This window comes from Tyto alba, unplaced genomic scaffold (assembly GCF_018691265.1).
Source record: "Tyto alba isolate M040663 unplaced genomic scaffold, T.alba_DEE_v4.0 Super-Scaffold_16, whole genome shotgun sequence".
Classification (NCBI taxonomy): domain Eukaryota; kingdom Metazoa; phylum Chordata; class Aves; order Strigiformes; family Tytonidae; genus Tyto; species Tyto alba.
The window spans coordinates 22362578-22484473 of NW_024881278.1; the positions used below are offsets into that span (position 1 = coordinate 22362578).

At 36.8% G+C, this 121896-nt stretch overlaps 1 long non-coding RNA gene across 1 annotated transcript; it reads left to right on the top strand.

Moving 5' to 3' along the window:
• Positions 1-12741: 12741 nt before the first annotated feature.
• On the top strand, positions 12742-121664 carry LOC116960831. Its single transcript, XR_004406618.1, has 4 exons — positions 12742-12811; positions 82557-82680; positions 119891-119992; positions 121325-121664. It is a non-coding gene; the product is annotated as an uncharacterized LOC116960831 (long non-coding RNA).
• Positions 121665-121896: the final 232 nt, after the last annotated feature.

The following is a 121896-nucleotide window of genomic DNA, read 5'->3' on the forward strand; positions in this document are numbered from 1 at the left end:
TGCATGCAAGAACTGTTCTAGCAGAACAAAGTGTAGTCCTTTAATGTAACACCAAGCTCAGGTTAGAGTTGCAAATTGTTCTTGTTTGTAACTTGCCCAAAGAGCACCTTTTAGAACAAATGACAGAGGAAAGTATGGGAGAACTAGAGGAAGAGGTGCCATTAACGTGGTCAAGCTATATTACCATCTTGTTCACAGCTAAACAGCCTTTAATTAATGTGACCACAGCATCAAGACCATTCTTCAGTGTCTTCTGTGCTGTTGAAAACAACTTTATTTGAAAATAAAGACTGAGAAGGAAAAGAAAGAGATACTAGTGCTGGTTGGGTAGCCTTTTGAACAGTTCTTGTGATGAGGCTGACTCTTGGATGGCTAACGCATGCTTGATAGCTCCAGGACCTGCTGGGCTGAGCTGCTGGGTATTCTGGGCTCAGTGCCTGAGGAAGCGTGCATCCTGACCTGCTTGGGATGACAGATCTAAGTGGCACTTGAGCCTACTTGTTACTTTAGCTCATTACCATCCCACAGTGGAATGGAAGAATTATGGGGGAAGCATTGTTTCTGGCCTACGACTAGCTCCTTGAACTCCTTATCCACTGAGTTATTTGCAGTTATGTAGTATGTGTTATGTAAGGTTCTTAGGGTTTATAAGGTGGCTTGTAGGATTAATAAGGCTGGACATTTCCTAATCCAGGATATTTTTAGGTATTTGAAGATTTCTCTTTAATTCATACTTAATAAAAATACAGCTTTCCGATCAGAAACTTTGTTTCTTCTTTGTTTATTGATCCAGAAATAGACTGTGAAGACATACCTATGGTTTTATGAAGGAAATCTAAAATTAATGACAATGTTATAAATGCAATTTACTTGACCTGTCTCGTATTACTGTTGCACATTTTATTTTGTTATAGCCAGACTAAAACAACTCTAGAGGATTGTTATCCATGATTACTTCTAAAGCAACAAAACCAAATAATTGATTGATGTTTAAAGGCATCAGCTTTGACTTCCTCAAGACTGTTTGCTATTAACTATGAAATTCTTTACCTTAGCAATAGAATTCTGTACTCTGAATTTATTTTTCTTAATTAATTTCTTTTTCTCTTCATCTAAATCTGCATGTTATGTTCTTCTCTGCCACATAATAGCTGGAACTTAGAAAAAGACTTTGGGAAGTCCGGAGTTTATCTGACCAGAAAAAGTCTGGGAAGTCTAACCAGACAAAAAAACTTATGTGTTTTATTTTTTCTTCTAGCTAGACAAAAAAGTCTCATATAAAATTTATCTTTGACAGCAGTGCTCCATATTTGAAATAATCAGTGGTGTCATAAAATTATTGTGTAAGCTTATAAACTTCAATTACTCTGTACAATTTTGGTTCTTCAGGAAAGTCTACGAGCTGTTACTAATGTTTAGTTTAACCTGACATCATATGCATCAACTAACAATAGCTTCATGATATACTAAGTGTGGCATCCATATAACCATAGTAAGATTCAGAATAAATTCTTGGTTTTCTGATATTTCCATGCACCATCCAACTATTATATAATAACCATGTAAATTAAGAGTTCTGGCAAGCATTCAGAGTCTCAGGAGATATGAAATATTTTAGTCCTGTTCAGTGACAGCTCTGTCATTTACTCTGGGCTTGTCTAGTAGAGTTAGCCTATATGTAAGAATATGGAGCCCCTAACTTTCAAATATTTCCTTTGCAATCCTATTTGTAGTTCATGCTTAGGATGTTGTTTACAGCAATTTCTTACTGCAATTCTATTGATAGGTTAGCACTTTCACTGTTGTCATAGTCAAACCATTAACAGAGATAAAGCTGATTGGATTTCTTTCTTTTTTTCTTTTATTTAATTATTTTTTAAGAAGTGAGGTAGACTCTGTAAACATGGGATTCTTAGGAAGGACAGACATACTTTCTGTGAAATCATGTAGATTACTTTAATTATTTCTGACAGCTCACCTGTCACTTTAATAGGCTTCTGTTAAGTAAGGAAAAACAATTTTTTCCCTTTGGCTGGCATGAGAGAGAGGTCAGAAACAGAATAACTGATGTTTTATGATACCACATTTTCAAAGGGTTTGTTGTAACAAAGGCAAAAAAACATCTGTAGTTGCAAAGCAGAGTATAAAAAGTCAGTTCTTGTATAAACTCTGATGATCTACCCGTAGTTGGTCTATTTCAGGGACTAGAAAGCAGAAAATAATACCAACAATAAAAATCACTACTCAAAAATAAAAAGAAAAGTTCTTGGCAGCAAGTTTTCTTAGGCAGCTTGCCAGTATCCTGATTCAGTGTTTATGGGAACATCTTGAAATGACTCCCAAATTAATGACTATATCTTCCATCATTCCAGTCTGATGTCTGAACATGAGGAGAAATAAACAATAGTTAATGATCTGGAAGCTGCTGGCAGTTACTGTATTAGTTCTGGTTCTTATTTTCACTTATTAACAGCAAACTGTTCTGATCAGATGTTTATCTCTGAAAAACATATGCAATGGAAAATTGCACCTCAGATTGCTATTCATTTCACTGTCTTTCACTGGGACAGTTTCACATAGAATGAAATTATTTCAATTTGATTTCATAACTAGGTGCTTTCAGAATTAAAAGTTCTGCTTTAAAATAGACAGTTTTTGTTGTTTCATTTTTGTTTTTTTCTTCAGTGAGAGACCCTAGGCACCTGAACATACTGTACTGTGGGGTTCCCTTGTGAACTCAGCAGGGATATGTGCACGACTGTGCCAAAAAGATTTTTACTGCCCAGTATCATTGGCCAGGCCAAGCTGCTGGGGAGAGGCATTTAGTTTTTTTGCACAAAGCAATCAGATGATGAATTACGATAGGATTCATGATCTTTCATTTTTACATTGAGTGTGCATATATGATATGAAGGGCTTCTGTGACATTAGCTGTAAGTGCAAAACTGGCTTTTTATTTTTCTCCATTTATTTGGGAATGGATTTATTGTTTTGTTGCATACTGTCTTTTTGTTTTTACAAGCTTTTGTAGTCTGGTACAGTATGCAATTGTATGCAGAGGTAAGATCTATGTGATAGATTTCACAATCATGTGATAAATGTTTTCAAAGTCCATTCTGAATTACCTAATTCTAACACTAGAACTAAGCCTCTCCAGGTCCCTTAGCAGCTTCATAGGCTCATGTGTTTCTCCACCATGCTTTTTATTTTTGCAGAGGAATATTCCATAGCAGCTGGGGACACAGGACTGGAAGGGTGCCTTCATTCATCAAGCCCAGGCCCCTGGTGTTACAGACACCATGTTAAATAACTCCTTCCCCGTATTCACAGTGCTGCATTTTAAGAGTTCTTTCTCCTTTCCTGCTTCCCTAATGTGGAATTCTTATTTTTCCTCAGAGAACAAGAAAAATCTTTCATTCCCCTCTATGTAAGGGCTGCAGCTTTTTCTAATATCCTTTTGGCCAAGCAGAGAGAGCAAGTAAGAGTATGTGCTTTACATTGTCGTCCCTCTTCAGAATGCCTATTTCTAGCCCTTGAAGAAAGACCCAGGATGATGCAAATCAGCTTTATAATATTCTGAATAATTCAATTAAAAAGTTGGTCTTATCTGAAGGTATCATATATCTAATTTTAACATTTCTCTGAGTACCCTTAATTTTGACTTCTGTTACTAAGGGACTGGAGCATATGGTCACATTGAATTATGAAATATAATAGTACTTTTTTTTTTTTTTATGTTGATGTGGTACTTAATATGGATATGGTGTCTTAAGAGAAGTTCTAGAAATCCTCATTTGTAAAATGCATCATTGCTATGTGTAATTTAGACTTATCCAGCTAAGTCTAATGAAAAACTTTGTTGCATTAGGATATATTAGTTTCCTACATACTTCTGAGTCCTAAATCTGTTTGCTGGCTTACTCTCTAACTGCTTGCATTCCTGCTCATCTTAATAACTTCCCTTACTTCTCCTCCAAGAACTATTACTATTTTTCTAGCTACATTATGAGGAGCTACATCTCTAATGATACGCTTCAAACACTGCTGGAATGGTTGAAGAAATTGCTGAGTGATTTAGAGAAATGTCAATTTTTGTTGTCTTAATTATCAGTTTTGATTCTTTGAATATTGTTTCCTGAAATATGCATATCAGACAACTTCAGTTTTTTATTTCTTAGCTTGAGACCCCTTTCAGGGATCTTGCTTGCAAACATGGCTAATGACCTCCCAATCCATTTTAATTTCAGAGTTTCAGAACTGTGGTATGAAGTGTATCTAGTCCCACAAGAAAATACAGACTATTTACTGGAAGCTTCCAAAGTAACAAAAAGGTTTTGATAATGGTGGATTCTGAATTTCAGGTAAACATGCATTATTAAACTTTACTCAAAATGTAAATTAGGAAATAAAAACAGAGTTCCACTGGGAACAAAAATTTGATGATTGTCTGTTGAGTCTGGATAAAAATTTACACTGTGTGAATTAATTGAAATATAACTTTCTCACTTGAATGAATGTAAATCTTGATATAAAATAAATTAGCCTGAACCTACACATGGATGAAAAATGTTAAGAAAGGTCTCTTACAATTATTTTAACAAAAAATGAAATTAAGTTTTTAAGAGTCAACTATTATAGTTTCAGGTGCAGAGGAATGCTCATGAAATTAGGGCAGCTTGCCAGACCACAAAGGCTTTTCTCTTTCTACAGTTCTCCTCTGACATAGGAGAAGCAGCAAGATGTAGCCAGACCTGCAACTGAATTTAAAAGAGAAATTGTTTTGAGGTTTGGCAGATTTAAGTTGGCTGCAATCACATCAGTTACATTCAGTACCTCTGCACTTCCTCTTATCTCGTGGTTTAAATCAACAGATACTCTATAGATGGTCTCCACAGCAAAAATGTTGATTCTATAGCCATAAATACTTCTTCATCTGCAACTCTGTTCTTCCATCTAAACTGCTATAGTCTCAAAGGCAAGTGGAAACTGTGCAGTTTGCTGCTTGACTCCTGTAAGCCTGACACAGACATGAAATAAACATTTCTTACGAAATCACTTTTCAGGCATTCTTTTTACCATGTTATAGGAAAGGTTTATAGTAAAGAGTATTCAAGGCATCTAGGTTTGGTATTCTGCTCTGGAGCTGCTGGTGTGCATTTATGCTTTCATGTGGTTTTGCACCAGCACTTATTTTCAGTTGATCCAGCTGCAAATAAATGTAAGCAGGTATTTAATGACAGGCAAAGGAGGGAAGAAGAGGCAGGGGTGACTGTATATGATGCTACATTGTATATTTAATAGCTCCAATAACAGGTCTCCCTCACCTGATCTATCCCTGGTTTCTTGGCTTTGAGTAGAACTTTCACCATTTTTTATGGATGAAGATGTAGTGTTCAAAATTAGATATCCACATTTGAAAACATGATTTGGTGTCCCTTACAAAGAAATGATTTCACAATGTAGATACAGTAGAATTGTTGTGATTATGCCCAAAAGTCATTTGTGATTTATAATTCAAATTCTGTTTAAGGAAAAGGTGTGCTAATGGAAGTGAACAACAGATTATTTTTTTAAATACAGAGTTGTTTTGTTTTTTTTTTTAATCCAGAATAAAGATCACTTTGGATAAGCCTCACATGAAAATATCTGTAGGCACAAAATGTGCACTCAGTTTTAAAGTTTAACAAGCATTAAAAATCAAAAAGGACAAATCATGGCCTACTGAAAGAAAAAAATATTTTAATTTCCTGATAACTAGAAACCATATTTGGATGTAGGAATCATGGACAAATGTAGGCTAACACCATTCCACCCATTTCACAGAATGAGTCTAGACAAATACATTTTGGAACAGAAGGGATGAGTAACTGTCATCTACTTGGATTTCTGAGTAACACAGGTGAAACAAGCTTGTTTACTATCTGACACAAGTTGCATAGACCTTGTGCTTAAACGGTAACACATCTATCTATAAAATGCTAAACCTTAATTTTAAATGATGATTGGTAAACTTTCTGCTGTGAAGTTTTTTGATAGATTTTTTTAAAATAGCCACGTTTTTGAAATGTGTACCTCATTGTTGGTTTTAGTTTGACCATTTGCTCTGTTAGGCCTTTCTCTGCTGACTGGAGAGCTGTGAACTATTAGAAATTTCCTCTTTGTAGATGTTAGTCTTATTACTACATTTGGGTTTTGGCTTTGTGTGTGCTTTGCAATTTTGACAGTGCCAGAGTGCCCCCCACCTACTAGGCTGCTTCATTGCTCTAAACACTCAAGAGGTGTTCAACAGTCACCTCTCCACTCTTTGCTGACAAGCAGCTTTAAGGAAAACCTTGAACGCTTTTAATGAGTACCAGCTTGAACTTCTACAAGATCTGCTTATATTTAGCCATAAATATCCTGTTCAGTATTAGAACAGCACAAGAAAGTGTGCAAGCATTAAAGAGTATTTTTTTTGCATCAAACAATTTTCCCAGTGTATAATTATGCAATTATTTAAGTAATAAAGTTTTAAGCTGGTACATGCCTATAACTTCCTTATAGTTTTTCTATTAAAACAAAAATACCCTTAAGCATTTCACTTTTGTTTTATATTCACTTCATTTCCCAGAATAATTAAAGCTTAGTCATTCTTTATAATGTCGTTCAGGTAGCAACACAGGCCTGGTTTACAATCACGAAGGTAGAGCCCGATAGTACTTTCATTCTACTTTTGTGAGAGTAAAAAATTTTCAAGAGAGTTCTCAACTCTCTGTATTACATAATACAAGAAATTAAAAATTCAGTGTCAGAACATCTGAGATCACATTTCTAGTTATATAAAGAAATATAACTACCCTGATTTCAGTAAAAAAAATGAAGTTACATAAATAAAGTTAAATCTGGGTCTATGCATTTGAGAACTTTCTCTTGTGTGAGCAGTACTATACCTCCTAACATCAGGAAAGGCTGAGACAGGTTAACAGGGTCAGTGTTCTTCATATACTTGTATTATGAGACCAGAATTTTAAAACCCTAGTGTTTGTGGGCAATGCATGAGTGTCCATTGTAGGGTTTGCACTGATGTTTATAAGCCTAATTGCATGAATCTCGGTGCAGGGCTTTGGTTCATGTGAATCCTGAAGGTGGCTTTCCAGTTTCATTTTACTTTTTTTTCTCTAGACTGTGATAACATTCTTTCAGGGCTCCCTCTTACATCTATAACTGTCTTGAAGCTTATCTAGTACTGATCTGTGTCATTTAGGAAATGTTGCTTTCATCTGAGAATTCACAACATTCAGTTAGTGTGTGCCATTCATAACTAAGTAGCCTCTGCTCTTTATTGTTCTTTTAATTAATGATTGTTGATTGGTTTGACTTGCTGCACATTGTTGCCAGACATGATCAAAGAAAATCCAAGATTAATCTGCTAAACTAGATGTCAGATTAGTAAATTCCTCTGTGCTATTACAAAGATTTTTCTCCCTCAGTAAAGGCCTGTCAGAGGATGATGGCTTGGCTATACCTCTAGCAGGTCAGTCCAAAGGTCAGTCCCTGAAAACATGCACACATTAATGCAATAAAGCGTAATGACTCATTTATATCCAGTTTATAACTCCAGAACTCTCTTCGTGAATGTTATTCAGGTACTGCTGAGAAAAAGATAATTTACTTTGATTGCTTTTGAATACAGCTGAAGAAAGAATTTATACCCTACCATGTTGTGAATACATATGGGTTTTTCTCAGGTCAGTAGTGGAATCAATCAGTGTAAGACAGAATGGTGTTGTGAGTGTCTTTTCATCAGCTAGTATATCTCCGTTATTTCTGTTTAAGCCCTTAAGCCGGAGCTTGATTGACAATAAGCACCAGGCTTCAATTTGAAAGAGCAACTAATAAATAGTGGGCTGAAGCCCTAACCATAAACCTTCATAAATTTCACTAAACTTCCTGGTATTCAATAATCTAATTTCCTCCACTGTCTTTTATGAAAGGGACACACCCCTTCCACCTTGCCCCCCCCAACCCCCCCCTCCCCCCCGCCCCCCCAAAAAAACAAAAAAAACCCAAGAAAACAAACAAACAAACAAATAAAACAACCCCAAAACACCCACTAAAAATAGTCTTAAACAGAGAGTGCATATAACTATTTTATAACCCTGACCTTTGGTGCAGCTTTCCTGGAGACCCTTAGTTGCTCCCTGTCATCTACAAGACCAACTTGCTGTCTGGGATTGTCAGGCTATGCTAGATAGCAAGGCTAGGTTTCAACTGATGATGATCCTGTGGCACATCCACCTCAGCATGCTACAAATCGTTCCTTTCTCTGTCTGGCACTTCACTAACCACTGCAGTTTTGGTGTTCAGCTCTTAGCCAGAAAGCAGAGAGTTTGAGCTTTGAGTCCTTCTGCTTAATAGCTAAAAGATGTTTAAATGAATCTCCTGTTTTCATCCTTTCTTTCATTGATAACATCTGCATCCCAGTGCTGGAAGCTACTGGTTGAGATGAAGGATTGAAATCATTCCCCCAGCGACATATATGTAGTGGGTTGACTAGGCTTCTTTCTGCCACTTTATGAAATGCTTCCTTATCTCCAGAAATACCTTTTTAGCAGGAGAAAATAAATAGACGTTTCAGGCTTGCCCCCAGGCCCTTTCATTTGTCTTATTTTGACCATGTATCAACAGAATGATTCTCTATTTTGGCCTCCTCTTCAGTGCAGAATGGCTTTCATGGTGCTGGCAGCACTGAAGTGTATGGCTGCTTTTGCTGGTAGACCTTTGCCACCAAGCGTATAAATTACCTAATTTTGCTTAAGTTTAGGGTTGCTTTTTCTTTTCTTCCCTCCCTACCCCCCCTTTTTTCTTTTTCCCTCTCCTTCTGAGTGCTTCTGTTAGATACCATTATTGTCTCCAGTAGTCAGGATAAACAGTGATCTCTCACATATTTTTATTTAAGACATCCCAGGGTAATAATCACAGGCAGGTATCAGTGTTTGAAGAATGTTTTCAGAGTTCGTTTTTGACCACCATATCTTTTGAATTGATTTATGTTTAGTTAGGGAGAGCTTCTACTGATTCTGCATATAACTGAGTAATTGAAATGCCACAGTATTCTTCCCTAATTGCTTTTGCTATTAGTTCATCAGACATGGTCAACAGATTATATATCATTATTTCTGTTAAATGATCATAAAATGTTTACTTTTCAGTTTAAAGGTCAAGGAAGAAAAACTGTTAGCTAAGGACTTGTCAAGTTGCACACCTCAGTTGCATTTCAAGCTTCTAGTCTGTTATTCATTTTTCTTCCTACTCATTGAAGAATTTCTGGATATGTTCATTTTTGTAGCCTAATCAGATTTCTGTCATGAATAAAAGATGCTTTCCAAAACATCAGAGTAGGCAATGGATTTATGAAGTGGCAAAAAAAATCATAAAACATACATCTTTTTTGTAAGGGAATGGATGGCTCAGGCTGATATTGGAGAAACACCATAGTTGGAAAAGTGGGAAAGAAATCACCACTTCTTCCATGTTTTAAATTTATGGCAAAGTTACTTAATTAGAAATGTTGTTTCTCCAGACAGTTGTTGATTATATGCTGGCAGAGTATTGTTTGGTTTTGTTTTGTTTATGTCAGTCTATAATCCACAGCTCAGGTAGAAGATTTAGCTTATTCTAAAACTGGGGAAAGAGCAGTATCATCTCCTGACTTATATATATTTTTTTTTTTACAGGCCACAGTGTTTCCACAGGCCATACTACTTAAATGCTCCAAGGATAGTATATGGTTTCCTGTAAATCTGCAAACTGAACTGAGGTCATTTTGCACCTGAACTTTTCCAGGCATGTCAGCAGATTGCTGTAGTTTCCTTAAGACAAAAGGAAAAGGAGAGCAGCTGAAAATAATTAATATTGAACTTGACACATCAAAAATGTAATTTGTCACTTGTGATTAAAGCCTTTATCTTTAGTTCTATTTTTATATTCACCATGGGTCTCCCTTAGCTATCATTAGGCTCCACATGGTTGGAGTTAGTCTGACCTTTGATCCATCACCATAGACAAAGGGATCTGTTACTGCTAAATTGGAGCCCAAGCTAGTCAGCAACAGTGTAGATCAATGAATGTAAGCTTGGTTAATAATAACAATGATCAGCTACTCTGATTAATTTTTAAGTCTATGTGGCTAATGTAGATGCTGGTCTGCAAAAGAAAGATTAGATTCATAACAAAATTTAACATTAGGAACTCACATTGTGGTAATTTGATCTGATGTGAAAAGTAAAGATGGTGAAAGTGATATATATTTTCAGTATACTCATATACTATTTAGCTGAGAAAATAGAGTGATAGTTTTACAAACTTTCTGTTGTTTTTCCCTTTCTCTGAAGACTTCCAGAAGTTTGCTGACTGCCACAGATATTGTGGTTGCTTCTTTTCTAAACACGAGGAACTGAACTGTTTGACACATCACTGTCCTACCACCACATTACCCTCTTGCTTATCATTGTAAACCCATTATGTCATACTGTATACAAACTGAAGCAATGCATAAAATATGATAAATGAATGTTTTCATTATCAGCTATGTCTTTTTTTCAGTGCAGGCATGTGTAGCTGAAAGCCAGCAATATTTTAATGGGTGACCGTAAGTGGTGTCTTTTCAGAAACAGATCATTATTTAACTCACTGTTTAGTCACACAGAAAGGCTCAAGCTGCAGTAGTAAGTCGCACTGCCAGTTGTTTAAACTAATTTCAGTATCCCAGTTAAAGCCAGACTGTGTGTTCTGTGGTGCAGTTTATTGTAGATGTGATGTGAAACTCTATTTCCTGACCCTGTGTGCTTACTGAATATGTCCTGTTGCTTTCCACAATAATAAAATCCTAAGCCAAGCCCTAGCTAGGTCTCTGTTAAGTAAAGTTCCCTTGTGAATAGAGTGAAGACTATTAGATTTGTAGTCCTATTATTAAGTATTTTTGTGGTAACAACTTCATTATTCTAAGGTCATTAACACACTTCCTCTTCTACTGCAAGTGATTGTGGGTTAAAGTCATTATTTTAGGCATCTACATTTTGTTTATCAACATCTAATCATAAATAGATTGCAGTTTCTGGAAGCTGGAACAATAGCTAGCAGAGAGTTATTATCCAGAAGACCAGTTTCCCCCCCTTACACTGCCTTCAGCAAACACCTCCACGCATGAAGCACTGTTTAGCATGGAAGTGCTGATGACTAAACCTTTGAATATGAGCATTTAAAGACTGAAAGTACTGAAGCACCATTGTGTTTACTTGATGTGTGTAAACACAGGTGGTATTTTTTCAGCAGTTTCCCCAGCGTTGAGCCACATAGCTTGCCCTTTGATATAAGGTGCATCTCCCACTGAGACATCAGCAAGGATGGAAGGACATTAGGCTATGTCAACCTGTCCTTTTGCTCCAACAGTTAAGAAATAATTTACTGTTGTTTTAGGTTAATTTTGGTAGTTTGTAAATAGGTTTCATTGTCAAATTTACCTCATTGATGCAAATCTCCAATTCTTCTTGTTTAGGAGACATACGGCACTGATACATGAAAAAGTGAAAAGTATTTCTTCTCTGTGACCTTTAGATTTTTTGTTTGTTTTATGCCTTCTTGATTCTCTACTTGTGTGGCAGCACCTTCTCCCTTTAGTTATGTTTTAGTTTCTTTGGGAACATTGCTCTGAGCAAATCAGTGCATAAATCAGTAATTCCACCACCATTTCTCATATCAAGCCAAATAACTTGGAATGACTTGGTAAGGTCTAGTTTAATCTTCAGACATCCCAAAGAAGACCAGTGAGAATTTAGAGTGAGGGCAAGGAATGCAGGTTTCTGACACATCATAATACTGTGACAGCATTTTAAACTACTATTAGTAATTCTGGTCAAAATCCTATAGAATTTTTGTCATTTACTTCAATAGGCCAGGATTTTTCTGACTTTTTTTTCTTTTGTGTAGTCTTTTCCTTTTTTTTTTTTTTTTTTTTTTTTAAGGTATGGTAGAGCTCGCTTTCATAGCTTGGTCCCACATCCCTCACAATACGATAGGATTTCTTCAGTAATGGTCCTGTACTTTCTTACTTGCAGAAATGCTGTTGGAGTGTTTTAGTCATTTCTGGATAATACCATGCCATATAATAGTAATGGAAAAATATTACCACATGAGAAAATTTATCCTTCTGTGATGAAAATGCTGTCCATCTGGAAGGAAAATGAGCTTAAGATTTCAATATCAGACCCTAATCCCATCCTAATTCTTTCCCATGCTGCTGGTGTCCTGGTTTTTGGTTTGTGGTTTTTATATTTTTTTCATGAAAAATCAGTAGTGTTAAGAGTTATGTGGCAAAATGTAATTGCTCACCATTGAGTTAAGTTTTATTAACGAGACTTGTGAAATCAGGTGATTTTATAAGCCACCTTTCCTCTGGACTTTTCCACCTTACCCCACATTAAAAAAACAACAAACAAACAAAAAGAAAATACTTATTGTCGTACTTGTCTCTCCTGCATTTTGGATAATTTAATGTTTTGCCCTTGTGAACCCAATAGGATAGTGTTTCTCCTTTAATGTGTAGTAGTGCTGCAGAACCCAGATAACTCTCCATTTCAGCATTTATTTCACACCTATTTCCATTAAAGTTAAGAAGACTTCCAATTCATTTTTTTGGTACTGTAGGTTTTAAGTTTATTGCATGTTATCAATAAACCTAATTTTTCTTTATCTTTTTTAGGTCTTCTGCTGAGTCTGTTTCCTACTTCTGTGAGGTCAGTGCTGACATCAGTGAAACCACTAGAGAAATAAGGTACTATTTGATAGTTTATTATGCTCTAAAAGATGGTGTACTTTAAGTTTTCACTATTTTATTTTTCTTAACAAATAAGGCTTAAGCAAGTTATTAATGAGAAAAAGATCCAAGTAAAAAGAGAACGGTCAGAGGATATAATTGTATATTCCAATTTTACCATTGTTAGACTTTATACAAAGGTAATATTTGCCACATTTTCAGCTGTTAAAATATGGTTGCAAAAAATGTTATGCAGAGAAGCACATAATTAACTGTAAAGCCAGATAAGCAATTTGTTTTACAATTTTCATTATGTTCTTATTATTCAGGTACAATAAGAAGTCAAAATGAATTTAAAAGTTTCCATTTAAAAAACACCTCTTGTTCCTTCTCTCCCCTCCCTGCCCCCAGTGGTAACAATTTTCCTTGGGAAAAAAATTAAGTCATATTTTCTAAACAATAAAGTATGAAGTTTTCTCTCATAACCAGCACAGTTTGTTTGAAGTCACATATGGTTGCACTTCACTTGTGTAAATGTGCTTAGCACTTATTCAGCTTTGGAAGTATGGTTCCAGTTTCATACCAATAAAACTGATCATTGCCCACTGGTGATTTTTAAAATGGACACATTTCAGTTCAATTAATTTTGTTCCCTCCTTACTGCAATGTGAATGTCTCCATTTTGCTTTCTTTACTCCTGAAAAGGGCGTTAACGTGCTGCTTTGGCAACTAGTGTTGCTAGCTAAATACAGTATCTGTTTTCGCAGTGAAAGTGCCAAAGATATAAAAAAATCCAATAGCCATGACAGTCTGGATATAGTTAAATACACTGTATACTAGAAAACTTCATCGTGGGGCCAAAAATAAAGTGGTTTTCCAAGGCAGTCAGTGGTAGTCTTACTGCCACCTTCGCTGCAGTGGGGCCAGACGTCTCGTTTTGGAAATGGCAGTGAGCTGGAGATGGCGGCTGGGGGCTGTTGGCTGCAGTACATCTGAGCTGGGGTGCAGGCCTTAGGAGATCATCTCGCACCATGACTGGGCCTTTTAGAAACCTATTTTAAATGTGTTGAGTGCTGTGATGTTACTCCTCTGAGCCCTCTGCTAGCAGGGGTGCTCCCCAGCACCCTCCCTCCTCAGGTAGCTCCGCCACTGACCTTAGTGAGGTTTTTGCCTATCTAAAGGGTGGCTCTGGCTTTTGGATCCTGCATCCAATTCTGAGTGCTCTTTACTGCCTATAGTGAAGAAAGAAGGAGAATTGGAAGTGTACTGGGAGATTTCATGGTCCTAGAGATTTGTTCTGTCTTACAAAAATACTGATTGTGAGTGCTGTTTATCGTGCTCTTTCCAGAACATGCTGAACAGAGTTTATGGCTGAATATCACTATGAATTAAAAAATACATTCAAACACTGCCTTTTTTGTTGTTGCTGTTTGCTTTGGTTTTGGGGGGGCTTGTTGTTGTGGTTTTTTGTTTGGTTGGGTTTTTTTCCCTATTTCCTTCATTCCTCCTTTGATTTTATTCTGTTTGGTTTTTTGGATTATGAATAGTTTTGTTTGTTTTCATTACCAAATTACAGAACAAAACGTTAATTATACAGTTTGTGCAGAAAGCAATTAAGAGACTAAATGTTTTTCTCTTGCTAGCTGGATAGTTATGTCTTGTCTGGCAAAACAGCAGTTGCAATGCATATTTGTGTAGGAGGTTAAATCTGGTGTCAGTGGTTTGCAACTGACAGTTACAATATGTTCCTATGGCAGTTACAGTGCCGTTAAGAAAAAAAAAGATTTTGCTGTAAATCTCTCAGTAGGTTGGGGGTGCATTTTAGGCCTCCTCATATGCAAAATACAAGGCACTATCGTTTTGTGTTAAAGTGGCTGAATGCCCCTCAGGAAAACAGTAACGATTAGTTCCAAAGCCTGTTTATTATAAAGGGATTAAGAATGTTTAACTTACTCCCATATAAACTAGCTCCAGTCAGGAAACCTCAGAGTGGAATAGTACTGACTCAGGAGGCCAAATTACTCCAGCAGCATAAGTCACAGTAAGAGCAGGGGGTTGCTTGAACTTCTGTGATCTTGTTCTAGGGCCTTCACAGTTTCACAGAAGCTTTTTGGTTAAGATTGATCCTGCTTTCTCTGAAGGGAAAAGTAGCTTTTCTCACTCACACATTTGTTCTTGTTTGTATGGAACATTCAGCAAAAATGTTCACAGTTGTAAATGGAGGGTAAAAATGGAGAAGAAAATTTGCACCTCTGAGGGCTTCTCACGTGAAAATAAAACATATTGCTGCTAGTAGACATCTTTATTACAGCAAGTTCTGACCTGAATGAACTGTGCTAGCATTAGAATGCATGAGAGGATCCAATGCTTTTCCAAATTGGGAACTGTAATTCTATCTTTTTTTATAGGCCCTTTTTATATGGAAATCTCTCCCCCGTTTGAACAGTTGCTGAAGCTGAGCATTCTTCCAGAGTTCCCAGGTAGTAGCGAAGTAGCTGTTGTGGGGCTGGGCCCACAACAGTGAGCATGCTGTGTGTACTTAACTTTGTCTTGGCTTCTAGTAGGGCAAATGCATCCCTAAACTTCCTGGAGAAAGCATAGGGAAAATTAAGAGGCTGAACAAAATTTGTAGGAACTAAATGAACAGCTGTATAAACTGGCAGGAAAGCTGAAGAAGGTGTTCACCCTTTATCTTTCTTCTTTTTGGAGCTTTGCTACCTACTTCTAGGCAGCAGAGACACCTATATCAGATGAGGCCCATCACATGAAACTGATACATAAATTTTCCTCTTCTTTGAGGTCCATTTTATTTTTGTTGTAGTTAAAAGATCTTGCTCAGAATCTTGAGAGAGCATGGTCCAGATGAAATTTTTAAGCACAATATTACCATGAGCCAAATTGTCCAGTGTCTAGGAATAATTGTAATTACTACTGCTGCTTAGGACTGGGAGAGAAAGCTGGAGATAGGGTAGAAGGAACACATACAGGGCATAGAGAGTGAGTCCTCTCATAGTGAATTGAAATTTCTACCCTGAAACCCCATACTAAACTGTTTTTCATGCTAAATCAATCCATAGCGTACAGGGCTTGATCAAGACTTTCAGCTTCTTGTCACATCTAGACTGAACTCCCCCAAATTAATTTGTCATTTAAAGTGAGAACAGGAACAGTTTTTCAAGGAACTAGAAAACAAACCAAGTCATAACATTGTTCGTATCATGTCCAGGTGAGAAAAGGAATTAAGTAAAAGGAATACATTTTGCTCTTAATGGAAAATCTTTATATTTGTCATGTCAATGTGATTTTTTAGATACATAGACATTCCAAATTTCAGTGGTTTAATATATATGAGTATTATTTAAGATAGTGTAAATCATTGTTGTTTGAATAGAGCTGGGTTTTTTTCTGGTTTGACAGTAATTTAGGAACAGTAGGGATGTTTGCCTTCAACTCACTCTGTAAAGCAGTATTGGTCTCAACAAGTCTCTCAAGCAGTGTCTGTTGATTCATGATTTCAGACAAATACTGGAAGCGACACCACAAACATATATACTAAGTGCGTAGTAATTTTGCTGGAAATTGCAGAATAGGCAAGGTAAAATAGAAAGCAAAATAAGAAATAAAACATGCAAGTCCCCAAATCTGAAGCCAGGATTTCAGAAAAGGGTAAGCATGTACTGTTCACATGATAATGTGATGTTTCCAACCATGTGAGTGGTTAGCATCTACAGTTATGTGAGGAATAGATGATGCTGTAGAGCTTTTATTTGTGATTCTGATTTTTACTCCATTGTATCTTTATGCTGTTTTCTAGGGATCACAGACAAAATGAAAATAAAGATGAGGTTTCCTCAGGAAGTGGCTTTTTATTTCTCTTAATGGAGCTTTACACACACCCACCCCCCAACTCCATTTTTATACCGTATACAATGAAGCTTTGCTATGTGTGATTGAGGGGGAAAAAGATTAGTGGGTCAGAAATAGTGGAAACAGAGTGTTCTGGTTGGAGGCTTTATTGTCCTTTTAAAAGGAATGTGAGAAGGGAAATCCTAACCTCATTGAGATAAATGACTAAATTACTACTGACTTCATTAGGATAAGGATAGAACCTTGTGGTTGGGAGAAAAGAGGTGGGGGGAGGGGGAGACAAGAGTGTCCAAGATCTTATGTGTCCAGAGAGAAGGTATGTCTATAAGAAAGAGAAATGGCCTTCACAGGGCCAGTGCTTATTTCTAATGAGATAAGTAAGTAGGAAACATTTGAGTCACCACATGTTTTCTATGCTTTTCAGATTGAAAATCTGTAGTCAGAACATATTACTGTTCTCTCCTTAAGTGAATAGTGCTTAAAAAAATAGTAAGGAACCAATCAACTGATAAAACAAGCAAGAAAGACTGAGCTTTTTAGTTCAATTTTTGCTTTTTTAACCCTCATCCAGAAGACATGCAATGGTAAAGCTAGTCATGGCAAGTATAACTGTAAGATGTATTTTCTTCAGCCTTTCGCTTGAATTGATCTTCCTCAGGAAAACCAAAATAAGGTTTATTTACCAAGATTGATAAAGACATGAAGCAAATGAAATTTAGTATATTCAGTCTTTAACTTTTTATCAACACTTTCAGGAATCAGATCTTCCTGGATGAGTGACAGGCCAGCTCACTTAGAATAACCTGGTAGCAAGATGGGATTTCTGTTTTTACAAAAATTGTGGAGATTCCCTATTAAAAATGTTCCAAAATATCAAAAAGTAAATGTATACGATCCAGAGAGGTCCTCACCTTACATTCTCAGGATTGCCAGATACAGATTATGAAGGTGTGCTGATTTAGGGGTGTTCTCTCTTGTCAGTATGCCACTTGTTACCATTAATTTTAGAAATTGATGGTCTTATAATAGAAAGTCCTTTCAGAAGGATATTCAGAACAGTTACTGAAACTCAGTTTTATTCCTTTCACCTTTTATCAAATGGGAAAAATCCATTTTAATAAGTGTGTAGACTAAGAGTTTCTTCTGATTAGTCGAAGTGTGTGGCTTGTTTTTGCTATGTGTTTATCAGTATTTTTAGATTATGCTACTATGTCATGTTATTGAATACTTCCTCTTGGGCTTTTGCTTAAGGTAAAGTACCTTTTAATATTTTCTCTAATTCTTATTTGTTCTTCATTCTTTCCGAACCTATTAATTTATGTGAAAATTAAATTTTTCTTCTTGAGCTTTTCATTAAATGTTACATCTGGTTTGTATCAGTCAAGTGAATTTCTTCTGGGGAATAGCTTTTACATAGCTTTAAGAAATATTCCTGAAGCATTTGAAGATTTGTATTTTAAACTTCTCTCAAATACATTTAAAACTAAATAATTTTTTAAAGAGGCTTAGTTTTTTTAATGTTTCCTCATTTCTTCTTCACTTCTGCCCTTTCACTAGAGGAGAGGGAAATTATAATAATAACTAAGCAAACACAGACTCCAACATAAAAAAGTACATAAAGATATACAGAAAGAAATATTAATCACAGTTTGTTTTCTTATGTTTTAAGTAAAAATATTAGCTAGATTACGGAGCATTTCTGATGTGAAAGAGAAGCTCTGTGTCCTGAATTAGGAAGACCCTACCTTCCTCAATACAATTTAAATGCAAAACGTACTCTGTTAGAGGAAACTCTGATATATACTAATGAATTGGGTTATGGCTGAGAGAGAAAAGAACAGCAGAAAACCTGGTAAAGTCATGTTTCTAAATAGACTTGGCTCTTCAGTTTTCATTAACACTGTGAAAGGAACGCTAGTCTCCTATCTTCCCAGTCTAATGGAATTTCAATATGGCACATTGGCTGGCTGTGTTTTTTTTTTTTTTCCTAGAGCACCAAATTCAGTTCATAATCCATCTTCTGAGCTCATTTTTTGTTTACGTTTTTATTCCACTCCCAGCTGTATTTCCATACTCTGTTCTGCGGAGAAGTATGACTCCTGATTTAGAACTTTAACTTCTCTTTACATTTTAGGAATCAATTTTAAAGGGAGAAGATACTATGAGAGTCAGATAGGAAACCCAGTTTTCTTCCAGTGGGGAGGGATTTGCAAATTTAGCCTCTAGACCTGCTGTAAGTGAGTGCAAATCTCTATTTCATGAACATATTGAGACCAGGTGTGAGTCTGATCCTTCCTCTCTTGTGAGTCATACAAGTTCTATTCACTTTTTGAACTTGCACAATGATTGTCATCAAACTATTACTCCTCATTATTTCAGAGACCAGTCATTATCCAGACTGAAAAACTTCAGATTTGTAGCTTGCCCAGCAATACAGCTAAGTGATAACGTTGCTGTCATATAACACTAGTAAAATTTATGTGGCTGTTCTCAGAGATAACAGTAAATAGCAACCTCTTTGTAGTGGCATGTGCTCTACTTGATGTGGAGTTTCCAATTTCCTCTTTAAAAACAACGAGATTCAGCCTTCAGGTACTTCTGAAGGAGTTGTGATAGGCAGGAGGTGGGGTTTAGACATATCAATATAACAGAAAACAAAGTCATTAACATAACATACATTTTTATTTTGGTTTAGAAACAGGTGGAATACTGAGCCTCTCTGATCATGTGCTTTCCCCTGGAACATCACAGGAATAATTTATTAAAATACTGCGGGGGAAATTTGGGATACCTTTTTGTGCTGCTCTGGAGGAAAGTCCCAAGACTTTCCTTTTCCATCCCACTTCAGGACCTTGGTCAGGATTTAACATTCGTGTTTTTGCTAGAATTTCCTTTATTTAGACCTTCTGTATAGTAATTTAACAGTATTACGTTAACATAGCCTACAGTTTGGATGAATAATTATCCTTATGCACTGTAACATAACATAGGTACACTACAACCAGGTAAAGAAATTTACCTCATTATTTAGTTCCTAGATAGCCACAGATTCATGATGAATTTCAACATGCCTAATTTTACTGAAATGAGAGCTTTAGAATAAAATACATTGTAATTTAAATACAAGGCAGAAATCAACACAGTGTATCATGCAATATGTAGATAAACCCTCTCAGTTTTTTCAAAATTACCATCCTTCTCCCTAGCTCTCCTCAGTGGATGTCTAAAACTGATAAATGCAAGGAACTTATAGAAATATAGAGAATATTGTTCATCTGGAATTGGCTGTTCCATACCTGACAGTGTTTTCCCACTTTCCAAGAATACTTTTTTTTTTTTTTTTTTAAAAAGGTGGGGGTGTTGTCTTTCTGAACAGTAGAGATTTAAAAAAGAAAATATACTTTACTTTGGAAGAGCTTTTATAACATAAGAACAAACTTTTGACTACTCTTGTACATTTATTATAAACTTTTGATAATTTTGCTTAGTGTTTTAAACCTCTGACTTTCAAAACATTTTTGTCACTGAAATTCATTAACCAAATGTCATTAAACTCTTGCTTTTGGACAATATGTTCTTGACATTCTCCTGGAGGAAAAACTTACAGGAGAGTTTTCCTGCTAAGCTTGGGAGGTTGTTCCTTGTTAACTCTCATCAAGAAATTTTATGAACGTCATGAAGTAATCTTATGTTTGTGAGAAGGGCTTTGCTGTTGGTGCACAGTGTTCCTCCCTCTAGGTTTTTGTTCTCTTTAAAAATGACAGAGAGAGATTTTTCTATCAAAAGTACACATCAATTCTTTGTTCTTCATAACAAGTCATTTAATGGACTTATATTTAAAAATAGCCACTACAATGGTCCACAACTTCTGAGAACCAAAATTATTTGTTCCTTTTCAAATTGTTTACAGTTGCATCTCACAGCTGTTATAGTTTTATTGAATGGAAATATCTTGTCAGCTCGGAGAGTCTAACAGCTAAAAAAACTTAATGAACTTTTTTTTTAGTCTGGAGTTTTCCTTTAGATTCTTAAACACTGCCAAGTATTTACCAAGGACACCTATCACTTTCTCTAATCAGTTACTTGGAAGCAGGCAGTGTGTTGAATGGAACAGGCTGTAAAAAGCCAAGGTGCAGATACGTGCTGCAGATCTGGTTTAAGGTCAGGTTCAGTGACAAGCGAAACTGTGGGATTCAGTCCACAGCAGAATACCTCCTCGTTCTGAAAAGAGTCGTGTTTTTCTTGTCATCGTTTTGGGGCATTTGTGACTGCAAATCGCAATTTGAGATTTTTGCTGTAGAGAATGGCAAAACTTTTGCCACTTGGGCATTAATTTCATAGGTACAGGCTGTTGTAAAATTTCAGCTGTTTAAGCAATGAAGAAAAAAAAGTAAGTCTCTCTTTGGCTTTTGATTCTCTTAGGAAACAAAGTTACAGGGACTGAACCTGATATCTATGGATGTCATGCATTTCATTGCACGTTTCTGTTTTACCACTTTTCTAGAGAATTCAGAATCCTAACGTAGGAAAGCAGAGGTTGTATATTGTGTCAGCAACCAATAACTAAATTATCAGGCACAGCAGAGATAGCACCAGGCATGGCAGATAGACTTGGCCTTTATTTCAGAGTCTCTCATCACAGTAAAGCCTGTTTCAAAGTTCTCACTGTTTTGGGAAAGGCATCAGTTTTTGTTATTCTCTATGACAATTGTCTTCTCTTTCAAGTATACTGAGACAGAAAGCTTCAAAGTGAGACTAGAACTGTGAGAAGTAGGTAAATTCCAGATAATATCTGAATCTCATTTATGTAAGAAATAAAATATTGTGAAGAGACAGATTGAAGAAAAAAAAAAAAAAAAAAAAACCAAACAAACAAACCACCTGTCAGGTAATCAGAGACTGAAATGCTTAGAGGGAATAAAGGAAGTACCATATTTTGAGCTAGCTAACTTTATCCCTCTCCAATGGCAATTTACTCTGATACTAGATTCAGATTTTGTGGAGCAAACATGTACCTCTGCAAGTGTTATGTGTTCAAGAGATTCAGTGGAGTTGTCTCAGTGTCCATGGAAATAATGATGGTTTTTGACCTCATCTATGGCAAGCACAGCATGTTCTGCACTCCCAGTAGACTCAGCACCTTGCAGTATCAGGTCTTTTAATTATATGACTTTGTATCTTGATATAACTTCTTACTAAATGTGACCATCCAGTGGTACATGGAACACCACAGTCATCAGCCAGTCAGCGTTTTCTGACCATAGGGTCTAAATAATGGCCGGTTGAAAATTTCTGCTTTAAAACCATGTGTTTCCTAATGCTTCAGCCAAAGAATAGTTTCAATATTTAGGGTGAGAGGTCCCTGCTGTTCCATAGTTGGAGTAAATCTTATTTTGCTTGTGAGCTGATCTAGAATATGCCGTACGGACAAAAAAAAAAATCCACATTCACAGACCAGCTTTTGTCCTCTCAGAAGGTTACATTTTGCCATTTCAGTATGTCATATTCAGTGATTACACTTGCTACCTGTAATCAAAGCAATGTAATTGTACTTGAACAAATATAGGAAGTCTCATTATCATGTTCTCCTTCTTAAATTTACAATTTCAAAATTATAGCGATATTTTTCATATGAAAACATTCACTAATTCTAAAGTTTTCCCATGAACTAAAAATACTTAATTATTTCCTTAGATCTTCCTCCTTTAGATTAAAACCTTTTTAAAAAGTTAAGATTTGTAAAATGTTCAATGGCTGCAGGTGCTAGTTGGTAACTTTTATCTTCTCTCTATGCACTATTATCTTCATGTCATTTAGTGGATCTTATAGTTTTGCTTATAATGTGGATCAAATAGCTTTCTGGACTTTATTTGATTTAATAACAATTTATGTTAAATGTCACTGGAGGAATTAACAAAAGTAATGATGATCAAATCGCTGAACTGTTAAAAACACTAAAGTCTTTACAATGTTCCTATATATTTGGAATTCACATGCAGAGCTCCACTGAGCATTTGCTTAGAGCCATTCATGCTGCTTCTCTGCAGAGTGTGCACACTAACTGCTTGAGACAAACTTTTGCTTGTTTGGAAGCTGCCTCTATTCCCAAATAAATATTTATACTGGCAGTTACCCCATTTGTTTACCAGCCATTCACAGATTGGACTGCATTTGGAGAATTAATTGCCTTACATAAAGATGCTGTTTATTCTTTGACAGCATATTTCTGCATTGCCCCTCTAGATGGCATTTCTAAAAACAATTCCAGATGGAAACATGCAAGATATTTCTGTATTCCCCAATAGCTTTAAAAATAGATGTCTCTGTATGATTCACGGGGATTTCTATGTGCACCTCTGAGTTGACCCGAGCTATAAATGCTTTATAAAGTATGCTGAAACAGTAGATACACTTTTTCCCCCCTCAATTGTCTTACTGGTTTGCCTTTTTTTTTTTTCTTTTTTTTGTTTTTTGTTCTCAGAGACTTTAAAAGAAGATAATGCTTATGAATAATCAGATGATTTGTAGATAAGAATATCTTATGGGACTTCCTAGTGTTTTGGGGTTTTTTTTCATGGTTACAATAAAGTTGTAGTCAGAAATCATTCATGAATCAGTCCTCAGCTGACAAACTGCAAACCTCAGTGTAATCTACCTGAAGAGTTGACTCTGTGGTTTAAGGTAAAACATCCTCTTTGATACAGAAGCATGACTTGTTCAAACCTGCAGGAGTTGAAACATGGAAATGAAAACTTTCTCATGGTGTGGAACAATGGAGAAATGCTCCAGCCGTTACTGTAGCCCACAGGCGATGAGCAGAGTCCTACTCCTATTCCTCTCCCATGCACTCTGTACCACTACATACAAAATACAAGAAGTCAGCCCTCTATAACTTGTGATTGGATTGACTAAAATAATTTTGACACATTTCCCACCTAGATTTTAAACATGCTGTAAAATCTCTGGCTTTCTCAAGCAAAGTGATCATCTGTTATAACATCATCACTTGTTAATGATTTCCTTAAATTTCCTGTTAAAAATAAGATAATCAGAGAGTCAGCTTTGGCATCTATGTTCATAGCTTTTGCGCATAAGGTATTCTTTTAGATGGATATCCCATTCCTCTCAAGTTAACACCATCAACCCTGTTTTTTTTTGTTCTTGAAACGCTAGATAACCTTTGGTGGGTTTCCTAAATAGTTACTCAACAGAAATGCTGGTTACTTATCAAGATGTTTCATGCTTCTTAAATACCATAGTAGTGTTCTAGAGAGCTTTTAATGGACAGTGTCATAAAATGTGGAATCTTTTTTCAGTGGAAGATAACAGTCCAAATTACAATATTGCCCAATAAGGCTATAAGCTGCTGGCAGGGTTCTGCTTCTCTGCTGGAATAAAGGAAATCTGAAAGGGCATCTGTATTAACATGAAGCAAACTTCTCCTTGCTTTAGCAGCCATGGAGTTAACAGAGTAAACAGATGTGTGAATGCTTCTTGACTGACCCAAGCTGAGAAACACTGAGTTAAAACCCATAGCATGGGCTTCAGTCAACCTTGAATTATGAAAAAGTGATGTAAAATACAGTCTGTATCTTTCAATAAATCTGAGTGGAAGAGAAGTAGATTAATGGGTTATAAGAGTATGAGCGTGCTTGGATTACTTTTATAGTACTAATAATGCAGTTGTGAAAGTCTTATCTTTTGACTTGTTTGAAGCTAAAGGATTCTTATATTATTACCTACAGAGACTGCTGGGAGTAGGAGGGATCAGGGATCTGCATGTTAGACCTGGTTGATTTCTGAGATAATGGAGACATGCATTTCCTAAGAAACAACAGCAACAAGCAAATTGCTTTATAAAATAGCAAGAGGGGAAAGGAAAATGTTAGGTATTAGTGGATTTTCTTATGAGATCTGCTTTCTTGGGTGTCTTTGGAATTACTGGGGAGGAAGAAAACTTTTTTGAGAACAGACAATATTAACGCTCAGTTTTGAATCATTTTATTACTCTGCTGTGAGAGCTGGTTTATCCTAAATAATCAGACAATAGTTTTTGATGCAGTCCTCTGACTTTTTTTCCTGATTGCTTTCTAGAGTTGATACAGTAATTTGATTATATTCTCTAAATACTTTCCTAAAATAAAATATCTAGTCTAGTAAAATGACCAAATAACTTACAAAGGATGTGATGGATTTTGATTTTGTTTTGGTTTTGTTTTTTGGAGTGGTGTGTGTGTGTGTTGTTTTTTTCCAGAAAGAGAGTTACTGCTGTCTTAACTATTCAGAGTTTAATGAAAGTTTGGCGTTTGAGTCCTTAGCACTTTTGGCTTTTATAAATATTCTTATTTGCAAATGCAAAATTCCAGCATTACAGAGATGGTATGATTTTACCTACTAAAGTTGCATTTTTGACTGAATGATCACTTTATTTTGAATATGAAGTGTTTGTCAGAAAACTATGTATTTTTCACAGTCCCAGACATCACAAAGATTTAAGAGGTGTTAGTTTTGTAAACATCCACTGTTTTATATATACCTTGTTTTGCCCCATGCCCTGCCAGAAAAGAAAGATACATGCAGTGTTACTTCCAAAGGAAGAAATATTTTTCCCTTATCTTTCCAGGCCTGTAAAAGTAAACACAGAGATATTTTAAAGAAGATTATAGTATGTCCCACTGTAGACTTCAAATGCAGTTAACAGATGGCATGCTATCTGTTACAGTGGAATTGGTTGTATGTGCTATACCATTTGAGCTTCTTGCAAGTGGATCACTTTCATGGGCAAATTAGGTAGTAAAGTGTAGCTCTGTGAATATACTCAGCTCACTGGAATAACTTACTAGAGGTGTAAGAAAAAGAAGCCCATCAAAGCAAAATTACACCTGTTTTTTTTTCACAATGGCAAATAGTAGAGATTAAGAGGCAAAAATGAAATCATTGTTATCAGGCATCCTCTGCGTCCTCAATATTTCCTGACCAAAGCTGAAGCTGTAAATTTTTCTTTTGGTACTCAAAGCAGAAGATGGGGAGGGTAGTAAATCCTGCTTAGTTCATTACCACTAACTGCTAATGATGATGTTTTAAAAAAGGATATCAATCATATACTCACTTCAAGGCAGCAAGAACAATAATGAATAATTAGCACACACTGAATAACCCTTTTTAAGTTGCTGCTTAGTATCCAGAAAGTTTAATTTAAGAATTTCACTGTTCTCAATGGGATTCACTGCACAACCTGAGCAATAACCTGCCAGGAATGATGGAATGGATTTTGGGATCACAAAAAAAAAAAAAAAAAAAAAAAAAAAAAAAAAGGAAGTAACAAAATCTAAAATAATGGAATTAACTGAATCTTTAATAGGCACAGACTTGTATTCTCAGGCTATTCTAAGAAGGATTTAAGGATTAACTGGAACTAGCTATCACTTTGTTGTTTGCCAAGAACAGTTAGGACAGTTCTTGCTTTTTCATCAATGCAACTTGAAATTTCAGCTATCATTTGTATGCTTTTTTGTTTATCAACACTGTGAAAATGCCTCCTCCTGAGCCAGCATTCCTGATATGCTCTTTATAGCCCAAATGCCTCAGCTGAATCCCCAGCAATCTGAAACCAACCGAAAAATTTACGTTCATTGCTGGGGGATTTGGATCAGGGGGATTTGGATCAGGCCCAGCAACAAGAACATTGCAAATTAGGAATGATGTGGAAAAGTGGGTGTCATGGCAGAAATATGTGCGTGGGTGCCTGTGTAAAAGCTGTACACAATATGCTTGCGCTGTGCTTTTCCAACTATTATTTCTTTTTAGCTGCTTATTTAAAAAGAATGCATTTAGAACCTTTAATATGAATTTGATTCCTATTTTCATAAAAAAGTAAACAGAGAGAATCTGTATGAAGATTTTTTTTCTTTCTCTTATTCTGCAAAAGCAGGCAGAATTTGAAGGCAGGGAACAATTTGATTGAAGTGCTCTTGAAAGACCAACAGGAATATTATCTTCCTTTTGAGAGAAAAACTAAAGTACAAAACTGAGCTGTACCATTTGAAAAGGATTCATACCGAATTGTTCAGTGCATGCCATAGTAATTAGTGCACACTGGCTGAGTGATTATTTACACAATAAATCAAGATTTGGCCAAACATATATCTCTGCATGTAGCCAATATACTTTGCTGGTTGTGTTTTTCTTGCTTCATCCTAAACTCCCTCCTCCCTGTATCTCCTGTTTTCTTTTTTTCTGCAAGGACTTCCAAATGCCTCTGTGTGTGCTGACAGCACCAGGCATTCATTACTGGGAGACTCACTGTTGAGACAATGAAGCTGTGCAGGGCAGGATGGCGTTGTCACTATCTTATTCAGAGTCTGCCTTCAATATGGGAAAAGTTCTCTAAAATAGCTTCTACCCTGGCTTCCCCCAGGTTGTTGTGACCTTTTGTTTTTGTGCAACTGGAGCTTCATTAGTTTGTTGCCGCATGCAGAATTTCCAACGGCTGCTTTGAAGACATGTTAATTATAGTAATAATTTCCAACTCATTTACTAGTCATTGCCTATTTTCTTTCAGGGCAAAAGTGGAAATAAGATCTTGCCCAAACCACTCCTCATTGAACAGTAATGCCTTAAGTCAAATCTCTATCTGGAATTTTTTTTCTCCAGTAAATTTTGCCAGAAGCCGTCGTTTTTCCAAGGTCTGTGCAAGTAACTGCATAATGCAAACACTAATACTCTAGATCATTTCACACGTTGGTAATAGGGGAAGCATTTATCCATCAGAAGAAGAAGAAAAAAATCTATTAGATAAAACACTTCATTTACTGAAAGCTAAATAAGCTGTTATTCTGTGCAAGTTTGCAGTTACAGTGCTTTTCCTTTAAGCTTGTGAACAAGCCTTTGGGCTGCAGCGCTTATTTGATCATCATGACCATCAGTAGCTTCACTGTAGAAACTCCAACAAGAACTCCCTGTTTTGGGGCTTGATTCTGTGAGGAACTGAGTACCACCTGGAAAGTATTTTACATCCACAATTTCTGGAAAAAGGCAGTTTCAACTGGCCTAGGTCTTTGGCCAGGATTTATCAAGAGAAATACAGATATCTTTTCAAAAGGAGCCAAGGATAGTCATGTGTGAACATAATTGGTAAATGCACACAGCTGTCCATTTGCACATCCAAATCTGCTAATGTAAATACAGACTTGCATGTGTATTCATTTTATGTACTCAGTCTTGGTACCTGCTTGAATTTAGCTTTCAGTGTTATTAGTTTCTCTGATTGAATCATGTATTTTGAGTAAATACAACGAGATGGTCTGAACTCTGATTCAGTTTTGGTGTTGCATTTCATGAAGAGCATTCACTGAAGCTTGTTTGAATCCTACCCAGTTGTGCCATGCACAAAGAATAAATCATCTTTTCCCAGTTGATCTATGGGAAAGGAAAGTAAGCATATATCATCAGCTATTCCCTCCTGCTCTTGTATGTGACTGCAAATGAAAAGTCTATGTATTTCCTGTGGCCACCCTTTTTTCAGATAGTTGGTGTCTCAAGCCAGAGAACAGCTGAAACCTCAGCATTAGCTGCTGGTGTGCAGTGATCTATTTGAAACGTTGAAGTAGTGTACCAGCTATTGAGTCATTTTGCTCATATGTTTGCTTTGTTTCCTGCACTGACTGGAACGGGAACAGTCATGTTAACAGCAGCAAGTTAGCGTGGTGGTATTTAAAGCTTTACTGCCAAAGGTGAACACATTGGGAGTGATTGATTCTAATGGTGGCAGGCCTGTTGCTGGATGCTGGGGAGATTCCTCCTTCAGCTAAGATGATGCTATGGTGCTTTTGTGTCGGGCGTGTGGGCGATTTCAGTTGGAGAAAGGTCGTCGTGTTTCATAAGCTCAAGCACTCTGAATGTTTTTGGAGGGAGAGGAGCGGTGGCATTGGAGTGCCTCCAGCGGGAGCCCGCTGCAGCCATGACTTTGACACTGTGCAGGCCCTGCGCTTAGTGGAGTACAACGTTTATTTAGGCACTCTCTCAAACAAAAAGGAAATGCTCAGTGAGGCAGATTGTATGTTACACATTTCAGTAACAGCTCATTTGTCACAGATCTAGTAACTGAGCAAATGGTACAGCTTTCTTCAGAAATGGAGGTTATTTTAGTAATTTTAAAAAATAATTTCTTTCCACTAATGCATAAATGAATCCCCAACATCTTAAAGTCTGATTACTTGAGTGAAAATGTTTTTTCTTTTTTTAATTAAAAGCACAACTCACATTGAATAAAGGAATCTCTAACACTTCCTAGTTCAACCATGCCAGAAGTTTTTCAAATACTGTAATCTTTTTTGAGATTTAGAGGTTTCTACTTTTTGATTGTGAGGAAGGGCTGCAGAGGGCTTTAGTAACAGTTACTGAAAGTCAACATTGATTTTTATCTAGAATTTTAGAAGAGAATTTTAACCACTTGTTATTTTTAGTTGACTGGTGGGTTAGGATTATTGTTTGTAAGCAGAGGAACAAACATACATGAAAAGCAAGTTTTAAAAGGATAATATTTTGTCCCAAGTAAAGATTATTGGAATTTTCTTATTTTACAAAGTTTATAAGTTTTTATAAAATTGTTAATTGTACCGTAGCAAATTTATTGTAATTTCAAGTACAGTTTTATGTTTGGTTTCTTTCTATGTGTCTATCTGGTCATTTTTGGAACCTGAAAGCTGTGAGAGAGTCCAGGTCTTCCTTTTCCATCTCTTTAAAAGTGAGTTAACATTACCACAGTGTGTGATGACACAGCTGGGCCACAGTGGGCGCAGAGTGAAGATTGCTTTTGGTGAACTGCAGATCAGAGTTGCCCAGACCTAACTTCTGTGGGTGATACTGGTGACATTTGCTCAGGCACAGACCACTGCTCAAAGTGACACCTCTACATCTGTGGGCAGATTGGTGCAGAGATGTTGGAATTATTTTTTGAAGAGTGGAAGGAGGACATTTGCAGGAGTGCGAGAGGAGTTTGTGTTTGTGCTCTGTGGCTATAGGGCTGCACAGGAGATTGAACATAAATGCACTAGCTAGTTTCTGTCAGACCAGTTCTAAAAACCTGTTATTTCAAATTCTAGTCATATATATTTTAAGGGGGAGAGAGGGATATTTTTCTTTATCTAGCATAACTCCATGAGAATATTTTTGTGGATCTGACCCAAGGCATGTATCTGAATACACTCCTTTGTTACCAGGAAATAGTTTTAAGTGTTTTCTTTGATTGCAATTCGCACATGTTAAATCACATCATAAGTGCGTAGTCATTTGGATTCTCAAGGCATTATGCTGTCAGTTGCTTTAAAGTGTTGTCCCTTGGGATCCCCAAATGGGGTGCTAGTTGCCTCATTTCTCCAAAGAACAGAGATGCAGGCATGGACAGAATATTAAATGCATCTTTCTTTTTTTCCCTGAGTAAAAAGGATGAGTGCTTTATTTTCCCTCCATAGAGAGTATTTAACTGTTGTCTTGGAAAACAAAAGTCTGTGTAGATGATAAAAATGTATGTAATCACAGAAATAAGTTCCCACCTGTAGTAAAATTCTGGCACAGCTGTGCCAAGCTGTGCAATTTGACAAGGGACAGATTTCAGTTTGCTACATAGCTAAAAAAAGAAACCAGGTGAAACAACTGAATGCTGATATTTGAGAAGGAGTAATAAATCAAACTGGTGGGTGGGGGAAAGGAATGTTCCTGTCTTGAGAAAGAAGCCTGCTTTTTTTCCATGTGAAAATGAAATGCGTTTGGCAAGGGTGGCTCATTTACACCCCATATCATTACTTATTAAAGAAAAGACTAAACAAAAAAATATAATAACAGCCTGTTAGATGAGTTCAGTAGTTTATCAGTGTCACAAATATCAAATTCATTAGAAGCACGACTTGGAAATATTTAACACAATAATGATTTTTTTTCTTCTCTTTTGTGGCAGTAATTTCTACACTCGTATTCCTGTCACAGGTATCCTTTAGTATCTGTGTTTGTCAGTAAGAGCTTTCATTGCAAACTGAATTGATCAATAATCTCAAAAGTAATTGTTAACTGGGAGATATCCCTAGGTCAACATTAATTTCATCCATGTTTGTTTCTGGCATAAAAGGAAGTATGGCCAGTGTGGTGAAATCTTGCCTCTGTAGGAAACTTGCACAGATTAGACTGAAGAGTGAGGGGCAAAAAGCTGAAAGAATTTGGAAATGGTTAGCATAGCACAAAGTTTTTATAGTGGCTAATAAGGGAACTTGCTTTGTATAACACAAATGATTTGTTGCTTTTGGAGGGTTTTGTTAATTGGATTTCTGTTTGTGTCCCACCCTACTGTTTACTTGTGAGGTCTTTGTTCAGTTATTTATTATCGAGCTAAGGATTACTTCTGTAAACCTGTAATGATTCTCCAATTTTTTCATGGACAAGTAATTCTGTCATGGTCAGAAGGAAGGGGAGACTCAACCATTTTTTTTCCTGAGCCAATGAATTCTTTGTTGGGTCTATGTAGCACCTACACTTGCTGTTTTCCTCTCATAATTCCTCCCTCTCACGCACTAAGAGCAACAGTTAGGGATGAATACTTTTCATCATTTGGTGTAATAAGTGCCATCTTAAAATTTTAGGCTTTTAGCCTGAATATCCAAAACTTAGGTGTCTATATGAATGAGTAAGAAGTTCTATTTCAGAAGACAGCCATGGAAAAAAAATAGTATAGCAACAATAAAAATTACCTTCTGATGCATAGCAAAATATTTGAACTCAGATATGATCTTCCTTGAAGTCACTGACTGAAATTTCTTTATATTTCCTGTGATGGGTTAATGAAGCAAGTGCAGTGTGTGGTGAGTTTATCAAACTCTTGTGTAATTTTGGCACTATTAAACACAGGTGAGTTACCCAAATGACATAGACAACGTATCTCATTTCCAAACTGCATTTGTATGGTTTTGTATATGAATAATGAAGTGTCTTAATTTTTGCTGTGCAAAAATGTCTGTGAAATTTATTTGTCACTGTTAATTTGTTGGATTCATGTGAGTACTCCTGTGCTAGCTGACCCAATGCAGTTCAGCTGCTGGCTCAAAGGAGGATTTTCAGATCACTACTGCTCTCATGAAAGAATTGTTGCCATCAAATCTGTATGATAGAAGATAACAGAGCTGGAAATATATATCCTGCCCTGCTTGGAAAGATCGACCCTTTCAGTTGTGACATTTCAAGGACTGAAATGAATCATGGTAATATTAAGTCATGGTTATTTTTGCTCAGATATGAATGTATGTAAGACTTAAGTGTGTAGATAGACTATATATAAGCTATATATAGATATATATATATATATATATGTGTAAAACCTTGTGGAAGAGTCAAGTGACAAATGGGTTTGAAGGTTACTTGAAAGTATAGCCGAATGCCACTAGTTAGAATTGCAATCTGATGTTACTTCCACCTGGTACTCCAAGGGACTTCTGAAATTAAAATTTAGGCTATTTCCCTCCATGTTTTCAGTGGTGCATGCATGGCAGTTCATAGACTGATGGCAACATATAATGTGCTTTTTAAAAATTAGTTTCACTGAATTATGTGGGTCTCATGTGGATTTTAATACTTATTATCATTACAGAAATTAAAGGGAAGGGGACAAGGTCTGTTTTACAGAAGGCCACCAATCTGCTCTACCAGAAATGATATATGAATATTAGCAATGTTTGAAGTATAACAATAGTTCTGATAAGTAACAGATGAGATGCTATGAGTTGAAATTATAGTGAAAGTGATTTCAATGGCACTTACTGTTTGACACTAATGAGCATAGATCCTCTGAGCTGGACTGCTTCATCAGACTTTCACCTAAGAGAAGGCAAGGGAGATCTGCTTACAGTACTTCCCAGACCTGTTCTGGGTCCTTGTTCTGAACCTGATCTGTATCTCATATAGACCTGAAATTTGTTAATGTGCACAGAAAGCCATAATGAAAGATGGTGATTGATATCTCCTGTTTCATAACAAGATCTTCCTCTGAGCATTTGTACTGCACTTTCTTCATATTCAATTAAAGAGCACTGTAATTTGGTAATGCCTAAGCTAACTTAATGTGCAGATGACACAGGTAGAAATAACTGACATTAAAGATAGCTAATATTTAGAATAGCCTATCTTCACTTGCTTATAATATTGCCAAATTTTAGTAATTTCAATTAATATATTCTCTGTGGGATATCTGCCTCAGCCTATATTGTTTTGGAAAATGTTCAACAAGAATGGTGCAGCCATTGCTAAGAAAGCATCAGTAGGGGTTAGTTTACTTAGGTTTAAAGATATGTAGCTGATGTATTGAAAAATTCTAGTAACTACATGCTTTTAGGTCATCAGAATTCTGTGGTCATTAATATCTTTTGTCGTTTTGTGAGAAGGCTATTGAGTTCTATTCAAATTATAAGCCTCTCAAAATCTCACATATATAGATATGCTATTGAGATTTGATAGCATATAGCAGGTTCATCATCTGAAGGATCTATTCATACTAAGCATATTCTGGTCCCGTATTTCTCCAGTCTGCTAACCAGACTGTGTATCTGCCTCATGACCATAATGCATGTTCTAGTCTGGGGCTGTAAGAGGCAATCAGGATTTTCCACTCATTTTTCTTCTTCCCTAGCTGCTCAGATTCACTGCAATGCAAGTCACAAAAGATAAAAGCAGAGGTTTTGCTCTGATTGGTAAACAATGTTAAAGACCCATATCATAGTACCAATTGTATAGCAGATTTTACATTGCTGTGTCCTAACTTGACCGGGCATATTTATGAACATAGTTGCTGTGGATGAAGCTGAATTCCAGCCCAGATCACACTTGTTTACTTCTGAAATTTACATATGAAACCCACCTGTGCATAAAGGTTTTCCACACAGTTATTTGCATGCACAAATATATGTTGGTTAATGGTATTTTGACTCATTGCAGCCCTTGAACAACCATGTTAAAGGTGCACGACTGATGTTTGTGGTAATTGTACCATCTGGAAGTTTGAGTTATAGGTAAGAGCATGCCTGGAGTGTTGAAGGATAAACCTTCTCTCTGAGGTTTAAATAGTTTATACATACTTGCCACTCCAAGTCTTCTTCAAGTCCCATCTAAGCCTGTGAATTGGGATGTTGCTTTACCAGTTAGCTACTGATTTCTGTGTGTTTTCCAGCCCACAATGAAGTTTTAATTTTTATTGAAGGAGAAATAGTTAAGAGTTTCACAGCAAGAAAATTTTTCCTCACATGCATGGGAGGACAAGGGACAAAATAGAAAGCCACAGGTATTAGAAAGACACAAATAAATTATCCTACTTTCTATAACTGCTCTGCAGAGTACTGTTCAGCAAACTTCATGCAACAGCACTCCTTATCACAAAGTTGGTTCCATCACGGCAGCAGACTTTTTTCTCCTTTGAAGAAAAGTATTAAGCAGGTTCTAAATTTCAGCTGAATACACAACTCTGACAAAAAAAAAATGGAAAAAAAAAATCCTTTTGTTTTCTTTTTTAATGGCCAGCCATTAGTGATTCTGAAAATAGAATGCATTTCAAAAGTAGTTTAAGAGCTGCTTTCATCAATCTTTATTATTTATCGGTTGACTCAGATGACAGATCCGAGCTACTTTATAGTTGGAGGTGTGGCTGATGGTTTGTGTGCCCTTCTTGACCTTGTCAAGGGCAAACATAGTTTAAAGTTGTTTATAAACTATAAATTTCATGGTAAAGAATGATGTGAAAATAAATCCAATGTACTATTTAAATGATTAAAAGTACATTGTGTAAACAGGATACTGCAGTGGCGTAGTCTCTGAAGAGTGTGATTCTACTCCTCAGCCTATTCTGAAAGAACACGTAGTACAAACTGATCATTAAAAAAGATTTTTGTCACTACACTTGGTGAGAATGGCAATAATTCTGTGGGTGTTAGCTGCATGTAGCAATGAAACTACTATGAGATGTTGATGTTTACAGTTTTAAAGAAATGCGGTAAAAGCAAGTTCCCTTAATATTTCAAGAAAACCATTCACAATGATCGAAAGAGCCTGCTCTGTTCCTGACCTCCTGATGGTTTAGAGGCATATAACTTCTCTTTGGTAACAGCAGGCTGCCATGGCTAGAACACTCAAACTCAAATTGGATGCCTGTGGATCTTAGACACTTGCCCTTTAATTATATTGGCTCCAAGACCTGCTTGGTCTCTGAATAAGTTTATTCCTTCTACAGTACTGGACATGCATCTCCACAATTTATACGTGTATTATAATGTTTGAATGTAGTGTGTAAAGCCTATGTTACTGATTGCTACACCGTGCATAACTTAGGCAGGACAATGAATAAAGAAAAAAGAGGATTAGAGTATTTGGGAAAACTATTTGAAATGTTTTTTCAAAGCAAAGACTAGCAATCTCAAGAATTGCAGCTCTAAGAAAACAAGCTGTACTCATTACTAAATGGACTTGCTATGACATGCAGATGAATCTCCTAGTTTCTTCTATTCATGGTTCACGAGATTATATGAATTACTGTGATGATATTAGAAAGTTTGGATCATAGAGGGCTTAAACTTACTGCAAAATGGTATAAAATTGTAGTTTTGGCACTCTAAAATTACCATGATAAAGTGGTGAAAAAATTTGCATGTTTGGTGTGATGAAATGGAAACAAAAACAATTGCGTGCTGACATCAGCTTCATAAGCTCACCTTTCCTCTGAACATAAGAGAATTTTCTTCTCTACTTCATGCAAGAGGCTAATATTGGTTTTGAATAGCATATTATAATTCTGCGTCATTCCTCCCCTCTCCACCTCATTGCCAGTTCAGCCAATAGATTTTACTAAATGTAGGGAAAACCCATGAAATTATGGCAATGTGGAAACTGAGGGCAATTCGATGCCCTGATTATTTAATTGCAAAGGTAGGACTGAATGGCAGTCTTGTGCATAGTTCCTAGTTCACAGCTTAAATTCCTTTGCATATTTAGATTATTGCTCTAGTACACAGATCTTTAGTTACAAAATTAGCATGTGTCTGCTTTTCCTCAGAGGTGTGAAGAGTCTGGATCTAGACTTCAGACCGAGTCCTACCCCTATTATTATTTTACACTTCCCCATAGGCCTTTTGCTAATTTCTGCAATATTTAGATAGGAATAACTTAATGACTCCCACTGAGTAGTGTTCATACTCCTCTGAATGAGTTTACAGGGAGTATCTCAAAGACAAAATTATATTTAATTGATTTCAGAGGTTCTTAGAAAAAGTATATTAGACATCTCGCTGTCATGAGGTTCTAGACATGCTTCCCTGTAGCATATAGAGGTGAAAACCCTAATCAAGGTTTGTGCTACTTTTGCTCTGTAAATATAAGTTTTAAAAGCATCCTGTGAGAGCTGATCTGACCCTGTGCAGAAGTTTCTTTCAGAATTTAAGAGCAGGGTGACTTCTAATTCCACATGAGAAATGCTTTTCATGCAGTATTTTCAACCAGTGCTGGTATGTGAAAATGAAAAACTAACTAGACACTAAATGTGTTTCAGCATGAGTAGGTGTTTTGAGGTGGTTTGAGTTCAGAGGGCAGCTGAGCACCACACAGCCACTCTTTTCCCCCTTCCCCCACAACACTGAGAAGGAGAAAATAAGCAAAGGCTCTGGATTCAAGATAAGGGCAGGGAAGGATGATTCAGTCATTATGGTCACAGGCAAAAGACAGACTCATTAGGGGAACAGAAAAAGAACATAAATTTAATACAGATGCTAATAACAACACTTAACAGACAGAGTAGGACAGTGAGAAGCATTACCACATCTTGAAAATACCTTCCCCTGCTCCTCTCTTCTTCCCAGCCCCAGCTTTGCTCCCGATATCTCTACCTCCTTCCCCCAGCAGCACAGGTGCATGGAATGTGGGGTGCAGTCAGTGCTGCTGCTTATTCCATCTTGGGGGTGGGGGGCAACTTCTGGAACTTCTTCCCCCTGCTCCAGTGTGGTCCCCCTCTCACAGGAGACAGTCCTCCACAACTCTTCTCCAACTTGAGTCCCTCACATGGGCTGCAGTGTTTCCTGAGATGCTCTAGCATGGGACACCCCCACGTGTTGCATCCTTCCAGCACCAAACTACATCAGCAGGGGCTGCTGCTTCTCACAGGGTCCCGGTCTACTTTGGGTGAAGTACCCTGAGATGGTGCGGGGCCCCCCACAGACCAAATGTGGACATCTGTTCCACTGTAACCCTCCATGGGTGTCAGGGAGGGCCTCCCTGCTGTCTAACCACAAAATAGAGGGGGGTCTCTGCTCTGGTGCACCTCCCCCTCCTTTTCCTCCTCTGTTGACCATGGTGTTCACATAGATGTTGCAACTCCTCCTCACAACTCCCACTCCTCTTCCCAGCTTCCCCTTCTTAAATACGCTATTGCAGAGGTGCAGCTGATTGTCTCGTCCTTGGTGCAGACATGGGTCTAACTTGGAGCTGAGAGAGCTTTGAGAAGCTTCTCACAGGGGGCCACCATTGTAGCCCCCTCCCCTGCTACCAAAAACCCTGCCATACACTCAAACCCAGGACAGTAGGGTCTGCAGTGGAACTTCTTTAAGCCAACCACATAAACAGCTCCTCATTTGCTGGTGGAGGTGTCAAGAGATAAGCTGTGAATTCTGCTGCTTCCCCTGTAATGGGTGGTGAATTTGTGAAGGATAACAGTTAATGAACAGATCTTTGGCACATTGTACTAGATGCATATGTAAGAGATTTTGATTATATGCCTAAGACTTTATTTTTAGTTGCAACAGGTATGACAGTAGCCATGAGTAAAGGTGGCTAGAAATAGAAATATATTCACATCACATAAGTAGTGCAGGTAATTTCTTTATAAAAGAAAATCTTTGTCATGACTCAGGATAGTCACAAGGTGAAAAATACAAAGATTGTCGAGGAAGGATATTTCATCATAATATCAAATTTAGCATAATCAGGTGGGGTGGGAATTGTTTTGGTTTGTTTTTTTAGTTTGCGAGGAAAGCACCTATCAATGTTTCCTTCTGCTTTTCTAGGCGGATGAAAAGTCTTTTCCTTTGTGGGTAGTCGGGGAGCTATTGTTGTGATTTTTCTCATGAAAATTGAAGTTACTAGTTCTATAGAAAAGGAATGTCAGTTTTTCTAAGGAGCTTCCTTTGTAAGCATATTTTTTTGAGCAGAATGTTCCTGCTGGTTTTTAATCATGATTAACTTCATCTACAAAACTAGAAGTCAATTTGCAATAAACAAAAGATGAGGCAAAGCACTGTGACAATCTCACAGGTTAAATTGGACTTAACACAGAAGGAATCATCAAGAAACAGGAAGAAAATTTCCCTGCTGTGCAGAGTAACTTTATTTAGGCCTTACCAGCTTTGCTTATGACCCTGTCAGAATTCAGATTGTCTTCAGTAAGACAATAACAATTAGGAAGACAAAAGGAGAGTCATATGTGGATTCTGTCATTGGAATTTAGTGCAGTTCCACACAAGGAGAGTGGAAAGGAATGACAACGGATGGAGGAAATATATGGAAAACTACAAAGTAAGAGGTCATACAATGCTAATTTCTTTGTAGGAAGATTGGAAAAAAAATCTGGTTCCCTGTGCTTTGTTTGAAAATTGACATTTTAGCATAAAACTGCTCATGCTTGAAGTTTTAGCTGGCTGCTATGCATAGTTTGAAATCAAGCTGCTTCTACAGTTAGTATGCTCTTTACTTATCTAGCTTATGTGGCAGTTTAGTGTTTAGGTGTTTAGTTCAATTTATGAACTAAAAATTAGGGTACAGAGCCATAGATAGGCACATGCCAAAAACCACACTTAAGACCAAATTTAAATTCAAAGAGAAGTTTTCTGACTGTCTCAACTTAGCATTTTGATCTACTTTCAGCCAAACCAGAACTATATGATCAGGCAGCGTGGCCTTTTACAATATATGGTGGGCTTCAGAGTATGTATCCACACTAGAATTTTGCAACTTGGTCACTTTTTGAAGCCAAGTTATGATTTTGCTTTTCATTCCAAATACTATCACAGTCCAAAAGCAGTCCATTGACTGCTGCAGATGCTACAGCCCATTCACTGTGAATGAGAACTTTGGAATCTGCCCCTGATTGAGCAGCATCTTCTTTACAGGTATCTGACTCATAAATAAGTAAACTTATTTAATCAAGCTTATAGGTACTGCACTTCTGAACTTTAAGGAACAAGAATGTATATTAAAAGTGGAAAACCCACAAGAGGATATAATTGATATCCTTATAGCTCAACTGATCCAAACCATATTTTGGCAAGTACATATTCCAAGAACCACCCACGCAGACACCAATCTGAGCAGACTAAGCAGCATTAAATGGTAATGCTTTTTCCTTTAGTATTTTTTGATGGTTAGCAGAGTTGCCAATCTATTAAAGAATAGTTCTTTTATATCCGCTCCAGAATTGCCAACTATTTCTATAATTTGATGACTGGATGATATTTTTTGCTCTAAGGAAATATTGCAAGTCTTCCTATATAGCTGTTGGTGTAGTTTTCCCTTATTCCAGTCCTATTTAATAGCTGCTTGTCTAAATGTTTGTTGGTTTTGGTTGTAAGAGGAATACATATCCAGTGTTCTGTGTGTGTTATAAAGATATGCAGGATCTATTCTTTATTTGCATGTAACTGTGGTAAAATAATGCTGCTGTTAGGAAGGAAAGTCGTACAAGCCAATTGTGCAGAGTATGTACCTACAGTATAGATTTTAAATGGCTTGGCTGAGATGAAACACAAACCTGCAGTTGAGTCAATACTATTCTAAATGATGACTGCTCTAACTATACTTAAGCACAGTCTCTTCCAGCTAAGGTGTGTTTAACATAATCTGGAGTGGTCTTTGTGGCAGACTTTATTAGTGTAGAACAGTATATCTGGTGTACAATTCCATGAGGAATTTGAACAGCTTCTGGCACACTGATTTTTCAATAGTATTTCTGTCAGGTTGAGAAGGTGGGCCCCATCTTGGCAGATGTAGAGAAAGAGGTTGGACAAACTCCAACATGGGTTCTTTGTTTTGCTTTGTTGCTTTTAAATTAAAAAAATAATCAGACATGACGCATAGACAATTTCCTGAAGATGAATGCATCGAATCATTTGAAACTTTTCAAATTTCTAATTGTCTGTCAATAGAACTGATAGTGCAATACAGTGGCACCATGTCCTCCAACAAACACTTAATTTTCCGATTGAAGATAATATTTCCCACATTCACAAGGATAAGCAAATAGAAAAAAACCATGATTTTATCTGATCAACATGGTATTTTAGATTGGGAATTTAGAAAACTGCAGTGACTACAATGGATTAGGGTTAAAATCTTAAAGAAAGTCTGAGAGTACTTTGCATAACATATTTCTTCATAAATAATGGCTTGTTCCATGTGCATTCAGATCAACAGGTTCATATCAAGGTCAGTGGGCTGTGGCTGGAGCTGCTAATTTCTCTTAAGCTACATTTCCAAATAGTGACAAATTCAAAGATGAGTATAAAATATGCTGTTGATTCTGTCCTACTCCTTGTATTCTTTACCAGTCATAAATGTATATTGTACTATTTACTGGGCTACATAGTACTTAAGAAATCTTCTGGAGCCAATACGACCTAAATTTTTACTCAATTCACTGAGTAAGGCTAATCCACTCAAATATACTCAATTTATGTTGTTTTATAACACCACCTCTTCTCCAGGCTCACTTCCTTCAGCCTCTCCTTACAGTGCAAGTGCTCCAGTCCCATCCATTGTGGTGGCCTCCACTGAGCTTGCTCCAGTTTATCAATATCTTTCCTGCATGGGGGGGGGGGGGGGGGGGGCCACACCTGGGTGCAGTGATGTGATGTAATGTAGTCACACTTACTGATTGCTCACTCCTCCCTTTGCTCATCTGCCAGACCAATTTCAACCACTGTCCCACGTGTCCCTGTCACAGCTACCAAAGTAGCATTGACCAGAACCAGGATGCTATGATCATATGTGCAGAGCCAAACACAATCTATTTTTATGATAGGTAAAATGCAACGACACCAATTTTTCACAAGAAGCCTTGTGTTAGGAGTTGTATAGTGGTACAAATTCTAAGAGTTCTTTGATGTGAATGAGGTCTGTCCAAACATTCCAGCTAAACTGTGTTTTGGGGCTTTACTATACAAGATACTAAAAAAAGTGACAATTCTGCTTGCTTTACAAAGAGAATATTTTTCCCCTGAACTTTCTAATTAAAATTGCTTTTCCTTAAAAATAAAGAGGTAGAAGAGGGATTAAAACATTCACACCAAGCAGACTTCTGATACTTTTTGACCTCTAACCATAATACGCAGGAAAAATGTTAGTTTTAAATAAAAATGCTTAGAATACTAGCATAAAAAGTACACTGATTCTGTCAGTATTTTAAAAATACGGCAAAATAGCCAAGGTCATAATAAAAATTAGTTGCTACCATATGTGAAATAATTCTATAACAATTTTAATATGCATGTCTGTGTATTACCATTGTTTCAATCTCACTGTATGGAAGCATCTACTTTTGTTTCTAATTGCGAGTATTTACACATACATGCTTAAACAGAATAGGCCTCCTTTGGGTGCTGTAAGACAGGGTGTCTTGACAGCTTCAAAATCAGCCTGGTATGTGAGTAAAATTATTGAAAATTCCTGTGGTCGAGTCCATAGAAGTAGCTGAAAGGCCATGCTGAAACTGGAATTACAGCATAGGAAAATTTAATTGAAGATGAAATTTTAATGAAATTGAGTTATATCAGTAGTAAAAATAAAAGCTGAAAGGGTGGAGTGATCTTGAAAAATGACTTACTACTTCTGAGCTGGATGTTGCATAATAAAGACTTAGTTTTACAAATAAATGAGAGCAGGTTGATAAAGAGAATATAGATGATGCAGAAAAGTAGAGGTAATTGTTCTTAATAGGCAGGAGTACTGTTAATCCCAAGTAATCAGCTAATGGATGGATCAGTTTCCCAAAATCCTGAAACTGAATTCAGGCCTATAGGGGTTTCTATAAAAACCCAAACAAAACCCCAACCCCCACACCCAACCCCCTCCCTAAAACAGGGAAAAAAGTGGTTTCTTTAAATTTCACTGCCTTTTGAGACTTTGGAAGACATTGCTACTCTTTCAACTGGGAGCATAGGGCTTTCCTCCCTTGTGAAATTCCCATGTGGTCTCATAATTACATTTAGGTAAAATAAAAAATATTTGAGACCATAAAAAAAAAATATAAAGAATTCACAGCAACAACAGAGCACCAGTTTTCTGTTACTTTTCAAGCTAATGTTGATTTAGGATAAGCATTCTGCAAAATTTTATGACCTACATCTTTCAAAAATACTAGTGGTTTTTGGTGTCATACTGTAATGAGGCTTAGAGCTTCACAGAGTTGTAAGTACTGCTGTCCTTCAGCTGTCATCTCTTTGTGGTAGCTACTTTATGTCAAGGGGCTGCATCTTTGTTTTGTGTTTTAAATTGGTAGTATTCTGAAGATAATTTAATGATTTGGTGGGATTAAATCACAGATACGATTTTGGTAAACTCCTTTTTCTCACTTAGGGAGCAATGAGCAAAATTATGCATAGCAAAAGGCAAAGGCAGATACAAAACTCGAAATATACATATATTTAATGCTTGATAGATATTCCATATTTTCTATGGCATGTGAGTCAAACTATTTAGGAAAGAGCTGTCTTCGGGCAGTCTTTGGGTATGTTTTGAATATTTAAGTATTCATTTCTTGTTTGTATTTTGATTGGTACATAAATTTTATTGTTCATATTCAATATTAGTAAACTGTCTTCAATTAAATATTGAATAGTAAAATGTGTATACACTGTGTAGTAATGTACTTATTCATTTTCAGTAATATTTGTATAGTTTTATGGACTGTGTTAAGTAAATTAAAATCTCTCGCACTTTTGTGTAATGAATACAAGGATAATACTGTGTGTTGTTGGGATTAAATTAAGATATCAGGCTTCCTGAAAATGAAACATCCCAGACAATTAAATAGTTCCCAAGGGAATAATCTCATACCTTATCCTTTGTATTAAAAAATAAAAATCCAAGCAGCAGCAAAATGGAAAAAAAAAAAAAAACAAAAAGAAAATAAGTTTACTGGATTTGAAAATGATTTAATATTGGCAGCCTTGGCGGGATTTTCAGTGGGACAATGAAAAGTTTCCCATGGGACCATAAAATAGTCCTGGGAAACTCTTTTCAATTTCAAAAGGCTCTGTCATCCCAGTGCATACTTTGTATCTCCCTTCAAGTCTTCACTGGGCACCCTCAGATGAAATAATTGAAAGGACTCTGCTGCAGGCTGGCCTCAGAAAGATTTTTCTAATGCAGTGTGCCAGAATCTGAGGACAGTGTAAAAACATTATTCCTTCCCCCCATTACTGTGATCGCAGGCCAATCAGTCACTCAAACTATCCCCACAACGTGCCCTGCATGCCAGGCAAAGCTTTTGAAACCTACAGTCTAATTGCTCTCTACTTACGTGTTCTACTGAAAATGAACCCATGTCCCTGGATACCATTTACAGCCCAGTGCATTGGACACAAGGCTCGTATTAGTGGTTCAAAGCCTTTGGAAAATATATAACAAAATGCATAGGAAGTTGTTATTTTCTAGAGTTACTAAATGTTCTTGCATTATCCTCTTGTTCCATGGACTTTTCCAAGTAAAAAAGTCAGTTTCATAGAAGAGTGAGTAGAAAGTCTGAAAGTTACTGTTGAATTTCTTAAAAAAAATAAAATTATTCAAATACACCAAGAAAATCTCTGAGGATGAGTTATACTAATTCAAAATAGCTTTAAGTGTGTGAAACTCAGAATTGTTCCCAGTTCTGTTTTTACTGTATGTATATACATTGGATAGTAATAACTTTGTAAAATTTTATATACCTGTAAAGCCAGATTACTTTCTTACATTGCTTTACTAAATAAGGTCTGTGGTGCAAAGCCTGGAGAAGGAGGAGCTTTCTGTGGTCACCTTTTTGTGAACCTTTGGGAGCCTGCAACTCTGTTAAGAGATCCTCATTGACAGAAACTCTTAATGGAGGATAAAGCTTGCCTTCATTTACTGGTGAATAAGCAAAATTGACAGTATAGGTCAGACCCTGCTGGATTTTGATACGTAACAGCTTGGCATTTTAGTCAGATGCTGTTAAAATTTAAGTTTGCAGATAAAATGCAGTTGCTGCTGAGTAATGTAAGAGCAAAAGAAGAGTCCTAAACGTCTTAAGTTTCTCTCATTTCACCCCTTCTCCCCCGCCTCAAATTAATCTTTATTTTTTTGCCCAAAGGACTCTGTGCTAGAGTCAAGAGAGTTTGCCTGTTTACCCAGGAGCCTGGCATGACATGTAGTTTTTCAGGCTTTCTAGGTGGGGCTTTAAAATTCTGTTATTTAATTTATGTGGGGGAAAAAATCCCTGATTAATAGGACATGAGCTGTTTTGTTGCTCTGAGCAGCTGCAAAAGAATTGCACTAGAAAGCTAAAATAATTGAAAAGACCTGTTTTTTACTAATTCAGTGCAATAAAACAAACTTTACTAGCAAGGCTAGAGTGGCACAATCTCTAAAACTGACAGATGACAAACTAGTGGGCCAGATCCTGTGTTCATTGTCAGGCAAAACTTGTCAATAGATTCAGAAGTGGTTTTGTCAGAGTAGATGATCTTCAGGAGTCTACCTGGTATTTTAAAAATTGCATATCTGCACTATATGCACATTTAATATATTTTTTTTAATAAATACTGGCCAAAAATATCATGTTCATATGTAAGATTTGGATTGAAATAAAATTTGGAATATGTCAGAATATAGGGTTTTACATTGGCCCATTGCTTATTTTTACAGTTCCCAAGGTACAGTTCAGATTTTCAGATGCTAGAGAGAGAGAAGAAAGAAAATCAGTATTAAGGATGATTAATATGAAATGGTTATAATATTAGAACAGTTACAGAGTTAGAATATTGCCACTTGTAAAAACATTTTAAAGTGGAAAACATTTTGCATAGTTAGAAAAATATGTTACAGCTTTGAAGTGTATTACTTTAAAATAATTTGACTAGGAATTGCCAGTATGACTGGGTGGGGTTTAGAATAAAAGTATTAAAGGTACCAATGCCTGAAAGATCTTTTTAATGGATGTTATACACTCTAATTCCCAAAGAAGGGGACACTGATGCTTATGATTTGACTCACAATATAATGAACAATATCGAAGTACACTATAATTATATAGATAGGTAGGATTCCACAAAAACTAGTAAGCAAAAATGTATTTTTATAAATGATAATTTCTCCAACAGGGGTTAGAGCAGGGATCTTTTGGATTTAGTTTCATGTTCTCCTATTTATCATATGCTTCAAAGCAAAACAAAATCAGGATGCAAGTTCAAGAAGCCACATGATGCTTTTTGTTGTCTTGAGTAAATGGTCTTTGTGAAATTAAGAAGTTTGGTAAAAAACGTACTGGCTGCAGGAAAATCCCTGTAGCCATCACTACAATTTCTAAAACAAAATATTTTTGCAATGTTGCTAAACACCATCCAAATAAGAAGATTTTGTTATACAAAATAGATTATGGTTAGTTTCTCTGCAGTCTCATGCTTGCTGTTTAAAAGGAACATGGCAAAGTAAGAGAAAGGATAATATTGTGAGATTGAAATCTGTAAAATAAGCTGAAATAAGAATAAAATAAGATGTTAGGTTTAAGCATTTCAACAGGTGTATTCTTACAGAACCATTTAGGCTGGAAAAGATGCTTAAAATCATTAAATCCAACTGATGGTTGATTACTCAGGTAGCACGTCACACAGACTAAGTCACCTGAAATAGCCGTTGAGGTACTATTGGTAATAGCTGCAGCTTTAATTGCTGTGAAAGAGGAGGAGAGGCCTCTGTTGTTTTCACTGAATAGAGAGGAAATAACACAGGGAATTAACATATATTGGAAAGGCTTTTAGAACCAGTTTCCCTCCCACTTCCCCAGCCAATATCTGCTCTCAGACACAAGTTAATATTTCAAGTTTAAAAAAACCACAGTTCATTGAAACATTTGTCTGGAAGTTGACTAAGTCTATTCAAGTGTGGGAGAAAAGATAGACTTGCTGTGGGGTTATTTTTCCTGATGAGTCCCTTGCCAAAATCAAACTCTACAGCCGAGTTTAAATGACAGTGAGTTTGCTGCCTGGATTCTAGTCAGAAATACTGAAGTAGTATAGTGCTGTGCAAATTACTGCTGCAGTAGAGACAAAGCTGTGTCCTGCAATGTGTTGTGCCCTGGATGGCATCCGGCTGGATCAATCAAGGTTGCATTTTAAGTAAGGCAAAAGGTCATGCAGGCTGGAGTGGGGAAGGTTTTCAGCAGAGTATGGCTGCTGGAGGAAGGGAGGGAGGAATGAAGTAATCCTTTAAAGCAAACAGAGTTGGTTAAATAATGCCATGAAACTTCCAGTTCTCAACAATGGTCAGAGATCAAGCTGTGTTTGTATATACAGGGTTGAAGGTTAACCAGTAACTAAAGTCTTCCCTGATTGCCACAGGTTTACATTTTCTCTGTCAGTGATGTTTGCTGAGTGGGATTTTGTGAGATTAGAAAGAATACAGCTGGGCAAATGGGTATATTATAGGGTTTACCCAAACAGAGTTAGAGAGGAGGACCACACTGATACGATACACATGGTGAGTTCAGACTATTCTGAGAGGTCTGATGGATCGTGTAACAAGCAGGGGCTGAATGCAGAAAATTTTTAAAGGGAACTCTTTAGTTGAAAGACCACACTTCCCTCTCATTTTGTATTTCAAAGAAGTTGCAGCAGTTGAAAGAAGACACAAAGGGATTTTTATTCTTTTTTTTTTTTTTTTTACTGTTTTCCCCAGTGTGTTCTCTGTGTTGCTTGACAGCCCTTTTCGGAAACCATGTTTCACTCTTTGCAGTCTTTAGTATTCACACCACTTGATGAAAAGATCCCAATAGTCAAAAAGCAGTGTAAATAACTTCTCTCAGTAAACAGTACTAATGACAATAATAATAAGAGGCACATGATATGTAACTGCAGTGGTTTTGTCTAGTAATTTTCAAAGAACTGATAGTGGAGTGACAGATTCTTTCCCTTATGGAAATTCTTTCCTTTGGCACTTTGTTCTTTTCCTTTCTTTCAGCCAAGCAGAACTGGCTAATGTATCTCCATTCTTTATGTTTCTGTTATTTCTGCAAGCTCTGATGAGATCTTAACAAATATTTATTGATAACATATGTGATCTTGTTGCCATCTCATTTGGCTGTTGAACTTATTTGCTTGTTGTTTACAAAAAGAATTATTTATATTAATCTGAATATTGCTGAGGTAGAAATTATTTCTGATACTAATAAATGATCTGGCAACAAATACAAAAAAGACTATTGAGATATGTAAGCCTGTTTCCTGTTCCAGCATGTCTGTGCATCCAGTACAAGGTGATTCCATTTGACCATTGTGCTGCAGCGATGCTCTTGAACTATAGTTGATAAGTAACAGTAATCATTTGTGCGAAGGGGCAAATTTTAGTAATAATTTCTTGTTCAGAAACTTCATGCTCAGCAGACACTGAAAGTAAATAGAATTTCTCATGTCTAGCATCAGGAACTACTAAAGGTTACGTCAGTGTGCTTAGAATGTGGCAGGATAGGTTTTAAGACAGACTTCTGCTAAGGGGAATTACTTTGCATGGATAGTACTTTTCTCAAGAATATTCTACACAAATCCTGACTCTCTTATTATCACAATACAAACTTTTGCCTTGGTCTTTTATATACATCACTGAAATATGATGTATTTACTTCTTAAAGCATATCTTATAACTGTAAGTAAATTAAGTCTCCTAAGCATTTCTGCATTGTAAATGTATTAAAGTCAGAGAAATAAACCAGAAGGCAATAACAGTTCAAAATCTAAACTGAATTCCTGAAGAATGATTATTTCTTTCAAATGTTGTATAACATTTCTAAGAATCAAACTCCTCCATCTATATCCTTGCTGAACAGTACTTTACTTTGGACTCTGAGAGACTAACATTTGATATAAGTACAAGTAGCAGGCACAATCTCTTAAAAGCATCTTTAATTAAATTATTTTCAGACTGATAGATTTGTAAAATTGTGAGAATCTACTAAATTGAGAGCCATTATGAATTTGATTCCTCAACCCAAACTAAACTCCCCTTACTTTTGCACTTCTTAACTCCTGTAAAAATAAAAGCTTGAATGAGACTGTTTCGATGGTACAGCACAGGATCATAAAAGAGCCTGGATCTGGTACAGGGGGCTTCAGTTCTGTAGTGGTAACTGAACTGTACAACAATGTCACACACTGAGTTTCATGCAACTTGTGCATGAGTAGTTTCTTCATTATAGGCTCCATTTCTGCATTATAGCTTCAAAGATGAGAATGTTCACCTTTGCATTTTACCTGAATATGACTTTCAAAAATATGATGCTTTTCTTCAAATTAAAGATATTTTATGTACTCTTAAATATCTGCATTTCTGTTCTCAATTAATTTCACGTAGAAATATGTCCAGCCAAGTCCTTAAATCTTTCTTATCTCTTGAGATTCTGTAGAAATGGAGTGCAATTAGGACCTTGAAAGACTGGTATGAAAATTTCTGTCAGTTTTGGGTTTTGTATACTGCTTCCAAAGGGCAAAAGACTTGGGCATATATATCTTCTGTTTTATATGGTAAAGTCCTTAAAATGTTGGAACTGTATTATAAGTTTTCACTTTATTCTGCTTGGTAACAAACCAGGAAAAAATACAAGAGCTTCAGAACTATAAGGTCAAAGTCCACCTATTGTAACATTTTATTTACTGACCCTCCCACAATAAGTAAGAGATTAAACATTTTTTAAATTATTGTGATTAAATTGTGAACAGTCTAATATATATTCAGCAAAATAAAAGACCTATAAAAACATTTAGTAAGTAAATATTTGTGTGTGACGAATGGAAGTTAATAGTCTGGATTCAAAAACAGCTTTCATAACACTTTAAAATTACTTTCAGCATCAGCAAGAAGTAAATAGCTTTTCTTTAGATACTATTGCCTTAGCATCAAAGGAGTATTAATGTTTCAGTGCTAACACAGTTGGGCACCTCCTCTTATTCATTAGGTAAACTTTTATAAGGAGCAGTTAAATTGTTGAAATCTTGAGACCTTTGAGAAGGCTGTCATGTTTTTCTACAGTACATATTTTTAAACACTTGGGCAAATGTTGCAATTCTGTTGAGACCATATGAGTGACATCTTCACAGAGCTGTAGTCAAGTTAATCAGTTTATCACTCCATGTTTGTGTATTGTTGAATAAATTCTTGAGTGTGGGATTTTTTTATGAGCTGTTCTCCCATAGGATCTCTTCCATGGGAATAAGTCAACTCAGATCATTAATATGGGCCAAAGATTCCAGAAAAGTATTGATTCAATACTGACCATATTGACTAAATTACTGAGATAAAAATATACTATCTGTGTCAGCAGATTTCACTGTTATGTTATTGTGATAATTCATTCAGTATTATGTGCATGAAATTTTTGACTTTATGATTTTAGTGTTAACACTCGTGGAAAAAAGGTCATACTTCTTAAGCTACTGATTAACATTTTGTTCAAGGTGCTTCTTTGGTTGGTCAGGGAAGTTCTGTGTAAACATACGATTTACCCATAAGGTCTTACAATGGTCCCTTTATACTTTGTAAAACTACTCAGGAACATTGAATCTCTTCATTGTAATCCAGTGTAGAAAATTATCCTGTAATCCCTTAGAATGTGAGCCATTTATTTTAATGTGAACCATCTTATAAGGTAATAGAAACATGACTGCACTATGTAGAGAGAAAGGTGGCTGGTTTCAGCTGTTTTTTCTAATCTGGAAGCGAGTTTAAAATGGAGTTTACAGACTCTGGCTAATTAGTAAATGTAACAAGCACATCAGCAAATGATTCATAGATTGTTTTGAGGGACTGTCTGTAAAATCATTGATGTGTGTTAGAAAATATTCACATAAATAGTCCCATTGCTGTTAGCAAAAATATTTGTAGTAAAGCTGCTGACTTAATGCTTTGCAGAAGTAGGTCTGTGTGCCCAGCTAGTACAGATTTCACTGACAGAACAGGCAAAGCAGGACATCGTGCAAGATTCAGAGTATGTGGAAGAGCTGCAGAAGTCCAGTGGCACAGAAACCTCTTGAGTCTCCCTTGCTTTCTCATTACTCTTGAAAATATGGTCTGCACCAATTCAGCTACTTTCAGGTTAATCTATTTTCGTTTTGTATAAGTAGCAGAGAGTTGGGCCAAAATTTTGCTCATTCTTTCCCTATCAGTGGTTAGTAAACAAGGGATACAGTTTTATGCAACCAGGCTTAATACTCAGGAAAGCCACAGGGCAGGTTTATTGCTCCCAGTTGATTCCCCTGTGCAGTATAAAATGGAGTCTCACCACTGCAGATTAACAGTCTGTTGGTATCTTTTTGTCCATACAGCCCATCAGTTCATTCTGTGGAGATGTAGCTAGCAACAGAAGTGTTGTACCATAGTTTTGGCTACAGTTTACTCTGTGAAAAACTGTGTGTTTTTGAGGTAAGGAACTGTACCTGCATCAGCAGTGGTTCTTAGTTTTTAGACTGAAAAAGAAAACCACCTGGAGAAGATGTCTAAGTCTGAGAAACTATTTTTAAATTCCTGTGTTACTTTTGTACTTTGTGTAAAGATGCAAGTGCTCAGCTGCGTTCATGAAACACATTTTACAGACAGTAAAAGGAAGCTGAAGCTTTTGAGATGTCTCGGTTCACTTGGAGGTATTCTATACCTATAGATAGTTCCAAGGCAAGTTTAAATCCCCTGTAGAGCAACCTGGTTCACAAGATATCATTTAACAATTTTCCACTTCATGTTTGAGGCAGTGGGGGATGTTGTGGGTTTTTTTACTCTCCTTGGAAACATTAGAAAGTGAGTTAACATTGGTATACCTACTTTAAGGTATCTTCCTGATATAGGAGGTGGATGTTAACCTCTCATAAAATACTTAAGTTCACCTTTGGAGAAACCAGGTTACAGGAGTTTATATTGGTTTAGATTTATCACAGTACCAACTTCACATGAAATATCCAGCTGAAGCCTCTAATGTAATGGCTGATATTCTCTCCTCTTTAGCAGCAGTTAAGTTTTATGTAGTTAAAGGTCACCCTTGAAAACTTTGAGATGTCAATATGAGCACCTAGGTCATTTTTATGGCCCACTATTCTTAGTGGAGACAGTATCATTCATCACCAGTGGAGGATTCCACTCCCAGTTAAATCAGAAAGAACAAATCCTTTTCAAAGATGAAGTCTAGCCAAGGATGAAGCATACAGGATGCCTGTCAATATAAAGAAGTTTCTTCTGCTCAAATAAAGAGCAGTGTCCATGAAGTGTCAAGTCAGAGTAGTAAACTGACAGTAAATCTTTGATCAGCTCCTAGAGTGTGTGAGCATTTATGATAAAATTCTCTACTTCAATCTGTATATTTTAAGAAAGAATTTGGTACAACGGTCTTATCCTGACATAGCTGTTAATTTTTTGGCAATCATATAGGGGCAAACTATTTTATTTACCTTCTCAAAGATAAAGAAGTCTCCCATAAAGGGCACTTTGTTTTCTTTGCCTGACTTTGGTATGTTTGATTTGGTAGTGGTGGTGGTGTACTTTTGTGATCCATTTCATAAAGCTGCATACGTGTATTTTTGTTTTTCACTGCTAGCTCAGAACAGACTGACCCTAATAAGATTAGCTGGAAAATATAATTCACTGAAATATTTTATTGTTCTCTTGAAGGCTACCTCTCTTATCAGTCTCTCTGATTTCAGCAGGCTTGTCCTACGTTTGAAAATTCTGCCATACTGTTGAATTACCACTTCCCAGAAAAAAACCTTCCACCAGGTATGCAGCTGCCTGTGTGGGTGGAACGTGGAATTGATTTCCTAAACCTGAGAGACTTCATTCTCCACATTTTCTCAGGCAGTAAACACTGGAGATCAATGAAAATAGTGTGATCTCTATGATTCTGAATGTAGGTAATTAGCCCGTTGTGTCATCTTCAGGCAGTCTGCAGAGCACATTAAAAAGAACAGCACAAAGCATATGTGTCCCCAAGACACTAATGGAGCCTTACTTAGTTTTACATTAATATCTGACTGGGGCCTTGGTAGACATACGTCTGCTTGCCACTACTTTTCTGCCTTGTAAATGTTATTCTTCAAAATGTACAAGATATATTAATATATAATAAATTATAAAGAAATTCAAACCATAATACAATATAAAATTCAGGCATCAAGGTACAGCTATCCATTACAGTACTGACATCTCTTCCACAAGACCTTGTTTATCGGTCAGATCCTTATGCTTTGAAATACAGAAATAAGGGTTTTGAGAGAATGTGGGTTTATAAAATGAGCAACATTGCATAGTGATAAATTATTTTCTCTGCATTATTATTCCCATTCTTTTGTAGCTATATGCTTTTGTGATCTGTTTGTGCACTTTGCCTTTGTTTAACCGAGACATACAATGGAAAGTTAGGTTACAGAAATGATCCATTCAGCAGTGACTCTGGCAGTCTAATTAGCCACACTATGTCATTGTGTGCTGTTGTGTGTCTTATACTTCATAATTATTTTTGTTTGTTTGTGTTAATAAAATAATGGTAACTCAGAAACCTCTACTGGAACTGTTATGAAAAGTAATGAGACATTCAGTGGTAATTTCTGGCTAGTATTTATGGAGAGGCACATTTTCTTAGGAGGGAAATAAAGTTTTCTAATTTATGATCATCATCTTGGAATGTTTAAAAGCAAGTAAACAGACTTGTTGAAATATAAATTCAATTTGAAGACACAAAATAGTAATTTTATTTCTGTGAAAAACATGTTTTGGTAGGTTATGCGGCAGATGCAAAAGCCAGGGCTCAGTTTCAATAAATAAATAAAAATAAACTTTTGCAACAAAGTGAGTGCAATACTTTTTAAGTAATTAGTCTTTCATGCTTATACCTTAGGTAGTGAGTAAAATATATATCAATGAGATAAAGGAAAGCAGGATACAACAATGCCTGGCACTTAGGAGTTAAGCATAATTTTATGCAATTAAATTGCTTTACATGTGCTACAACAGAAGGAAGATCTTAACATGTTTCTTTTACAAAAGATCTTAATGCTGCCTTCAGTTTTATGTCATTTGCACTGCTTTCTGGACAGATGTTAAATGTTGTGTCCAGGATGTGTATTTTGCTCTTTCTCTCATCTCGTCCCTGAGCTGAAAATTGACTGGATAGTGCAGTGTTTGGTTTTGGAATAATTTGTTTTTAAAAGCAATAAATCTGTTTTAAAAATGGATAAGCTGGATGTTAGAGAAGGTCAGAACAAGAAAGATGTCATGCATTTGGAGAGAGAGGTGGAAATGCTTGTGATGACTCATAGTTCCTGATGGAGCTCTTTCCTCAGTTTAGGACTGGCCTCCAAAAAAACTTCATTTTCAGCACAAACAAGCTGTACTTTTGCACTAGACAATATCATGATAGAGACTTCCTGAGTATTTATTGTCAATCAGCATCTTCTATTCTGTAAGTGGTCTTTCATATTATCTTTGTCACATGTCACTGAGTGTTTTGAAGGTAAAGACTTTCACCTGATTTCAAGGAGGAAGCCAATGTAGAGTGTGGAGAACAGGTGTGATGGATTTGTTGTAATCCATGTTACTGAAGTGCTATCCTGACATATTTTTAAAAAACATTATGCATTGTTGGACACAGCAGGTACAAATGTTGCATGTAACTAAGGAGAAGCTGGAAGAGTTTTCTCTCAAAATACATAATAACTATATGTAACTGTACAAGCGTTTGGTAACAAAAGAAGTTTTGCAGCAGTCCTAAACTGTGTATTCAGATGATCACTGATCAGTGCCAACTGTATGTTTTAACACCATGAAATTCAAGCAGGGGTATATGCCATCTTCATGCTCCTTGACACATCTACGTCATTTTCTTAGTTCACACTGATGTTGAAAATATCTGGAGAGAGAACGGGTCTTTCTGATAGTATAAATAAAGAGTATGGGGATGGATGTGCAGTTTCCTGTTACTGTTGTTTGGAGGGAATGATTTAAATCATTTCAACACATTCTGTTTGGATCCCTGCCATACCTTGGAACAGATGATGTTGGATTATGCCAGATCATCAGGAAGATGAGAATGGATATCTGCTCACTGACAGCAGATCTGCCATCAATCTCTCTAAAATTTGTCCTGTCTTCTGTGCTGGCTTTGATCCCAAATGTGACAGATCAAGGGTATTGGCTTCAACTGAATGAGTGTTATTGCTCTCTGGCTGCCATTTCAGACCTGTTAAGATTTGATATACAAGGTAATGCTAAGACAGAATTTTCCTATCTGAGGATTTTTCAAGTGTTGGTCCAAGTAACTGCATGTCCCAGAGAAGAAAAGAATATATCTTCCATAACTCAAACCTGAGTTATTTCAGTCATGAGTGGCTGCAGAGTTGCTTGTGACATTCTTTCATCAGCTAGGCAGCTAATCCATTTGCAGAAACTTTTGGGGAAGGCTCCTGTGAAACTTCTAGTATTCCTTGAGCAGTGTGAGCCCTTCAAACACTCCTGGATCATCCAGGAGGAACTGGACTACTTCAGAAACCTTAAGTGTATGTGGTGATGTCACCAAAATAGGATGACAGTCCTTTACATTAGTGTGCATTTATGAAGTATCTCCCATATCAAAAGATATCAAGTACTTTAGATCACAGCCAGTTAAATTTGCAGGCAGTGGCCCTGATCTAGAAACCTTGGAAATGAGTCTTTTCATTGACCTCGTTGGACTTCATAGTCCAAGCTATCCAGATAGCACTGATTTCACATGCCATGGAGATGAAACTACTCCTGTTGTAGCTTATGCCAGCCAGCTCACAGGAGAGGACAACGATGATATATACCAGTTCAGTAAAACAAAATAAATGTTGCTTTTCACTGAAATTACAATAGAAATGTAAAGAGGTGAAAAGCACAGTAATCCTCAAAGCTGCCAGTTACCCAAAGCTTTGGTGTTAACATGGTCCTCTTGAAAAAAAAGAACATAGCGTCTGCTAAAGAGTAGAATGGCTTGGTGTTAAAATGTTGCCTCATATTAGAAGAAAACAACTTTCTAAATCACCAATACCAGTTTTCTCATCATCATCATCATCATCATCATCATATCTTTGGATGTCTTCTAGTCAATACCCCCAAGCCCACATTTGGCTTTTCTCCTTCTCAACTCAGTAGGTTCAGAACATGAAGCACTGTTGCTCTAAAATGAGCAGAGACAGCTTGTACCTACTCAGTCTGTGCTACCAGCTGGTCAGAGACAAGCCACCTTTGGTCTTGAGTGGACGTGGCAGGATTAGCCCTGTGCTGTGCTTCACTGAACAAACCCCTGCAGCCAGTGCTGCTTAGTGTGGACTCTGTAACACATTAATGTGACCAAACCCATCTGAGACAAAAGCTGTTTTGTTTCCAGTTATCTGAAGTGTCGACAGAATGGCTTTCTTGCTAAATCCAAGCGTACAGATGTTAACAGCATCAAAGAAAAAAAAAAAATATTCAGATAGCTCATTTGCTTCCAGCACAAGTGTCTGCACACAGACTAAAGTTGCTCCTTTCTCCTCTCTTTATCCCGAGTGGAGTATTTGTCTCAGCCTGGTGGTTAGCAATAAGAGAAACAAGTATGTTCTAACAACATAACAACAGACACAAAATGTACCTCATATTAGCTAAACTCTCCTGTACACCTCAAAAACATGTAAGGATTATGTGGTGTACCGATCCCATAACCACTGGCAAATGTTTTAGTTGAACCACCTACGTGCTAGGTTACATTTTGTTTTTACATTCCTTACAGTATTTGCAATACATTTTTAAAATAATAATAATAAACTTGTTTTCATCTATTAAAACCAAATGTCTCCCTTCAGGAAGTTTGTTTACTATTTTCAATACTCATCATTATATTTGGTTCTCTTTCCAGAGTACACACAGCATGTCTGCAGAATGTTCCCTAAGTGAGTGGAAATAGATTATTTTAACAAATGGGGCCTTGCTCACTAAAAATGACAGCTCATGCCCCATGTAAACTAAACACAGACAAGCAAGTTCTCCACCCCAGTCAGGTGAGCACAGCAGTATGACAGAAGCAGGGACAGAACCTTCTCTGTCTCCCTCAGACCTAGAAGGACAAAGCTGCTACCAGCTTCCCTGTATGTCCTGCTCTGCAACTGCTGCTGTTTTGTTCCCTCTTTTTTTTTTTTTTTTACCGCCCCCCCCCCCCCTTTTTTTTTCTTTTTTTCTTCCTCTTTCCTGCTAATAGAAACTGTAGACAATTCATTTCACTGCTCACTGATTGGTAAGGAAAATCCTAGTGAGAGACATACGGATTGATTTTTCAAACTTTGTACCATGAGTCTCATGAAAAGCAGAGAATGTTGTTGTTGTATCACTGCAGTGGTTTAATTTCTGTATATGGATCTCTATGTATGAGAAAAAAAGTGTGCCCTTGAGTACTCATATTCAAATAATATATATAATGGCATTTGTTAGATTGGCTCTGTGGAATTTAGACTCCTTTGTCACCATAGACAAAGTAACATTTAATGCTGCAGTATAAGTGTGTTTATACATCAATATCAGTATTTCTAAGGCTTATAGTATTATTGCTTAATGATATAGTGTTATTGTTTAATGATGTGTATGGAGTTCATCCATAAAAGAAGTCAGGGTACAGTTCAAAGCAACATCTTAATCTTGTTCTTTCTTCTCTGTGATTTTACTGGAAAACTAACAGAGATATGAACCTGAGTGTACATGGCTGGCTCTAACTGTATGGTAGATCGCATCTGTTTTCTCACTCTTAAGAAGTGGTTTAATTCTTCAGAAGGTATCATATATACCTGAGCAGGCTGGGTTCCTTGTGCCAAAGTTTTTACAAGCTTGGGAAGGAAACTAAACTGGGTGTCTCTTTGGCTGCCTTCATACTGTAGTGCACAACTTCAAGACCAAAGCTGAGGAATGGCTTTCAGCAAAGACTGTTCAGGGTTTTTTTTTGTGGTGCAAAGATGATTGGAGAAAGCATGGGTATATGATGATGATTCTTTTGATTCTTCTATATCAAGAAGTGATTTAAGTATGTGTGCACCCATGACAAATTTAGGTGCCTCCACATGTTTGCTAAGGTGTCCATTGGTAGTTAGACCACTAGAAAAGGATTTACATAGGTGTGTAAACAAGAGTAGGTTTTTTTTTTTTTTTCAAACATATTTGTGACACATTTCTTTGATCCAGTTAAAACAACAATATGCAGCTTTACTGGTATGCCTATTTGCCATGTCTTTATAGCTTTCTGAAAAGAAGCAAAAAGGATTTATACACCTGAAATATTCAGATTTTCAAAGGGTTAACCAGCTCCTATTTGCAAACAAATCTATCACATGTTCCACAGCTGAATATAGCTGACAGTTTAGGAATTAGGATATGAGAGGACTGAAATGCATACAAAGAACAGAAAGAGATCATATTAAGTCTGTGTTTTACTTGTTTAGTTGCTGATGTCTTACTGATGGACATTTGTTGCACTATTTGAATCAAATAGTGGAAAGTATTTCCTATGAGAAATAAAGCAGGTGAATTTGTTACATATTCAGGGTCAGAAGGAAACCCAAACATGCTTTCCACACTGTACGTTTAGTGATAGTTGGCTCACAGTTTGAGTTTGATAAGGACAACTGATGTATTCAAAAAACAGGAACTGAAGCAGGAGCATAAACCAGGCAGGGGATGAGAGGAAGACATGAACATGCCCATAAGGGAGTCAGTGCTGCAGCATACTGGATGATGAAGAGTGTCAAGGCAGGAGCCACTGTGTGGAGGATGAACTAGTACTAGAGTTGGAAAATTTGAATTTCCTCAAATAATGCTTTTAAACAGAGCTATTTTTTGTCTAGTATGGGGGAAGATGTTCTAAAAGGGATGGAAGTACATCCTCTTATATATTTTTAGATTTTGAATATTGAACCATGAATATTTATTTTTATTTTTTAAACATAGAACCTCCACATTCACGTCATTCCAAGACCACATGTTCACATCAACACTGAACTTGCAGTGAATTTCCAATGTTACCCAATTACAATGTTACAAAAACACAGGAATGAATTCTTCCAAGTAATGCTATACTGTGGGTCAGTGTAGCAGAAAGGACTGAACAACTGCTTTCCATCAAAGATTAAACTGCCTATTGATATGGTTCAGTAATAGCAATGCAAGGGACAGTTACTGCTCATTTGCCAGGGCTGCATTTGTTCACGCAACATTACTTTTTGTAATGAAGCACTAAAGTAATGTAGAATATCAAGGGGGGTAGCGGGGAGCATGATCTCTTTTCAATCCCTTGTCCCCAGGGACAGAAAGATATCAGCACCTATTCTCTTATTGATTACAAAGAATTTAGTATCTCTGATGTGGTGCTGATCAGGTACATTCTATTTCTGTTTTCTTCTTGGAGAAGCACCTGTAATCCTACAGATTCCATGCGAAATGGTAAAGTTGCTAAAGGTCAAAATGAAAGTTAAGAAAAGGAGTTTGTTTTACCCTTCAAAACAAGACCCCATGTTATACTGCAGTTCTGAAGATTCAGGGAAGGATTTCGCAGCTGGTACTGCATGGGAGTGGAATCAAGACAACATTTTGAAGTATCAGTCATAATGTCACATTTTCTCAGAATTATGGGATTTAAATTTGTTTCTTCTAATTGTTATCAAATAATAAACATAGTCTGTCTCATGCAAAAAAATAAAAAAAAAGTTTGACTCAGTGAAAAGGAGTTCAGCTCAGTGCACCACAGGGTCTCACTTCAGTTATGGAAGGAGTTTACGGTGCTGTCATCCCATAATATCTGAGCTGAAGGAAAGGTGTCTGTGTTAAAGAATTGAAGTTCACTGTTCCCATTAATTTTCTTTGATATCTTGATTCTGTTTTGTCTTCAAATTGGGGTGTGCTTTTATGATTTTAATAATTGTATTCCTTCCTTTTTGATTGACATCTGAAGATTTACAATGCTTTTATGCCATTTTCATTTTAAGATTCTTGACATGTATGTATGTAGGAATTTAAAAAAAAGAATGCATATTTTTAGCCCATAGTAAGTTTACTTTATTACGACACCTTTTTTTCTGTTGGTTCAGCACTCAATCAAGAAGCTATTTTTCTTGTTTTAGTAATGACATGAAAAAAAATACCTGATTAGGTTTGAGGTTTTGAACAATTCACATACAGTTTTATCATGATCAGTATAGGTATTGTCATGGAGCCAACAACTCTCAAAACTAAACACAAAATTCATTCACATATGTACAAAGGAGGAGATGGCAATTGTAAACAACAAACTTTTTTTGTTAATATTATTAGCTGCAATACCATTTGTTAAAGCAAATGCACCCTTTTGTCCATCATTAGCTCCTTAGCTTGTTTTCTTGAACCGTAGGTTGAGTTTAGCTTTTTCTAACATTGTTAAATATTGATCATAAGTAAAAATATACCATATGGTGGATAGAGAGTTTGAAGATCTGTCTGATCGTTTCTCTCTCTGGACTGTTTTTCCCACCTCTTATATGGTATGTGCATGTGATTCTACAATGATGAAACACATTTGTAATAGCTCACAAAAATGTTAAATACATCCATGCTTTCTCTGTTCTCCTCCTGGAATTGAGATCAGGAGGCTGCAGTGAATCAGGTTTAGACAGTGACAGTTCTAAAATACCAACGTGAACTTCAGCCTGAAGGATTGAGTGTTTACACGTTGAGCATCAAACCTGAAATGCTTTGGATTCGTTCTTTGTAGCCTTTCCTGGAACTGAGCTGATGTAAAGTTGAAGATCTCCCTCTTTCACACATAGAAGGTAGGGGAGCATCACCACAGCTCCATACTTCAGATTTCTTCTGTCACTATATCCAGGGAGAACTTCAGACACCATAAGGCAACTGCAGCCACAGCTTTCAGGTATATTGGTAGATCCCATGATAAAGAAATGTATTCCATATTGACTCACATAAAGTTAAATAGCATAAGGCTGCTAACCTTTTCTGTACTGTTTTATCATCTGATAGTTCAGGCTGAGTGTATGGGTTTAAATGGAAACATGGGTGGTCGGAATTGGATCTTGGACCCCTGTGAATGGTATGTGACCAGTAGTGTTTGAAGGCTGACATCCTTAGTTACTTTGGTTGCCATTAGAAGTGTTCTGGACAACGATGAAATAATCATGTACTGGAAACATCTACAGAGCCCCTTTTGTCCATCCAGTCCTTCCTCTTGTCTGTAGTTGTTCCTCTTTAATAAATGGGTGCAATCTACTTGAGGGTAAATGTTGTCTCAAACTGTAGGAGAGATAGAAAAAAAGTAGTAAAATGTAAAAATATACTGACCTTGAGTTAAGGATATTTGGATCTGATGCTTTAAAGAAAAAGTCTTTCAAGTTTGAAGGGGAAAGTGTAGTGCTCATAATATACTTTTATGCTCTTGAGGAAAAGAAACCAGGTCTTTACTTATTAATCAGGCTGAACTGAGGAAGATTGTGATGTTTGCACAGAAGTTACTAAGGGCAAGCAGTTAACGTCGTTACACTGGCAGCTGGCTGTACCTTGTGTACATATGAGCCACTCCAAAAATTTATCAAGAAATCTTCCAATTAATTCATAGGAGAAGTTAAATATTAATGCAAAAGTAAACAGTCTGTTGACTTGCTGTGTGGCTCATTAGTTAGCAGTGTAACAGCAGTGTTAAAATACCAATAGTTTCAAGAAATGTATGCTAAACCTCACTTTCTTTTCACAAAACAGCTGTGTATCTGAAAGGGATCATAGTAAATTCTTCAGTCATTTGCAAAGGGAAAGTCCAGACAAGATTCATGTCTTCATTTCTTTGAGCGTCGCAGGTATTTTGAGCTTTTCAATGTATTCTATATCATGGACCACGGTTGTTTTTATTTAAAAGTTATGTGATGCATCTTCTGGTTTTAGATCAGTAGTGTTGCTGATGTTTTTCAACAGAGTCACAGCATAGCTGAGGTTGGAAGGCACCTCTGGAGATCACCTAGTCCCTAACTCCCTTTGCTCAAGGCTGGGTCAAACAGATTGGGTTACTCAGGGTTGTGTCCAGGCAGGTTTTGAGTATCTCCATGGATGGAGACTCCACAGCCTTCTAAGTGACCTATTCCAGTGTATGACCACCCTAATACTAAAAATAAAAAATGTTTTTTCTTATGTTTAAATAGAGTTTCCTGTATTTCAATTTGTGCTTATTGAATCTTGTCCTTTCATGACACTCCCTCCTTACTCCCTGCAGCCATCAGGAGTCCTGGTTGGAAGAACAGATAGGTATGTTCTTAGGTGACAAGCCAGTGACTCTTTTTTTAAGTTACCATGGACTCTGTGTAGGCTGATGAAGGTTCAGGAACATGACTGCAATGCAATATGTAAGTGCATTTCCAAAGGTTTTATATATTTAGATATAACAGGCACAGAGGGAACATTTTCATCTTGGAGAAAAGGAGAGAAAGAAGTTGTAGCAAATTATTTTTCTTATTTTATGTTTAGGGTTTTATTCCTTTAGGGACCAACATCTGGGGACCAAGATGAGGCAATGTCTATAAATGAGCCTGTATATAAATTTCCTTCTCCTCCACATTGTGACAAAGAACCTGGCAATTTAGATGAAAACTGAAAACCTAACGATTCATTTCAGATCTTTAATTCAGTATGTGTTCTTCAATATATTCTTTTTAATACTGCCTGTACTAATAGCACTTCAAGGAAGTTGATAACTTGATTATATTTTGATTTGTTATTGGTTGTCTGATAAGATATCTAGATATCTAGGTGCTTATATGATACCTGATATCTAGATGCTTATATTGCATCACTTTACACTTCTCTGATTCTCCATTGCCTGGCTTTAGTGTAACTCAGAAAGGGCAGCAAGCCCATGTTGGCAGGGGATAACCAATAAAGGAAAAAGTCAGATCTTCACTTGATATTTTCAGTAGGAATTTACACTTTATTAAATTAACAGAGTAGGACTCCACATATTTATTGAGTCATTTAATTTTCAAGAATATGTCCTTTTTGATAGCATATTGTATATAAAGCTTCTTTATGGTTCTGTTATTATAGTAACCAGTCAGACACCTGAATTAATAGGAATCAAAATTAGAAAGTGAAATGAAGAATTTGGTTTCAATTGTTGATCGGTGAGCAAATTTTCTTGCCTATTTTACTATCTTCTGAATAACCAGCTCCAAAACTGGCTTTGCCAAGCCATGGATCATTTTCATGTGTCAAAGATAACTGGCAGTTTACAAATTCCTTCATGGATTGAAAGATGAGTTGGATTTTATATAATACTGCTTCTCCTTTTCCTTAAAATAGATGATCTAAGAGACACCGAAAGTCTCCCAGGCTGATTTTTATTAGAACAAAACTTATTCAGACTGAGGCAATTTTTTAAATAAAGCAAATTTTGACCTCCTGAGCAAGAAAGACACACTCTAAAGGTCTGAAAAGAAATCTCTCCCCCCAGCCCATGCCCTTGAAAGACCAGCCCTGCAGAACGATCTTGCTTCTTGGCCTTTCAGTTTCACAGATCTTTCTGAATTAGATATGGTCAATGCAGCTTCCTTGGGCTCCCCGCGCTCCTGAAGCACTCCTCACCTGAGCAAAAGACACGGCTTTCCAGGAAAATGTCTTGCCCTGCCACTGGTATGTGCCGAGAAAATATAAACAAAAGCATTTTGTCTTGTGTTGGGCTCTTGTAGCAGAACTGAGAACAGGCGAGGCAGGTCTGCCATCCATCAAAACAATGTCAGGTTCATTATGCCATGTCGCATCAAGTTTTCTCGTTCTTCCCCATGATATAGTTGGGCAAGTTCTGCCTTTGACTTCACTTACCTCCAGTAGTGTAAGAACACGGCTTCAGAGATCTGGGGCTTCTGGCCATTTGCTTGGTGTTGCAGATGAAAAGGTTAGTTATGGTTTCAGAGGTCATCTTACAGAACTCAGCAGCAGTCTGTTACACTGAATTTTGTGAAACGAGATGGCTGGGGGAGGGGGACATTTATTTTGTCAGAGAAAACCCACACCAAAAGTCAAACTCAGAGATAAAAACCTGCACAACTTAAAAATAAGTTTTCAAGTCTTTTGAACTGAACCCATCACTCCGATTATAGGTTTAATTCCAGTAATTTGTATTACATATGTTTTTCCTGCAAGGAAATGCAGGAAATTGCGGGTATTGTTTTAAAACTTGCTTTCTTAAATACTGTAGTTGTCTTTCCTGGTGACCAAAGGAGATAGATTTAATCTGCATCCAGACATCAGTATGTTTTGCTGTAGCAAATCAATGGAGCTAAATAAAGCACCATATTATGAAGCTGTACTGGTCATTTCATATATACTCTATTTAAAATATTCTCCTGTTGGTGTTTTTTTTTGTTGCTGTTTGATTTTTTGGGCTTTTTTTTTTTTAATTATTTTTACTTTAAGTTCATTAAAAATACTTACCTTTAATTGAAAAGAAAACCTAAATCAGCTTCTAAGTATGAATGTCATATGTTCAACTTATATTTAATATTTGCAAAGATTTAGTCCTAAGGCAAGAAATAATGCTGACATAATTTTAATTTACCTGAATGGCTCATGCTAGGACAGGAAAAATTCTCTTTCCCCATATCTCATGAATGTGTACTGCTAGATAAGCCAGAGGTGTATTTGTAAATTGCCTTTTTCTTTTTAACCTGCCAAAATGGCTTTTGTAATGTTCCATTCTTACTGTGTCTCACAGGGCTCCTACTAATTCATGCTTACTCTGTCAGCAGAAAGTTGAGATGGCTGCTCTTTGCTTGTTTTCAAGTTACTGATTCTGAAATTTCAGCTTGAAAAGCAAAAGACAATCACATTTTCCATTTCGCACGTCAGTAAAAAGGTTTCTGGGGTTGGTTGTGGCTTTAATAATATCTGTACAACTCTACTGCCATCATGTTCTGTGCTTGGTACCATCTGTGTCGATTCCCTGTCTCCTAAAAATGCCCCACACTGCCATTAATCTTGAATTTGGTCAATGGCTGGACTAGTGAGGTTTTAGATCTGATCTAGGGTACTCTCTGATTATTAACAACCACAAAAATGTAAGGGTGAGCTGAATATATGACTTAGGTACCCCAAAGTTATATGCTTTCTAGTCTCTACAGTGGGAAGTGTGAATCCTTATTTATACAATGAAGTTCGTTGCACAGGGCAGGGCCTCAAACCTGAATTCAAACGAGGTGCTGGCTAATTAGGGAGTGTAATGCAGCTAGCAAAAAACAAACAAACAAACAAAAAAAAAAAAACAAAACCAACCCAAAAAACCCAAAACAACAAAACACCAAGAAACTCAACAAACAAAAGACAACAAAGGTCAGGGGGCAATAGTATATCTGAAAACCCAGACTCACAGAGAGTTTCAACTTTAGACTGTGTCTACTTTAGACATACTTTTATCAAGGTAAATACGTTGCTGTAGAAGTGGATGTGACTGTAAATAACTCATTGCAATGCGTGACCTAACTTGTTTAAATCTTGAATAAAGATCTCTGAACTGCACCACAATTTTCAGAACAGACATCTTGGGCCTCAGCAGATGTCTTCTTCACAAAAGAAGCCTTTCTGCCGGAGGAAAGCAGCACTCATTCTTGTTGCTTTTGAAGCAGAGCTAGAGCGTTTGAATGGCATAGTAGTTAGGACTGTCTCCTCGGAGTTTTGAATTCTGTGTGTTTGATGTGAATAAATAAATCCCCATGACTCCCACATGAACCAGGATGGTAGAACATCATGCTGTCTCTTGCTTAGTCTTGCTGGCCCATCTGATGGTGGATTCCTTTCTCTAGAATGGCTCAGCATCTCTCATATTGAAGCGTGCACCCTGCATAAAAGGTTGGTGGTTAGGGCACTCTCCTGGGGAGCCAGTTAGGCTTTTGAATGTCTGCAGGCTTAGGAAGCTATTGAATCCAGTGCTCTCACTTGCTGAGTCCTGCAAGCATTAAGCTGATGCGTGATCAGTGGAGATTCCCACCCCTCCTTTTAAAAGACAGTCAGCAAGTCTGCATTTTCTGAGGAACCTCATCTTGTCAGTATGCTCTTGGTATTATTCAGTAATGATTAATGTTTTGGATGCCTTAGGGGACCTACACATTCCTTTGCCAAATTTCTAGATCCTATCTTGGGAGGGATGTGAGAAATAGGCACTGAGCTATTTAGGCTGGGGCAATTCTAAGCATGTACAAAGCAAACACCTAGGAAACTTTCAGGTCAAATGGGGAGGAGAATACTAAGTTTAAGCACCGTCTGAAGTAAGAAAATCTTATGAAGAAGTATTTTGGATTTCATTTTGAACATCTGGGCCTCAGATCTGAGTCAGTACTGTTTTAGAAACTCGTGTTCTCTGATGAATGTGGCTAATGGTCACTGAAGACAGTTATACTGTTCTAGATACACAGAGGAAGCAAAAATGTTAGCAAATTTTAAGATACCCTTTTTTATTTCCAATTTGAGATGTACTTACATTTTGGCTGTTTTACTTCAGGTGATGTCTATATGTGAGTAGTTACTGTTTTTTGATGGACCCTTTAGTTTCCTGATACTCAATTTACAGACTCCCTTTTCTACTTAATAATGCTGTTTTATACTCTGAAACAAAATGCTCTGGACATGAAAACTTCATCTGGCTCTGATGTTAGTTGAAAAATACTGAGTAACTGAAGAGTGTAAGCCATCAGGAGTTCTTAAAAAGCTAAAACATTTGGCGTTCTCATGTATCCATGTTAGTAAATTAGTCAGGAGACACACCATATCTGTTCTCACTTGACAGTGTTTTTGTAACTATTGCTTTGCAATGAGAGGTTTCACACAACTTTACATATCACAGAAAAAGCCATATTAAGATTTTAGGATAGGTAAGGAGAAGATTTCTGCATCAGAAGACTTCCACTTTTTCAGATCGGTACTTACGCTCCCAACACAGGCAGAGTGATTTTAAATTTAATCTGGCTATCTACTTCAGAAGCTATTTCCTATGGATTCATGCCCATTCACACGATCTCACCGCGTGAAAACTCTCACCTTTGAAAAGCAAAGTTCAAAGTTGAGTACACTTTCCTGACTGGAAATATTTGGAGCTCAGTTTCCCTGGGTTGGGAGATATAATATCACATTCTTGTCTGGTTCCCACTGTTCTAAAGGTATCTAAAGATCTTTGTTTTTAGAGTGTGGTGGTTTTTTTTTTTTTTTTTTTTTTTTTTTTTTCTTCTCTTGTCACCTTAACGATCCTGTCTTTGGTCAGTGGAAATCAGGTGCTATTTATTCAATTTCTGCAACACCCACTTCATGGGAATTTGTGTACCATTAGCTCTGCCCATGGCTTTAGAAAAACAAATCTATTCTGCTTTGGGAATGCCAAATGAGACTAGCTGGGGTCAGACAGAAGGGAAGCAGGAAGAGAACAACAGTGAACAAGGAAACATCAGTATGAAAACAATTTCACGTTTATGAATCATAGAGCCTTTGGTGAAATTAATTAAACAATATGTCCTGAGCACATTCAGAGATAGAGTTGAAAGGCAAAATATCTTTATAAAGGTGAAATAAGTTCATAGTGTTATCTGAAGTGCTCTCAAGAGTGTTTGTTCCACACACAAGCAGAATGGGAAAAATTGAAAGTAAGTCGGGGTTTGTGGGTAGACACAGCATTTTATTTTTTTTTAGTGTTACACTAGAGGAAACCACTAACACTTTTAAGCACATAAGCCTGTCATCGGGTGATAAAAAGACAAACTCTCATGTCTCATGGATAGAATAGGCTGATACCAAAAGCGTTTCCATTTTTCCCACTATACCAAAGGCAGTAAATTAGTTTTTTTCCTACAGCCTTTGGACACCTCTTGTATGCTTAGAGCATGACCACTACAGCAACATTCTTGCAAATGTGAAAAGACTTTTCAACCTTTTCAGTCACAGCTATATTTTTACTTCTATGCTTAGAGTTTTAAAAAAGCAGATATCATCCAGTAGAAGTACACCCCTGAATTTGCTGAAATGTAGCTTCAACTTTGTAGCTTAAAGGAAAACATTCTAAAATAATACAAATGTGTACAGCTGTGTACAATTTTGGCAATATTATATAAATTTTTCTATAAAAAAGAGTATTTATGCTTTCTGAGTATAAATAAGTAGGCTTTTGCTATAGTAGAATTTAACTTTTATTTTCTTGTATATTTGTAACGTTATGGCTTTTTTCCTATTTTCTACACAGGTTTCTATTGTTTGCACTGTAAAATGGGCCTGAGATTTTCTCTGTATCTACTTTTTGGGTTTTTGGTTTGTTTTCTTTTTTTTTTTTTTGCCACTATGCAAGTCTCATTTAAACCAGAACTGGGTTTTTTCTTGTTGTTGTGGGTTGTTTGTTTGTTTGTTTTAATTTATCTCTGTGTGTTCTTGCCAATCTTTAATGAGTACATTAAGGCTTACTATTAATGTGAAGAATAAACAGAGTCATATTCTAAAACATCCTGTTCTGACCTGTGCTGGTTTGCATGTAAATTTTAGGCAGGATTCTTTCTGCCTGATCTTTACATTAGTTGCTCTGGCTAATGGAGGATGTTGTTACCTTTCATTCAGTAAAAGAACCATAGACCAATATTTCCCATATTTCCCTTTTCAACATTTTCAGTGGAGAAACCCCCCCAGTATTTGAACAAGGATGGCATGAATGATTATTGCATAGGCACATGTTTCATTGCTGTGTGATGGGCAGGGAAGAGGGGAGGAAGACAGGCATTAGAGGGATGGTGGGACAAAAGGCAAAAAAAAAAAAATGTAGTTGGGTGACAGAATTCTACTCCAAATTCTGTAGTGGTATAATCAGCTGGGACAGTGTTGTCTTCTGCCTCCATATCAATCACTGACATACATCAGATATTATTAAATGCTTTGGATAAAACTGTTTCAGTAATACACTATGAAATTGTATTTTTACTTCCTCAGAGTTTGAGTGTTAAAGAAAATTCCTTTTAACTGTTCCACTAGCAGAAAAAAAGCATTAGAATAGAAACCAGCATATTAGAATAGGTTAGAAACTATCCAGTGCCATTAAAGCTAAGTGCCTATTCCTTAAACCCCACACATTCTGAAACACTTAGATTTGAAGAATATCTGTCAAGGCATGGTCCTACATGAATACTTCCTGAATTTTTATTTGATTTTTCCTTAAGTCAGTGACACTGAATGTCTTGGGATACCTATTATCTGAGGCAGATACGTCTGGTACGTGTCTCCCAGGGCCAGAGACTGCCAGAACCTTGTGCAACTATCAGTGAAATGGACATTCTGCTTGTCTTAGTATGGAAGCTGATAAGAGATGAGTAGTAGAGCACTGCATTAGACTACATTGGTGGATGAACACTGATCAATTAGTTAAAATGAGATTAAAGTCCAAATATTTTGGACTTAGACTTTGCTTGCAGTTTGTTGATTGTTTAGCAGACATGAAAATAGCTTACCTATTTTCTTCAAAACGGGGAAGTAGCTCTAAGGAAAGCTATCTTTTTACAGACTTTGCATCTGTGCGAACAGATTTTTCATTGAGCAGTTGAAAATCAAGTGTCAGAATTTCCTGGAGATTTGGATGCACTCTGGTTTTTGACTGTGTGTAATTTACTTTAATATTTTGGTTTTGTACAAAGCAGCATGAAGGAGCCTCTATCTGTATAAGAATAAAGTCCATGAAGGTTTTATTATTGTATTTGACAAAATGTAAATTGCACAAACTTGAATACCTGAAGCAATTTTGATTTGTAAAATTCTCACTAGATGGTTGTTACAAAATATTGCCAGTCTTCTTGCAGATGGAAGAATTTTCCCAATTTCTTACTTACGGACTTCTGTATTGCAGACCATTGTAGAAGCAGAAGTTTTAATTTTCTTTTGATTTTACATTTAGATGTTTCCAGTTTTGGATCTATATTTGAATCTGGACTATCATATAAACATTTAAAACTTTTAAATTTTATATTAACACTTGAAACTGAACTTTCTTAAAGTTTTTGGATGGTGGTGGAGAATGTTGGTATTCTAGACCAGTCACATATGTAAGTTACTACAAGGAGATTAAAATTGTGAGGAATGATTTTCAGGAAATATTTTTTGCCTTTTTTTTTTGCATATTTTTTGCAGCATTTATTTGCTTCTTACCCCCACCTTTCCCACCCCCACACTGTAAGATCAAAATATATTCAGTTTTCATTGTTTTCAAAAACTCATGTTGTGTTTGGGGGGATGTGAGGGAGGTAGGGCTTCACAGCTCACCAGTCATGTGACAAAGATAAATGAAATATATTTTCTTTAGAAGGCAGTATGTTTGAAAGCTAGATCACCCAATGTCAGAAAGTGGGACAAAATCAGGACAAATGATGGAATCAAAGCCTTACATGATTAGAACAAACTTAGAAATCAATAAACCTGGAAGAGTGCCAGAATGCCTGTACTTACTTGCAGGAGACAGTTCGCAGCCCCCTTGTTCCTATTTCTTGTGCTGACAACTTCCAACTGGGTAGAATATTTAAGATGGGATAACATGAGCCTACTGCTAAGCTGAGTCCTCTACAGTGAGCTTAATACTATAAGTTGCATCTTTAACCAGTGCTGAATAAAGAGAGGGGTAAAATACAGGGTTTTTTTTTTGATTTTTAATTATATTTAGAAAGTCAAGAGATTTTTCAGTTTTTAACAGATGTTTGGTAAAAAGCCCCTAAATCATCTGCTCAGCACCTTCCTATGCTTTCTCCTAAAGATGGTCTATAGTTGTCTTATCAGCTAATTTATCAGCACTTAAAATTTTCTCTTTAAAGTATCTATCAGTTATTTCTCATACAAGCAACAACCCCTGAAGTTTTAGGCTGCTCCTCTAGAAATCTGTATTTATAACCAAAGCTCTTTCAGGAGCCTAAGCATGTCTTGAGGTTCTAATGTAAACGCTGGGATACAGAGAGTTGCCTTTGAATTCATTTCAAAGCTTTAAGTTCCTTTTATTTCCTTTAATCATTCAAATAAAGGCATTATATTGATTCAGATTTTATTTTTTTGAGATAGAACACAATCGACCTAGGAGTTTATTATTGTTGTACCTGAGTGCAGGAAGCATGTAAATTTCAGAGATTACATTTGATTGTCAGCCTTAGTCTCAAATAGACCGTTAGATTTCAAAGATGACCCTAGAGGTCATAAATATGTGCACATATTTATATATATATATATATTTCTCCATCTTAGTTTGAATGTGTATGTGTGTTAATATATCTCTATGTAGATATATATATATCTATCTCCTAATGTGTGTGTATGCATCTAAATGTATAAAAAAAGTTTTGGAATTTGTATTATGTTTCAAATTGGCACAAAAAGCGTATAACTTCAGTGAACCAGCAATCTGAAAAAATGTTTTGCTTTTGAGCAATCCAAACATTTCATTTTCTTTGGATGTAATATTTTTTGTGTCTTAAATTTCAAATTGGAAAATCATTTCAAACATACAAATGGGATTTTTTTGTTTTGAAACTGTCAAAATGGATAACTTCAGCAACTTTAGGAACTTTGTTCCTGAAGAAGACATTAATAAAACCTGTCTTTTCCTCCTTTAATTTCAACCAGCTGATGTTTTCTAGCAAAACAAATAAATTTAAAAAAATAAATCATGAACGGGTGTGCTTTTCAGAGAGAATTCTGCAGTGTTTTGTTAACTAATGGGCAAAATAGTACATAAAGATTAGTTATAACTGTCAAGTAACTTGGAGACTATTTTATCTGAAATATGACACATGTTATTGGTGATATAAAATGAAAAATACACATCCAGTTTAGTTAAATAGTCCCATTTTAAGGGATTTAAACAAAGCTAATACCCAATGATGGATGCATAATCAATATAATGTACTCTCACACTTAAAACTATTTTGAGCTATGGAAAATGTAATTATACTATCAGATTTTTTTTTGGTGGTGAGCTCCAGTCATGACTGGAACATTATGCCTATATTTAGCATGTTTCGGTCTTTTGGTAAAAAAAACAAAACAAAACAAAACTGTATAATAATGTCTAAATTCGTTCCAAAACTTGGGGAGTGATTTTATATTTACGCAGATGCTTAAAGATACTTTGAGCCTGTGCAGCGGAAATAGTGTTATAATAATAGTTGGGGAAGTTTTAGGATGAAAAGGGTCAAGTGATGTAAACCACTACAGAGTGTGCATGTTCTCACTATTGAATTAAATATAAGGGTATTCAGGACAATAGTAGGATTGAGGAAGTGGGGTTGCTTTATTTTTAGGCTTTGATGAACTCAAAGTACATAGTTTTTAATGTAATTCTACACAATTATTCATCTGAAACATACAAAACCTATGAGTGGTGTCAGCAGTAACTGTAAAATGAGTCTCTCCATAGCAAGCCCAGGGACTGTGTGCCTGCAGCTCCGAGGCGTCACTGCTGCTCTATTGTGAATGCTTTGAAAACATTTTATGCAACTTGTGAGTAAAAAGACAGAATAATTACTGTAATTGGAACATCACAAGCTGGGCCCAGGCTCAGCAGCGTGTTATGGAGACCTTAAGTGAGTGGTTGTCTGGTGTTTACTCTTTCCGTAATAGTAAAGGCTGTATATTTCACATTAACACTTTATTTAACATAACTGGATATTTAAAATATACAAAATTATTTATCTGAATAAGTAGTTTCCAAAGACCGTGTTTTTTGCATTTCAGTCAGCACATGCAAAAATACTGGTTAGTTACCCTTTTTTGGGTTTTTGTTTTTGTTTTCTTTAACCAAAGTCCCTTTAATCAAAACACTTTACTGCTTTCTGTTTTTGCCCAAGCAGCTCTTCCAGTGGGTCCTATTGTTTTCCCTGCAAGAAATAAAAATTGATGTTGAAGTTTAGTGTCTTTAATGCAACCCTGCTTATTTACAAAGACTGTTCAAAAGCTGTTTTCTGTAAGCAATGGAGGAATCAGGAATGAAAAAAAAAAAAAAGACAAAAGATGATTTCATTGTTCCCAGCATCAAGGCCCTTTGAGCTTACAAGCATATTCCACATATTCCACAACTCCAAAATATACTCTCCAGTCTTTTCTTAAGAAAACATACTTTGATTTCTCTGAAAAATAAGCTGGAGTATTTCTGGCTTTATATTACTCCTATGACTTTCTGAACAGATGCTCGGGTGAGTTATGTCAGGCAGTGAAGTAGAATCCCAAGGCCAACGCCAAGCTTCATCTCCTCTTCCCTGCAAAGCGGAGAGTGACGCTGTCCCAGCAGGAGGGTGTGAAGGTACTGACCTCCCCAAGTTGGGTTTGCTCCTGGAAGGCAGGGGCGTGCAGCGAGTTGAAGGCATGCAAGAGACTAGGAACACTGCCTAATACTTTCTGCCTTTAGCACTCTGGTTTTGGTTGTTTTCAGCCAGCTCATCATAGTAATTTAAGCTGCATTTCTCCATAGATTGTTTCTTTGATCACATTAGGTTTTTATTCTTTTTTTTTTTTTTTTAAGTTTTGACAAAAATAGGTAATTCTTTTCCAAAAAAGGTTGGTGAAGAACAGGTGTTTTTTCCAGTGCTCATTTTTTTCATTTGGCTTTTTAACAGCCATGCATCGTCTGTGGTTTGGAGATATGTACTAAAATTTAGCAGTGAAGTGCCTTTCATTGTTCTTGTGAAATTCACCCTTTTTTTGTCAAGTTGCAAACAGGGGGAAACCTGCCATTTTCATCTATGCAGCAGGATTATATGTCTTCTTGTATATTTATATATTATATATATAATTCTGTTTGTTTTGCTGATGGTATCACTAATTTTCAGAAGAATTTGTCTTATAAAACAAAACAAAAAACTTTTCCACTGAAAAATATTGATAATTTGATACTAACTTTATTCTGAACTAAGTCATATCAGCTGAAATAGGGACATAAAATTAATGTAGAAGTATCAAAGTATTTCATTTTGTCCAATTCAGGTCTATGTCCTCCAGAAGTGCAGTGGTGATGTATGAGAAGATAAGTACCACGATGACTCAATAAATTGCAAAAGGAACAGATGATGTGGTGCTTCATGGGAAACAAAATTTGTTTCAATAAACATTCTTCTGTGGAAAACTGATTTTGTGTGCACTCCCACAAATTCAATAAGAAACCTCTCTGTAAGAGAGAGAGTTTTTCTGTTGATTTCAGTAGAGACTTAACAGGAAGGATGACTACCATTTGTCAAAACTGAGCTTGAAGTGGATATTGAAAAATTAATTCTGTAACACTTTTTAAGTCATCTTGAACATAGTAAGAATAATGTTGTTGTTAATAATGAAGGATGTGATGTATTGCTCCAAGAATGGAATTAAGAGAGAATGAAACTTAGAGGTCTGAGAGCTGCTCCAAATAAGCCAAAGAAATAATGAAAATCCATCTAAAATTAATTCCTACATTTTTTCAGGCCTCCTTGCTGTTTCCTAACCTTTTAGCAGAGCAGATGAACCAAGAACTAGACTTACTAAGAAATTTCAGACATCTGTTTCAACTTAAAATGCCTCCTTTGTTTTGTACTTTCATCAAGTTTCTTAGAGAAAAGAACTTCACTCAGCCAGATCTCCCCCATGTTGTGATCTATGTGAAATAATCAATAACAGTATGCAATAATCGGCAGTCTGATATACTGACAAATACAAACTAGACTAAGCACAATATGGATCTCTTGTTTCTATAACTATTTTACACTTTCTCAAAGGGCTTAAATTTATGAAGGCTTTAGCGACATATGCCTGCAGGTATAACATTTTGTTTTACTCAATTCCAATTGCATTTGAAAATGTAGAAATTTCTTTGGCATATGAGCTCTCAAATGCTTTGTCTGTGAAGTACATGGTCCGTGAATTCTGTCTTTTTGTAGGGTTTTTCTTCTCAATTTTCCTTTTAACTCCTTAGAAGAAGCTACAGCTAAGCTAATATTAATCAATACCAGCAATGTTTTTCATAGAGTTGCCACTAAGGTATTTATGTCATCATAAATATTAGGGAGAAGGCTTGTGCAGGAGTGGGAGAGCAGCTTGGCTGAGAGGTTAATTTTATCTTCAGTCTGTTTCAATGAAGACATATAAGAAATCAGCTTTTACTACTTCCCCCCCCCCCGCCCTGCCCCAAGTAAGGCTTCAAGTTTAGAATCAATTTTATATCAATGCTATGTAGACATAGTGTTCTAAAAGGGCCATTAGCCTGATCCAGTGTGACAATCCTCATGTTACTTTTTTACCATGCTAAATCCTTTAACCACTGAAATATTTTATATGCAGTGTAAAAACAAACAAATGAAAAAAGTAATCCTTTGGATTTCTTTTTTCAAATTTACTTCAGTAAGAACTGTAGCCCTACAGCTACATGATCACTTTGATCCATGCTCATGCTGAAAGGGGTGGTCTCATACTCTCTTTGCTGCAGCCATTTATCAGTTTCTCACTTTTTCCAACATTACTGTTTGTGCAGCCTTGCATTGAGCTAAATCACTGGAGTGCAAGCTTTTTTGCAGGGTACTGCGGATGGGGACGCGTTGGAAAACAATGCTTTTTTAACATAATGGCTGAAAGCAATGTGCTGGGAATACACAGCTTTGATTACTTCATTGGACTCCATGATACAGTATGCAAAATGTTAATTCCACTTTATTCAGATAAAAATATAGACAGGATGAAGACTAGGTAAAAGACTGAATGATGAGAATAAGAAAAGAAACTGTATTAGATATGTTTAGAGAATGACAAGTGAAATCTTACAGTAGTGGTAGAAAGTGCTAGTGTTATGACCTGTTGCTCTTGTTATCCCTGTTACTGACTTGGAAAAAGGAGTTAGCCACTCAGTAAATTAACAGCCCCCAAAATTTCTACGAGTCTAAAGCTCAGTCTACACAAAGACGTAAAAAGAGATGTCATGGTAGAGAGGAAAGCTGGGAAAGAATTAGCAATACAAGGTTATTCTTTTATAAAACAAACAAACAAAGCCTGAGAACTGAAAAACTATCCTGAAGCATTTTGTTCTCTACAGGAAAATGATTCTGGGGAAAACACAATACTAAGAGATGTCAGGTTATGTCATTGTGCTCCAAATTGACATGAATTTGTCGAACAGTATGGATATGCAAAGGCTTACACAGGTTTGGGCTGCTTATGAAAAGTCATCTCATTGCAAAAGCAAAAATCACTATGATGAGCCAGTACTGGGGTTCTGAACAACAGCCTACAATAAAGATACTGCCACCCTGGAAGGGAATTAACTAGTATTATTAGGGCTCTGAGCATTGATTTCTGAAGTCTAAAATGCAAAATATATGCAATTTAGCATGACTTAAGTTAGTGAAAAATTTAGGGATTAAACACCTAGAGATATTTCCATCAATTGTCGTAGCTCCATTGACTTGGTTTAGTTGCAATTTCCTGGTCCAAGGTCAAATTATTTAGCTGGAAACGTGTGGACAAAAGCAATGAGGTAGAGTAAAATACTGAGTAAACATACATTGAAGATACACACACACACATATCATATGAGATTCTTACAGTGTGATAAAATTGGCTGTGGAATGGTCTACTTAGAGGAAAGTATAAATCACATTGTTTGGAGCTTTTAAAGTGATTCTGAGCAAAGCCCAGTGTAGCGTGCTGGAGTGATCTTCCACTGGCTGGAAAATGGGCTGTATTCCATAGTCTTTCCAAATGTTTTTATTCTTTACAAGAATCCACATAGGAGAAGGATCAGATTTAAGTATTTATGTATGAAATAAGCCATAGAGATTCAAAATTACTTTCAAATCAAAACCAGATTTATGAATCAGTGTTGCTGCATTGTCTTGATTGAAGGCAGCACCTTTGTAGACTATTTGTGCCTATCATTTAGGTTTTGATACCCAGATGTTGGTCTGTAAGCCTGATAGGACCTCTAATAGTAAATTAAGGAATCAGCTTTTCAATTCTGTAGAAAGATCAGATTTGAAATCCTGGTAAGTTTCTGCTTTTTGGTCTTTTTCTCTAAAGAGATTAAACTAAGGTAGTAGCTCAGCATACCTAAGAATCGTCCTGACCTAAACAAATGGCCAACAAACATTAAAGGTACATTTATAAATTTGAGTGCTGTTTGCCCTAAACACCTATCAGCTAAATTCTGAATTTCCCTCACACCCATTGCTCCTTTTTTCAGTTTATAATCTAAATAGTTTCTTTCCAATGGCACCAGTAGTTGTGCCTAAGACTTATTTGGAGTTTCAAAAATATATAAACTCAGATTTTGAAGTTCCTTTAGATACAGGAAAAGAGATATAGCTGCTGCAACAAACTGTTCTGCACACCCACACATGGTAGCCAAAACTAAACCAGGATAAGAACATGTCACTTGGCAGAGATACGAGTTAACTTGCATAAGCAAACCTATAGCCACTGTAAAAACTTAATCTTCATTATGAGATTCCTGTGTTTCAATTCATTCAATATAGAAGCTAAAAGGCAAACACAGTAAACATGATATCCAGCATCACTGGATAGTGGGGAAAAAAATGCACGGAAATGTTCTTGTGGCTCTGTTTTGTTGCTTGTATTTGGCTTTGAGAAAGAAGCTTTGCTTTCTTGATTTGCAGAGGATTTCTAGACTGCTAAATTGCACAATGCTGCAGTAATGCTAAGCTTTAAAATTGGCAACGCTGATAGAGGTCAATCAGTCACTGTGTTTTGGTAGTGTTAGCATTACTCTGTGTTAAACCAGAACTGTGTGAATCAGTCAGCATGTGGTGTCCTTCGGTATAAAATAGAATGTTCGTTAGCTAGATATTTGGATGCAGCAGACACTATCTTTGAAATTTAAGAGAATTCCCACTTTTCTACTCTGGCAGTAGTCATAAACAGATGTCAAGGGCTGAAAAACGATTTCTGACAATATCATGGCTTCTCACATTTCATCATGCCATACTTGAAGAGGGAGAAGAGGCATGCTGCTGATAACCACTCGAAAACAAACTAAGATGTATGATCAGATGGAGAATTACAATGAAATATGTTGATGTTAATGCCTGTTTTTCACTACAGAATAAGCAACAGGTTCCTCAAGAGTATTCTGTTTCTACACCAGTGAAATCCATGTATAACAGGACAAGTTAAGGGCTTGTATCAGGGATAGACAAAATGTAGAGGGCCGGAACAGACTTACCAATTACTCCGTTCCCCACAGACATTAAATCAAGTGTCTCTTGCTTCAGGAGAGTGGATTTTACTTGCAAATCTACAATTAGGATGCACATAGGGCAAGTACCTACTAATTTTCAATTATCTCCTGCAATAGTACACAAGTTTTTCTAATTGCCCAGGAGAGAAAGTTAATGAGAGGATGGACAGCATTTTTATGCATGCCAGGGAAGTCTCCATCCTGTTGCTGATCATTCTTTCTCAGGCCTCACTTTCTAACAGCTGGGATGAACCTGCTGTTCCCAGAGCAGCACGGCTGTATGTGGTATGAGAAGGTGTCCAAACACAGCTTGTCTGTCTGGGAGATTGTTCCCTCCTCCCCAGTATGTACTTGCTGGTTTCAGAAGAGGTGGATAAAAACATATGGCAGAGAGCAGAGCTATGCAGATAGTTTTATTTTAAAGGTGAAAGCATTTCAGTGTTGTCTGGTTTTACCAAGTTGCCAGGAACTTGCTCTAAAGTTTATTGTGTTTTATTTTCTGTGCTTGTGATCACGTGGCAGTGTTTAAACCAAAACCCATGGGTTTGTCCCATGGAATCTTACCTCCTGATGCGCCGTTCTGACACAGGGTGATACCTTAAAAGCAGTGACAGCTACATAGCTGGTAACTTGCTGGAGGCAACCCAGTTATTACTACATGAAAGTATCTTTAACTGACAGCTTGTTCTCTTGCTTCTCATGGTGAGCATGGAGACAAAGCCTCTCAGTCCTTTCAGAAAACTACAAAAAAGGCCTTTGAGTTGATTCTTAAGGAGGAACTCTGATGTCTCTAGTGGGAGCCAGGCAGGTCTCCTTGAAGGCCTGCAATTATTTGCAGTAGACTAAAGCAATTTGCTCCGCTTCAATTTACTGTTTTTACTGTAATTCAGATCATAGCAACTAGTTGTTTTCCAGGGACCTAGATGCACATTTTGCCTGACTCGTTCAGTGAGGTATTCCACAAGCTCTGGGTATCCTGTGATAGTTGGGTTGTAGGACAAGTTCCTTCTGAAGGTTAAATTTCCCCATCTTCTGTTAGCAAGTCTAAGACTTCAGAGGTGTCTGCATGCAAGTGAGGTGGGCAATGGTATTTTCAAGGTTACGGCTCAGTGCCCAATTCAGAAGAGAGGGCCAGTACTCTGAACAGCATAGTTATAGTTTTTGATCATTTAATTTCTTCTAGCAGCACGTATCTGAAAGCTCACATGTGCCTGTTATTGCTCACAGAAAATAAACTATAAAAGATCCCAAACAATTCTGAGCACTGCCCCACCTGCCCAAATCCCATTAGTGACTGTCAACCTACAAAATAACACTGATTGCTGAAGGAGTCCATGCTATTTTTCTATTAAAATTATCTCATTTCTTTTAGCTTACACAGCTGTCTTTTGCTGTCTTGACATAACTGCTTGTCAATTAAAATTCTTGGCACAGAACAGCCTTTACTTATGAGTACATCATCATTTTGATTATTTCTATTCCTCAGGGGAACTAAAAGCATGTAATCTCTGATTTGTAAAGCAGTCTTGTTACAGGTATCTTATTTTGTAGGATTTAAAATAAGGACATATTTGGTTTGTTCCTTTGATTTGAAAGCATATTGTAGTAAAATATGCTTTCTAATAAGGTGGTTTTGAGGTGGTTGTAGCCACAGACCTAACCAAACACATGTACATTGATTGCACAGTAACTAAGCAAATTCTCCCCACCCCCAGGTTGGTTTGCTTTTCCTTTTCCTTTTAAAGCAGTCTTGTCAGGATGAAGTCTGTCCTGAATAACTGCTTAATGTACCTTGATTCTAGACTGGAAGTCACTGCTTTCTCTTGAAATGTGCCTCTTGCACACTACAGTTTCATCTTTTCTTTGTGCTGCTAGCAGAACACTGGTAGCAAGCAGCGGGTTAGCATACCAGCCAACGAAGCTGCTTGATTAAGGTGCTTAATTTAGGAGCTTAACTTTAAACACCGGGCTTTAAGACAGCTCTCATTAGTGTTACACAGCTAACTCGTAAACTCTATCAGGTTCAAAAGACTGTGAATCAATAAAAGCTTTCCTTTTACTTAAACCAGAGCTTTAGAGTTACCTATGAATCAAATTATCACCTCACTGAAACCAAAATTATGCGTGTTAAAATACTAGTGTTTTTTGCCACGGACATGTTAGTCTATTTAAAAGTTGGTTAAATTGTATAGAATAACTTTCATAAAATATGTGGAAGAAGTTAACTTATGTTTTAAAGTTTTTTAGTCAAAGTTATAAAAGATAACATTTAACAGAAAAAAAAAAATCTAGAATGAAACTATATGTAAATTCAGATTCATCCAAAAATGTCATTTTGTTGAAATAGAAGTGTTTCACAGAAAGATTGACTTGGGGACTGATTATTAAAACCAAACAAAAATAACAGCAACATCTTTAAACATTCTGGTTTTTCCACTCTAAAACAGTTCTTAGTAAGGGCTAAAATAGAGTTCAATGCTTATGTGTCGTCAAAACAAAGTTTGCACAACCCTAAATATTTTTTCCCAGTTTGATTTCAAGAGTAGCATAGAGAATTTCTTACTTTCTGTTGCAGAACAAAATATCCAGACCCCTGAAATCTATAAAGGAATAGAAATCTAATTCTTACGTAACTGTAACAGTTATACATCTATACACCTTCTCATTATATTATTTTGCAGTAATTTACTTCAGTCTTAAAGCCTGCATTAAGAGCAGATTCAATAATAGCTAAGTTTAGATTACCATGATGTAAAAATTATGGTTGGTGTTTTCCGGTTAAAATGCTTCAGTACTGTAAACTCAGTTATACATAAAAATCTTACCTTGGGTTTTCTGTGGTGAAATCAACAGTTCTTGAATGAGAAATTTAGCTCCAGTTTTTGCTTATGAAACTAATAGACTAAATGTTATAAGTATTGTAAAATGAATAGTTTTGTAGAGCCACTTTATTTACAAGTTCTGTCATTCATTAAAAAAGAGAGAATTCCAGCATTTAGTTATTACATGCAAATGTTCATAGTGAGAAAATATTCAGTATTATCATTGAATTAAAAGAAGATGTAAAGTATCTGCTAGCATGCTTATGGCAAACACTGTCACAGAGACATGTGTATGTCATATCAGTACCTATGGAGGCAGGAGTTTGGAGAAGTTGGGATGTCTGATGCTAGCAGATAATCTCAGGGTGATTTTCCTTATCAAATTATCAATAAACTGGCCTGTTGGTGATATTTTCTTTGGAAATATTGTGATTAATGTTTTCAAAACATTTTTACTAAAATTCTACACAACAGAACTTGTTGCTTGGAAACTAATAGAAACTGGATTGTGCCTAGTACAAATTCATTACTATAATTAATTAGCTAAATTATGTTTTGTATGCATGCAGCCAAGCTCTATTGAGTTCCTGTTTACATGCACAATATGTAAACTGTTTGCTGTTGCAAGCATACCCTGTTTCTTTAACCAGCCATATTTTTTTTGTCTCTTCCAAAGCATCCATGTTTAGAGTTATTAGTATCTGGAGGGGAATGGGGGAGGGTGGGGGTGGAAAAAGAAGGAAAGATGACATAAAGTCCATGAGCAAAAAGAAAATACAAAAGCAAAATAGCATTCAGGATCACATCTTAATAAGGTATTGCAAGTTTTCCAGAACTTGTTCTAGTCTATGCATGTGCAAATTGATTGTTGGTACATGCAACAAATATATGGTTGCAGCCATATATTTTAAGTGTACCTAGATATTAAAAAATGTGAAATACAGTCTACATTGCCTACACTGTCTATGTGATCTATACAGTTCTTACCATGCAGGTTTTAACAAGGAAGTCTGGTTTCTTCTTACTATAAATTTAAACTTACATTTCTTGAAATTTCCCTCCTTCCACATTACTGTTTAGTGTTATGTAGAAAACATGTGCAAAGTTGTTGTCCTGATCAACTTTGCATTTAATTGCATTTGGTGTTAAGTGTAGTTTAAACAGTTGGCAAATACTGTAAATGTTTCAGATCCCTTACCTACAGAATGTTTATTTTTTGGGAAAAACTAAAGCTCAGAATGATAGCTTAATAAGGTTTTTATTTTACAAAGCAGAGTCAAACAGATAACATTAATGGCTATATCATATAATTAGCTAAATTCCCTCTGTGGTTCTGAAAACTCCAGCCAGGCTTTTCTCACTTGCTTTTTCTGTCTTGGACAGAGATGTTCCATTGTGTAAAGATGCACTATTGTTCCGTTGAATGGAGGAACATGGAAAGAAACAACTAGTGGGCATCTTTAACCTCACTTCACCCTACACTGGTTTTAAAATAAAGCTAATCATCTTCAGTAGAAAAATGAATGATAATATCAAACAGCCTGGAAAGTGAAAAAAGTGACTGCATCTACCAGTTACTCAAAGTAATCCACTACATCTTAGGGTAATGTACTATAAATCAAGATTATTTTGTGACCAGTTTCATTTATATCACCCTGACAGCTAAAGAGAGACAAGTATTTAATGTATTTCTTTATATCCTGCTAGAAACACTGGAAAGGTCTTGCCTCACTGTGAATTGTACTCAAGTCTTACAGGTATTTTCTGTTATACCTTGGAGCCTTATCTTTCTGCTACTGAGGTCAGTGAGAGTTTAGTGACTGAAAACATGTTTGCAGTGGTAACATCCCTCTACTTTCTTAATAATCAATTCAAACAGCTAATAGCTCTAAAGGAAGCCTCTTATGTCTATGTTGCTTCCTCAGCAGTTGAACATTTTACTTAAAGAAGTGTTAGCTTCTTAGCATTCTTATTAATTGATATTCTTGATCTCAAGGTAGGCTATAAATAGTACCCTTCTGCTGTCTGTGGTATGCAGTACTGCAGTTCTCACTTTCCTTGCATGTCTGCTCTTAAAACCACATTTTTTTTCCCCAGTATCTTTATATGTAATACACAAATGACTGGATTCATTGATTCCAGTTTATGGTGGCATTTGGAATTTACTGAGCAGATTTAAGTTTCAAGCAAGATTCTTCACTTGCGAAAGTAAACTGAAAGTCTGCAGCGATTTTTGTGTTATGACATAGTATTGTGGACACAAAGGCAACTGCAGTAGATGTGTCTGGGTTGGCTCACTCTGGACAACACAGGACAGAACCTGGTCAGTGGGGCATCAGGGAAGTCCAGAAAGCAGAGAAAATTCATCTGTGTGATTCACTGTACTGCTATGAATGATCTACAGTGATCAAAGTTTGCTTGTTTAAAACTAACTTGAGTACCTTTTCATGACACTGAAGTAATTTATGTGGGTGCAGTAAATGTCATTTACTTTCCTCTAATATGCATACCAACCTTGTTAGTTTTCAAATAGCAGCTCTTCATTTTGTCTCTTTGACAGGCATTTGCTGCTTCTGCTTTCCATTCCAAAAGGAGCAACCTCCTCCTGCATCCTCATTAATGCAGTGACTCAAAATCCAGTGAAGTTTGAAGTCAGAACTTAACTTGGTTTTCTTTAATTACAGGTAAGGATTTCTCATTATTGTTTTACCTCAACTGCCAGGGATATGATCGTTAGGACAGGAACAAAAGAATATACATTTTTAGATTGTATTTCCTTATTTTCAGCTTTGTGGCTTCTTTCTGATGAATGAACAAAACCCATCACATACCAAGTAAATGTTACAGGAAAAAATTACTCCTGAAACATATTAGCTGCCTGCAGTGACATCCCAGGTCTTAGTTCAAAGAAAGTTGTCCTGAGCATCACAGACACGTTGGAATATGTCCCTCCCACATTCTTCTGAAACCACAGACAGGACATCCTGCACCATAATAATAAGGCCTTGTGGGTTGTTAAGAGCCGGGAAAGTGCAGCACTAGAATAGGGGAGAGAAGTTATACTTGAACAAGAAATAATTGGACCTTTCTGCTAGACTCCGAACTACCAAGCTGATTCCTGAACTAAGTTCAAAGGACTGATTTGTGTTTTCTACATCATTTGAAACATATTTAAAATGGTATGATATGATATGATGGTAGGATAATACCTGCTCTTTGTTTCAGAAGGGAACTGTCTCGGTTATACTTTTATTGTGATTGTCCTTGAGAATTTTTTATTAGGTCTTGGAACAAACTAGGCCTATAGGAACAGAACTTACAAGTGAAATAATACTTCTTTGGCAGTTAAATATGTACATATATATGCACTGTGCTATTTACTGTTTTTCAGTCTCAAAGTGCAAATTCATAATTAATGCTGCTAAATTCTCTCACAAAAACCTAACTGGAAGATATTTTGGGGGCATTGCACTGCTAAGATTCGGAGATCTTTTTGAAAAGCAAATTGTACTTCTCTAGACAGTGTGTACTCTGTTCTCTGTTACTTGTTTAAGAAGAGGGCAGATCAGAGACTAATGAAATGTCCATGGATATGCATCCAAATCCAGTCCTGCTATGTTTGGTGAATAGCAGCTGTTTATGGGTGCTATTTACTTTGAATATAGAGTCAAGAAAGGCCCCACCATTAAACTGAATTTGTCTGAGGTGTTCTTCTCAAGGTACATGAGCTTTACCACCTAAGAAATACTCATACTTTCATTTAAACAAGCATGTTTTCTATTCATTATTTACTTTTCCTTCTGTATTCATTATAAACTTGTTATATATTTAATGCTTACTCAGAAAAAGAAACATTTTTCCTTCCTTCATAGAAAGGCCAAGAAATTAAAATGGTAATAGTAACTCCAAGAAATGGACAGCAAACAAGTAGTAGTTTTAATAATGTGAATCCTTCATAAAAGGAATTAAGTATTTCTCATAGTTTTCTCATTCAGTTTTGCTTGAAATCTTCCTTGTATTTTTTTTTCCTGTTTCAAAGTGGCTTTATTCAAAACCACACTAGAGCATAGTCTCTACTGTCCTTACTGCCAAGACTGTTTGATGGTATCAGAGACAGAAACCCTCTGAGAGAATGCAATATTCCATTTCACCAAAACGAAAACAAAATCCTTTGATTGTAGCAGTCTGTTTCTTTTCTTATAAGGACTGTGGACATTTTGGCAGCTGTGCTGCATTTCTTGTGATTTGTGGTATTGTTTATTATGAAAACAAATTGTCCATCTATTGGAGGATATTTGAGCCAAATTTGCTGATGTCAGAGAAGATACCCTGTGGCTGAAATGAGGTTGTTATAATCTGTGCAGGAACTTAAGATGCTTAGAAAACTGCTGCAGAGAAACATCCCCACTTTGCAGTTTTGGAACATTTTTAACTGGGAACCCAACAGTGTAAAGTGAAAGTAGGGTCGAGCTTTTGGCTTTGGATTAATTTTTAAATGGAAGACATAGAGCTGCACCAATGTCTGGCAGCAGTCTCCAAGAGCAGAGGGTAGGAGCCACTCTTTTAATGAACAGTGGCTCACCTCCAGTGGATCAGCACATATTTAAACTGATCTCAGCCCAGTACCTGCCCTTTCTCTCAGCAACAACATCACCATGAATGCCAGGGAAATCACACCTGCAGTGGAGGGAAACCTCTGCCCCAGCTGAACCTTTCCTCTGGCAAACATAGGCAAGTGCTAAGAGAAGAACAGCACAGGGATTTTCTAGTGCCTTCCCTGCCTTTGAGATACAATGAACTCCATGATAAATTCTGATGAGAAACACAAATTAACTGCTGCTTTCCATAACAGTGTAGAAAAGCGGATTTCCTAAGCACTGATGATTATTGCTGCCCCGTGGGGGAAGTGCCAAGCCATAAAAGGTTGCATCAGAACTTTCCCAAGCACTAAAAAGATCAGAAGAGGCATGACCGGTGAAAATATGAGAAAGTTTTATTGGCCTTTTCCATATTGTATTTTTGTAGGAGCTTCAGGCAAGGGACTGTTGCCCAGCTGCTTGCTGGGTGAAGTATGTTGTTCTGCATGCTAGGTAGTGGGGTGAGGAAAAAAACAGCTCATTTGCATTGAAAATAAAACATTATAGAACCCTTAATTGTGAGAAATATGATGTCTTGAATTGTATCTATTAAGTAGTACTTGTACTAGCCATGTGTCACTGCTGTGGGCTGAACTGCATCACCACCTCTGTGATCCGGTGTCATAATTATATTGTGTAAAGACAATTTCATAGTGAACCATAGCCTTGCTTCATATCTAGCTTTATTTGGCTGTGACAGTGTACTTTCACAGCAATTAGTTCAGTCAGTTCCATTAAATATAACATGTTGCAAGCCTTTCAGCTTCACTCTGTTTAAGTCTGCAAAACTGACTTCTAAGATTGACAGCGTGATAAGGAGACAGCAGTGCCCTCATTCCCCTTGGAATGTGTAAATGTAGAAATAGTACATACTGTTTGTTTGTACTTCATGTCTTATTAATATCTGTATCTTATATATAACCTAGCCATTCTATAGATGTAATTTGTGAATGTAATATACTTCATTCCAAACACATCTGACTTTCTGGCCCACCAGTATGAACTCCATACAGGCCACAGGGCTCCACTAAATTGCTGCTTGCTAGCTTTATGTAAACCCTAGTCAAAATGTCTTTTTTTTTTTTAATAGAAATTAGCTTAGATCAATAAAATAGTTTTAATTTCACAAATGGATACTCCTTGGGAGATTGGATTAGATCTCAGTTTCCCTCTTTCTTTAAGGGCAAAAATATTTTAGCTGAAAATTGCATAATTATGTTTCTTTTACCTAAGGCAAGTTCTGCCAGTGAGCCACCATCAGAGGTATGCATTTAAGCAGGAAACCAGCATTTCTGGCTGGAAAGAAAAGCAACATTATCTCTACTTTGTTTACTTTGACTGGACTAGCAACGATTTAGCACGAACACGAGAGTTTTGCCTGCACATAGCTAAAGGGAGAGAGAGTGCCTAGAAGAGGGAAAGAGATGAAGTCCATATGTTAGATACTGATGTATATACATTCATGCCTTGCTTAGAAGGTTTAGTATACATCACTGAGCAAAGCTGTGAGATGTTATCTCATTGCCAGTACATCAGCCTGTTTTGCTTGGATGAAAATTGACCACCCTTCAGAATGCCAAGTCATTTATCAAAATAAAAGACCCAAAACTATCTGTGAGAGGCAGAGCACAGGGTTGGTCGAGAGTGTATGCTGGAATGCATTTAACATCTCTGAACTTTATGCAAGAGAGGTAGAATGCAGCTGCTATTAGCACGTTCCTCTATACTCCCATAGGAAAATTTGTTCTGTGAAATTCAACTGACCAGATAACTATAAAGGGAGAAGAAAGAAAATGATAATACATGGGCTATGAAACCTTATCTTAAATTGGTCTAGTAATACTGAGGAGAGGTACTTACATTACTGCTTTTATAATTACTGTAAACAGGTTAAAGCTTTTTGTTACTGAAACCATATGGAAAAAGAATTCCTTGTCAAAGAAATTGATACTTCACTCAGCATGCTGTTACAGCTTAAATAATTTTAAAGTGAAAATTGAGAGGGTTTGAAAAATTGTCTTGCTCTAAAAATACAGGATTCAGGTGATTTCATCAGATACTTTAACAAAAGTAAAATGTGTAAAAGGTATTATGAAAAAGTATTTTCTTGATATTCCCACATTAATTGCTTTTGTGCTGTTAGCATACTATTAAATGCAGTAGTGTTTTCATGTATGATATCGGCATCATCCAGATCCAGATAAAACTAATGGAAAGAATCCCACTGACTTCAAAGAGCTTGGAATCAAGCCCTAACATAAATTGCTAATTAAACTTGATTAGTAAGTAAGGTTGGCCAATGGAAAAAGTTTACTAGATTTATAACCTACCTGAATAATAGGTAGTGGAATTAGTGAAGGTCTTGCAACTTTATTGCTGGAGTTCTGTTTGACCACAACACAGCATGAGCTATGGCCCTGTATTGCTTTTCCTCATATTAATTCCCTGGCTCATAGAAGCAGGCAAGTGTTTCTTTCTAACATGAATTTTTATTGTTTACATAAGACAGGCTTCCTTTTCATTAAAACTTTTGTTTCCTTTGAAAAACAATGATATAAATTAAGGGAAAGGGAGTATAACTTGCATTAATGGGATGAAATTAAAAAAGGAAGGATTATGCACAATATCAGGGGAAACATCCTGACAGCAAGATCTATTAGAGTACTGAATTGTCTCTTGCAGGAAGTTGAGGAAGCCATGTCACTTGTGACAGTTTAAAACTAAATTGGATGAACCACAGAAAAATCCAGCATATAAATGAGACTGGGAAGTGGGCTGGATCACTTAGTAGACCTTCTGTGTCTCTGGTGTCTAGAACCAGTTTAAGAGTTGTACAATTTTGGGGAAGCCTTATGTATGTCCAGGCTCAGCTGTGGTACTGATTATACTAAACAGTTTACGTTAGGCAGTTTTCAGTAACCCACATGTAAAGCTAACCAGGAAAATCCTCCAGGAAAAAGAAGTCAAAATAAGATGAAAACTAAAGCCCTGTAACTCTGAAGAGAGACTTAATGTGCCTATACCTTCTGATTCTTACATGTGTGTCTCACCGTGGTATAATTGCTTGACTGTCCAAGTGGTGGGTAGGATTCTGACCTATGGGTATGAAAAACAGAGGTTGAGTGAGGTTGGTATTTGGCTGACAGTGCTCACTGTGTTAACTTAATTCTCTGGTTATCAGAGCTTGGTAGTTTAAACATATTTTATGTGCACTGATCTGGCACTAAAAATAAATCCGGTGTATTTTAGGGATAACTATACTTCGCTACTAGATTTTCTGTTCCTTGAATTTTCTGTTACTTGAAGTCAGCAGCTGTCTGACTATTTTATTTGGTTAACAGACTGCTATGTGTATTTGACCTCATTAAATGGAGGGTGTATGCAATAAATTCTATTCAATATGGGGCAGATAAGAATATTACATAGTCCCAAAAGCTCTCCTAATATGCCATGAAAATATTATTTTCATTAATATGAAAAATGCTGCTTCAGAATGTATTTTGGAAGGCAACAAAGTTCTTTTCCTCATGGCTTGCTTAAAATTATTAAGGTGTTCTTTGAAGACCATCACAGTATGGCTTAGAATTAATCAACAAACTGTTCCTAAACAACATTTGCTAGGAATAATCAAACAGGCATATGTTCAACACTCAGGAAACATTTTAGAGGATTAAAAGTCACAGTGCGGAGAGGAATATGAAATCCTAAACCTTCCCCTGCACTCAGACGAGGAGACAGCCACATCATGAGCAGCTGAATCAGACTTCAGGAACTGCTTGCACAAACTATGAAAATGTCTGGCAAGATAAAATGTACCCTCAGCTGGAAGAGAATGATTCAATGGTCACATGATGTCCCATGGCCATAGCTTTAAAACAGACTTTCAGAAACATATTTGACATGTGTTGATGATCACACAGATGAAAGCATGCATTGTACAGATGGGAATTCCAGTGTCTTGCACAGAGCTTTCAGGACTTATGAAAGAAAGCATTTACAGTGTACTTTTAGGACAACCATGGAAAAAAGTGTCTTTATCAGTCAGTACGGTAGTTCTGAAAGTCTTGTTTTCTTGAACATAGTGAAGTATTCACATTTACACATATGGTATTAGAGATTAATTCATCTGTCCCTTGATGCATTCCTCCTCACTGAAATAGAAAAACAAAACTGAAGAAAAAGGAAAAGACTGCTGTGGAAAGAAAAGCTCCATTTTATTCAGTCTTAAGCATGACAAAGGAAAAAAATGGTTGGGGTCGGTCTTTGACTTATTTTTTGCATGCCTTGTGGACTTGAAATCCCCTAGGGTATTTTACCAAGCTTTATGACTGGGTAAAACAACCCTAGATATTTGCTTGGTATATCATGAAGGGATTTTAAAAAGCATGTGTAAGACAGAAAAATCCCTACATGTTTTTCCTTTTTTTTCCTGCAGACTTATTTATTTTTTTAAAAAAGGGGGAAGGATGTGTGTTTCAATCTTTTAAATAATCTCAGTTATAGATGTTCTGTCTTCTCTGAATTTGTATATCCAGGGGACTTCTTTTAGTGGAGGCCAGTTAAACCTCAAAGCAGACAAACAATTTTCTTAAGATTGACTGTAGCTTCAGATTGACATTCCTTAATGAGCCTAAGCCCCAAAACCTGCCTTGCTGAAAACAGCCTAGGTTCACCAAGGTTTCTAATCTTTCAGTTCAACTTTTAGATGTATAACAAACCCTCAGACCAGGCAAGAAATCAAAATAAGCAAAGATCTTTCTGGATTTTTTCAGTGTGTTCTCTGGAAACACATAAATCTCAATGTAGGTTTTATCAGGCATATTTTCCCTTGGATCTAACATACCCTTCTGATTTTTCTCATGAAACTCTGTATTTGTATAAAAGCATGGACATTTATGTGCATACATTTGTTCATTAAGCTCATAAAAACAGTACCATCTGGGCAGATCTGTATTATGGATATGAACATAAAAATACTATAGAATAGACCATTTTGCATTAGGGACCTATTTGTAACTGTGAATATAAAGAACCAGTCACATTTTAGTAAATTATAAAATGTTTTAGCCATGTGTATATTTTGTAAGCACACAGGTATTGTTTTCAATGGTCTTAAATGAGCTCTTTGGTGATTTAAGTGGGGTATAGTGAAGTTGTGAATTACATCTATAGAATTTAATGTTACAGTTAAGGCTCCCTTCCTTTGCAAATATTCTGTTTCCAGGATTAATTTATCAGTTATTTTATGTACATTTCTCAAAAGTAAAACTACTCAAATGCTTCTAAAATGAACAGTACAATTTGAGACAGGACCAACTGTCAAGTGAGATAGGTGAAATTACATCAGAGATTAAATGGGCCTACTGTTAAAATTATTAATGTTGGCTCAAAATTTTAACTCAGTTCTCATTCAGTCATAATTCCCATTGATCTTTGTCAAATTTTTGCTTGCAGAGTGAATAAAAAAAATGAGAGTTTGGCTCCTTAAACTGTATGTTATTAAAATAAATTTGTTGACCTTTCTGGTAGGTGATCACAGTGGCAAAGTCAAGTTTCTTGCCTGGTTGGCTGGCTATAAGATTAAACTTTGAGGATTTATAATTATAGTAAAAATTAGTTTTGCCATAGCATCCAGGTGAGGAAATAAAACAGTTTGAGACAAATACTTTCAGTAGGTGCAGTCATTCCTGTAGAGATCAGGTTTCCTTTGCACTGTCTTTTCTAAGTCCTGTTGGTAATAAATTCCACCTGGATGTGTGGTAGCAGATGTGATGTTCAGTGTCCCACAGAGTCAGCCACCCAAGGTAGACACTTTGCTTTAACATACATATCTTGATCTCTGCTTCTTGGGCAATGCCATCACAAATTACAATGGACCATTTAATTGTGTAATTTCAGCGATCAGATTTACCACTGCAGTCTTTGTTGCTAATACCTTTAATTATGTTTGGACTTAATGAAAAGGCCACAGCAGAATGTTTGAAGAGCCCTATAACCTGGTTTTCCACATTCCTGGCCTTTTGTTTGTTCCAGGATTTGTAACACAGTAATTGATAATGATAGGTGGTAGATGAGATAAGTGGTTTTACTGTAATGCCAGGAAATTAGTTTACTTGCACTCATGGCCAGAAGTATATTTCATCCAGTCATTTTACAGGTATTTGCTAAGGATTATTATAATAATATAATAATAATAAAAACAACAAAAAAATGAAGAGATAAATTCTACAGCTCTATTCCCAACAAAATTTCACTTCTCTTTGTTTAGGTCGGGCTTTAGCAAGTTGCTTGGTAATACATGAACCAGGATAATAACTGACAGAAATCAAAAACTGAGGCAAATAGGCAGCTAGTGCAATTTGGCAATATCATTTTGTCTGTGCTATATTTTCCTCATAAATAGCACTTCTATAATTTTTGTTGTACTTTCAATATTAATGCTTGTATTAACATGGCAGATGATTTGGTTTTTTTAATGCAGTTTACAATATTTCTAAGATACGTTACAGGATTGAAGCATACATTTCACATCTATAGTAAACATCACATTTGTGATAAGCAATGAAAGAGGACGACCTTTTTCATTCATTTAACTTCAGTGATATCCCTCCAAATGGCAATATAGTGTAATCTTGTGACATAATTTTTAACATATCCTTCTGACTAAATTCCCGTTAATTTTTCAATTTTGAATGTTGTCAGTTTTCTGCATGAAGCTGAAATACCCAAGCTTCGGTATCATCAAACAGGCTGCAAAATGTTCACAGTGAATACACTTTTTGTGTGTTACTGAGAAAAATAAAGTGTTATGGCTTTGGAAAAATAAATTTCTAGGAAGTCACTGAAACAGGTTACAAATGAAATGGAAGACTAATACCTAAAAAGACAAAGTACTTATGAAGGGTAGTTGCACAGCCAGTGTTTCCCATTTGGAAGAAGCACTTAAATGTGTCAACAAAACTTGTGGCAACATCTGCTGAGCGCATCTTGATGCCATCCTTTATAGCCACTTATTTTTACAAGGCATAAGCATTTCTGAAACCTATCTGAATCTACAGTGCTGTGAGCAGCTGAGAAATCTATTAGTTTCTTGACACTGAAAGGAGGTAGACTTGTTCTCTTATTTCTCTTTCTGCTGCTCTTTCCACCCTTCCCTGGTCTTTGCTGATTACTTTTCAGCAGGGTTAAGCAGCTGAACTGATTCAAATAAGGGTCCAAACAGCTTTAGATATTTGTCTGTATGGGCCTTGTAGCAAAACAGATGGGATGAAGATTGAGTGGAACCTCTTTCTTTGGGCAAATGCACAACTGAGTTTTGTGGATCCTAAGAGATGGTGTTAATTGAAATACGCTGAGTCTCTTACACTGATATAAAAATGCAATGTTAAGGTCAACGTGGGCTGGTAGGCAAGAAGTATTGGACCTGCATCTGAATTCTATCTGTGCTATTGTACCCTGGATCTATACACTCAATTATCTGAACTGTACATAATCACTAACTAGCTTAGAATATGCCAGTTATGTGTTTATATGTAAACCACACAAAAGGGCATGTTCTGAGACTGCAGGAGATACATCCAGAATGCTAGCTGGTGTCATCAAAGTACTGGACACTGAAACACCTGTGAGATAATTGAGGAAAGGGTTAAAACTGAATTGCTCCAAGAAATATTAGCAGAACTTAAAATGTCTAGGATACTGAAATATCAGACAGATACTATATCTTTAGTTTAACATGTAATATGCTTGGGAGAAAGAGATATTCAAATGTGTGGTGATACTGTTAGTCTAGTAACTGGTCAGTTGTCCTCCTTCTGCTCATTTTCACAGAGGACCTTCTGAAATACAGCAAGGTAGAGTAACAAGCATACCACAGTTTCAAGAAGAAACATTTTGAGAATAATTCTTCTGCATGGAAATGTAATGATCAGATATCCAAATAAACATTTTCAGATTTTTTTTTTTTTTTTTAATAAGAGAGTTGGAAGGATCTTAGGAAATGAGTAATTCTCAGAATAGGCAGGAATTTACTTAAGAACTTATTCATAGCTGGATGCTAGAGAGGTACTGACATGTACGTTATTCCCTGGGCATTGGTACTACTTAGTAGATGTCTGTGTGATTAATGGAATGAGCCTGGCCCAGACAATGAAGATTGTTAACAAGACCTTTGCAGAGCTTGTGGAAAGTGCCAGATTGTTAGTGTTACACAGGTGCAGAAAGTTGAAGAATTTTTGTAGCTGTTGACATTTCTTGGAGAAGTTCATAAAGAGTGCTGGAGGTGGAAGAGGATGTCTGATGCATTCATTTAAACAGTAGATCTGCAGAGCAGATGCGAGATAGCTAGCAAAGGCAGAAAAACTATGAGTCCAACAAGTTACACTTGGGCAATAAATGACAGATTGTCATTCAGTGTGTGAATAAATCATGTGCACTCAAAACTAGCTTGGACTTTGTGAAATGCTTGCGTTCCTGTCAAACCAATGAATATACATGCATTAGTAATAGACTCTAGTCATTGTATGCAAGCTAAAAAGCCCTTATCAAAAAACAAGCTAATGAAGAAGGCAATTTGATGTGTTTATGTCAAAAAAAGTCAGGAATATGAAGAAGAAAGAGAGAATTCTAATATTGCTAGAAATTAGTATGCCTTATAATACCACTTTTAGTATGAGTCTCCAAAGAAAATAGCATGTTACTTGTTTATGATGACTTCAGACAAGTAATACATTTATTTTAGCTGTTTACTTTTGTTAAAATATTTTTTTGGCTGATAAATTTGTTATAATACAAAAATATGTATATTACTTTGTGGGAGTGGTGCATATATATATATATACATATATAGTGCACTCTGTCATATGTAAGCTAAGACAATTGACAGATGTCTTCAAAATTTATTGTTAAATTTCTGCCATCCAAGGTCATATTGTTAACTAAATTTTATGCTGGACTCTTCCATATAAAATGGGACCTACCCTTTTTAGTATATGACTCAGAATGTTCATTTGATACATTTAATTGAATTGTAAATGCTTTGTAAAGAGAACTTGGAGAAAGAGGAGAGCATTGTATCACATGTTAACAACCCTTCTGTGTCTCTGAAAAGACTGACATCAGAGTAAGCCAGTTTTGGGAATGTACATGAATATATCTTATGCATCTTGAAGTACTGAAAGTCAGAGGACTTGAATTTTAAACATGGGTCTTTCTGCTAATGATTTCATGGTTTAATGCAATGATTTCTTGACAGTCTCTTTTTCTTCAGTTTTCTTATTTTTTTTATCTAGGCATAGGTAGAGGATGGACAGAATATATATATATATTATTTTATCAGTTAGAAGCTAGCATTATTTTAAACTATGACATCTATGGTTAAATATTCCAGAACAAAGTTTTAGACCACTCTTTAAAACATGTTTTAAACATGTTATTTTGTCACATATTTCTACCCATGAAAAGCTTACTAGATCCATGTAAAATTATGTTTTCCTTCAATTCTTCTGGAAGAGTTTAGCAAAATTTGCCTATTAGATAAGCTTAGTTTTTCTTTAAAGAAGGTAACTTATGTTTAGAAAACTAACCAACAGAAATCCAGGGCAAATTCCAAGAGAGGATATATTGCATTTAAAGAATAGCTTGCATGCTAGGGGTATCTTTGGTTTTTTAAAGCTTTGAATTGGTTTTTATTGTATAGCTATGTCCTCAGAGAGCTAAGATTTACAGCCCTCATTAATGTAATTTATAAGACTAAATGACAAGCATACTAAAGGATCTGCAGCTGATCCAGTCAGCAACATACAGATAATTCAGATTTGTCCAACCCGGTCTTGTCAAGTCAACTAAAACAAAATCAATCAGTGAACAGACGGTGTGGGAGTAGTTAAGCTGAAAAAGAGAGTCTGTTTCCTGCTAGGGGACTGAGACTGGGCAGCCTGTGCCCATTTTGAATTTCAGAGAAAATACTGCAGGAAGTGATTTTTTTTTTTTTTTTTTTTTTTTTTTAAGTTTGCAAAACTACCGACATTCTCTGAGAAATCCCCTTCTCATTTTCATCTGTGCTGTCTTGAAAAGTGGCATGATGGCAGTGCTTGGGAATAGCTTTCTTAAAGAGAGTCCAAGTCAGAAAATTGCTATTTGCTAGAGAATCACATTTCCATCTCGCAGCCACTAATAATAACCTACAAAAGTGATCCCTCTCAGTTTTAACCTGTGCTTGCTGTTGCCACTGAAATGAACAGTGAGCTGACACAACTGGTATTTTCCCTTCCACTGAGAACCAGCCACGAGCGTGAGTCACGTGTGTCCTGGCTGAGGAGAAGAAAGCTGAGTCCCTGAGCAGGGGACCTGATCACCCAGGTTGTGGATTCCTCCCCACCTTTAATTCCCATTTGGCTACACATCCATCACCAAATAACAGAATTTCAAGACTTGTGTTGAGCTGGGGTCGGAGGTGATGGAAACTTAGTTCTGCTACCTAGCGTACCAACATTGAGCTGTGTACTTCACTGAGCAGGGCCTGGTTGTGGACAGACTTGCTTGAAACTTGCACCAACTTCATGTCCAATAACAGCTGCTGGAAGCTGTCCTCTCGCTAAAAAGATGATGTAGAACCAACAGCCCTAGACTTTCTGCCTCACATATATTTTAGCTGATAGCTCTAACACGTGATGTATGTCAATGTACCTGGTGCCATGAACTATTCAGAGGCCTGTGAGCCCATTTGTGAATAGTTCATTGAGCAAGGAACTGTTTTTTTTGCTTTATTAGCCTTGTTTTCATGCTTGTCTGGAGCGATATACAATGAAGTGTTTTCTGTTAAGGAGTTTTGAACTTTTTTTAGTAACAAAACCTAGTTTGTTCTAAGTAAATGCAGAAGTCAAATCCCCCAGTTAGTGGACAGAAGTAATGCACTACAATTTACATCTTGGGTCACAAAGATTAAAAAAGCAAATTCCTAATATTGTCTTTTCTTCCTGTCATAGCAAAGAAAAGTAGAAAAGACTACAACATATTCATGAGCAGATGCTTGGCTCCCTTTGCTGGTGGCTCATTAGAATGCTGTGTAACCAGAATCTGTACAGGTGGACAGTTAAGAGACAGTCATTCTAATTAGTGCTTTTTTAGATCTATGTACCCAAGGATCTCTAGGAGCTTGACCTTGGGCCAGAAACCAGTCTAATGTTTTAAGTCACTGTGGGCCTGCTAAGATGCTTGTCTTGCTAGTGACTAATTTATGACTCATTCTCTCCTCAGTTAGTCATAGTATTGCAAGTTTCCACAGTGTGAAGTTGCAACTAAAAGGAAGAGGAACTAGTGAAGAAAACTAAAATAGGAAAGATTTATTATTATACAACATGGGCTCAAAGAAAAAAGAAACAAACTTAAACTAATGAGAGGTTCAGCAAGATAAACTGCAAGGAACTGTTGGGGTTCCATGGACTCATTGTGTAACTCTGAATTAACATTAGATGTTCAGGAAAAAAAAAAAAATCACCCAAAACATTGGTTATCATGAACACCTCACCAATGACTCTTTGCTCAGTGTACTGTGGATCAGACAGCAAACTCTGTCCTTTGTCTTTGAATAACCGTAGTCATGTTCTGTGAGCTAGGGTGATCATTTGCCTATGTTAGTTCCATTGGGTTTGGTGATGGTCTAACCAAAATATCTGGGAGAACTAGAAAAAGTCCAGTAGGAAATAATATGCATCTTTGGACTGATAGATCCAAGAGGAGGAATTTTGAAAGGGGAATGAATGAAGAGCTCCATGAGAGATCTTATGCAAAACATTTTAAAATAGTGAACAATAAAATCATACCTGATTGTAACAAGTGATGAGAGGACATGAAGGTTTAGAAGTTTCACATTTGACACTGATCTAAAAATGCTTTGTGAAGCCTTCATGTGCTCAAAAACTTAGACATCAGATAAGTAACAAAAATACAAACAATTTAATCAAACCATTGCCTTCTTAGAACTTCCTTCTTAGGCTCTGCATTCTAGAGATAGTATTACAGTCTTATCCATTGCAAGAGAGCAGTGTGTCTTGTTAACACATGTAGTGCTTTAGTTAGACATATCCTGGGGTCCCATTTAAAAAACACAAAACCTTCCAACCAAAAAAGATACTTTCTTTCTGCACAAACTGAAAAAATTGATATAAGAGCCCAGGGCAGAAACAGCTGCACAATTAATTTCTGTCTATCCACCATCATCCTAATAACACCCATAACAACAACTTCTGGTGAGAGAGGAAACCATGTAATCTCAGGCAGCCTTTTGCAGCTGTAGGGGTACTTTTTTCCACACTGAAATGACAATAAAGAATAGGTGGGTGACTTAAGTTCACTTTGGAATGTAATGGCTTATAAAACCAAAACCCCAGTCACAGGTTCTTTGCCGCAAATTTTGTAATATTAGAGATACAAATCTGCACTTTACTATTGTCTAGGTGAAGGCATGCTTGAAAAATTGGACCAGTTTTTGTCTGAAGAACCTATTGCCACCTCTCTTTTTATTTTTCTGTCAGAGGATGGCTTGTTTCAACACTGGTTTATGAGCATACACTAGAAACACAACAAAACAAGCTGGAAGCATTTTGGATGAAAGGTTTTTGACTTTATGTATAGAATTGCCAACAGCTTTTCAAATGGATAGCAACCAACAATGAACCTCAAAAGATTCAGATTGTTCAGTTCACGTAAGCATCCAAAAATTAGTCTGCTTAACCAAAACTTGTCCAAACCTCTTCAGTCTGGAAATCAGGCTGGAAATGTTACATGATCAGACTTTCTTATGAATTTTCCAGTGTTCCTTTCCTTTTGCCAGCAAAGAGATACCATAAGAACAACTTCATATAGTGTGGTGTGTCTGCAATTAGGCTTCTACTCTTGGCTGAAAAAAAAACCCCAAAAGTTAACCAAGCCTGTTTTGCACTTGTGTAGGGAATGGATTTGATGTAAAGCCCATCCCTAATAATTACATAGGAGAGATAAACCATATACTTTTATGAAATTATATATGCATAGTATTAATTCCTTTGCAAGATTTTAAAGCCACTTCCTTTCTTCTTGTGGCACTAAATCCAGTAGTTTCATTTTAAAACCGAACTTGGACCAAGATTGAGTTCACTTGTAAGTGAACTTCAGATTAAGTCTACCAGTAGAAAAATTGCTAATGCAATAGAATTGTTTCTACTCTTCCCTTTTTAATACCTTTTAGTGCATAATCATAATTTGATCTATATTCTACATGATCCTTTTTATATAAACCAAAAATACAACTTTTGTTTTTGATGGTTTTGCTGTGAATTAGTCTAGGAGAGCTGGCCAATGTTGGGAAGTGTATCTGAAAAAGATGTAAAGTGGTATGTAGCTAATAAAAGTATGTTAAACCTACAGGAGCTAGGTAAGTCCTAAAGAAGGCACAAAAGCTTGCAGAATAAGAAAAATTAAAAATAAATCTATGAATATTGCATCACTGGTATAGGAGAAATAGCACCCCAGATCGTGAAGTCAGTGACACTGATTACTGTTTTGTCTGCTGAGAGTTAAGATTGAGAACCAGAGCATTAAATCTTACAGAGTTTGTTCTTGTGACTCCTTTTTATTGGACCCAAATATTTCAAATGATGGGAACTTAATGGCCAAATTGTGAACTGAGTTGTTGCCATCAGATATCCATGTGGGTGGCTATATTAACTCACACAGTTGTTAGCAGTTTCATGCGGGCCAGTGGTACTTGTGTGCGCCATTAGAAGTTCATTACCATCTGCAATTTAGATTTTGTTTCTTCTACTGACTAAAAATCAAAGGTGTTACAATTGTTAGCAGTTGCAATTGCGAAGAAAACTCATCTACACAAAGCAGATAAGCAGGCATTTCTTTATTCCAGCACTGGGGAACGTGTCTTTGGTGGAGCTATCCCCCATGTTCCCCAGCGCTGGAATAAAGAAGTACCTGCTTATCTGCTTTGTGTAGATGAGTTTTCTTTGCGATTGAGGCTGCTAACACAATCACTGAGGGTAACATTAATCTATAAAGGTATGAAAATGTAGCCTCAAAAAGAGAAAAACTGGCCATTACTACATAAAGAACTTCTGTCAGAGATAGTGCTAAATCAGAGTTAAAAAGTTGTGGGTTTTTTACATTCAAGTGTGAAATAACTTACCTGTGACAAAGACAGAGGAACAGAGTGCTGGAAAGGAGACTTTGATTTTTACCCATCAGCAGCCTTTCTTATACAAACTTGCATGCCTTGTTCTGTTTGGCATTCAAAGTGAATGAAAAAGGCTTCCACACATTGTTTGTGTAATGCTCTTTCAGTCAAAAAAAAGGTCTTCAGAAGTGCCTAAGGACAGATTTTCCAAAAGTTTTGGGGTGACTTAGGTTCCATTTGCAGCACAAACTGTAGCATAAAAATAGCTTTAAACACGTTCACATTTAGTTCCTTTGAAACCTGAAAGTCAGCTCCTACAAAATTATTGTGGTTTTCAGATATATAGATCTGTATAGATAAGAAGTTGGTTTCATTTGTTCAACTCCAGGCCTCCATTTTCTTTGTTGCTTCATTTTAATTCTATGTATTCGTAAGAACGCACATCAGTTTTATTTGTATTCAGTGTAGGTCTCACCAGCTGTTTTGTTTCCCATAGCTTTCTGTAAAAGGGAAACAGCAGGCATATTTTATAGTTTACATTTTTTGTTGCCACTAGTCTGAGTAATATCTGATAGACACATGCTTTGGAATTTGTCAGGAAAGGGATTCATCTTTTATTTCAACTGATTTCTGATGAAATTGCCCACAGAAGTAACCACAGTGTCAGAGGTTAGGGAAACAACTCTGTTAAAAAAAAAAAAAAAATCAGGAGACAGTCAGACATTGAGAAATGTAGTTATTTCTCCAACTTCTCTCTCATCATGTAGTTTCTTTCTAGTTCTATCATACACAAGTCTTTGAGGTTTTTCTCTGAATTGTCGCTTATAGTACCCTAGGATTCTTCTGTCTTAAAAGCAGAAAAACATCCTGTAAAGTACTATAGTCCATTAAAAGAACTAATGATCCTAAGTAGTCTTAATGCTCAAGATGTTATATTCTGTGGAGCAACGAATTTCCCTGACTAGTTATTTACTGAACTCTGAATAAAATCACTGGGTTTGTATCAATAGAATGTCAAACCACGACTTTATTCTTCACTCCTTCTCCACTGTTCCTGAATGGATGCCATATACACAGGGAGGAGGGAGGACAAGAATTACCCAGTGTGCTTTCTCCAAAAATGAAACTGTTTTAAATTAGTCATAATAAATATTCTCTGCTTTGCTCTTACGCTCACCCTTTTTGTATCCTAGGCAAAATGCATACAGGCTTAAATCTTAGGTAGGAATTAAAGGAAGATTTTTTTTTTTTTTTCAGGCACAGGTGTTGTAAATGTAGGCTGATTTCTGAGACTTCTTAAAAGCAAGAGGCCTGGCTGCACCTAGGTTAGGCATGAGTCTAAAGCGTTATTATATTAGTGAACTGGCTGCTGGTAAAACCAGGATAATTTAGGCCTCCAAAGGTAAGCAAGTTAGTCTAAGGACCTTTCTTAGATCCCAGGAGGGGCAAAAGAACACAAGGAAAGTGTAAAGGATAGTTTAAGATGTGTTAACCCCAATGCAAGCTGCATATAGAGATACTGGATGGAATTCAAATTTATTAGGGCAAATCCCACAGAGAACGAAGTTCATGTAGAGGTTCTCTGCTGCCCTCCCTGATGTCCAAATGAAATTCTGACTGGCCACCCCTGTAGGTGTGAATTTTCAGTATCTACTTTTGAATCTGCTCCTATGTTCCTTATGTATTGTGTTGCAGTAAGAGCTCATTTTAACCTTAGTTTCCCCCAGATAATAATTCTTGTCAACAAATTACACAAGGTAGTCAAGGCAGTATGTAGAACATGGCATACATGCAAATATGCCTTCCTACATCTTTTTTCAATGCCTACAGCAATCTGAAAACCCAGGGAAAACTTCAAACACATTATTTCAGAAAAGAACGTTGATATGCACTGAAAATGACATCAGGCAGCAATAGTAATTTCAAGCACACATTCACTTCTGGGAAGGTAACATCAAAGAGAAGGGGTACCATTCTGTCCTGTCATTTACTCTAATAACAGAGGAGTGGCTGACCCTAGATATTTGGATTATGTTAGTCAAAACTAAAAAAAAGTCTATTAATCAGCTCTGAATCTTCATAGAGCCCTTTTGTCACAGACTTGTTCCTTAAATAATCTCTGAATAAGGGAAAAGAAGTTGGAAACTTAAATACAGAATGTGATGAGGTTAAAATGCAACTGATCAAATTAAAAATCATTGGCAGGTACAGAAATAAATATGTATAAACTTTCTGGCTCTTTTACTACAGATACAATCCCACTGTCATGTGAATAGAGAGAGAGAATGTAAATATTCTACCAGTCCCTGATAAAAACTTCTTCTAAGAGGTGAAGTGAGGGAAAGAGGCAGGATTCTGAAGAGCTAATGACAATTTCATCATTTGCCTTCCCAGTTCTGATGACTACATGATTAATGTCAGTAACATGACTCTCATTCTTACATAGATTGTTATAATACATGCATCACCTTCGTTTCCATATGCATTCCTTCCCTACAAAAACCCCCCAGAAACCAGTGTAATTGCATGACCAATTTTCTTCAGGAGAAAGGCAAAGTTCAGTGTAGAGCCAACTCTACCAAACTTGGCGAAGTTTAGAAGTAGATAACAACCAGAGTGGCATAGCACAATCCCATCATACTGAAATATTGTATCTTGGCCACTAGATACAATTATAAATAAAACTTTAAATTACCCTTATTACCTGTACAGAGTCCAGTTTGGTCAGCCATATGTGCCTGAATAATTGTAATGGACTTACTTGGGCCATTTAAGTGTGTTATGATAACACATAAAAATAATGGTGGCAAAACCAGATCCATTAAAGGTAAGTAAATCTTACCTTAAGAAATGTGAATTCAACTATATGCAATTCCCCATCTACAAATCACATTCCTTTCTCCCATACGATACTGTTTTGTGTCCATAAAGGAAAATCTAACAAGGTTGACAATGTATTCTTACTCTCTGCAAATATGACAGCTATGTAGTGGATAATTTCACAGAGATCCTCTAGATACCACCAGAATACTAAGACTACTTCCACTTCAGTATGTTTACCGTGAGATCTAAATTTTTTTTTTCATTATGATACTGAAATAGCAGGAAAGGAAATATATGATGTAGTTGCCTGCAGTTTAAGTGCATTGGATTCTAATATCCAGGAATCCTTTCCAAGACCCAAACCCCCAAATCTTTGTTGTGAACGAAAAGAGCACTTCCTATTATAATCTGAATTCACTCTGGGATGTTCAAGGAGGAGCATTTTTGACATAATTCCTTTCTTTATTGTGAGTCAGCAGAAAGACCTACGTCCATTTGAGATGGAGAGAAGAATGTTGCCTGTATGTGTGGATGATGATTTAGATACAACCAGCAGTTTTATCAAACTTTTTCCTCCCACACATGTAGAAATTAAGAATACTGGAATTAGAAGAGAGGAGGCTAGATAGTATTCCTTCCTGGGAACTGTAGTTTTCTAATTATTCATTCTATATTGCAAGAGAGCATAGGAAATTCCACAATAAAAAACACAGGAGCATTGAAGAGAAATCTTCTTTGACTCAAAAGACCATCTTGATTAATTATTTTTTTTTCTGTTAAGAATTTAAATTATATCATTTTTACCTTTCTTGTCAGATTCTATGACATGGGAAAAAAGTACAATTTAGAAGCTATTCTGTAGCATATAGGAATAATGAAATTTTATGGCAGGTTATCTGAGACAGGCATGTGACTAAACCCGGAGTTCTTGAATCCACCTCCAGTATTATTAGCTATGAGTTATAAATAAAAGCTTCTGACACATTGCATGGACAAGCAATTCTGGGGATAAAAGCTTAGCTGTTACATTATGAACATTCAGTAGTTCCTGAAATGCTGCTTTAAATTTAGAAATCAACGTTTCTCATGCAAGTACGAGTGAAGTTGGATAGAAGTTGTAAGACATGATAGGACATAAACAGGATGAAGTGTCCATTATTTGCATTGAGATTCTTCCAGAGGTACTCTAAAGGGGGTCATACGGAGACCTGATAGATTAACTTATTTATTTTCAGTGAAATCTGCTGCATTATAAACCATTTGGAGCAACACTACCTGGAGAGACCTGTAATACTTATTTATGATCTAGACTGAATCCAGTGTCACGATGGCTAAATGCCATTCCAAGATCATTATTGAAGCATTGTTTGAGGTCCTATATGAAATCAGACCATTCAATATCTAATGCAGCACTGGTATTGTATGAGCACCAGAGATGACTGCCCAAGGCCAAAGAGCTGTGAGGAAAGCCCAGATGTTGTGCTCCAACCTCAGCTGACTGGGGCTGACATTGATGGGGTGGGACCTGTGTACTGAGAAGGAAGGATTCTTGATATTTGCAAAGTTTTCACAGTGGCTGCTAATATCTGAATGACTTCCAGCACAGCTACTGTCACCTTCTGTAAGCATTGAAATTGTTCTACTTGTTAAAAAAAAAAAAAAAAAAAAAAAAAAAAAAAAAAAAATCAGTTCACATGAAATTCATTGGTGTTTGTGGCTAGAACTGAAAGTTAGGCAAAGCAAAAGGCATATCTAGGGCCCTGTTCCACTGGATGTTTTTGACAAGCAGTGCTCTAAAGATGATGGCAATAGCTCAGTTTTCTTGGCATCTTTATTGCTTGTAGTAAGGACTATGCTAACAACTTGGTAACACACAATTTTGCAGGCATGAATGGTAGGCAGAGTGTATAAAATGCTAAATCAGTCTGAAAAATGAATTTATCTTTCCTCAAAGACAAAAATCCAAAATCTGGTGATTTAGTGCTGGTTTTTCTTTTTTCCTTTTTGTTTTTAACTTTTGATCAGTGCCAAGAGGCAAACAGGATTCAAAAGAACTGACGCAGGTTGTTTGCACAGGTGCAAATTCTCTGCTGTCCTTTAACTTTTCAAAATTTCAGAAATGCAGGAGCTCAGTGCAAGTAGAAGTACAAGAGGAAATTCCATGTCTGGAGTGTTCCACAACAGTTACAAACAAAAGAGGAACTTCTGCAGTCACAGAATCTTTTTTCATATGCATAAATTAAAATTGAAAACTGGGCAGCAATTCACTTCAGCATTTATATCACCTCAGCTGATAGTTCTGTTTCTTTTCCATTGTTTTATTTTCATCTAATCCAATTTAGTACTTCCTGGGATAGAGAATTATGAGACATAATAGAATGAGGCTATCGTATCAGTTCAGACTTGTGGGTTCTGCATAAATATTGATAATTAATAGGACTTTGGTTTTACCTTTAATGTCCAAACACCAAAGAAGGTGTGGCAGTGATTTCCCTTTTTTCTGTGGTGTAGCATCACTGATTTCATTTTGCATTTTCACCAGGGAATCAGAATCCTATTGTGATATTTTACAAACACGTGATGTAAAAATATGTCAACAAAAAGTAATCTCTGTTGAAGAAATTTTTTTCACGTTATCTGCTTTATCTTTATTAATGATGGTAGTCTTCAGATGAAATAGTTCCCACCAAGTGGAATTTTAATGTTTTAGTTATGTACCTTGATATTAGAATCAGAGATAAAAATAGTAATTGTTTTTCTCCGAGGTTTTTGTTGATTTGACATTTGTGTTTGTTCCAGCTGAAGAAATAGAAGAAAAACACTTAGCATATTCTATTAATGGGGACAGAGCTCTTGCACTGTTTTGGGGAAAGACAGATAGTGATTTCCATACCCTGCAAATCCAGCTTCCCAGCAGCATGCTATGTGGGCTGCCAACAAGCTGGATGAAGTAGCCAGCAAGAAGCAAAGTTTTAAAGCCTGCCTAGGGTCTGTCAGACTGTCTTTGTAATTAAACCACATCTGTGATAAGTTCTAAATTGGCTAAATCATCAAATTCCAATAAAATACTATTTGGTAATAATTTTTCCAACCTGCTTTAATTAAAAGGAAACTAAATCACTACAGCTGCTGTTGTGCCTGTTCAAGTTCTCAGCTGTTATTGTTTCCAGTGTTCTATGTTGAAATGATATGTAGATATGTATGTAGGTCCACAACATATTCCTGAATCCAGGAAGTCACTCTTTCCAGCCAAAAAAACCCCAAAACCAAAAAAACCCACAACCCAAAAAAAAGTCAGTGTCCATGGCCATATTGTGTATAGTTCTAGCACCTCATGATTTTTCTCTGAGGAAGGTTGTTGTGGTTTGTTTGTTTGTTTGTTTGTTTTTTTTTGTAAAAGAAGTATTTATCTCTACACAGTTTATTTCCAAGAGATATTGTGTCCTAATGAAGAGTTTTAAAAAGGTCATGCAAACTGTACTGCTCAGACTGTCTAAAAAAGATTGCTATTAAATACGCCTTAAACTTAATATTCCCTGGAAGATTAACTGACATACATGACATTTTGACGGAGTATTTTAGCTATGAGGGGTTATGTATTTGTGATGAATTTTAAAGTCTGTCTCTTAACTCTCAAAGTGAATTGAAATGAGTAATTTATTTTATTGATATTTAGTATGTTATGTCATTTCTGAAATATAGAGATCTTCATCTGGAGAATATAAAAGATACTGTGGAACCAGCAGTACTTAGAGCTCTGCATACAGCCACTCGTTTTGGACTAGGTTATCAAAGGAAACTTCCAAAATATAAATTCTAAAAAGTGCATGCCGAGTTCTTTAGAAAATCTGCCTGTACATGACAAAAGACTGTTGGGTGCCAGGCAGTTTGTAAATCGCCTTCATTAGATACCTAATTGTAAATGGAGTTTTTCTGAGAAGCTTGTTCACTGTAACACTGACACTGTGATGACAAGGTCCAAAACAGAAACGTCATCTCAATTAACTGACTCTCTTTCCTAGACAGGAACTGATCTATTTCTTTGTTTACTTTCTTTGCTCTCTCACTATAGCTCTGGCCATGTGAAGATTCCCCATGTAAGGGACAGTCTATATGCAGTTTGTCTTTCTGCACAGAGAGCAGGGCACATGTTAATACCTATGGCTCCAGCTACTCCACATCTGTTCATGCTGTAAGTGCTTTTACTTGTGTAGAGCCTTGCAAAGGTGTCTTGTGCGAGAGTCTGATCTTTGCAGGTATGACAACACAACTTGACTGGCATAACCCTGTAGAGCTTGCTCCTGCTCCAGATCTATGATAATTAGATAGGAAGAGGAAGCTCAGCAAAAGGAAGATTGTCACTGAAGTGACATTGATTTCCACAAGTGGTGACTTGCAGTCACTTTTCAGGCTTCAGGAACAGGAGCCGTTTGAGTGGGCTCAGGGACTTTGTTTTCTGCTAGTGAACTCTATACAAGAGCTCAGATGTAAGGCTTTTACAAACTTTTGTTATGCGTGCCTCACTGGCATCTTATTTAGAGGAAAACTGAACTTGTTCTTTTTTGTTTGTTTATTTTATTTTGTCTTCTCTCTACTTGACTCCTGCACATGTGGCACAGTCAAGAAGTTCGTTTGAGAGCCCCTTGCCTTGCAAAATATTCTTGAGATTATCCTGTGCCTGACGTAATAGCAGCCAGCTGACTGACAGCAACAACTAGTTCCAGATTATGCATCTGTCTGCTTAGCAATGGCTAAGGAGCGCACAGCTGGTGTGCATGGGAAGGACTGGCCTGTGTCCTAGTGATTCTGTGGGAGAAAGAACCAGCCATTGGGATTTGCCCAAGCCTCACTTTATCCATGATGAGCTGTAATACTAACCATTTTTGAGTGAATCACTACCAAAACCAGCTGGGAAATAGGCATTTCAGAGGTGAAGCTGGACAGGCTGGATAGTCTGTGGTATTCTGAGGAGTAATTTGTAAATGTTACTATATGGAGCTGCATGGATGTATTTTGCCAGCATTGGTGGTAATCATAAACCAGCTAAAAGTTTCTTATCTGTTCCTGAACATGATGGACCGTCCATTCAGTATATGTCTGAACAGAAACAACACTAGAGCTTTAGTGGGTATCACGACTCTGTGTAGCTTCAGTGCATCTTCCTGACTGTGTTAAAGTATTGGTCTGGTGTTTATGGCTAACGTGGGAGCTGTGAAGACATCTGACAGATATCTCACGGCCAAAGTACTTACAATGGGAAAACTAGGTCCTCTGATTAGGTAGCCCAGCCAAAACCAATGATGGGAGATAGGTAACACTGCTGACGCCCAACTGAGTCTTCACTAATGGACCCTCTGAGACTCAAAATATCTCAGATCAAGATTCTGTCATGATAACAACCTGAGTGAAGTAAGAAACTTCTGAAAAGTCTCCACATTGTACAGGGTTTTTATTTTGTGCAAGCTAAAGATTGATGATGAACTATTGCTTTCCAATGTGATACAAACATCCACTGAATAAATGTGACTATTTAGCATGCTGTTTTTACTGGTGAGTAATATTTTTGAAGGCTCAGGAAATATGCAACCCAAATAAAAAGAAGTCATAGGACTGTGGAAGGTCTGATGGAGATGATCTATTTCCAACACAATCTGTTTTTGTGCAAGACTCTGATCCAGAGGAACCCATCTGGATTTTGTTCGTACATAGCAACAGTCATGTGAACTGACTGTATTTCATGCAGTACTTTGTATTACAAAAATAATACTTTGCCATTTGCTGTATACTGGGAGCACTGAGGTCCTGCCTGCCAGGTAAACTGCATTTGGTTAGGATTATTATAATCTGTAATGGCTTCATTCAGTGTCAGTTTTGCATGCCTTTACTAGCATTTGATACCCAGAATGGCAAGCATCTAGGAATGCTTTCCTAGAAAAGAATGTTAGAGCACAGGTTTCATTTCTTTAACTAACTAATACATGACAACATTGGATAAACAAGACAGTAAGCCAACACGAAAAGGAGGTTACAAGATGGTCCTTAGCCTGTGTCATGCTTAAAGAGAGCCCTGCCTCAGCCTAGAAATGAATGTTTCAGATTAGGAAGAAAGGAATTTTTAGCAATCATCCGAGGTGCAATGGTTGTCTCTCTCCTGTATTTTAGGATTAGTTTGGCCAGTCTCAGAAATATTGGGGTTTTTTTCCTGAGAAAAAATTAGGGGGTCTCAGTAAGAATTCTGAGGTAAGTGCTGTCTGAAATTCTGTTACGTCCGCTGCTTCAATGAGATATTAGAAGGAAAATATTTTCTTTTGTTGGTTTATTTTGGCTTTTCCTTGCTTGGATCCTTTACAGGGTTCTACAGAGGAATGTGTAGGTTGGGCAGCGCACCAGGTTTGCAGCCTGTACCATTCTTCAGTCCCAGAGAATTCAGTTAGAAAAGATAAAAATGTATTCTCCACTGAACGCCTGGCAAATTACAGGAGAAAGAGGGAAGAAAATAAGTGATGCTTTTGAGTAAGCAGAGAATTCATCCAAATCTGGACTCTCACATGAAATCTTTTAGGACAAGACATGAACTGTGGTGCTTCTGATGACATGAGCCTGTAGTAGAGCTGGGAAATGGGCATTATGCAGACATTTTTGCAGATTTTTCTTCCCCTGGGAAGGGAAGGGTAGGTTGCTGACACTTTCTAAGACATGTTGATGAAGTTTCCTTTTTTACTGAGGCTCTTCTCAGAATAAAGGGGCTTTCAGCTTTCTTACTTGGTTTTATAGATTTAAAAAATGTGTTGGGTATGTTTATAATATTAAAATAGCTGCTGTGTATGGGGATAGAATCAAGGGAGAATCTTACTACAGTAGTCACTGCCAGCATAGATAGGAGATAACATTTGAATTCCCTGTTGTGAAACTGCCCTTATACTCTTGCCATGTGGCTTAGACCCACTCTTGGACATGACCTGTTACTTCTGGTTCAAATACATGTAAAAAATAGCAGATGTCTTAAGCACTAAAAGAGATTCTCATCGTTCTATGAATGGCTCACTTTATGTAAATGTCTATAAGCAGCTTTATTTTGTTTATTTTGTGGATTAAACCTCAGTCTTAATCTGTCATCCATTTTGGCTTTGAGGAGGCATCCATGGCAGTCTACTGAAAGCATAGACAAGAAATGAAAAGGCAGTTTTTGTAGTCATTCCAACATTACAGGAAGAGAACACTTAAAACTAGCCACATGTGGTACTCATGCACAGAAACTGAGACTCCGTGTACTTGGCAGTGTAGAAATGAGTAGAAAGAGAAATCAAGCTGAAAAGATGACAACTAAGACCATAATTATGACATGCAATCTCTATGGGCAAACTTTTGCTAGAAAAGCTGTAATGCAATCAGTCACATATTGTGAGACAAACCCACATATAAACAAGAAAAGTCTTTTTATTGTCCCTAAATCACATGTAAAGCTGAGGAGTAATGAATTTGAATAACTGGCCCCAGATCACACCAAATGAATTTGAGTGTTAACTTAGTCTTTTCTGAAAACCAATTGAGGGACTTAGAAACAAGACCGTCCTTCCACTCAAATAGAATTTAATAGAAATATCACAATATCCAAAATAGCCAACTCTTAAAAGACTTACAGATATACTATTTCAAGTTTCAATAGTTCTCAATTGATCTTTAAGATTTATAGCTAATCTGCCAAAAGTCCCCAGCTGCTACAAAATCTTTCTTCACAGAAATGTCTGTGTGGCTTTTCTAAGTCCCAGACTCCGACTGAATTTATTGGGAACTTTAGACAAGTGCTTCATCTTTCAACCTCCGTACTCCTCCTCATTACCAGCTGTGCTGGGTTTGAATGGTGTGGTATTTGGTAGTGGGGGAGGGGGCTACAGTGGTGGCCCCCTGTGAGCAGCTTCTCAAAGCTCTCCCAGCTCCAAGTCAGACCCACCTCTGGCCAGGGCCGAGCCAATTAGCGACAGTGGCTGCACCTCTGTGATAATGTATTTAAGCAGTGGAAGCTGAGAGGGGGTTGGGACTTGTGAGGAGAAGTTACCAGAAGGACACCTATGTGAACACTGAGGTCAGTGGAAGGAAGGAGGAGGAAAGGGGGAGAGGTGCGCCAGAGCAGAGCTCCCCTGTATCCCATGGTGAGACAGCAGGGCCCCCGCCACCCATGGAGGTCACCAGTGGAGCAGAGGCTGACCTGCAACCTGTGGAGGTGCCCACACCAGGACAGGCATCTGTGCTTAAAGGTAGCCAAGACACTGAGGGGAGAAGCGGCCTCGCTGTTGTAGTTTGGTGCTGGGAGGACTGCAACACACCGGGGTGACCCATGCCAGAGTAGCATGGGAACAGCTGCATCATGTGGCAAGGACTCATGCTGGAGAAGGTTCATGGAGGACTGTCTCCAGTGAGAGGGGAACCATGTGGAGTAGGGGAAGAATGTACGGCATTCACCTCACCTCCCAAGAAGGAAAGAGCAGTGAACTGACTGTACCTCCCATCCTTCCCCTCTGCACTACTGGGGAGGAGGTAGAGAGATCAGGAGCAGAAGTCAGCCCAGGAAGAAGGGAGGGGTGGTGCTAGGTGTTTTTTGAGCATGGGGATGCCTCTCACTGTCTCACCTTGACTGTTAAGTGTTGTTTTTGTTAGTGTTTGAATTAAAGTGATGTTCTTTCTCTTCCCCTAAGGAGTCTGTCTTTTGCCTGTGGCCATAATGGGTGAGCCACCCCTCACTATTCTTATCTTGATTCCCAAGCCTTTTACTTCTTTTTCTCCTTCCCAGTGCTGGGAGGGAAGCAGTGAGTGAACAGCTGCGTAATGCTCAGCTGCCCTCTGGGCTCAAACCACAACACCAGTGCCAGTGATAGTGACTGTTAGTTTGTACTGCATAGTGAAGTGCAGTAATTTCTGCATTATTGTCAACTATGTAAGATAATGAGAAATCCTTACTTCCTACTATCTGTCATGCAAATGGACAAACAACTGTAATGCATAACTGAAAATGTTCCTGGATGTACAACTCTGAAATTATTTTTTTTCCTGTAGACATTAAAATCCCAGTGCAGCACCTATTATGTCTCCTATATGGCCAAGCGCAGAGTCATCATTGCTCCAGAATCACTTCTGACAGGCAGAATAAAGGATTGCAGTCAGCCTTAAAAGTATATTTTTCCAGCTTTCTTGTTGCTGGTTTTATTTTGTTAGCAATCCAGTTCTAAATTGCAGTTTTATCTTTCATTTCTGCATGTGTTCAAACCAGACTAAAGCTGCAGCTTCTTGCCTGACTGGCCTCAGTGAGGTAGCATGGTCCACAATAAAATTAATTTTTCACAGATAAAATAGTGGACTCTTAACTGACTGCAACTGCTCAAGACTGAGGCCTTGATGCTGTAATAGACACAAAAATGTCAGATCAGTGCTTAGTAGCAGTTCAGCAAGCAAACAAAATGTTAGGCTCCTTTAGGAATGGGAAAAAAAAAAAAGAAAAAAAAAAAAGCAACACCATTATGCATTGTTCATTCACAACCTGAATGATATTTTCAGTTCTAGTCTCCCTTTCTGAAAAAGATTATACTAGAACTTGAGAAGGCACAGAGAAGAGAAACAAGGATGACCAGAGGGATGGAGCAGTTTGCATAGGAAGAGTGACTGAGAAGGCTAGGTCTCCTCTAGCCTCAGGAAGGATACAACAGAGGTCCACAAAAGCATAAACAGCATGAAGAGATTTGGTAGTCATCAAAACCGATCACAGTCTTCCCCAGCGTGAAAACGGAGGGCCAACAAATGAAGCTGGTAGGAACCTAGTTTAAATCAAAAGTAGGTAATTCACTTGAAGGAGAGAGCTTTATATAAATGAGTTATTGTCATCTAGAACACCACAGGACATTGCAGACATAAGAAATGTGTGCAGGTTCAAGGGAAGACTGGACAAGTATTTGAAACAGAGGGCCCTCAGAGTTCCTGAATAGATTAAATCATAACAAGCTCAGAAAATCTGCTGAGTTGAAAGTGACTGCAGGGTGGAAGAGTATGGAGAGAGGAAATAGCCTCTACATTTACTCTACTGTGCTTTCTTGTGTGTCCAGTTATGACCACAGCATATTTGATTAGCTTGGTACTTGGTCTGAATCAGTATAGCCACTTGTATTTTTATGTTATAACAAGGCCCTAACTGTTGGTGTGACCCAGAAACAAATACTGAGCCTCTAACTTCTGTAAGATTTTAATTTTTTCCTATAGAACCTGGGAAAAATGCTTTACTTTGTGGGCTATTTCTTGGGATACGCAATGTGTGTGAGGTGACCAGAGCTATACATCCCTTTCCTTACAAGCTTTCCAGAGTCTGAAGAGTCAGTTAGGAATGTATAGTTTCATGTCTGCATCTTCACAAACATATTGTAAAATACAAAATTAAGCTAGTGCTCTAGAATAGAGAGCTGTGAGGAGGAGAGAATTCTGCAGTGTGTTTCATAGTCTTAGAACTGTATTTGAAGTCCTGATATTTTAATGTCTCTTGCTTTGCACAAATTCTGAAAGGCTCTATGAATATTTGGAGAATCCTTTTGTGTATGAAAATATGAAAAGTCAAGTATTATTAGAAAACCTATTTTAATCTAGTTGCGAACTGAATATTCTTCCTGGCAATGAAATCAACATCTAAAATTATCATTTGGAGAGAGGGAGAAATGGGTTCCATATGGGGATAATTATGTGGTCGTATTCTCTTGAAGTAATACAGAAATCACTACCCTGATGAAAGAGTCAGGAATAACTTGTTTATCTAGCATTTATTTGGGCATTTATTTGGGTATTGCAACACTAAAACAGGTCAGAAGGAATCTGACCCGGATATTTTCTGTCTTGATTATTGGTTATGAATCTGAACAATAACTTTCAGCTAAGACAAGCTTACCATAAATTCTACTAACCTGTTTTTTGAGGCGTCACCTCTTATGGTGAAAGGATTTTTCTGTCTCTGCACTCAACTGTGTCCTTGGTTTCTTTAGTGAAATATCCAGTAAAGATGCCAATTGTGGCAGAGGTTTTAGTGGTGTGGATTCCTGTCCGTGAGATCACCAGCTCATTGACCAACCATGACATGGTAATGACCACTTGGTAAGTGACCTACACTGGATTTGAACTGGTGACCTTAATGTGGAAGACTCTGAATGCTACTTCTGATCTCTGGAGGATTTGATTTCTGTTTTTTATTCTAAAATAAACTCTCTTCAACCTCAGATTTCTTCCTCAGGCATTGTGACAATAATCTTTCCTCTATTACCTTAAACTGCTTTGTGTCTTTCACAGCGATAAATTGATTTTCATAATTTCATTCAGAAATAATCTTAATATACATTTAATTAATAGAATATCAGAAAACTGTGTTTTTCAGCAAGTGTTTATAGGAACAAGAAGAAAGAATTTTAACAGCTATATTCAGTATCCTTGAGAAAACATGCACTGTAGCATGGGAACAGCCCTAAGTTTCTTACTCCAGCAAAAGCTTAAGTCAACAAGACTTATGCCTGAGGAACTACCACAGGACTGGCCCAAATATTTTGATGTTTCTGGTTACTGAAGTACACAAAAAGGAGAAAGAGACAAAAATCATTCCAAATTTTGGAATATTTAGCTGGATCTTATTTATGTGGCATTTAAAAAAAAAATAAATATTCTGTAAGATTAAGTTGTGTAGCCCTACTTGAGCCCAAATGTGTATCAGGTACACTGATTTAAAGCCCACAATGGTCCAGTTATTTGGAAACACATTTTAAAAGATAGTGTTGGCTTTGAGTGTTTTTTCAAGTAGTATTTATGCATTGATTGCAATTATCAACCCTTCATTGAAATCATCTAATTTCATCATCAAAGTGAAAAATTAAGGTGAAAATTAAATCGTTAGTGTCTTCAGTATTCGTGAGCTTTCTTAAATTGACATTATTGCTCAAGATAAGCTTTTATAGTTTTTTGCCCCTTATTTTTCATGTCAAAATAGTCAAACTATTACCATAGAAAATCTTGGACTCTGTAAACCCTCTTTGCAGGGAAAGGAGGGAATATGGGTGTGATTTAGGTGCAAAGTTTAAATTATTATTAGAAAAATATGAATAATTAGATTCTATGAATGTCAGTCGATAGGTATTCTTGAGAATTTTTCACTTCTATGCATTACTGATTCCTGGCTTAGGGGGGAGGAAATTTTACAGTGAAATCCTCATTTATTAGTATATGGCTTGTATGTCCAGGCATAAAATTTAAAAAGATAAGTGAACAACCCTTCCCTGAAACACAGTACTTGATTATACTGAATTCAATAAATCAGTGCTGCTTCTTCAAGTAATGATACAGAATAACTCAATATAAAATATTGAGTAAAACAAAACAAAAGTCAGTACGTTCTTCTCAAATGTCTGCTAATTTGTTAAATACATTAAGAAGCTAGATATGCAACCCTTCTCCTGTATAAATTATAACATGAATGCAGTAACTTCCCAAAGATTCCAATACTGCCATATTTTGTTAGTGAAATTTCTCCATCTCTTTGATCAAAATGGCCAGTCTTCATCATCCGGTCAAATACTTAACATATTTTGTATAATATGTTATTTTGTATATATGTTAATATATATATATAGCCAGGAAAATACATTTTTAATTACAGATCCATGAAGACCTTGTGGTTAAGAAGGAAAAAGAATCAAAAGTTTCATCTGAAGTCAAGCTGGCTGGCTAAGTGAAGTCAGATAGGAAATGAACAAACATACATATTATAATGTATATGTGTATATTTTTTAGATACTATGCAAACCTGAGGTCAGTTTTTGAAGACTGTTGCCCCTGACTTGCAAAACTGAGCAAATCTGGCAATGGCATGGACATATGCTGAGTTTTGTTTATCAATGTGAAGTATAAGCATTTTTCCTACAAACCAAAATGTTTATCTTATGATGTCTGTGTTATACTTTCAAAAACATTTTTGTATCATACATCTGCTATATAGCCTTAATCCAAGTGTGCTACACTCCTCATAGGTGGATTGAAATTCTTATTTCAAGACATTTTAAACTAGAAAGGACTGTCCTTTTTTACTTTTTTTTTTTTTTAACACAGTAAAATATTACATTTTTAAAGGAAATGTATTTTTTATTAATTTAAATATCTAAATAGATAATGTCCCTTCTCTCCAAGAACAGTCTCTGCTTTTCTCTGGAAAAGAGAACTTTTATGACAAATCCAAAAACTATGGAAATTTTATGATAAATTAAAAAAAAAAAAAAAAGTTTGACCTTTCTTTCCAAGTTTCTCATTAAATTGCTCACTATTTTATGACCTGCCTCAATGTGTTAATTTCTGTTTAATTTAGCTTGGAGCCAGTTACTTTCTGAACCAACAGAGAAACTCCATGTGTAGATTCACTGGACACAAGAAACATCACTTCCATTCATGAGATTTGTAGGCTTTGCTTCTCACGGCTGCTGAAAATTTTGAGAAAGCACTTTATTTTTGCTTACAGTTTACTCAGTATTTTCCCCCAGTTTTTCATTATAAAAGTTTTGATAACTCTGAAATGGGGGAAAGAGCCTTGAAATACTGTCCTCTGAGGGATGAAATGTTTATAGTGTCTTATTTCTAGATGTAGATATGATTTATTCTGTGCTAAAGTGTCTAAATTTTATTTCAGCCATATGACACCCAGCTGATAGTGGTTTAAGGGGCTCACTAAAGAGCAAAGCTGGCAAAGTCTCTTTTCAGCTGATAGCTCAGATAAGTAGTAGGAATTAGCTGTAACAGCAGCAGCTGTCAGGAGGCAACAGCACCGAAGGCAGCAGTATGGCAAGGAATGAACAGAAGGGAATAGAGATAGAGAACTGGTCTATCCTGTCACCCACAGAAGTGACAGTGTAGCAGCCATGGGTAATATAAGCATAAGCGTTAGAGTACCTTTCCTTTAACTCAAAGAGAATAAACCTGCACAAAAGATTTATGTCAAATTGTGCAAATCATTTGACACTGTCCTGCATGACATCCTTGTCTCTAAATTGGAGAGACGTGGATTTGATGAACGGACCACTTGGTGGATTTATAATAATAGAAATGATATGCTGAAAATAAGTGCCATCTTTCCATTTGCATTATAAAACACTCAAAATCTAATTTATTTTTGAGGACTATCTGCTACTTTAGTTTCTCTGAACTGGAAAATAGATCCAGATAAAGCCCGAGTTCTCAAAATGTGGAAGAAAAGCTGAAGTCAGAGTTTAGGTCTCATTTGCATTACAGATTTGTGAGTAAGTCAGCAAATGGACTGTGTAATGGATCATTCTGTTGGGAATCTAGTCTTCATTAGCTACAGTGTTGGAGCGTCATGGAAATGATTATGTAAAACTTGAACAGTTTGATTTCTACTGCAAGTGTTTGAAATAAAGTAATGGCATGGTAACTGAGCTGTTCTTGATATTAGCTATGTAGTTCTTCTGTCCGTTGTAGTGCCATACTTTGTCCTGCACTTTGCATGTGATCTTTCACTTTACTTGATGATGAGAATGACTCTTTCAGTGACATTATTACAGAATTTGCTGTGACTTCCTTATCAAGTTCAGGTTCTCCGATAGGACATTGCTGTTGGGCAGGGGGAGGGAAGGGACTCCTTCCTTTGTATTCATCTGGATAGCAGAAGAAATCCAGAGACCTCTTTACAATCCCAAACAAACAATGACGGAAATTCCCCTTATTAGTTGATCTCTATGACTAGTGACTTTACAAGACTAAACAAAACGGGTTCTCTCCTATAACCTGATGGCTTTTCCCCATTATATACTAACAAGATACTATAGTAATTAGTATCTGTTGGCAATTGTGTACAACATAATTTTATATAACACTTTTCTAAACAGACTCTTTCACAAAACGTAAAACAAATTAATCATACAAATTTGCTGTGTGTCATTTATCTTCTGTGTTACATCTGTTTATATACGTATGCCTATTTTGTTAGAGAGATTTATATAAAAGCTTTTGATGTCCACACAGACTTTTAGAATATCTAATTACATTCGCAAAAAATAGGAGGAAGGGGACTTATTGAAAATAAAATATCTGAAGTAGTGGAGGCTTATTCTTTAGGTACTAGTGGTCTCCAAGTATTTTTGGCAAGACATCCATTCTCTTTTAAATTCCAGTGCTAATGCACAAAGGCTCAGAAGCTCAGGCATGTCACTTCTCCTCTCACAGTGGTATATCCTTATGATCTGCAGTGTTACTGATCCAGGGACCTTCTGGCTATAGGCTCCTGGGAAACATGCTCACCTAAGATCAACTTTTCAAATGTTTGATTTTCCCTGACAGTTTTCCCTAAACCTTCGGTACTACATCAGAGCTAATTTCAAACTAACAGTTTCTGATTAGAGTTTGTGAGTTTGGGGTTTATTTGCTATTGTTTTGTTGTTTGTTTGTTTGGTTTTTTTTTAACAAAGACTACTAAATTATTTCTTTTGTGAAAAACCTAGACGATAGAGAAGAATAAGCCGTGTTTGGGATTTTGTAGCCTTGATCTATCTTCCTTATGCATGAGGCAAAAGAATAGCATCAGGCAGAGAGAAGTGTCCCTTGAAAGGCTCCATGATTTGAAATCTGATGCTTCCTGCAGGAAGCTTTGTCATCTCCCTGCCTGCCCACCCGTTTCCCTCTTCTCCTCACACATGGAGTCATTACCACATCCAACAGTGTTTGGCTTAGCAGTCAAGTAGTGTTGGCACACAGTTTCGTGTGGGGCCTCAGTGTGAACCTACCATCTGATTTTTGCTGCTAAGAGACCCTTGCTTTTTCTCCTCCCACCAGTGTTATCAAGGGTGGCTCAGACCAAGTTAGGACTTTGATTGGGCCACATAATCACAGCTACAGGACCTGCTTTCCTTCAGGTATAAATGGGAGAGAAAAGGGCTGGCTATGGTCCTCACATAATCACCCACTAGGAGACTCAGAAGACAAAGTGACAAATGTGGCTCCTGTGTAATGACTTGCAGGAGAAGCCTCCACAGAGGCACATTAGAAGATGGCATAACTTAGAGCAACCCTATTATTGCTGCAAGCTGTGTCTCTGGCTGAGATCCAAGCTGAGAGTCAGCAAAAGTAGATGAAAGCAACCAGCACTGTTTCCTCTATGCCTCTTGCACTAATGAACTCTATTATCTTTATGAAATTGTTTCTCACCTACAGCTTGTGAATGCAATTATAATTTGATCCTTTTAGCTCTTGCATATTCTTTAGTATACTGTTCCCAGGCCAATTCAAAATCACCACAGCATAAAAAGATTGTTCTCAACAGTGCTTTTATGCTGTTGATTTGAAATACTTTGAAAACCATTAGATTGTTCCAGGCTTACCGGGACATTTCCATAAAAATAAGATGCATGCCAAAGAATCTGAGATTCATATATTACAGGATATGGTCTCCTCACACCCTCCGCCTACTCATTTGGAAGTGTCTCATGGTTTTCCTGCATCATTTGACACATCTGTAGTCATTTAATTGTTCTAGCCTTTCAGACTGTATTGTGAAACAACTGCTTACAGGACTCATTAAAAGAAAATATAACAAAAAATTCCCATGCGTTGTACCACCTCCACAGTAACATAAGCCTTGGAAACTTGCAGGGTGTCCAAAAATTACTATTTTTTTTTTATGGGACATTTTGACCTGTGTTAGAGTAGGCAGGCAGTATGCAGCATAAGTAATTGGACAGTATTTCTATATGTCTAAACAAGTCATGAGTGGAATGGGAGTGTGTTATACATTGCTTGGGATTTTTTTAATTGTTAATTGTTTATTCCAGTTTTGGCCCTGACTCAGAAAGGTACTTAACCACTTTTTTTTTTATGTCAACCACCAACTAGAAAAGTCCTTTCTTAAGTCCTGTTGAAATAAGTGGAAACTAAACATATGTTCAGAGGTAAGCATTAGCTTGAAGTGTTTTGCTGACTGGGATATTCTCCCACACTAGTCTTTGGAAGTTGACCTGGCAAAAGATGTTATTGGAGTGCATCTGTTTATCTCAATTAGTATTGTGTCATACAGACCAAAACACATTGCCAAATGCTTGAAATTCCACCATTCCCTATTTCACTCCTTAGCAGAGAGGAGAACTCCCTGCATCTCCGGCTGAGATGCCTAGCATCTGACAGATCTCTAAATTCCCATCTGACTCAAGGTTATAGAACAAGACACTTGATATTGACACTGAACTAGGCTTCTGCAATGTAATGGATGTATCTCATTGCAAATGTTTAGAATTGGTTGCAAAAAAAAGATGTTTAACAGTTTCTGTTGAAACATGCATTATTGTAGACACAAATGTGTCTCTTAGTCTGATGGGAGCCTTTCACAAGGAATATATAAAAATGCTGCTTAGGTTTTGAGGGAAGGATCACATCTGAATCAATCCAGAACTAAATTATCCACTGACAAATCTTGATCGTGAGAATCTTTGGGATGGAATTTGGTAGTGAAGCTCAGAGTGACAGGCAGATCAGCTGCCTGAATGTAACTTACCAATAGGAAAATATAAATTAAATGTTCTTTGCCTTCTATCTTCTTTTTAGAGGGCTCGTTTAAAACACCTATTTTCTCTGAAGTGAAATGTTTTATTTTCTCTGAAAACGTGTTTTGGAAATATTAATGTTTTGGAAAGATTAGAAAAGTTTTACCACATCCATAAATGTATTTTACACTACTTTATAACAGGATGCATAACAGCATAATCTATTGTATGGTACATGAAGCAGAGCTACATGTATGGTTTTCTTAGCTTAAGAAGTAGGCCCAAGGAATGAACAAGATTCTGCAGCAATGGATATTGCTATATTTGAAACAGAGGTAAAATGTATTATGCTGCTTCTCAGAGTACCAGGTGAGTCCTTCTTTATTCTATTCTGTCCATATTTTTATGCCACATTCGTCATTACATTTGACTGCCTGGAGACTTGAATCTCTCCAGTTCAGCATTTCAGGCACACAGATATATTAGTGATGAGATGAGCTTTCATTAAAGATCAGGCTCTCAGGCTTCAAGATCACTTGCAGAGGTCTAGGAAGCTTTTCCTTGAGTGTCAGGGCTCTCAAATGCTGGTCCTGGTGCTCAGGACTAGCCTGCTCCCCAAAACAGCAGAGTCAGGTGGGGTCAGATGCCCTGAGATCTCATAAGAGCCAGAGAGGTGTCTTTCTGGTTTTTCCTTCTCCATCCCTAATCACTTTCTCCTTATTTTCACCAGGATTTCTCCCACTTCTGACTCCAAGACCGTATGCTGGATTTGGCAAACATCTCATCAGCTTTAAGTGAAACATAGTAGGTTCCACAAGTGATCATTTCCAAGGTAACTTAATTTCATCAGAAAATCACTGACTTTCTCTGGATCCAACCCTTTCCCTAATGAGTGGGAAACATGATAACCCATATCAGATTTGTTGGGACACTCATTGCCAAAGATGTTTAGCAAGTCTGCATTACCTGGGGAGAAACAAGGAAAGTTATAGTTTAGCAAACATGGGAATAATGTTTGTGATGAATATGAGCACTTGCAGGTAAGCAGAAACAGTATAGTTACTTTGGAAATCCCTTCCCAAAGGTTAGTGGTGTTTAATAACACGGGTGCCTCTCGTTGCACCTACCGTTATGCTCTATGCCTTATAAACTGTGCCTCGTTATTTCACTATTTGCATTGCAAGGCCTAATTCAGAGTTCAGACTACACTGAATTCAGACACACTATTCAGGGCAGGAATAGTGTGAACAGTACAGATTTTACTGTACTACTTGTCTTTCCAGCAGAATGGTGATGTAAGCACTCTGAGGAGCAGTTTGGTTATATTCAGAAAACAGATTTTCAACAGGTTTTCTCTCATATCGATTTGTTTTTACTGGTGTATTAGAATAGAGACAGCATTAAACAGGCTGTGTGTAACTTAAAATAAATCATGAACTTTTGTCAATTATAATAGATTTAAGAATGTCTATGTGTGTACAGGCATATGTGTGTCCATATATATACCAGTGTACAGCCAAAACAGAAATGTGTGTCTATTTGTTATATAACAGAAAAGTTTGACAAGAATATAGAAGCTAGTGGAAGGTGTGTTCTTTAATAATTGTTTTTTAGATTAAGCACCAGTTTCATGTTCTCTTCCATTAGTAATTGCATGGAATTGAGTGTATCTAAAAAAACAAAGGTTAGCAAAATCTGATGAACTAGACTGGGCATCTTTTGCAAAAAGAATCCCAGATGTAAATGCGTTACAGCAAGACATTTTCCTGGGGCCTGATACACAATGTGTTTCTATGCAGCAAATTTAACAGAGGATATGCAGTTTGCATCGTCTCTTTTTTCCTCTTAGCCAGTCTTTCCAGCTAATGGAAAGAGAATGTCATTGGCTTCATCTTTATTCCACCCTCATTCCATCAGGCCCAAACTCTGAGTTGGATAACTCCCAATAGGATCAGGACACATATGGTCAAAACATATCACATAAGTAATGCTTCTGAAGCAGCACATGCATTTGTAAAACATATTTTTATTCCTAAATGTCTTTTTGAGATCAATTCATTGCTCAGCTCACACTTCTTTGTAAATAAATATGAGTATGTTTGCATGTATATACATGTATATGTTCATATTTGTATAAGTAAACCCATTTTCTCTATCCTACTAGACCTCCGGAAGGTGGTGCTTCCAGCTCTGTGTATGTGAGCTGCAGAGACATTTACTTTTGTATATGCAGTGACAGGAAATGGGATGAACCAGCTCACATCTGTTAGCCATTAAACAGCGAAATAATAACAACAATAATAAAATATTATTTTAGCCAGGCTGACAAGAACAGACATCAGCCATAGAAAGCTGAAGGTGAGTCAAAAGAGGGCCTGCATCCAGCTGATTTCTTCAAAGGCAAAATACTATGTACTCTTTCCTGGTTTTGAGTTCTGCAAATACCGCCTTCTTGGATCATCATGACATGCCATCAGAATGAGTGGGTTTGAGGATTTCCTGTAGAAAACTATAGCAGCATTCATTCCTGCAGCAGTGTTCTGAGAGGAACAAGCACGGGCCTCAGAAATTTTTGGATTCAGAAAAGCAACACTTTTCTTACACTTCTTCCCACTCATCTTCTACACTTCAGTTTGCTGAATTTTTTCCCGGGAAACTGCTGAACGATTGTAAAATTAATTAATTAGAAATGCATGCCATTTTTAAATAGATATTACCTGAGTGATTATCAAGGAT